Source organism: Scyliorhinus canicula, chromosome 16 (assembly GCF_902713615.1).
Source record: "Scyliorhinus canicula chromosome 16, sScyCan1.1, whole genome shotgun sequence".
NCBI classification, from domain to species: domain Eukaryota; kingdom Metazoa; phylum Chordata; class Chondrichthyes; order Carcharhiniformes; family Scyliorhinidae; genus Scyliorhinus; species Scyliorhinus canicula.
The window spans coordinates 104,925,964-105,070,142 of NC_052161.1; the positions used below are offsets into that span (position 1 = coordinate 104,925,964).

Sequence of the window (144,179 nt, forward strand, 5' to 3'; positions counted from 1 at the left end):
TGACCAGCTAACTCCATTGCAGCGATAGGTATGCCCTATTCCTCTACAATTTTTATAGAGTCGGGCAAGTTTTAAAAGAGTCGTGGTTCTTGGCCCACCAGAGGAGTCGAGAACCCTAATGTGCAGGTGGGGAGCATTCAAATTACACTCGTTATGTATGCTTGGCTGAGAAACGAGACATCCAAAATAATGCTTGTTGCTCACACAAGAAAACATTATTTGATTGAGATCTCAGATTCTCTGATCTCTGCTTCTCAATTCCTCCATGTTTATTTACACAAGGTTAAGTGATTTCATGGGTTTGCGGCATTTGTTAGTGATACTTTAAAGCATCTGAATGGTTGACAATTCTATTGCCTGATAAGTGAAATTACTTTTTAATATTGTAGAACTTGGATTAATAAAATTTTTAAAGCTTTCTTTTACACATCGTACTGTCACTATCGGGTTCAGCGATTCAATACAGAGTATAGTGAATGGGTCAATGGGCATGGAATTGCAATAGCTTGGTACAGGGGGCATGAGAGGCCATAGCGAATGGGTGGAAAGGCAAAGCTTGGCATCTGGGCATGAGGTGACATGGATGATGCATGAGGTGTGTTTGGAGGCTGAGGGGATATGATTGGAGACTGGAGTTCAACGTCAATGGAGTGGGAGAGTTTTGCAAACTGAGGGAGTTCAGTGAGGAGGGGGGTGAGATGATCCTTTGCCTTTCCTAAGAGTAAAATATTACTGGAATTTGTGATAAGTTGAACAAATATACCAAAGAAAATAAATAATTGAATAAAATAATGAAATAGTTCATTAAAGCATATAAACATGGCAGGACACGTGATGTGCAGCATATCACACATTCTGGATACCAATGTTCGTAGAATCACAGAATCGTTCAATCCTTACAGTGCAGAAGGAAGCCATTCGGGCTATTGAGACTGGACTGACCCTCCTAAAGAGTACCGTACCTAGGCCTACTATCCTACCCTATTCCCATTGCCCTGTGCATTAATCATGGCCAATCTACCTAACCTGTACATCTTCGGACTGTAGGAGGAAACCAGAGAACCCGAAGGAAACCCACACAGTCATAGGGAGAGCGTGCAAACTCCGCACATACTGTCATCCAAGGTCCAAATCGAACCCGAGTCCCTGGCGCTGTGAGGCAGCAGTGCTAACCACTGTGCCACCATGCCGCCCGTCCAGGGCAAGCGTGTAAGCTGTAAGTGTCTACAGCTCGAGGAGCTTCAACTCAGAGTCATTGAACTGAATGCTGATCTGTGGACACTGTGACATATCAGGGCTTGGTCGAGTTCCTGAATGTTTTGTATCATGGAGCAGTCACATTCCTTCTGATTTGGAAGGTGCTCAAGAACAGGATGGTGTGACTGCAGCCGAGTTAGGTAAGAGGACTCAAAGGACTGGAGTGAAGTAGTATCAGTCTCTTCAGTTGTCCAACAGGTTTGAGGGTCTTTCAGCTCATTTCAATGAGTGTATGGGCTGCATGGTGAATGACCTGACAGATAAAGGCAGTATGATACAGGAAGCTATTCAAGTTACGGGAACAGATAAGAGTGCAGCTGTAGTAGGGGACAGTACAGCCAGATGGATTGACATTGTTCTCTGCAGCTAGAAATTAGAGTACAGACATCTGTGTTTCCTGCCAGATGCCAGGATTCAGTACATCTGCTCAGGGCTGGAGAGGAACTTGCAGTGGGATGGGATGGATCCAGTGGCTGTGGTCCATGTAGGTACTAACAACAGGCAGGCTGAGGAATGAGGTTCCGTATAGTCAGTATGAGGAACTAAGTGCCAAATTAAGAAGCGAAATCTCCAAGGTAATAATTTCTGGATTATTATCTGAGCCAGCCATGTGCAAATCGGCATAGGACAAATAAGCTGCGGGAAGTGAATGTGTGGCTCAAAGACTGGTGTGGGAGAAGTGGGTTCCATTCGTGGGGGACTGGCCCTAGTACTGGGGAAAGTGGGATTTGTACCGTTACACCTGAACAGTGCTGAGGATAATGTTCTCGTGCATAAGTAAGGAAGTAGAAGGAGTTTTAAATTGAATAGGGCATCAAATTTTGGGAAGATGTGGTAAACTAAAGAGTGGAAAGAAGGCAAGAGAGATAGAGACTAATATGTGAAACGACGGGAAGGGACAGAGAGTACAAATCTCAGAGTAAATCAGCAGATTGGGCTAGATGCTACAAAATAATAAAAGGCCAATACCAAAGGCAGCACAGACGCAGCGATCAACCTTCAATCACCCATGGGATGGGCCCAGCCCCGGGCACATGTCCGCGGTCAGGTGTGCGTGGGCACGGTGTGTCAGGTGGGGGGGGGGGGGGGGGAAACGTGGGGTACATGTCTGGGAGGATGATACATGGGATTGGTGGTTGGCCCGCAGCTCAGAACAAAAATCCAGAGGCATCAACCTGGTTGTGTTGATGGTATTTTAATGTTCACCTTGCAAGTTTACACCAGTGCCCCACTATCCCGATGTTTCCGCCCCACTATCCCCACCCTCCCTCACTCACCACACTCCACCCCTTACCACCACCGACCCTCGCCCCCGAGTGCCCCCAATGTGCTTGGCTTTTCTTGCTGTAACACCACGTCTAGGTGTGTCCACAGGATGCACATCGGAAGGGTGGCAGCCAGCAGGCCTTCGATGCCCCTGACGAGCATCCTCTAGGGGCGCTGGGGATGCAGGGCCCCGGTTCACTTGTCGGCAGCACATGCACAGCCGTGCCGCCCTCTCCAGATGCTGGCTGCAAGACACAGCCTCATTAGAGGTGTGGAACTCGGGATTGCTGGTGACCACTATCGCCAATCCACAGGATGGATCCGCGTTCACCTTGGGATGGAGGGGCAGCTGGATTGAGCCCCTGCTGCTCCTGCATCATCTGGCTCTGCCAGCACTGGTGGCTCCCATTGTCTGCACCAGGGTGTTGATGACCTCAACGATGCTCCTCAGTCACTGGAACATGCTCTGCAGTGTCTCGGCAATGTCCCTCAGCGACTGAGACAAGCACTGCAGTGCCTCAGCCATTCCCATCTGAGAGCGGGACATGTCCCGCAGAACCTCATCAAGGTCGGTCTGGTACTGGGCCACAACCTCCATCGAGACGGACAGTCTGCCAAGGCCCTCAGACATGGCCATCACCGACTGCGCCACATCTTGGACAGCTTCACTCATGCTGCCGACGTCGTGCACCAGGCTCTCCAGTACGGTCACCACCCTAGCAGTGTTGGCCTTGGTGCCACGCATTGCCGATGACAACTCTGGCACCCGTAGTCTCTGGGACTTCTCCAATCTGCCACAGACCTGTTGGAGTGACGCTGACATCTCCCTTTGAATGTCTCGGCTGATCCCTATCGTCTCCATGAGCTCTGGGTAATGGTACCATGGCATGGACCTGGGATCCAGCAGCCCTCTGATTGCTGCCTTGCCTGGGGGTTCCTGTCCACCTGATGTACATCAGCCGCAATGTGGTGCTCACCAGATAGTGCCCCAGAAGCCTGTCCACTAATGTTTCCCGCCAAGCTGTGTGAAACTGCGCTTGTGGAGGGTGGGGATGATAGCTGTAATGCATCCACTGTGGCATCCTCGGAGTTCTCCTCCAAGGTGGGATCTTGGGAGGCGGGGGTTGGGGCCACACCAAGTGGATTAGCGCCATCAGTTGGAGAACATATGGGAGAATGAATATGTGGTCGATGGGAAGGATGGGTCAGTCTGTACGGCATTAACAACTCACATGTGACAGTCCATCCGGGTGGCATCCAGTGGATCTCACCTCTGCAGCGTGCACCAACCTCCACATTGGTGACTGCTCTGCCCTCAGCAGCCCCGTAACGTCCAGGGCCCATTCCTCGAATGTCGTGAGGATTCTAATGTCTGGCCCCTCCGCCAACCTGGACCCTCTCCCACAAATTGTAGGACAGCTCCTCCTGTGGAGACACAGAGGACATCATTAGACACACACATGGTGCACAGTGCTGGGGGTGTATGTGAAGTGAGTGTTGGGGTTAGTGTGAAGGGAGGGGAAGTGTGAAGAGTGGGCTGGGTAGGCAGATAGAGGGTTGGGGGGGGGGGGGTGGTGGGGGCACTGATCGAGTTGGGGTGGGAAGGTTCCGAGGGGGGCAGTCGTATCAACTCACCTATGCTGCCCGGTGTGGGCCATTGAGCTTCTTTTTTTTTTTAATTTTAAATTTAGATTACCCAATTATTTTTTTCCAATTAAGGGGCAATTTAGCGTGGCCAATCCACCTACTCTGCACATTTTTGTGTTGTGGGGGCGAAACCCACGCAGACACGGGGAGAATGTGCAAACTCCACACGGACAGTGACCCAGAGCCGGGATCGAACCTGGGACCTCAGCGCCGCTAACCACTAGGCCACCGTGCTGCCCTTGCCATTGAGCTTCTTGCGGCACTAGAGGCCAGTCCCCCTGGTCACACTGCCCAATCTTATAGTCGCTGTCACTTATACCAGGTGGCACTGGCTGCCCTGTGGATCACCCTCTGGGAACAGGACATCCTTCCTGGCCTCCACTGCATCTAGGAGCCTCCCAGACCTGCATCCGCAAATTGTGGGGCCTGTCGTCTTGGCACCATTGCAGCGAGCTGAATGGGGTTGGCTGTGTAAGTGCTGTTGAAGTGCTGCTCGACTTTGTTAGTGGGCTGTGGGTGAGCGCGGTCCTGGTGAATCGGCTGGCAAGCCTTCATGTGCTGCCCATGGGGGCAATGAAGCCCATGGGGCCTCATTAAGTGGACAAACTGGTGTTGAAAAGCGTGACCAGCCTCGCCGGGCTGACTGCCGGGAAGCTCACGGCAGTTCCCACTTGCCACCACACTTAAAAATCTTTCCAGAGAATCGCACCCTCTGTATCTAAATGCACTTAGCATTTAAATAAAAACCAGATGAACTGATAGATTCAAATAGAACTTAATAAATACACTCTTATTGCCATTACAGAGACATGGCTACAACTGACATAGAATATTGAAGGGTATGTGAGATTTGGAAAGAAAGGAAATTAGGAAAAGATGGAGGGATGGCTCTGTTAAGTAATGATGGTATTAGCACATTAGAGAGGGATGACCTAAGTTCAGGAAACCAGGATGTAGAGCAGTTTGGGTTGAGATGAACAATGATAAAGGAAAGGAATCACCTGTTGGAGATGTGTACAGACCCACTGGGACAGAGTATAAAATAAGATATAATGGGAGCTTGTCAGAAAGCTACAGCTATAATCATGGGATTTTAATCTGCATATACATTGGAAAATTCAAATGGGCAAAGGTAATGCAGATGAGGAGATAACAGAATGTTTTCAGGAAAGTTTCTTCAACAGCATGTTCTTGAGCCAACCGGAGGGCAGGCTCTACCAGACCTGGCTTTGCGCAATGAGATAGGATCAATTGATAACCTCATGGTGAAGGCACCGTAGGTAGCAGCGATCATAATATGCTTGAATTTTACATACAGTTTGAGGGCACAAAAGCTGAGCTAACTAAAGTGAACTGGCAAATGAGGTTAAGGGATAGGCCGATAGAGGTTCAATGTCAGACATTTAAAAGAATATTTCAGAATACACAGACACATCCCAATGAGAAAGAAAAATTCCAAGGGGTGGCCCACCATCTGTCGTTAACTAAAAAAGTTAAAGGCAGTATTAAACTTAAAGAAAAAGCAAAGCATTGCATTGACAGGTGGCAGGTCAGAAGATTGGAAAAAATATAAAGAACAGCAAAGAATGGCAGAAAGATTGATAAGGAGGTAAAAAATTAGAATATAACAGAAAGCTCGCTAGTAGTATAAAGACTGGATACTAAGTGTTTTGATAGATATTTAAGTAAGAAAAGTGATCGTTGTTTCTATTGGAAGTGCCTCTCGGGAATTGATAATGAAAAATAGGGAGACAGTGGAAACAGGTATCTTGCATCTGTCGTCACTGTAGAGGACACAAATAACATCCCAGAAATCACTGTAAAGCAGGAAATGGATGGGAAGCATGAACTCAGGATAAATTACAAGTACCAGGGATGTACGTGGTACTGAGCAAATCGTTGGGTCTGCGGGCTTGCAAATTCTCGGGTCTGGATGGATTTTACCCCAAGGTCTCAAAAGAAGTGGCAATGAATACATTGGTTTTAATTTTCAAAATCTCCCTAGATTTAGCAACGATTCCATTATACTGTAAAATAGGGAATGTAACTCCTTTATTCAAAAAGAGAGAGAGGCAGAAAGCGGGGAACTATAGACCAATTAGCCTAATATCTGTCAAAGGGAAAATTTTGTAAACTATTATTAAAGATGTTAAAGCAGGGCACTTAGAAAACACCAAGGCAATCAGGCAGAGTCCACATGGTTTTGTGAAAGAGAAATCATGTTTAAACAATTTATTGAACTTCTTTGAAGGAGTCACTTGAGCTTTGGATAAAGTTGGTGGATGTACTGTACTTATATTTCCAGAAGTCCTTTAACAAGACTTATTGCTTATAGTATAGGTGTAACATTTTGGGATTGAAGATTGGCCAGCTAACAGGAAATAGAATGTTGGCATAAATGGGTCTTTTTCTGGTTGGCAGGATGTGACAGGTGGTGTTCCGCAGGGATCAGAGCTGTGTCCTCAACATTTTACAATTTATATCAATGACTTGGAGGAAGGGACCGAAGATATGGAGCGGCATTTGCCATGCAACACGCTGCATGTTTTACGGCGATGGGAGGCAGCCCACCATTAGCCGGTGGTGGGATTTTCTTGTGCCACCGTTGTCATCGAGGTTTCCTGTTGATTGCACCCCTTGCCACCGTGAAACCCACGGTGGGAATCTGCATCAGTGGGACCGGAAGATCCAGCCAGAGTGAACGACCTGAAAGTTCGGGCTATGGTTGCTAAATTTGCTGATGACACAAAGGTAGGTAGGAAAGTAAGTTGTGAAGAGAACATAAGGAGGCTACAAAGGGACATCGATATGTTAAACGAGTGGGCAAAGACCTGGAAAATGGTGTGGAATGTGGGCAAATGTGAAATTGTTGTACACCAACCCAAAGAGGTGTCTCGATATCATTTTAACCCAAGCCACCCGCAAGAACCTGCAGCTTTGACAAAGGATCATCTGGACTCGAAACATTAGCTCTTTTCTCTCCCTACAGATGCTGCCAGACCTGCTGAGATTTTCCAGAATTTTCTCTTTGGTTTCAGATTCCAGCATCCGCAGTAATTTACTTTTATGCAAGAAACTGGGTGCGTGTGAAGTTAAAATTGACCAAGCCATTTACCTGCCCTGATACCACTGGTCTTTCATAATTGTTACCTGCATGACTGAGCAGGTGACAAGAACTGTCACCACCCCCTCCCCCCCCCACCCCACAAAGCCAGAGAAATCCTTAATGTATATCAAGTCCGGATATTTGAGTGCAATTTTTACTAATCCAACACGGTGGTGGACTGGGGATGAAAGAGGGCCAAAATGTCAGTTTAAACATTTGCTTGCTTCAGCTCAGGCATCTCTTCCATGTCCCTTCCTGATCATCGGGTTTTGGAAAGGGCAACGAAGAGTTCACACTGAGTTTGGTCGAAATAAAAACTTACTTTATTTACTCTATTATTTATAGCTCCAGTAGATCCCTACCCCGTTTTCTCTGGTCAGTGCCCTGCGAGCCGACTCTATTTATACAAAACCAAGTATTGTTAAGGGTTCCCCACCTCCTTATCAGGGGAGCTCGTACTCTGCAAGATCCTTGGGGTAGATTGTCATCCCTACCCCGTAAGACCCGCGTGGGTTATAACACAGGGGGCGGCATTCTCCCCTACCCGGCGTGACGGAGGGTCCCGGAGTAGGGGAGTGGCGCCAACCACTCAGGGGTCGTGCCTCCCCAAAGGTGGGGAGAATTCCGGTCCGGTGTGGGGCTGGAGAATTCCCCACCTTTGGGGGCCAGCCCCGCACCGGAGCGGTTGCCACCAAAAGACCGGTGCAAAAAACTGACGCCCCCGGCAGCGGGGCTGGCCGAAAGGCTTTCGCCGGCCAGCTGCCGCTGACGTCACTGCCGGCGCATGCGCGATGTGGGGTTCTCTTCCGCTTCCGCCATGGCGAAGGCCGTGGCGGACGTGGAAGAAACTAGTGCAGCCAGGGCACTGGCCCGGACTCTGAGGGGCGGCCCCGATCGCGGGCCAGGCCACCGTGGGGGCACCCCCCAGAGTTCGATCACCCCCCCGCCCCCCCAGGACCCCGGGGGCCTGCTTGCGCCGCTGAGCCCGCCGTTCCAGAGGTGGTTTAAACCTCGGCGGCGGGAGAGGCCTCCCAGCGGCGGGACTTCGGCCCATCCGGGCCGGAGAATCACCGCAGGGGCCTCTCCAATCGGAGTGGCGAGATTCCTGCCCCCGCCACTTCCCGGGTGGCGGAGAATCTCTGCCACGGCAGGGGCGGGATTTTAGGCGCCCTCAGGCGATTCTCCGACCCTGCTGTGGGTCGGAGAATTTCACCCAGGGACTCTCATGGAGTGGCCTGGCAAGCAACTGCGTCACACATCTGTTGTAGTGGCAGCACAATTCTCTGCCATATCCAGCTAGAAACAGGAGTGAAGTCAGCAATTAAAATAATTTTAGCCCATATATATGGAGTTGTTGGAAACTGACCTGCTGTTAAAATTGGGTACATGCTTTAAAGGGGTTATTTTCTGCAGAGATAAAACGTTCGCAAATTTTGCAGGTTGTGTTTTCAGGAAGGGGAGAAAAGATGAAAGATTGTATGCCACGTATTGCTATGATTATATCACCTGGTAATGGCATGTGACTGGGCAGCAATGAGTTCTGTTCTGATGACTCCATGACTTGCAGATTCAAATAGAGACTCAGGCAAGATAATTGAAGCTGGATTTTCTATTGCAAGGGTGCCCAAGCACAAATTAGCACCATCGGATAAAATATAGGCTTGATGAAATGCCTAAACTAAACAAATGTCTTCCCCTACTTCATCTATTCAGCAAAAAGTTAAGGCTAGACCGAAAGATTGTTCCAGAAGACACTTCAACCACTTCAGTAACTTCAATGCAAAATTGAAAGCAGCTCAAGTCAAAAATGTGTCTTTTCGCATTCCTACTTCCGAAGCCCAGTTCTAAATTTGATGACTGAGTAGCAATCCCAGCAGGGTAATGAGAGGCATAATGTTGGTCAGTGAGTGGCAGTCAATCGAATAAGACCCTATGTTGTGATGTTTCCCTGATTCAGATGCCAATCAACATGATTTCCCTCGGAACCTCTTGCAGAGGAGTCCAGGAGCTGGTGTCAATTGAGTGGCATCCTTTCAGGTGTGAAGATTCCAAAATGGCAGTTTTCTACAGGAGAGAGAGAGAAATAATTAAAAACATCTGATATCCCCTAATAAGGTGAATGATTTTTAACACTAGGTGTTAGAAAAGCAACCAAAATGATCAGAACGTATTTGAGAGATGACCCTTCACGAGGAATTTCTATTTTATCTCCTTGCACTTGTGACAATAATAAATATTATTATTATAAGTAGGCTTACATTAACATTGCAATGAAGTTACTGTGAAAATCCTCTGGTCGGCACACTCCAGCGCCTGTTTGGGTACACTGAGGGAGAATCAGAATGTCCAATTCACCGAATAAGCACGTCTTTCGGGATTTGTGGGAGGAAACCGGAGCAACCGGCGGAAACCCAAGCAGACACGAGGAGAACGTGCAGACTCCGCACAGACAGTGACCCAAGTTGGGACTCGAACCCGGGTCCCTGGCACTGTGAAGCAACAGTGAGCAGGTTAATAAATGTCAATAGATTTATATGACATTCCTGTGTTGACTATTTCCTAAAATTATTACAGATATAGAAACTAATCATCCATTAATATCACTAACAATAGTTTCTAGGGTTGTGCCTGTCAAGGATCTGCCACAATTTGTCTCCCAAATAGGTTTCACAAATTGACTGCCCCTGTGCCATACCAGACATTACGTTGTGCCTATGCCAGCATTTTCACATTTCATTTTTGTTGCGAGCCATTTACTACAGCAAAAGAAATCCTAACAAAACCTAAGTTGGCAATCCCAGTGGAGTCCAGAGGAAGTGCTGCACTATTAGAAGTGTTCCAGTTTGTGACGTCTCATGAGGTCTTGTTAGATCTTGTGAGGCAGAATGGCCATCGGGAATCGAGGGGGTGGCCTCTCCTGGGATCTACCTGTGGCATCCCACCCCAATTCCAGTAGGATGCGACCGTTAGATCATAACCAAAGTGTGGGAGTGTGGGTGAATACCAGTGTGGACCTCACCCAAAAAGCTGGCGGGAAACATCCCGCCAAACTTGCCCAAAATGACACTTAGAAATGTTTCGATTGAATTGCGCCCGCCGTCTTTCAGATAAGACGTTGAACGTCAAACCTATCTTCCCTTTCTGGTGGTTTCCAAACCCATGGCGAGTTCTCTCTGTACCTGGACGATATTCATCTCCCATTTAATATCATTAAAAAGGTTACAATTCTCCTGTTTGTGGCACCTAGCTAGTCCTCTAATTAGCTGTTGCAGTTCCTACATTACAGTTGTGACTACATTTCGAAGTACTTCAATGAATGCAAAACACTTTGAGATGTCCTTGAGTTAGAAAAGATGCCATATAAATGCAAGTCATTCTGAGTCTTACAAGTCGTTCTTTCTTTCCCTTCCAAGCTATAGGATTGAATTTCCTGGCTGTTCCCGCTGGCGGGATCTTCCGGTCCCGCTGATAGCGGCCCCCTGCGGTGGGTTCCCCAGCGGGACAGCGGGGGAACATCATAAAACATTGTTGACATCAGCGGGACCGGGAGATCCCACCACCAGTCAATGACAGGTCACCTCCACCACCAAAAAGGGGAGGGGGGGGTTTGCAGAAAATCACGCAGATAATTCTCTTCAGGGGTGAATTGCTGTTATAATCCATACCGCAGCAAACCCCCAGCCATAGGGAATGATTGATTACCCAGTCATGACACAATACAGAATTGTTATCTCATTAAAGGTTTCACAAAAATATAATTATGTGAACAGTAACCACCGGCCACACTTAAGTTTTCTTTTTCTTGTCACACAGTATATGTCGCTATGTATTATGGATTGATGCTTTGTTAAAAACAAAGACCCCGGGCAGCACGGTGGCACAGTGGTCAGCATTGCAGCCTACGGCGCTGAGGACCCGGGTTCGAATCCCGGCCCTGGGTCACTGTCTGTGTGGAGTTTGCACATTCTCCCCATGTTTGCGTGGGTTTCACCCCCACAACCCAAAAGATGTGCAGGATAGGTGGATTGGCCATTCTAAATTGCCCCTTAATTGGAAAAAATAATTGGGTATTCTAAATTTTGAAAAAAAAAATTTAAAGAAAAAAAATAAAAATTTAGAGTTAAAAACAAAGAACAAAGAAAAGTACAGCATAGGAACAGGTCCTTCGGCCCTCCAAGCCCGTGCCGACCATGCTGCCCAAATAAACTACAATCTTCTACAATTCCTGGGTCCGTATCCCTCTATTCCCATCCTATTCATGTTTTTGTCAAGATGCCCCTTAAATGTCACTAACATCCCTGCTTCCACCACCACCTCCGGCAGCGAGTTCCAGGCACCCACTACACTCTGTGTAAAAACCTTGCCTCGTACATCTACTCTAAACCTTGCCCCTCGCACCTTAAACCTATGCCCCCTAGTAATTGACCCCTCTACCCTGGGGAAAAGCCTCTGACGATTCACTCTGTCTATGCCCCTCATAATTTTATAGACCTCTATCAGGTCGCCCCTCAACCTCCGTCGTTCCAATGAGAACAAACCAAGTTTATTCAACCGCTCCTCATAGCTAATGCCCGCCATACCAGGCAACGTCCTGGTAAATCTCTTCTGCACCCTCTCTAAAGCCTCCACATCCTTCTGGTAGTGTGGCGACCAGAATTGAACACTATACTCCAAGTGTGGCCTAACTAAGATTCTATACAGCTGCAGCATGACTTGCCAATTCTTATACTCAATGCCCCGACCAATGAAGGCAAACATGCCGTATGCCTTCTTGACTACCTTCTCCACCTGTATTGCCCCTTTCAGTGACCTGTGGACCTGTACACAAAGATCTCTCTGACTTTCAATACTCTTTAGGGTTCTACCATTCACTGTATATTTCCTACCTGCATTAGGTAGACCTTCCAAAATGCATTACCTCACATTTGTCCACATTAAACTCCATCTGCCATCTCTCCGCCCAAGTCTCCAAACAATCTAAATCCTGCTGTATCCTCTGACAGTCTTCATCGCTATCCGCAATTCCACCAACCATCGTGTCGTCTGCAAACTTACTAATCAGACCAGTTACATTTTCCTCCAAATCATTTATATATACTACGGACAGCAAAGGTCCCAGGACTGATCCCTGCGGAACACCACTAGTCACAGCCCTCCAATTAGAAAAGCACCCTTCCATTGCTACTCTCTGCCTTCTATGACCTAGCCAGTTCTGTATCCACCTTGCCAGCTCACCCCTGATTCCATGTGGCTTCACCTTTTGTATCAGTCTACCATGAGGGACTTTGTCAAAGGCCTTACTGAAGTCCATATAGACAACATCGACTGCCCTACCTGCATCAATCATCTTTGTGACCTCTTCAAAAAACTCTATCAAGTTAGTGAGACATGACCTCCCCTTCACAAAACCATGCTGCCTCTCACTAATACGTCCATTTGCTTCCAAATGGGAGTAGATCCTGTCTCAAAGAATTCTCTCCAGTAATTTCCCTACCACTGACGTAAGGCCTGTAGTTCCCTGGATTATCCTTGCTACCTTTCTTAAACAAAGGAACAACATTGGCTATTCTCCAGTTCTCCGGGTCATCACCTGAAGGCAGTGAGGATCCAAAGATTTTTGTCAATGCCTCAGCAATTTCCTCTCTCGCCTCCTTCAGTATTTTGGGTTAGATCCCGTCAGGCCCTGGGGACTTACCTTAATATTTTTCAAGACGCCCAACACCTCGTCTTTTTGGATCTCAATGTGACCCAGGCTATCTACACACCCTTCTCCAGACTCAACATCCACCAATTCCTTCTCGTTGGTGAATACGGATGCAAAGTATTAATTTAGTACCTCGCCCATTTCCTCTGCCTCCACACATAGATTCCCTTGCCTATCCTTCAGTGGGCCAATCCTTTCCTTGGCTACCCTCTTGCTTTTAGTGCACGTGTAAAAAGCCTTGGGATTTTCCTTAACAAGATTGGACGCTTAAGATATATATACATTTCTAAGGCTTTAGAGCATGGACATGTCAGTGGAATTTTTCTGTTTGAAAGCTTGACACATTTTCAAATATTAATGAATTGTACAGTAATATTATTTATTTACTTCAATTTGCTGCCCGTTTCCATTTGCATAATTAGTTAAGGATCAGCACCATGGGCAAGGGCTACAAATGCCTGGTATATATGCCACAATTTGCCATTCTACACATAAGAGCTCAGACAATAAGGTCCAGAAATGAGTCTGTGCAGCGCTCAGCTTGGGGTCCTGGGGTGGCAGGCAGGAAACGTGCGCATTTCCAGCCAAGATGGCACCTCCTGCCATACTGGGCAAGGACAGAAATAATGTGTCCTTCACCCATGCCTGAAACATGTTGTAGGGCCAGGATTCCAGGGCCCCCTCCCACCTAGTAGGGTATGATGGTCCTGCTGAAGTAAATGATGATTTAAATGGCCCACCGCATCCGGCGATGAGGGGAGACACACCGCGGAGGGACTGTAATGTCCTGGCCTCGATGTTTTGCAGGTGCAAATACCAGGCATAATGCCTCTTGAGGCCCTCTTTCCAGGACTGAATTGGCTGATTCTCCGATCTTCGATCGCCATCACTATGCTCAGCGGTGTGCAGAGGGGGGTGGCCGACGGTGCACTGGCCCCGGGCAGCCATTGGATGGGGGCAGTGGCGTGCAGAGCATGGATCGCGCCTGCGCACCGCGGTCAGCCGGAGCGAGCCTGCGCACCGCGGTCGGCCGGAGCGCGCCTGCGCACCGCGGTCGGCCGGAGCCCCCCTGCGCACCGCGGTCGGCCAGAGCCCGCCTGCGCACCGCGGTCGGCCGGAGCGCGCCTGCGCACCGCGGTCAGCCGGAGCGAGCCTGCGCACCGCGGTCGGGTGGAGCCGGGTACCTCGCCGGGTGGAGCGCGCCTGCGCACCGTGGTCAGCCGGAGCGCGCCTGCGCACCGCGGTCGGCCGGAGCGCGCCTGCGCACCGCGGTCGGGTGGAGCCGGGTACCCCGCCGGGTGGAGTCGGGTGGAGCGCGCCTGCGCACCGCGGTCGGCAGGAGCACGCCTGCGCACCGCGGTCAGGTGGAGCGCGCCTGCGCACCGCAGTCGGGTGGAGCGCGCTGGCGCACCGCAGTCGCCGCTGGTGAAGAGGCGGCTTTGCACTCGGCGGCTGGAGAGGGAACAGAAAGGGCGCGAATTCTCCAGAATCGACGGCAATGCCACCATGGGTGAGTTTTATTTATTCTTTATCTTTATCTTTTGATCTATTTTAAAACTCTTCTCTGCACCCTCTCTGTAGCTGTCAACTTACTAAACTGTCGTGCCCAGAATTTGACATTTGGGCCAGGGGCACCCATTTGGGACAGAACCAGTATTTTATAAACATTCATCATGGCCTCTTAACTTTTGCCCTCTTACCCTTTATACTTAAAGCCCAGGGTCCTATAAATGGGAGATTCTCAGAGACTTGACTGCAAGCTGCTGGAGCTGGGATCTTGAACAGAGCTTTTATATCTGGATTTGGGGACGCTTTATGCACTGGCATAGTGCAAAAACAGGCCCCACATGACCAGGGTTTTGTGAAGAAGAAGGGATCTGGAAATGTGTTGACTGTGAAAATTATATTTGTGGAAATTGGGTGAAGTAATGCCGGTGTTTGATGAGACTTGGTGCTAAAGCTTTAGAGAAATGAAGATGGAATTTGATTTGAAGAAGTTCAACGTTTTGAAGGATATTGTGGCTGAAATGAAAGCGATACGTGCTGAATGAGCTGACCGAAATGTGTGAGATATGTCTTTGTATCTGCTATGTGTAATTTATCGGTCATATTATTGCAATTTTCCTGTTAATTCATGTTTAATTTACTTTGATTTTGGTGTAATTGCTAATATAAAAGTGAAGTCTTGTATATTGGTCTTAGTTGGGTTGTTTGTAGTTGTTTCCACAAGGGTCATAACAGTATTTCCATGACGCTGCTGCTCTTATCCTTCTCCATGGGGGTTGCAGAGGAGGGAGGCACAACTTTCGAGACATAACATCTCACCCATTGCAGCAAAGCAAAATGACTGAAGAAGAGAACAATATCCCTAGAATCCCAGCGCTAAGGGGAAATTGACTAACTTACAGCGCAATTTAACCTCAGGCAGCCGTCCTATACCTTAGAGATGGCAAAGATAAAGAGGTCAGTGAATAGCTCTAGAACGGGTGCAACTACGTTTTTTATAGGTTTCTTGGTGATATTTAATGAAATATTTACGTGGGATGTAGTAAGAGTGAAGCCTGGATGATCAGAGGACTGCTATGGCATTTAATCTCGGAATAGGAGACATTTATTCCTTAACATGCTAATATTCGAATACAGATACCACTAATTTGCAAGTCTATGATATAAATTGCACAAAATTATCAGTGGAGAATCAGTGTGAAATAATTTGATACGAAGGAACAAAGAAATGACATATGGTTTATCCGTCTGCAACTGACCGATTGTTTACCATTTTCTTCCCATTTTTTTGAGATAGAAAATGAAATGTTAAGAGCATTTCGTGTACAACCGAGTATTTGTCGTCTGTGTCAAACTTTGGAAAGGAAGACGGTTTCTCCACTTGGATAAAATTAAATCCAACAATACCTGACCATGAGAAAAGCCCTTCTCATAGAGCTCACATGAGGGAATACCTGAACCTCGTAGTTCGACTCCATCATTCAACTACGATAGATGCTGAACTTCAACAGCAAATGTCTGCTGAAAAGAAAAGATGGAAAGCTATAACTGAACGGATTGTCGAGGTTATATCCTTTCTGGCAAAACAGAATCTGGCCTATCGTGGACATCGAGGAGAAGGAATATCTGGGTTATCAGAGCCAGGGGAGACAGTCAGTGAAAATACAGGAAACTTTCTAGCAACAATCAGACTTTTGGCCAAATATGATGACATCTTAGCAAAACACTTGTAGAGAGGGAAAGAGAAACCAAAAAGTGTCACCTACTTGTCCAACAGAATTCAAAACGAAATAATCAATCTTCTTGGTGAAACTGTCAAGAAAAATATAATTTCCGAAATTAAGGACGCAAAATATTTTAGCATAATGCTGGATTCAACTCCAGATATTGCCCATGAAGATCAGGTTTCTGAAATTCTGCGTTACGTTCATATTGATGAAAACAGAAAAGTAGAAATAAAGGAGACATTTCTGGGATTTTTTCAAGTCAACAAGAAAGATGCAGTCAGCCTGGTAAATAAAATTCAGGAAAAATTGGAAGAAGTCAAAATTTCCATGAATGACTGTCGTGGTCAAGCATATGATAACGCAGCAGTTATGGCTGGAGTGAGAGGAGGTGTTCAACAAAAAATTCTTGAAGTTAACCCAAAAGCTGTGTTTGTGAACTGCGAGAACCACAGCCTCAATTTGGTCTGTGTCCATGCAAGTGAGGTGCAACCTGTTGTTGTTACATTTTTTGGCATTCTAGAAAAACTCTTTACTTTTTTTTCTTCATCTACTTCTCGTTGGGAAGTGTTAAAATCATTTGTCACTCGGACTGTGAAAAGACAGTGTGACACAAGATGGAGTTCCAGCCATGATGCTGTGCAAGTAATCCACGAAGAGTGTGACAACGTTATTGCAAGCTTTCAACACCTGCTGGAAGGAGAATTTTCAAGGGAAACTAAATCTGATGCAGGATCGCTACTCAACTCTATTCAACAGTTCCCGTTTATAGCTTTATTAAATTTTTGGTACTCAGTTTTATCATCAGTGGAGAAAGTCTCAAAACGTTTGCAGGATCCGAAAATGGGGTTCCATGAAGCTTCTTGTGATCTGAGAGGACTTATTCATATCTTGAATATGAAGAATGACGAAATTATCCACAATGCAATAAATTTAGCCAATGAATATTGTGAAAATTGGGGAATACCAATTGCACGAACAAGGAGAAGAAGAAGAATGCCTGGAGAGTCAGCAAGAGATAGTGGACTGACGGCACAAGAAGAAATGAATAGAGTAATGGTAGAGATTGTGAACAGATTAAAAACTGAAATTGAAGACTGCAGTGTCTTTTATAGCATAAACAGGCAAATGGCCGCTGGAAGATGGATTCAGTGTTGATGGTGGTGGATGGGGTGTCAATCAAGCAGCCTGTTTATTCCTGGATGGCCTTCAGCTTCCTGGGTGCTGTTGGAGCTACATGTATCCCAGAAAATGCACACCATTCCCAATTTCACACATCTGCCTTGCAAATGTATGGATCATTTCACTTTATGAGGATCCTGTGTTTTTCTTGCTGGTGTGCACACTGCTCCCACCCTCCTTCTGGGGGGCCAAGGCTGGGCCTGTGTCCCCATGACTGAAGCCTGCACATGGAGGCTTTACTCTTTGCTAAGGCTCATGCGAGCCATGTGCGAGAAGCCTTCTTCTCACATTATTGCCCTTCCCTCCACTGTCCTTTGGATCCAATCAAGAGATCATTGGCTTGTAAGGATAGATGATCATCCTCAAAAGCCTTGCCTCCCTGATGAATCCACACCTGTCACATTGCCCACCCTGACCCTGCCCACTCCCCAGATCCGTGTTAAAGTTTTTATCCCTCCACTGACTCCCCAGACGATACCTATTCCCATCACACCCGAATCCACATCATCCCACCTGTTTTGTTATGCTCTTGACGTAGCATAAGCTGCTTCCTTGATGTGCACTCTGACAAAGGAAGGTTCAGACTTGGAGATAGCTTTAACACATTTATTAAACTGTTAACAATTCTCCTACTGGGATTCGACTCTCCTGTTAATCCTCCTATAGCTACTCAGACTGACGAACCAGTCTGCTACAATCCACATGGTGGGTGTGATGTGTTTCAAATCAACCCTGTGTTCTCACTGAGAGTCTCCACTGGAAAGAGGAAGATCATGTGTGCTGTGTCCTTATATATGGGCTGGTGTAATGCCCTCCTGTGGTAGTGTCACCTCTGTGTGTGTCGTGACTGCCCATTAGTCATGTTCTATCTTACTGACCTATTGGTTGAGTGTCTGTGTGTCATGTCTCTGGTGCTCCCTCTAGTGTTTATCTAGTCTACGTATATTTACATTAACCCCTTGTGTATTTACAGTGATGCATATCACCACACCACCAACCCCATCTCAACGGCCCCCTCTCATTGGCACAGTGCCCTCCCACTGCCTTAGTACCCTAGTTCACCCCGCAAGACTCCAGCATTGACCCATCCTTCTGAACATTCGCCCCACCCTGCACTACAAGGTTTTCTGGTTCCCCTTCCCCCCTGTCTTCTCCCACACACCCTTTGTATTCCAATTGTTTTCTCGTTGCGTGCCGCACCTGGGATTGTCTGGTCCTCCAGTTGGCGACTTCTGTGGTAAATGTTCTCTAAGCATGTGAATCGTGCCGGCGTGAATTCCCACTTGGGGGGAGGAAGCGGGGTGAAAAATATGCCAAATAGGTGGAACATTCCAGCCCATTACTGATTTTAAATAACATTAAATATATGCAAATCTGGTTCCTGGCAATATTCAGCTGGAACAGAAGCCGCCCATCATGATAGTTGGGAGCACAAGTTCCCGCCATCCTTTCCCTCTGTCGGATGATCTCCCCTCCCCCTGCCCCACTACATTCACACCTCCTCTGGCCACAAACTCCACCACTGGCGGGGAGGGGAAATTCTTGTCTCAGTGTCCATTCCAGCTGAGTCTGAAGGAATCCGATGAATTGCGAGCAAAAGCTTCAAATTTTGGAAATCAGGATCTGAAACAGCTGGAGGTTCGCAATCAGGTTCGTCGGCAATCGTAGAGAGGTCAATGTTTTGGACCAGGCCCTTTTCAGAACAGGAAAATGAAATTCACTGGAATTTTCATGGAAGTCGAGGAAAGAATAAAAAAAGATACATACTTGATTGTAATTTGGCAAACCTCAGGAAATATCTGTCTGATAGATTAAAAATTGTATGTCCATGATTACCTCATAACAACCTTTTCCATTCCAATCTCCATATTTAGAATGAGATCTATCCATGTAAACTTACAATGTTGTTAATACTTCTAGGTGAGGCAGTGTGTTGTGGTATTATCACTGGACTAGTAATCCAGAAACCTAGGTAGGGTTTTAGGGACCTGGGTTCGAAATCCACTGTGGCAGACGGTGATATTTAAATTCAATACGAACCTGAAATCAAATAACGATGACACTGAAACCATTGTGACTGTTTATAAAAACCCATCTGGTTCACTAATATCATCCCTTACCTGGTCTAACACTTAAATGCCCTCTGAAATGGCTGTTTAAGCTATTCAGTTCAAGGCCAATTATGGATGGCCACATCCCATGAATGAGAATTTTAAAAACCAGGCATACCTCATAGATTTGGCAATATAGTAGAAGAAATTGAAATCAGGTCAGGTGATCCTTCAGGGATACAAATGGAACGACTGAGGAAAGAAAATTGGGAAGCCGACACCAGGAAACCCAAATGGATCCAAGAATGCAGACCGCTGCCAAAACCCAGTGGCAATATCACATTAGGATTCCGTGCAAAGGAAAATTCTATATTAAATGCTTTATTCTGAACAGTCTTTAAGCAGCAGTCTCAATCCACCACAACAAGGGACAACTAAGCAACATAGGAAAGAGTGCAAACATTTTCCCCTGTAACACACACAGTTATGTAGTGTCTCAGAAGTGCCCTTTTATGCTTGGATGTTGTGCATGTGGGACAGACTGTACAATGACCTGGATTTCTACTGATTGAACATCACACAACTGACAAACATGGGAGCTGTTACTAACAGCCTTGGTTACTGAGCTTTCTACAATTGTTGTAGAAGAATCCGAGTAGCCTGCTTTGATGAATAACATTATGGCCAGACATTTATATGTGTGTGTGTGTGTGTGAGACCCAGCCACCGCAGTGGGTTCTTGGCGGAAGCGTGAAATTGCAGGGTTGGAATTCCCTCCATGCTCCTGCTTGGCCCAGTCTCGCAGTGATTTCCTGCAGAAGCTGCGCCCTCAGCCTCAGGCAGTTCTCTGTGCAGTTCCTCTTCCGGGCACTGCAGTGCTGTTGCTGGAGGGACTGGACAGCTGCCGGGCAATGTGACTGCCCGGCAAGCCCCCTGAAGCAGGATTTGCTCCTCCTGGGGTCTCCACCAGCCTAGAAATTCAGGCCTCTGTGAGGTTGTACGGTTTCAGTGCATCCTGTCTCACACAGCAGTTCCAATATTTTCTTTCGCAGGCAGAAACAAAAGGCACGGGTAGAAATCCCAGTGGCGCCATTTGTGGCAGAGCAGAGCCTCAGCCTGTTGCTTCATTTATACCATGACTTTGCCACGAACCCTGCACTTGGGGTTATGTTGGAATGAGTATTCTGCACCAAAGGTGATCATCCAGTATTATCATTGGATTCTGAGCCTCAGACATGGCTCTATAGAAGGGACACTTTAGAAAAGGGCTTCACTTTTGATCCAACCCTGGGCAGAGACAGAAGTGAACAGTAATCAATCCCCTTCTTCATTGTTGGGTCGAGAGGTGTCACAGAATGGCACTGCTACAGCCATGGACCCTGTAGCCACCTGGGTTGGCCACTTCCCAACTTTAAAATGGAGATCCGCTACGAATGCAGGGACAAAGGGCCAAACGCAGGAAAACAAGCAGGTGCAAAATCTCCTGTATATTAGAACTTGCAGAAACCCAGACAGCACTGAAACTAACAACCATCGACATATTGATGAGCGATCCCCGGGAACAATTGGAAACATTTAAGATAATCAAGACCAAGCCAGACTCCCCAGGCGCCAGCGGGAGCCAAGACAAAGGAAGGCCAACGGACACTTAGGAACCGCCCAGCGATCAGGGAACAGCCCCAGTATTGGGGAAATCAAATAAATTGATTGGAACATGGTCCAATCAATTGGAACCAGGTCTGCCCAAAAAGGCACGAAGCCCCTGGGGACTATAAAATAGAGTCCCCAAGTTCAGTTCGATCTTCTTGGCAGGGTCTCTCAGCAGCTCGAAACAACTCTTGACCGTGACCTGCCTAGCAGCTGCACCAACCAATTAAGTGTCCAGTCAACGCACCCTACGAGATAGGCGCTCCTAACCATTAGTCAATACCAGCTGGCAGCCTGCAGACTCAGAATCAAACGAAAGGCCATTTGTTCCCCTGACCTGGTGGGCCAGTTTCCAAAGCTAAGTATTGGCCTTTTAGTGTTAGAGATAGTCTAGTAAGTAGTATTTTATGCATGAGTAGCGATTGACTGTGTCTATAATAAATGTGTTTTGATTTGAACCTTACTAACTGGTGTATTGAGTTATTGATCAGCATTTGAACTTGAACCTCGTGGTGGTATCATAAAGATACCTGGCGACTCTAGAGCAAAGGTTATAAAACAGAGCAATTAAGTGTAAAGCACACTTAGCACAACAAGCAACAACCCCACGTGGCTTATTAAAGGTATACCTGGCAAGATTCCTGGCACAGCCCAGGAATGCCCTCAGACATGACCAAAATTGTTGTTACGATACATGGGATTAGTGGAGTGGGATGCAGATAGAACAAGCTCAAAAAGTAATTCTCCTTCTCTCTTCCATGGGGCAAGGAAGCAACAAATCTGGGTGATATGCCAAACACTTATACCTTTACTATTCTATCTGATTGCTATCCTAAGAAAAAGCACAATTTCTAGGCTTTTGCTCAATAAGAGATCATGGATAAATGAGGAAGACATAACATTTACATGGCTCCTATTCCTAATTACTATCCAATGACTCCAGCTGGAAATTATGTACTGGTGAGACTCAATTATCTTGCCCTCTACAGTCAAGTCCACTATAAAAGATGTGATAACAGGAAAATTAGAAAATATCAATGGGATTGGATGAAGACAACATGGATTTATGAAAGGGAAATCATGTTTGACAAACTTGCTGGGGTTTTATGAGGACGTGATTAATTAAATAGGTTGTGGATGAGGTGTATTTGGATTTTCAGAGTTTTTGTTAAAGTCCCACATATAGTAAGCAGTTAAAGCTTTTGTTAAAGTCCCACCTTGGGCGTGATTCTCCGCTCCCCACGCAGGGTGGGAGAATCGCGGGAGGGCTGGGCGACTCACGACACCCCCCCCCCCCCCCGCGATTCTCCCACCCCCCCGTTCGCCAAATCGCCGCTCGCCGTTTTTCACAGCGACCGGCGATTCTCCGGCCCAGATGGGTTGAGCGGCCTGCCGTTCCCGACCGGTTCATGACGGCGGCAACCACACCTGGTTGTTGCCGCCATGAACATGGGTGCCAGATGCTCGTTTGAGGCTTGTGGGGGTCGGAGAGGGGAGTGGGCACCACGGCCGTGCTCGAGAGGGGACTGCCCCGCGATCGGTGCCCACCGATCGTTGGGCCGGCGTCTCAAAGGGATGCACTCTTTCCCCTCCGCCGCCCCACAAGATCAAGCCGCCACGTCTTGCGGGGCAGCAGAGGGGAAGACGGCAACCGCGCATGCGTGGGTTGGAGCCGTCAGCCGTCGTGACGTCAGCCGCGCATGCGCGGGTTGGATCCGGCCAACCTGCACATGCGCGGCTGATGTCACTTAGGTGCCGCCGTCGCGTCATTCTCGGCGCGCAGCCTTGGTGCAAGCATCAAGGCCCGGCGGGCGAGAATAACAGAGCGCCGCTCCTAGCCTCCCGGATGGGGGTGAATAGGGTGCGAGGAGCGGCCTCCGAGGCCATCGTGAAACTCGGCATGCGATTGTGGGTAATATATTGGCATGGATTGATAATTGGTTATCAGACAGGAGACAAAAGTAGGAACAAATTATTAATTTTCAGAATGGAAGATGGTGGCTGATGGGGTACTACAGGGATCAGTGTTTTGGCCCTAGAATTTTATAATATATATCAATGATTTAGCTGAAGGAATCAAATGCAATACTTCCAAGTTTTCTGACAACACAAAATTAGGTGGGATTGTGAGTGGCTAGGAGGAAGTACACAAGTTTCAAGGTGATTTAGAAAAGTTTAGTGAATGCTCAAATACATGGCAGATACAGTATAACGTGAATAAAGGTGAAGTTATTCACTTCGGAATGAAAAACAAAACAGTAGAAAGGTGATAGATTGGAAAATGTTGATGTAGAAAGGGACCCGGGTGTCCTCCAACACCAGTCATTAAAAGCAAGCACGCAGGTACAGTAAGCAGTCAGGAAGGCAACTGGTATGTTGGCCTTTATTGTAAGAGGACCTTGAGTACAGGAGCAAGGATGTCTTGCAGCAGCTGCCCAGGGCCTTGGTGAGACCACATCTGGAATATTGTGTGTCGTTTTGATCTCCTTACCTAAGAAAGGATATGCTTGCCTTTGAGGGAGTGCAGCGAAGGTTCACCATCTGATTCCTGGGATGGCAGGATTGTTGAATGTGGAGAAATTGTGTCAACTGGGCCTGTATTCACTGGAAGTTAGAAAACCGATAATTGATCTAATTAAAATATATAAAATTCTGACAGGGTTGGATAGACTGCAGGGATGTTGTTTCCTCTGGTTGGAAGGGTGTCAAAAACAAGGGGTCACAGTCTCAGGGTACTTGGTAGTCCATTTAAGACTGAGATGAGGAGAAACGTCTTGACTGAGAAGGTAGTGAGCTACGGAGTTCTCAACCACATAAGGCTGTGAAGGCCAATGAATGTATTTCAGAAAGAAATACATTTCTCAACTCAAAAAGTGTCAAGGCATATGGGGAGAGAGTCGGAGTATGGTCAGAGTCATAGAGTTTTACAGCAAAGAAACCTTTCGGCCCATCTTGTCTGTTCTGATCATCAATCATCTATCAATTCTAATCCAACACTATCTATTTTCCAACACTTGGTCCATAGTTTTGTATGTTATGGTGTTTCAACTACTCATCTAAATGCTTCTTAAAAATGTTAGTGAACGTTCCTGCCTACACCACTCTTTTGGGTAGTGAGTTCCTCATTCCCACCACCCTCTGAGTGAAAAGGTTTCCTCAAATCCCCACTGAATCTTCTGCCCCTAACATTAAGTCTGTTCACCCTGGTTATTAACCCCGTAACTAAGGGGAAATGTTTCTGCCAATCTACCCTATTTATGTCCTTCCTAATTTGGATCAGCCATGATCACATTAAGTGGCAAAACAGGTTTGATGGGTTGAGTGGCCTACTCGTGCTCCTAGTTTCTATGTTTCGGACACTCGGGTCTAAAGTTTCCTCCTGAATCAAAGCGGAGAGCCTGGAAAATTCCCAGCTCGCAACCTGTACACAACATCCTTCTAGCCCTCATCCCTAACATCCTCTCACCCACCCACTCACTCCCATGCCCAACCCATGCTATCTCATGATCTGCATCACCCATTGGTTCTTTATATCCATGATAATCTATGTCCCTCTATCTACTCGATAGCCTATCATACTCCCCATGCCAATCCATGTCCGCTATCCACCCCCATAGCTCCTCACATCTGCTGTGCCAACCTATGCCTCTCAACCCATCCCCTATTTCCCTTTATATCCCCTATGCCAACTTGATGCCAACTCACACTCCTACCTACCACGTTTTGCTCTTACACCTTTCATGCCAACTCACCTTTTGTCCACCATGGCCATACCTTAGCAGGCATGCTGAGATTAAATAAAATAAGGTTTTATGCATATTGATGATTCCACTGTTTAAAAGCATTCTAATGCATATAAAAACCCGTTTCCTACATCTAAATTCATTCAAGTAATTAATACCTTATAAAATAAGCATTTGGTTTCATAGCCCAACATCAAAGACCTTATAACCACTTGGAGCTGCCAATCAAACCCTGAACTGGTAGGCACCTCATTGTGATGATGCTAGGTTGTGGAATCAATCATGTAGCAGAATTTGTATAATGATAACCCTCAGTCTTATGTCAACAGAGTAAAATAGCAAGCACAGATTGTTTTTAAGAAAGCAGACTCCTTTCTGAAAAAATCATGAATACCAAGAGATTTAAGTGCCTTTACAGCTTGATCGGCGAGCAGTTAGGGGCTGGTTTAGCTCACTCGGCTAAATCGCTGGCTTTTAAAGCAGACCAAGCAGGCCAGCAACACGGTTCGATTCCCGTACCAGCCTCCCCAGACAGGCGCCGGAATGTGGCAACTAGGGGCTTTTCACAGTAACTTCATTGAAGCCTACTCGTGACAATAAGCGATTTTAATTTTCATTTCATTTCAGTTCAAATCAGTTTGATGTTTCCCGTGACATCTCCAATGAGTTTATCCACTTTTTACCCACATTTGTGGCTGCCTTTAACAATCCTAAAGGGAAGCTTGTCTCTCTCAAAGGTGTTGCACGGCCTATCCAAAAGGGTATCCTACCTCTCCAAATAAATCTGGCAGCTTTAGACTTTTCCCCGAAAAGTGCAAAGCACACAAGTTGCATTTTGGCTGACCCGTTGGTGAAGTTGATGCTGTTTGAAGGCAGCTACACTTTAACATGTGCAGCTGCCTCCATGAACCATAGATGAGCAATCTACAACCGCATTCCCAGCCTCAGTGAAAATAATGGATGCTGAATCCTGCGGCAAATCTTCTGGAATCTGGGCACTGGCGCCATTTTGGCTAAGCCGGATATCCTGGCCGCCTTTATGAAAATTCAGGCCCTACAGTCTCACTGTGAAGAATAAGCAGTCAGATAAGGCTCTACAAAACAGTTGGTGCTTATAGTATCGTGCTCATGAAAATGCTGCATCTGGCTTTATAACAGTGGCAGAATGATGTCATTGGCAGGACACAGATTCAACTTGCTGATGGCATTAGAGGATCTAATCCCTCACTGTTCATCACCATATTACAGCACAGATATTGCACTATTGAATGAGGATCAGGGATGGTTTGAAGAAATCAATATCTCAGTCTGTTAGAAATTTGGCTGTGTTTGATACTTTAGCTATTAATCTATCAATGCTGATTCCATGTATTGAGGCAATTGAATAGATGACCGTTTTCTAATTTTTCCCCCCTCCTGACGATAATTACTTACCAATTGTTTCAAAACTCCATGATATGACAATCACTCTCTTGTGCCTCTTCCAAATCCTCTGATGACAACTGCCAGGACACAATCTAACAGTGGAGTGTTGTGTATTCATAGTGCTTTTAGTGTTTTCTCACAAGCAACGTTGTAGCTGAACAGGGGCACTTCAAAAGAACGATTGTATGATGTCATCACCCTCGGCCGTTTGCGTAGGCAAACGAGCAGTCTAACTTTGCAGCCTGCAGTGGTAACAGCTTCTAAATAAAGCTCTTCATTTTGGCCCACTGTTCCCTTCTTTTCTGAAGCATTTATTTATGTTGGGACCAGTTTCTAACTGCAAGTCAGCAGGTTATTTTACCCGAGGGGTATCATAGCTCAACCATATCCTCATGCCCTTTAGACCTACGTACACACATTGCAATCGCCCTGACCATCAGGGACCTGAGATGGAGGGTGTTGCATGCAGACGTCCCATACAATAGTAGATTGTGTTGGTTCCTGAACTCTCAAAATGCATGGTGAGGTGATGGTGTAGTGGGTAATGACACTTGACAAGTAATCCAGAGACCCAGAGTAATGCTGTGGGGGCCTTGGTTCAAAATTCGGATTTAATAAAAATCTGAAATTAATCATCTAATGACGGTCATGGTGATTATCGTTAAAAAAAATCTGTTTCACTAATGCTCTTTGAGGAAGGAAATTTGCCCTCGTTGCCTGGCCTGGCCATCATGTGACTGCAGACCCACAGCAATGCGGTTGACCAAGCGAGTCAATCAGTTCAGTGCAATTAAGGATGGGCAATACATATTGGCCCAGCCAGTGATGCCCACATCCCTTGAATGAATAGAAATAAGTGTCTTTTGCGGCCTTGTGGAATCCGTGGACCATGTATATGTAAGTTGTCCTGGGCTGCACCCTCTTTTTGATTTTCTGAAAAATCTGCTATTTTCTTTTTGGTTGCACTTCAGACCCATGCTCCTGATTTTTGGGTATCCTGTTGAAGGGGAGGGGGGTGGTGGCAGGCAGGGTGGTGGATCTCCTCGCAGACTTGCTCCTAGGCCTGGCCAAGCTGGCCATTGATAAATGCAGGCAGCGTGCAGTCAAGGGAGTCTTCCGTCCCGATTGTCTGCCCTTCTTCCGCAGCTTATTTGACTGCTGGGATCCCTGGAAAGGGAGCACGTGGTGTCCGCCGGCACGATCAAAGCTTCCCATGCCCAGTGGGCACCGTGGGGAATAGGAAATTAAATAACACCTTTACTCACAATTCATAAGTTTATTAGACATCAGAGCAGAATTAGTCCAATTGGTCTTCGAGTCTGCTCCGCCAATCGATCATGGCTGATTTCATCCTGGCCTTAAGTCTACCGTCCTGCCCATTCACCATAACCCTTCAACCCATTACCAATCTAACTCCTTCTTAAATTTACTCACTGTCCCAGCATGCACCACACTCTAAGGTAGGGATTTCCACAGATTCATAACCCTTTGAGAGAAGTAGTTTCTCCTCAACTCTGTTTGCTACCTCTTATCCTACGACTATGATGTCTAGTTCTAACATGCCCCACACGAGGAAGCATCTGCTCCACGTCTACTTTACCCATACCTTTTATCTTCTTGTATACCTCAATTTGATTTCCCCTCATTTGTCTAAACTCTAGAGAGTATAGGCCTAAACTGTTCAATCTCTCTTCATACAACAAACCCCTCATCTCTAGAATCATTAACCTTCTCTACATTGTTCCTCAAATAAGGAGATCAAAACTGTGTACAATCCTCCGGGTGCGGTCTCATCATGCCTTGTATAGTTACAACAACATTTTCTATCCTTCATACTCTTTTCCTTTAGCTATAAATGCTAACGTTCCATTTGCTTTCTTTATTATCTGCTGTACTGCATGCTAGTTTTCTGTGACTCATGAACGAGGACCCCCAGATCACTCTACAGTGGAGCACCCCAAAATATTTCTCCATTTAGATAAAAATTTGCTTCCTATTTTTCTGACCAAAATGCTGACCTCACCCTTATCCACATTAAACTCTATCTGCCACATTTGGTCCACTCTCTGAACCGATCTAAATCCATTTGTAAGGTTCTTATTTCCTCATTGCAACATACTGTGCCACCTATTTTTGTGTCACCTGCAAATTTGGCAATCGATCCTTCTATCCTTGTATCCAAATCATTTATTTAAATTGTAGATAGCACCGTGTGAGGTTTGCACATTCTCCCCATATCTGCGTGGGTTTCACCCCCACAACACAAAGATGTACAGGTTATGTGGATTGGCCACACTAAATCGCCCGTTAATTGGAGAAAACACAATTGGGTACTCTAAATTAAAATATGTTTTAAAATTATTTTTTTTAAATTGTAGATAGCTGGGGCCCAAGGACCGAACCCTGTGGTGCCCCACTAGTTGCCATCCAGAAAAAGGCCCATTTATCCCAACTCTCTGTCTTCTGTCCATCAGCCAGTCTTCTATCCAAGCTAATAAATGACCCCTAATCCCGTGTGATCTAACCTTGTGAAATAACCTACGATGTAGCACCTTATCAAATGCCTTCCGGAAGTCTAGATACACTACATCTACAGGATCCCCGTTATCCACTTTCCTTGTTACATTTTTGAAGAACTCCAGCAAATTAGACAAACATGATTTTCCCTTCATAAAACCATGCTGACTCTGAATGGATATTGTTTTGACTTTCCGAATGTCCGGATACTACTTCCTTGATAATTGATTCTAACAATTCCCAACAACAGATGTTGAACTAACTGGTCTGTAATTTCCCACATTCTGCCTCCCTCCTTTTTTCAATACGGGTGTTGCGTTCGCATTTTTCCAATCCACTGGAACCTTTCCTGTGTCCAGGGAATTTTGGAATATTATAACCACTGCCACTTCCTTTAACAATCTAGGATGTAAGCCATCAGGCCTGGGGGACTTGTCTGCCCTTAATTACAATAGTTTGTTATGTACCGTTTCCTTATTGATGTTGAATGTTCTAAGTTCCTCTCTTTCAATTACCTCTGAATTACCCATTCCTCTTGGAGTGGTACTAGTTTCCTCCACCATGAAAACCAAGGCAAAGTATTGATTTAGCATCTTTGTCATTTCATTGTTCCCCACCATTAACTCACCAGTTTCATCTTCCAAGGGACCGACATTCACCAGAGTGACTCTCTTCCCTTTTATGAGGTCATAGAAGCTTTTGCTATCCCTTTTGATATTTTGCGCTACTTTTCTTTCATAATTTACCTTAGTTCTTTTTATTACTTTTTTAGTACCCGTTTGTTCATGTTTGAAAGTTTCCCAATCTTGTCACTTGTCTTTGCAATATGGTATAACTTAGTTTTTGTCTTTATATTGTCCTTGATCTCCTTCTTTAGCCATGGATATTTTCTTCCCCGTCTTACCATCTTTCTTCCTCACTTCGATATATTTTAGTTGTGAGGAATTGAACAACTGCCACTGTTCATCAGCTGTCATACCTTTCAGCCTTCCTGCCCACTCTACTTGGACCAAATCTGTCCTCATGCCTATGTAATTTCCTTTGTTTAATTCCAGAATGCAAGTGTGGGATTCCACCTGCCCTCAAACTGAATTTTGAATTCTACCATATTATGGTCACTCCTCCCTGGCGGATCCATAACTATGAGGTAATTAATTAATACCTCCTAATGCACAATACTAAATTAAGACTACCCTGCTCCCTGGTTGGTTCCCCAACATACTGTTTCTAGAAACAATCTCTAATACATTCAATGAACTCTCCCTCCAGGCTATCCTTTCCAATTTGATTCTTCCAGTCTCCGTGCATATTAAAATCACCCATGATTCTTTCTTTCTTACAAGCCCCCAGTATTTCCTGGTTTATACTGTGCCCCACTGCAGAACTGCTGTTTGGGGACCTATAGATTACTCCTACCAAGGACTTTTTCCCTTTGCTATTTCTTATTTCAACCTAGACTGATTATATATCTTGAACTCCAGTGCTTATGTTATTTCTCATTACAGCACCGACCCCTTTCCTCGCCAGCAAGGCTATGACACCTTTGTTTTCTTTCAGTCTATCTTTCCGCAATACTGTGTACCCTTGGATATTCAATTCTCAGACATGGAGCTGGATTCTCTGCCCCGCCGCGTCACATTTCCATTTCACCCTGCCGGCGGGATGCTCCGTGACGCCGGCGGGTCAAGTGGGTTTCCCATTGCGGGGCAGCCCCACGCCGTCAGGAAACCCCTGAGCTGCCGGCAAAATATCCCGCTGGTGGAGAACCCAGCCCATGGTCTCCCTGTAACCATGTTTCAGTATTTGCCACCAAATCATACCCCCTTGTTTTTATTTGCTCCGTTAACTCATTAGGTTTGATACGAATGCTTTGTGCATTTAGATACAAAGCTTTTAAATTTGTTCCACTGTTAAATTTCCCAATTCTTCTATAATTCCTTGGTGTATAAAGACTTCACCCATTCTGTCCCTCACCTTTATTTTCTAGTAACCATCCGCCACATCACTAACCTGTACTCTTAACTGCTTCTTTAATTTGGGTTTTCTAATTTCCCCTGCAACTGAACCTTCCAATTCCCCCTCCCCCTATTCAGTTTAAAGCCCTATCTACAGCCCTAGTTACGCGATTTGCTATGAATCTGGTCCCAGCGTGATTCAGATGAAGACCGTCCGATCAGAATAGGTCCTTTCTTCCCCAGTACTGGTGCCAATGTCCCATGAATTCAAACCCATTCTCCCACACCAACCTTTGAGCCACGCATTTACCTCCTTAATCTTATTGACCCTGTGGCAATTAGCTCTTGGCTCAGGTAATAATCCAGAGGTTATGACCATTTTGATCCTGCTTTTTAATTTAGCTCCTAGCTGTTCATACTCCCTGAGCAGAACCTCAGTCAAAACAGTTTGTTTTGATGTTCCCTTTGAGATTCTGTTTACTTTGATGCAGAATCCCTTTGTGAGGCTGTCTTTTAATTCATCCCTCGATTTGTTGATTTAGTTAACCCAAAAGAAGCACATTATAACAAGAGTTATTGGATACCACTCAGAAGTCGAAGTACTGTTGTGATTTCCCTCTGGAGCCCAATTATAGCAGCCATACTGCTGCTTTAGTTCCGATGATCTAACCAGTACAAAGCAAGGACCCCAACCTTTAGGTTTTTTTGGTTGGTAGGCACAGTTCCAGATCAGTTGGTGCAATTACCTGAAAAGCCGCTAACAGTCCTCTTGCTTCCCAATTCCACTTGATGAGAAGACCTGCGCTGATCCTGTACACCGAAGTAAAAGTGCACATTCAACAAATGGAAGATAACAGATTTATTGTACTGACAGTTTATATTGCTGATGCTAACATAACGACTGCAGGAAATCAACAATATGATTTATAACTCCCAAAGAAATCTAATTGACTGTCTCAGGGTGTTACATTAGACCGTGAAGTCAAGTAGGCCAATGCTAATATTCAGGTGGGTTGAATAACACTGGATTAAGTTGCCTAGATACAACAAGGACTGAATTATAGTAACTGTTTTGTAAATTGCATTGAATGCCTAATGACTGTTAAACCTGCAAAGCCAAATCAAAGTGATAGGAAAGAAAGCGGTGTTGCACACTAGAGCCCTTCATTTGATGCACTGACTTGACCTTCCTGCTCTTCTCAAATAATTTTCATTACCATAAGAACATAACACAAGAAATAGGAGCAGGCCTGATCTGCCCTTCAGGAATATTACGACTGCACTGATCATGGCCTCAATCTCACTTTCCTATTTATCTTCCATTACCCTTGACTCCCTTCCAGACCTAAAGTCTGTTTAACTCAACCTTGAGTCGATTCAATAACTGAGCCACCATTGCACTGTAGTAGAGAGTTTCAAAGATCAATGACCCTTTGAGGGAGGAAACTCCTCCTCATCTCCATTTAAAATTGGAGATCCCTTATTCTGAAACGATGTTGCCGAGTTCCAGACTCCTGCAAAGACGGGGAGACATCCCCTCAGCATTTATCCTGTCAAGCCCCCTCAGAATCTTACATTTCGATAAAAGAGTCATCTCTTCAGTTTTCAAAAGTCCAATGAGAATAGGCCCCATCTGCTCAACCGTTCCTAAGAAGAAGGCCCTGCAGCCCAGGAACCAACCTTCTGTGAACTGTCTCCGTCACATGTATATCCCTCCTTAAATACGGAGACCAAAACTGTTTGCAGCCCTCAAGGTACAGTTTTATAATATTCCCCTTTTATACTCCATCCTCCTTGCAGTAAAGGCTAACCTTTCATTTGCCTTCCTAATCACGAGCTGCACCTGCATGCTAACTTCTTGAGATTCATGTACGAGAACACTCCTTCTATATCGCAGCATTCTGTAGGCCCTCTCCATTTGAACAATATTCTGTTTGTCTATTCTTCCTGCAGAAGTGGATAACCTCACAGTTTCCCACATTACCCTCCATCTGCCCAAATAGGTGCCCACTCACCCAACCTATCTGTGTCAAAACAGTTGCCTGGTTTATCAGAACTTGGATATTGCTGTAAAGAGAGCCACGGCAATGAAACTTTTCGTCTCGCATTCAGCACGAGTGCTAAATTTCAAACAATCAGGACAATTTTTACTACGGGAGAAAAATGTGCTCTTTGGTTGGCGAGTCAGCTCTGACTGCCTGAGGCGTTGCCATGGGGAAAGCAACTGAGAACTGCAGGCTCTCCAAGCTCCCAGTTGCAAAATGGCCTCCAACTGACAGGGGTAAGTAAAAATTGAGAATAGATAATTTTGAGACATTTTTAGCAGAGCAAGGGAGGTGGTCACCTGCTGGCATAGCAGCACTGACAGCAAGTCAGTTGTACCCTCGTCACCAGTTTTGCAGACCACAAAGCGAGTCCGGACTGAGTGGACTTAAGAAAGCTTGGTTTATTAACACACACGAGTATTTACAATATACACCAGATCCCTTGGGATGAATTGTCGTTACAGACCTTTATGCAGAACTTAACTATGGATGATTTAGGGCTCCCCGCCCCTTTACCGGGGAGCTCGCATTCGGCAAGACTCACAGGGAGGTTGATTGCTCCAATTCCGTTGGTCCCGTGAGGGTTATAACAGAAACAAACTTTGAAGGGGGTTGACGAAGAAAAGGACAGGAATGAAAGTGAAGATTTGCAGTGTGCTGGATTAAACACCAACCTGGGTTTAAATCTCCCCAGAGGATTGAGTTCCTCTAAATTGAATTTTGGCGGTCTCAATCCAATTTCCAGTCATTACGGGCCTGTAGCACAAAACATCAAATTGGCTGCCTTGCTCAAAGAAGCCACTAGATAGCTGTAAAAGTGACTGATTTTTCTTTATTCCTTAGCCCACGGACAGTGAAGTCAATAGTGGCACTGCTATTACTGACCTTGACTGAAGCCAGCTCTCTGAGCACAGACTGGGGAATAAAACTGGGATGTTTGTCATTTATGTGGCTCAGTTTGACACTGGTCATGGTGTCTACCCATTGAGTCATGATGAAAAGAAAGTTTGTTTTTGTAACGCCTGTTCAGAATAAAACCCTGATGATATCACATTGTCAATCGCATTACTACACTCAAGCAGAAAATGTGGAAATACTCATCAATCCTGGCAGCATCTGTGGAGAGAGAATTCATTTGCAAACCCTTTGTTGTCTTGTCTAGCCATCCTAGCCTCAGGACTGTGTTCAATGTGAAACAATGCATTTTAAACTTCTGTGAAGTGCAAAGTAACAAACAGCTGGCATTGTGTTAAAGCCATAATTCAGTCTCAAACATTGCTTGAGTTTGTTTTTTATGATCAATGATGTAATTTGAATCCATTGATTGGATTATATACTTGCATTTCCGCTCAATATATCTATTATTCCAAATTTAATCCCGCAATTCTCCCGATTGACTTCAGCCATCAGCATGCAATGCATTTAGAGAATTCTTTGATACTGAATCTATAGAAGGCAGTGACCAATGAGGACCTCATTATCAATGTTTCTTTCCTGTAATCTATTTGCATTCAGCAAATTGAACCATTTGATTGATCTGTGTACATTCCTGCTTGGGAACATTATGCATTGCATCTCCTCCCTCGCAACAGAAGCTGAGGGGCTGGATTCTCTGGTCCCCCAGCCGGGTGTTTCTCGCATTCACTGGTGGTGAGGTTCTCTCTTCCCTCCGCTTCTCAATGGGATTTCCCATTCAAGCCACCTCACGCTGCCGGGAAACCCATGGGCGGGGCTATGCTGCTGCCGAAAAAGAGAATTCCAGAGGCCTGAGAATCCCAACCTCAGGATCAAGGTGCCTACATGGCCCCATTGTGCACCACCTGCATCCCTGGAGGGAGATCGGCCAATTCAGTGGAAATAGGGATAAGTCACGATACTTGATTGTATTCAGGGTGATGTTTCACATTGAACCAGAAGCCAAACAGGAGCAAAAGTATTTTGAATCTAGACTCCAAGGGAGACTTTAGAAAATCCAATGGTCATACACATGGCAAGTTTTGCCAGCCATTGGTGCTATCACAGTTGCTTCCTTGTTTTACAATGTTGTCCTTGATCGTTGGCTTCCGTTGTCACTGGTGTGGTCATTGGGTCCAGTGGGGTCAGCGGTACAGTTGCTCTGGAGTTAGAAGTGGATTTAATTCTTCTATGTTTTCCAGGGTAACTATTCTGCTAAGGAAGTTAGAACACTCTGAAGTCTCCATTTTAAATCCAAATATCGATTGGTTCCATGAGGAGGGTAACTGCTCATCTGAAGTTTAATCTTGCTGGGCAATTCCTGTGCAGCCCTTGCATGGGGACTTCCAGGTGGCCCCTCAGCCCATACCCTGGGGTTCCTCCCATGTGTGAGCCTAGGAAATGGAAGTACCGACCAAATTATAGTGGACTTGCTGGGGTGTTGCTCTTCATAGAATCTACAGAATCCCTACAGTGCAGCAGGAGGTCGTCGGCCTATCAAGTCTGCACCGACTTTCTGAACGAGCACTCCACCCAATTTCACTACCCTGCCCTATCCCGATAATCCCTTAACCTAACATACACATCTTTGGACACAAAGGGGCAATTTAGCATGGGGGCCAATCCAGCCAACCTGCACATCTTTGTGACTGTAGGAGGAAACCGGAGCAGCCGGAGTAAACCCACGCAGACCTGGGGAGAGTGAAAACTCCACACAGTCACCCAAGGCCGGAATTGAACCCAGGGCACTGGCGTTGTGAGGCAGCAGTGCTAACCACTGTGCCACTGTGCCGCTCTTCCATAAACAGTTAAGAGTTTCCATGGATGTCTGTGTTGTTGGAGATGTTACAGGAAATGTCTCTCTCTTCACACTTGCTTCAGGATGATTTGTTTGTTTCCCACCTTCATCTCGGAATATGACCTTGCATTTTCTTCAGCAGTTTTCTCTGTTGCAGATCAAAATTTCCAGTCAAAAAAATAATATTTTCAAAAATAAAGTGGCATAGCCTTGAGTGCCTATAACATAATTCTTTGGCTTTATTAATTCACCACTACTCCATCCTTAAAGTTCAGCATCAACCTCAGGGCTGTGTGGTAGAGAGAGAGAAACACTGTGAATGATGTGATGTGGGGAATGGAAGGGTGGCAGGTAACTATGAAAGGGGAAGTATGAGGCAGTTAGGTCTCTTGGCGAGTAGAAAATAATGGACAGAAAGTGAGCCATTTAGAGAGGTAATTGAAAACCCCCACTCTACTTAGACAGTAAAGATGGCAGTCATCAAAGATTATTGAGCTCACATTATAACATAGTATATATTCAAATTCACTGTGAACAATGTCAAGACAATAATATGTAAGATAGTACGTTTATATAATAACTACACGCTTTATTTTTTTTTATAAATTTAGATTATCCAATTATTTTTTCCAATTAAGGGGCAATTTAGAGTGGCCAATCCACCTACTCTGCACATTTTTGGGTTGTGGGGGTGAAACCCACGCAGACACGGGGAGAACGTGTAAACTCCACACGGACAGTGACCCAGAGCCGGGATCGAACCTGGGACCTCAGCGCCACGAGGCAGCTGTGCTAACCACTAGGCCACCATGCTGCCCACCTACACGCTTTATATATATTGTTTTTGTTTCTCTTCCCGCAGCTAGTGGTGCACATGGCAGACTTTTATCTGTTCTCACAGCAAGATATTTCCTGGCACGGGTCACTAGTCTGTCAGCAGAGACTTATAGCTTGAGGGAGGACCACTCCACTGTGCCTGACCTGTAGTCAGGATCAACCGCTCTTCACGCCTGCCATTGGTGTTTGCGTTGGAAGGATTTTCCAGGTTGATACTCATCCTGTTTGGCTGCGTTATGAAGCTTGGTCACCAAGTCCTGGGGGGGGGGGGTCTTGAACCCACAGCTTCTGGCTCAGAGGCTACCCACTGCACCACAAAACCTTCTATTCTATATAAATATATTAAGAAATAAATATATGTATGGACTGTAATTCTCTGCCCGTTCACTGGTGGTGGGGTTCTCCGATCCCGCTGGCATCCCATGGGTTTCCCAGCGGCATGGGGTGGGTTCAATAGGAAATCCTATTGACAGCGGCAGGAGCAGACAATCACCAGAGGCTTATAGCTTGTGGAGCACCGCCTCCCGCTGCTGCAAAACCTGAGAGGCCAGAGAATCCCACAAATAATATCTATATATATATATATATATAAAACATGGTATATATTCAGATTCACCATTAGCAACATCAACGGAATAGTAAAACAAAGAAAAGATGCATTATATCTGCACGGGCTGAATAATGCAAACTGTCACATAAATATCCTTTGAACCATGCTAAAATGTGCATATATTGTTTCTCCTGCGAGGAGCAAAAGTCTCTGGCTACCTTTCTTTTTTGCTCTTCCAACTTTTGCCTTCTTTATATTTAAATACATGCAGATCCCAAATTTGCCCAAACTAGTATTTCTGTTCTTGCTCATTGTCAATTCACTTAGAAATTCCAGGCGCAATTCAGCAGATTTTAAACTGTCGGGCGAATTTAGTGGGGTGTTTCCCTGTGGTTGCAGAGAAACACCTCACTATTCAACTGCACTTTGCTGTTTCTTTGGGACTCAGGAAGTTTCTCTCCACCAAGGTCACACTTAGAAGTGATTGTCTCCTGGCAATCTTGCCAGCAGGGAAGGCGGTCCGCAGATCGGGTCGTCATTTTGAGCACCTGCCCCAATTCATCCATCCACCCCCCCCCCCCCCCCCCCCCCCCCCCGCCCAGCTTTCCAGGCCTCCTACCATGTATTATTGACCCACCCTCACTCCCCCTTCAAGTCACCAGGCCGTTCTGGACCTGACCCCTGGCAGTGCCAACCTGGCACCTGAGCACCCTGGAACTGCCATCCTGACACCCAGGCACTGCCAGGCTGGGCGTGCCAAGGTGCCTGGGCAGCAGAAGGAGTGCCAGGGTACCACCCTGCCCTGTCCCCAACCACCCACATGTCTCCAATGACCTGAGAGACACCTCACAGGTGCTGTTTGACTGGTCCATGTTTGTCTTTGCGTGCTGTTTATAGTCACAAAGCAGTTTGCTCCCTTTCCAGGAGTATGAGGGTGGCACTAGAAGTACTCCAGATTCAGAGATATTTCAGCCTTGGACTAGAATTGGGATTCATAAATAATAGGAATGTGTCACTCAGGATGGAAGAGGAAACATTTCTTCAGAGATTACGACATAGGAGTAGGAGACTTGCCCTTGTGACTGACCGCACAATGCTTGGCATGAGGAAAACCCCTCACTTTGCGGGTGAGGGGTACTACCCAGCAGCACACAAGTCTGCCACTTTGAGTGATAGAGAACTCAAGCAGCAAGAAAAAAAAGGGTGGCACCCGTGCTGAAATTTAACACTAACTTGGCTGGCACATTGCTTGTTTGCAACATACCACGGAAGCTCCAGATGGATGCAGAACTGACAGTAATTTGCATCGGGCTTAAAGGTCCTGCTTTACAACTTTGTTGTAGGCTCCTGCCTGTGCATATATGAATATGTTATCCATCGAGTTAATGCAGCAGAAAGAAATCAAGTGAGCACGCAGCCAGTGAACTGGCTGGCTGTAGCCCCAGCTCAGACACACAAGCGCATTCAGTGCAGATGAGGCAGGTGTCTCTCTTTTCAGCCCCCCCCCCTTCCCCCCCGTGTGTCTTTTCCAGCATCAGGCAATGCACTCAAGTTTACAAAAGGGCTCCAGCGCCACCCATGGAGAGACAGTCAAATTGTTTCTAATCACTTGGCCGCACAAATCAAATTCAAAGTGTGCTCACGCACAGGAAGAACAGTTTCATGCTTTCAGTGGCTCAACAGAAGAAAGGTTAATTCCAGTGCCAGAGGAAAAAAATACTCACCACCCGACTAGTATCATTTGAAATTCATTATTCTCCATTTCTTTGGACTATTGTTTATATTTATCCCAATGTTTAGCGGCCAGCATTAATGAGAATTTGACTCAATTGCTAAAAATTTCATGTATTTCTCATACAACTCAGGCACAATTCTAAAGTGGTTGCAGGAACAGAGGGACTTGAGGTTTTATGTACATAAATCATTGATGGTGGCACGACAGGGTTGAGAAACAGGTTAATGAAGCAGACAGGATCCGGTGTTTTTTAAATAGGGTCCATAGAGTACAAAAGCGAGGAAGTTATGATAAACCTGCAGGAAACAACTGGAGTATTAAATCCAGTTCTGGGGCATGCACTCATGAAGGAAGTGAATGCATTAGAACGAATGTAGGAAAGATTCACCAGAATGATTCCAATGGTGAGGAACTTCAGTGACGAAGATCGAGTGGAGAAGTTATTCACCTTGAAGAGGAGAAGGTTGAGAGAAGATTTGATTGAGATATTCAAAATCATGATGGGTCTGGACCATGTAGGCATAGAGCAAAACTGTTCCCATTAGTGGAAGGAATCAGAATTAGAAGGCACAGATGGTTAGCAAAAGAAGCAACCGTGACACAAGGGAAACCTTTTTTGCACAGTCAATGGTTAGATTCTGAAATACACTGCCTGAGAGTTTGTTGAAGGCAGACTCAATAATGGTATTTGAAAAGGAATTGGATCATTATGCCCTGAAGATGTGTGTGTGCATTCTGGAATATCAATCTTTAATTTAATCGGCTGCTCAAATATATACTGTACTTCTAGAAAAGGATTTTTTAAAACAAGCAAAGTTAATGGCTTAAGATGGCTGCCACAGGTCTCCTGACATATCTGGAATTACAAGTTAGTCGGTTTCATTTGTAGATTATAATTAGGACATTTAAAAGACAAACCTGTTATAGGACATCACACCTGTTGATATCAAGAATTACTTTAAAGATAAAATGGCTCTCATTATTTGCATTATTCCAAATAACCCATCTCCTGACTCCCCAAAGCCTGTCCACTACTTACAAGGCACAAGTCAGGAGAGTGATGGAATACTCTCCACTTAGTACAGCTCTTAACAACACTCAAGAAGCTTGACACCATCCAGGACAAAGAAGGCTGCTTGATTGGCACCCCATCCACACCCACGAACTCCATCAAATGTATAGTGGCAACAATGTGTACTACTTAAAAGATACACTAAAGAAACTCACCAAACCTCCTTCAACAGGGTCTTCCATACCTACCACCTAGAAGGAAAAGGGCAGCAGACGTATGGAAACACAACCAAATGCAAGGTCCCCCCATGCCACACACCATCCTGTCTGGAAACTATAGCACCATTCATTCACTGTCCCTGGATCAAAATCCTGGAACTCCCTCCCAAACAGCACTGTGGGTGTACCTACACCACTTGCACTGCATCGGGCCGAGAATGTAGCTCATCACCACCACCACCTTCTCAAGGGCAAACAGTGATGGACAATAAAAATGCTGGCCGAGTAAGCAGCACCCACATTCCTTGAAATATTTAATGTGAAAATCAGACAGGGACAGAAAGTCTACTGGGACAATGCCATACAAAACAATCATGTTCTTTGTAGTTCTTCACAGGGAATAATGATGATTCAGAAGCCATGGCTAGGATATTTTTTTTTAAATAATTACTAGGCCAATGCACAATAGTCAAGGTCTGTCCAGACATGAGCTAATCAATTACCGACTGGGCAATTCTCAAAACATTATGAAGTGAGGGGTCATGTGACCAGAATCACTATTCTGAAGTGGCTTGTACGACAAATTACTGGTCCGCTTTTCGCAGTCTTGAAGAAGAAATCTGCCGATGGACTAGTAACGTCAGTCCAAAGATGTGCAGGTTGGGTGGATTGGCCATGATAAATTGCCCTTAGTGTCCAAAATTCTATGATTAACCTAGGACAAAAGTTCGGCACAACATCGTGGGTCGAAGGGCCTGTTCTGTGCTGTATTTCTCTATATCTATATCTATATCTCTCTCCCTGCTGTCTCAAGTATGGAGCCCAAACTATTACATTTTCAGAATACATCACAGGGATAGAGAATTTCAATCAAACGTAATTCTCCCTGCTCATACAATACTCGGGTCAACAAGATAGAGATGTTCTGGAAGAGACTTTGAAATCCCAAAGCAGAATTTCTATGACAAAAATCAGGACCACCGTTAAAATAACTGCCTCAGCCACGAGCAACAGCAAAGGAATTATAAACAGGGAACTCTCTAATTTTTTGTCTTTGAATCTTAATTTGTCCAAAAGTCAACCACTTTTACTGCAGAACTTGTAATTTTCCATGCTTGTCTGCATATGTGTGTGTACATGTACCTGTGTGTGTGTGTTTGTATGTATGTGTGTGTCCGAACGTGTGTGTGTGTGTGCTTGTGTGTTTGCGAAGGTGTGTTTACCTTTTTAAATCTTTTTGATTTCTTTACCTGGGTGGATTTTTAGCTGAATAAAAACTAACCCCTTGTGGTTAAACTCAAGAAAGCCCATCGGACTGAGTTCTTTGCAATCAGCACGTAAATGGTTAACTGCAGACACTGAACTAATACCTTCAGCCTGAAACATTACTAAAAAAAACTGATGTGACCAATCGAGGACTGGGATAGAAAGAGTGAGTCCTGACACCAGTCCTCACCCAGTGGTAACAATTTTCTGAAAAGGAAACATTTGCAGGGCTGTGGGGAGAAGGCAGTGGAAAGGCACCAGATAAATTTGTCTTGCAGAGAGCCGACATGGACACAATGGACAAAAAAGACTCCTCATGTGCTGTAACCGTTCTACAATTCTATGTCAAGCTGAAACTCTGAACAATGGAACAGAACTTGTATGAGAAAACACTGATTTAAGATATCCCTTTGATCCTTCCAATTTTCACCCCACACCATCGCACCCCCATTCCCCTCCTTTCCTGGGATACTAGATAATACTGAAGCAAAGTTCCTTGTGTACTGGCTGCCCACCCGCCATTTACCCAAACTGGCCATTCTTCACCTGTGACTCTAAACAGTGAAGTGGACAAAACATTTTTCAGATAGAATTCTCACAGTGCAAAAGGAGGCCATTCCGCCCATCAAGTCCACGCCGACTCTCCGAAAGAAAATCCTACCTAGGCCCATCCTATTCCTGTAACCCCACCGTAAGGGGCAATGTATCATGGCCAATATTTCTGGCAGTGGGAAGAAACCGGAGCACCCGGAGGAAACCCACGCAGACATGGGGAGAGTGTGCAAACTCCACACAAACAGTCGCCCGAGGTCATAGTCGAACCCTGGGCCTTAGCGCTGTGAGGCAGCGGTGCTGCCCACTGTGCCACCATGACGCCCTTTTCTTTTCAATAAATGCCTGTTCTTGGCTAATAGAATTGCGTGAGTAGAGTGGTGAAAAGTGCGGCCCCTGAGAGTGCGATTTACTAAGCAGATCATTAATTATGGATAAAACAAGCATTCTCCTACTTTTCAATATAACAGAATGTCACTGCATTTTATGATGCAGGAGCCTAATTGACTTTAGCAACATCACAGCCCATGCCGGTTCCACACGATTCTCGTGGGTGGAGTTTCTAGCAGGGATCACTGAATACTGATCAGCAGTACAAATTCAAAAAGTCTCAAACCAAATGTGAAACTATTTAAACATGTCGTGCTGACACAGTACAGATTAATGAATGGCCCTCAGATCTGTGAGGCTCCGTTTTACACTTGATGGCGCATTTTACCCACCGTGAAACAATTCGATAAAATAACCTTTATTTCCTGCAAGCTAATATGATATCAGTAATTGTCATCATTACCCATGTTGTTGCTGTTTCAAAGAGCCCATTGTTCATTTTGAAAGTGTAACGCGTGTTTTAATCACGCTGTCTTGCACTTGAGGGGCCGGAATCTCCGATGAAAACTGAGTTGGATTGCAGCACCCCTCGGAAATATTCACCTGGAAATCCAGCCCGACCTTCAGTGGCGGAAGATAAAGTCAGGCAGGGGTGCAGTCGCGCTGGTTGGTGCACCCAAGCGGGAGGGTGCAGTTGGGGTGAGTGCTGTTGGGGCGAGTGCTGTTGGGGTGGGTGCAGTTGGTTGAAAGGTGTGTAGTTAGTGGAGAGTGCAGCCAGGCAGGGGTTATAGAACATAGAACATAGAACAGTACAGCACAGAACAGGCCCTTCGGCCCTCGATGTTGTGCCGAGCCATGATCACCCTACTCAAACCCACGCATCCACCCTATACCCGTAACCCAACAACCCCCGCCCCCCCACCTTACTTTTTAAGACACTACGGGCAATTTAGCATGGCCAATCCACCTAACCCGCACATCTTTGGACTGTGGGAGGAAACCGGAGCACCCGGAGGAAACCCACGCACACACGGGGAGGACGTGCAGACTCCGCACAGACAGTGACCCACCGGGAATCGAACCTGGGACCCTGGAGCTGTGAAGCATTTATGCTAACCACCATGCTACCGTGCTGCCCATAATATATATAGTTATAGTTTGGGGGCTGCAGCCGGAGTGGTGCAGTTGGGTGCGTTTGCAGTCTGGAGGAGGTGTAATCCGGCGGGCAGGGGGCGGTTAGTGGTGGTGCAGTTCATCACGATTACAGTGAAAGTGGCTGTAGACTCCATTATTAGACATAATACGGTACACTCTGTACTTCATAGGCTCACCTTATCTGCGGGTGAGGGGTCAGAGAGCACATGTAAATGTAAGTTGAAACCTGGCTGCAGGCTTTCAATGTGCGTACATATTCTGTTCATAATAAAACTAGTTTGCAATAATGATATTGGTTATCCTGCAACTTAAACACAGGGAAAGATTTTCCATACAATCCACAATGTAGGTGGCTTACCATTGGCTGGCGGTGGGATCTTCTGGTTCCGCTGTTGTCAACTTGATTTCCCATTGAATGTACTCCTTGCTGCAGTGGGGGGGGCGTTGGCAGGACGGGACGGTTCCGCCAGCGTGGATAGCAAGAAAGCTCCGGCCAAGGTGTTGGAACTGAATTATTTTTATTTTTTATTCATTTATTTATTTTTTAAACTATTCTCACAAGTAGGCTTACATTAACACTGCAATTATATCACTGTGAAAAGCCCCTAGCTGCAATAACAGAGATTCTGAAACCACCGACAGAGCTCAGTCTGGAGGGCAATCTCACAAGAAGCTGCAGGAGATTCTGGGTTCGACCTGTACCTCAGAGCAACGGGCAGTGACGAGGAACACCCGCAGGTACAAACTTGAATCTTTCATCCTCTGGTAGGGAATGAAGCCCTGGAAGATTTTAAGACAGTCACGCTTGAAAGTGGTAAGAAATGAAATGACTTGTAAGAAGTAATGGGGAAATTAAGAGTTTACTTAGCCCTCACAAAATCATCACTGTTAGAATCTCCGGCCTTAGGGCGGCACAGTGGCGCAGTGGTGCCTCACTGGGCCAAGGCACCTGGGTTCGATCGCGGCCCCGGGTCACTGGGGTTTGCACATACTCCCCGGACGGGATTCTCCGATTCCCCCCCCCCCCAACTGGGTTGGAGGATCGCCGGGGGGTGTGGGGGGGGGGGAGGGGGGGAGGGGGGTGGGGGGGGAGGGGGGTGGGGGGGGAGGGGTGAGGGGGGGAGGGGGGGGTGGTTGATTCCCGCCCCGCCACTCCGACGCCGGCTGCCGAATTCTCCGGCGCCGGTTTTCGGGCGGGGACGGGGATCACACCGCGCCAGTTGGGGGCCATTGGCAGCGCCCCCCCCCCCCCCCCCAGAAATTCTCTGGCAGGACCTGGCTTGGAGGGCGGCTAACAGAGTCCTCCGGGGGGGCGTGGAAGGATCCGGCCCCGGGGGTGCCCCCACGGAGGCCTGGTTCGCAATCGGGGCCCACCGATCTGCGGACGGGCCTGTGCCGTGGGGGCACTCTTTCCCTCCACGCCGGCCTCTGTAAGGCTCCGCCATGGCTATCGGGAAAAGTGAATCCCAAAGGGTGGAGAATTCTTTTTTTAATTTATAGTAACCAATTCTTTTTGTTCCATTTAAGGGGCAGTTTAGCGTGGCTAATCCACCTACCCTGCACATCTTGGGTTGTGGGGGTGAGACCCATTCAGAAACGGGGAGCGGGATTCTCCCGCAACTGGCCGGATGGCCTGATGCCGGCACCAAGAGCGGCGCGAACCACTCTGGCGTCGGGCCACCCCGAAGTTGCGGAAGGGCCACCGTGGGCCGGTGCGAGTTGGCGCATGTGCAAAACCGCCAGCATGTTCTGCCGCATGCGCAGGAGGTTTCTTCTCTGCACCGGCCATGGCGGAGCCTGCCGGAGGCCGGCGCGGAACTCGCACCAGCCTACGGCGGCCCTTCCGCAACTTCGGAATGGCCCAACGCCGGAGTGGTTCGCGCCACACTTGGCACCGGCGTCGGGCCATCCGGCCAGTTGCGGGAGAATCCCGCCCCCCGTTTCTGCATGGGTCTCATCCCCACAACCCAAAGATGTGGTGGGTCGGTGGATTAGCCACACAAAATTGCCCCTTAAATGGAAAGAAAATAATTGGGTACTTAAAATTTTTTTTTAAATTCTCCGGCCTTTGGGATCCACTTTTCCCGCTGGCAGTGCACCCCCGCCCGCGGGTTTCCTGGCAGCGTGAGGTGGCTTCAATGTGAAATCCCGTTGACAAGCGGCTGGAAGACAGAATCCCTCCATTGAGAAACATGCGTCTGGGGCTCCAGAGAATCCAGCCCCACATACAAAATAACCAAATGTTTTCCATGCACACGATGCTGTTGAACCGAAACAGTCCTGGGGAAAAACAAATCGAGAGCCTGAAGGTAAAAAGAATGAAACTGCTGATGAAAGTTTCAATGCAGTCAATGCGGAACAGAGTGTTTACCACATCGTTGTCCAGCGTATGTAAAGCAAGTGGAAGAACGGCGATAAACTAAATCACTTTGCTGAGACGCGTACATCGAGAAAAAATGCTCATGATACAGATGATGACGCAGACACAGGCCGGGATTCTTCCTTCTGGGAACTAAGTCCCCATGTCGGCGGGAAAACTAGCGCCAACAACTCCGGCGTCAACGGGCTCCCAAGGTGAGGAAGTCTCACCTGTCTAGGGGGCTAGGTGGACGGCGGAGGGGTTGGCGCCGCTCCAGCCGGTGACGAAGGGACTGCGCGAGTTTGCACATTCACGCAACAGTCAGCGTGATCTCGCGCAAGCGGGGAACCGGCAGGGTGATTCCGCGCATGCGCAGACTGGCCGTCGTATTTTGCCGCGTGTGCATAGGTTTCTCTTCTCGGGGCATGGCGGAACCCGTCAGGGGCCCGGCGCGGAAGGAAGAAGTGCCCCCATGGTGTCTTGTTATGCTCTAGGCGTAACATAAGCGGCTTCCTTGATGTGCACTCTGACAAAAGATGGTTCAGACGTGGAGATAACTTCAACACGTTTATTGAACTATTTACAATTCTCGTACTCGGGTTCACCACTACTGTTAATCCTTCTATAGCTACTCAGACTGACAAACCAGTCTGCTACAATCCACGTGGCGGGTGTGATCAACCCTGTGTCTGTACTCACTGAGTGTCTCCACTGGAAAGAGGAAGATCATGTGTGCTGTGTCCTTTATATATGGGTTGGTGTAATGCCCCCCTGTGGTAGTGTCATCTCTGTGTGTATCATGAATGCCCATTGGTCATGTCTGATCTAACTGACCTATTGGTTGAGTGTCTGTGTGTCATGTCTCTAGTGCTCCCTCTAGTGTCTAGCTAGTCTACGTGTACCTACATTAATCCCTTGTGTATCTACAGTGATGCATATCACCACACACAGAACAGGCACGCCCGCAGATCAGTGGGCCCGATCGTGGGCCAGGCCATCTCGGGGTCAGATCCCCCCAGGGGTCGGATCCCTCCACACCCTCCTGAGGACCTCCCACGCCAAAGTACCTGCCAGGTCCCACAGGAGGACGATACGTAACCCACGCCGGTAGGACTGTACAAAAATGGACGGCCGCTTGGCCCATCGGGGCCCAGAGAATCGCCAGGGGTCCGCTGCCAATTGCCCCCGACCGGCGTGGCGGAAATCCCGCGCCTGCCCAAAAAACAGCACAGGAGAATACGGCAGCCGGCGGCGTGGCAGCGGGGCAGGATTTGCGCTGCCCCCCCCAGGGATTCTCCGACCCAGCGGGGAGGTCGGGGAATCCTGCCCACAGAATCTGAACTTTTCATTGGTGCGGTAACAGCAAATTCAAAAGAAGATGAATGGAAGGTTGGTTTAAAAACTGCCAACAGGATGGTGACTTTCAAGCTTGACACAGGTGTAGAAGCAAATGTCATCCCATAAGCCTGTATGGTGAGATAAGTAAAGGAGAAGAGCTAACTACAACAAGTGCGCAACAGTGAAAAATTGTTGTTGACGGCCAATGCACATTTGAAGCAAAACATTCTCAAGCCCTTCCATTTGTAGTGGTGAAAAATGGTGAAACCCTTTCTTGCGGTGGGCCAGGGAGAGGGGGGGGGGGGGGGGGCGGTGGGAGGGAGGGTCTTGTGCATGTTTGGGATATGCCTCAGATATGCTGGCTTGGAGCTCGGAGGCTACGGGAGCATATCAAAATTGAAGTGTGCAGCAAATCGGGGTAATGTGGGTGTACGGTTTTCTGGGAATACTGAATAACAGCTTCCCTCAGTTCAGCTCAGTCACTCCTTTGAGACTGAGGGTTAGAGGTTCAATTCCCATGTCAAGGTTTGAACTCTTTGGCCTGAATTTTCCAGTCATTGCGATTCACCTTTCCCGCCGGAAGCGCTCCCCCGCCGCGGGTTTACTGACAGCATGGGCTGGATTACATTGGCAAGCGGTGGGAAGACAGAATCCCACTGTTAGCGAACTGGAGAATCCCGCCCCTTACTCTCATTGCAGTTTGTAGGTTATTACTGATGCAAACAAGCAGTTATGTTTACCCATAATGAATACTGCCATTGCTCTCCAGAAGGAATTTATTTTTTTTGTGGAGCACAAAAGCATTGTATTATTGCAACTATTATTACTCTTTCCATTCTGTTACTTTCCATTCAGGCTAAATCGACTTAACACATGTTTGAAAAACAAACTCACAACCTGCACAATAATCTGTTGTGTAGCTCTCTCTAAAGCTTTAGAAAAGGAAATTCTGAAACTTAAAATGAAAATGGTCTAGTTTAGAAGCTGATACAGAACAGCATGAGGCCATTCAGCCCATTGTGATGATGTTAGCTCTGTAAAGAGCTATTCAGTGAGGCCACTCCCCCCTCCACCCTTTCCTCCCAACATCAGTTCTCTTTTGACACTTACAATTGAATCTTTGTTCACCACTCGTTCAGTCAGTGCATACCTGATGGAAACAGCTTGCTACTACTTAAAAAACATCTCTCCTAACTTTCGCCCTGGATTTTACTTTGTCAATTAGCATAAAGCTGTGTCCTCTGATTATTAATTCTCCTTCCATTGAGAGCAATTTCTCTTTATTAAAAAAAACAATCTTTGTCCCAGGAAGCTGTGGGGACCAAGGGTTTTGGAGATGAAGCAGGAAAGTGGACATAGTGAGTGTTACCCCATCTAACCTTTGGACACGAAGGGGCAATCTAGCCTGGCTAATCCACCTAACCTGCACATTTTTGGACTGTGGGAGGAAACCAGAGCATGCAGAAGAAACCCATACAGACATGGGGAGAACATGCAAACTCCACACAGACAATCACCCAAGGCCGGAATTGAACCCAAATCCCTGGCGCTATGCAGCAGCAGTGCTAACTACAGTGCCCCCGTGCCGCCCTTGTTAATCCTAAAACATGTGTATAATTGTTAAACTGAAGAGGGAGTAAAGAAGTATTGTATTAGAATCCAATTTTTTGATGTTTAATAAATGTTATTTTCTTGTTGTTAAAACTGGTCTCGGGGCGGGAGAGGGCCTTAAACCCCGCCCACGGTGTGAGATTTTGATTTTCACAGCACTTTAAGAGATTAGTCAGATCTTATTAAAAATGCTAAGGGCACCAAATGCATTGCTGTCACTGATGGAAGTTGTTATGTTCATTTTAAAGTACAGTGTAAATAATAAAAATCAGGCAAGCAAGCACAGTGTACTGTCATTCCCAGTGCACTGCTGTAGAAAAGCTCCTGTTCAGCAACCTGGATTTAGCCATCCAGAAATGTCCAGCTGCACGACAACTCACGGACATCCACAAAGATACAGAGCTGAAATGTCCAGCATTCAGTTCTTTTATTGTCGTCATAACGTCTATTTGAGGGGATCTGTCAATATTGGATACAACGCTAGTGTTCAATAATGCAAATTAACGTACACGGACAGATTATCTCATCGGGTGTTCGTTTAGTCATTTCCATTGCAAATATCACGACCCTGGACCAGACCCCAACAATGGTTAGGATGCTGGACAGAAACCCCAATAGTTTATTTTACTTGTGTAAGACTGTTGAGGAAAGGATACTTCGCATCAGAAGTGATTTCACGTACAAATAGGGATATGGTACATTAAAACAAACTTTAATTCTAACACATCTTTACCGTCACACAAGAAAATAGCTTGCAATTACCCCTTAAACAATGCAAATCAATACAACGATGCAATAGGCCTTAACTGCTAGCTTTATTCCCACTCAAACAACAAAACCATCTCAGGTCTCAAACCATTTTTAAATACAGTTAGCACTGAGGGATACTTGCTGTACACAAATGTCTTGGATATTCCACTTTGAAAAAGTGACATCTTTTGAGATGGCTTTAAAGAAAGAGCCCTGACCCCCCTGTCTGAATAATGAAGAATTTCTGGCTGTATTTCTTCAGAAATATTTCTCAGGTTGCCTTCTAACCACAAACTAAAACTAAACCTCAACACCGAACTGCTTCAGCCCCTGGCTCCTCACATTACCCACATCATCTTGCTAAGCTGAACACCAGGAGCAGGATTCTCCCGTACCTGGCGGAGATAAACCACTCCGGCATCGGGCCGCCCCAAAGGTGCGGAATCCTCCGCACCTTTAGGGGCTAGGCCCACCCCGGAGTGGTTGGCACCCCACCAGCTGGCGTGGAATGCCTTTGGCACTGCGCCAGCCATGGCCGAAGGGACTCTGCCAGCCGGCACGGGTCTGCGCATGCGCGAGAGCATCAGCGGCTGCTGACGACATCCCTGCACATGCGCAGGGGTGTTTAACCTCCGCGTTGGCCATCATGGAGGCTTACACGGCCAGCACGTAGGAAAAGAGTGCCCACACGGCACAGGCCGGCCCGGGGATCGGTGGGCCCCGACTGCGGGCCCGGCCACCATGGGGGCACCCCCCAGGGCCAGAGCGCCCTGCGCCCCCCCCCCCCCCCCCAGGACCCCAGAGCACGCCTACGCTGCCAGGCCCCGCCTGTAAGGAACCTACTCTAATTTACGCCGGCGGGACCTGCATAGAACGAGCAGGATTTCGGGCCAATGCGGGCCAGAGAATCGCCGGGGGGGCCGCTGCTAGCGGCCGCCGACTGGCGCGGCATGATTCCCACCCCCGCCAATTCTCCAGTGCCGGAGAATTCAGCAGCCATCGGGAGCTGAATTCACGCCGCCCCCCCGGTGATTCACCAACCCGGCGGGGGGTCGGAGAATCCCGCTCCAGGTCTCTAATTAACTCCTCTGTCGGGAACCTTCTTAATATAAATAAAAGTTCATTGGCCCAAACTTTTACAATGCTTTAATTGCACCTTTAGCTCTAAAAAGTCTAGTAGTGTTGCAAACCAGGATTTTTTAAAATACTACTGCAGCAGTCATACGCACACTAACCCAAATTTTTAACTCTTATTGCACCAAATACATACAATAGAATATATCTGAAATGTCTACATTCATCACACAAGACCTCAGCAGTGCTTTCCATGGCTTTCTGGGAAATGATTCCCCCAGTCTAAATCACCCCAAGGATGCAATCTTAATGCAGAAGGAACAGCAAACATCATCTGCTGCAGACACCATGGAGTAAAGCCAGAAATAAATTAAGGAACATCAGAATGAAAAAAAAGCTATTGATTTTTAATTGAATATATTTCAGTTATTTCCTCTTTTAGAGTTCTTTGTCTCGAATAAGCTGCTGTGATTCTATTCTCATTCCCTAATCCTCTGATCATTCTTGTAGCTCTTCAGACCATCTCAAGCTCACTAAATCCTTCCTGCAGTGAGGGCCGCAGTGTGTAAATAATACTCCCGGTGCAGTCTGGCCAATACTTTATACAACACCACGATAAGCTGCTTTGATCTCTGCTTCATTCCCCTTTCTGTACAATGCGACATCTTATTTGATTCCTTGACAGTAGCAAGCCACTGACTTGTTGGTTGAGGGGAATTATTTATTGTAACTCCCAGGTCCTTTTCTTTCCTGTCTTGTCTCTTGTCGCTGTCTTTCCATTAATCCGAAAGCTCGAGAAGTAAGCCCGACAGAACACAACATGCCTCAGAGGCTAAAAGGCTGGTCAAAATCATCTTTTTAAATAAATTTAGAGTAGCCAATTATTTTTCTTTTTCCAATTAAGGAGGCAATTTAGTGTGGCCAATCCACCTAACCAGGGTCAAAATCATCATTAACCCTTCATTTTCAAGGAAGAAGGTAAAAGCGAGCAATTTATTTTGGCAACAATAGAGTATACTGCCTTGCCATAGGATTAATTGGTTAGTGATGCCTTTCTGTTGGGAAATCATAGTTTCATCAAGCCATCGTCAAGATCAATTGTGAACAGATGCCCACAAACCAATTATGCCAAGATGCGTTGGTGATAAGGTGGACTGCCAGTAGACCTCAGGATTTATTAACAATACCAATACTTTTGAGGAATATGGATATAATGACCCTAGCGTCATACAGAATCCCAGTTGCCTGCACTCTACCACAGACAGCCGCAGGAAAACAATTCTCAATTGTGATGTCGATCGTTGAAAATAACATTTTTAGCAATTGAAAAACAAATGTGAAGGTCCAAGGTCAAAATGAGTCACCAAATAAGGATGGTAAAGTCTATTGGGAAGTCGTGATCAGATGCGAAGTTCAGACTTTCAACAACTGACGAAGGAAGGAACAATTATAGGGGGCTAGGTCTTGTGTTTTTGGGCAAATAATAGTAATAATAATAGCAATCTTTATTAGTGCCACAAGTAGGCTTACATAAACACTGCAATGAAGTTACTGTGAAAAGCCTCTAGTCGTCACATTCCGGCGCCTGTTCGGGTACACAGAGGGAGAATTCAGAATGTCCAAATTACCTAACAGCACGTCTTTCGGGACTTGCAGGAGGAAACTGGAGCACCCAGATAAAACCCAAGCAGACATGGAGAATGTGCAGACACCACGCAGACAGTGCTCCAAGCCGCGAATCGAACCTGGGACCCTGGTGCTGTGAAGCAACAGTGCTAACCACTGCTACCGTGCCACCCTTCAAAGTTGTTGGAGGCACTATGATTTCGGCAGCGTGTGGAGTCAGGAAGAGAGGCGAAGGGCATTCAGAGGAATGAACTTATGTTCCCGATTCAGACACTATTACATGTAACAATAGTTTAAAAAAGCAAAAGAAATAAATTGCATTGTCAACTGACGTTCGCTGTTGAAAGCTTTCTCAAAGTCCAATAATAACCTCCACAGCAACTAATTGAAATCACATCAGTGCCTCAATGAAAGATGAACATATAACTGCCGAATAATTATTCTGCTTTTATTTAGAAGTTACAATGAGGTTCTTTTCAGTCTAAATTAATGTTTCTATTGAACATTTCACATTATTAAGGTTTGTCAAATAACACATGTTTATTCAGTGTGCAATCATGTCAAAACATCTCAAAGTACTTTATTTTTCAATCAGTTACTGCTGAAATGCTGTGACAATTGTTAATGCAGGAAAATGCAACAGCCATTCTATCCTTGCAAACTCTTCTCTGAATTATCAACTAATTTGTTTTGACTTTTGAAGATTGATTGAGGGATTGTTTTGGTCTGGCAAAGGTATTAAGGGTTACAGTATGAAGATGGACGATGAAGCTAAGGTGCAGACATGGGGCGAAATTCTCCGACCCCCAGCAGGGTCGGAGAATCGCCTGGGGCCGCCGAAAATCCGGCCCCCGCCGTGGCAGAGATTCTCCGCCCTCCCGGGAGGTGGGGGCGGCGAGAATCTCGCCACTCCGATCGGCGAGGCCCCTGCGGTGATTCTCCGGCCCGCGATGGGCCGAAGTCCCGCCGCTGGGAGGTCTCTCCCGCCGCTGAGGTTTGAACCACCTCTGGTGGCGGCGGGATTGACGGCACGAGCGGGCCCCCGGGGTCCTGGGGTGGGGGGCGATCGGACCCCGGGGGCTGCCCCCACGGTGGCCAGGCCCGCGATCGGGGCCCCCCGCTCAGACTCCGGACCAGTGCCCTGGGTGCACTCTTTCTCTTCCGCGGCTGCCACGGCCTCCGCCATGGCGGAAGCGGAAGAGAAACCCACATCGCGCATGCGCCTGTGGTGACGTCAGCTGGCTGCTGGCCGCTGACGTCACCGCCGGCGCAAGCGCCGACCGGCGAAAGCCTTTCGGCCAGCCCCGCTGCCGGGGGCGGCGGTTATTTGCGCCAGTCTTCTGGTGCCAACCGCTCCGGCGCGGTGCTAGCCCCCAAAGGTGTGGAGAATTCCCCACCTTTGGGGAGGCCCGACCCCGGAGTGGTTGGCGCCACTCCCCTACGCCGGGACCCCCCGTCACGCCAGGTAGGGGAGAATCCAGCCCATGGTGTGTGATCGAATGGCCATGATGCGTCCAAAAAGCATCACACCATGGCGTAACATGGCTGATAGAAGCCAGGAGACCCCGCTACTGGGATCTACCCGGCTCGCTACGCCTCACGAGATCTAATATAATCATGTGAGACGTTGTGATGTAAATCCCACTCAGTCTGGGTGGGATCACTTTTTGGCAAATCTGAAGATTAGAGCGAGACAACTAGTCTCACTGTAGCATGCAGTTTCCCAAGGCACCCGAGGCATTGGGATCTATCCCTTTCACCTTGGAGACGTCATGCGAGTGCCATCCAGTGCTGGGCTCCACAAACGGGGACCAGATAGAATGGCACTCATGGGGGTCTCCCAGGGAATTTGGGGGCCCCCAGGTTCATGCCCTTTGGGGAAGGGTGGTACCCTGGCCCTGCTGGTGCCATATGGGTATGTTGGCACTGCCAGCCTGGCACCCTGGCATGCCACCTGGGTGTCAACCTGGCACTGCTAAGGTGCCCTGAGGAATTCTGGCGAGTGGGGCTCCTCAGTGCAGAAAACAGGGCTTTGGTCAGCCTCAGCCGAGTGTTCCCCGCTGAGGCCCCCTACCCAGCCCGAGTGCCATTCAATAGCGCCGGACAACATATGGCTAAGGTGTTCGCAATGGGACTTTGGTCTCATTTAATTAAATCGTACCCATAATCTAATTGAATGGCAAAAAAACAGCGTGTCCTGATTCTGTGGTCCTGTTGCCCTGAAAGGCAGCATGATGCTGGCAGCTTTAATATTTACCTAAATCGCCAAAACAAACAGGACAAAACGTTTGTTTGATTTTCATGCAAAGGAGAGTGTGGCACTCCTTCAGTACCGCAATGGAGGGGGAGGTTTCGCTTTAAGCTCGGGCCCAGATAGAGACATTAAACTGACCAATTGCTGAGTGCAAATAACGTATGCATTCTACAAAATAAGTAGCAACTATACATTGCTGGAGAGAATCTCAACAGTTCAAAAATGCAAATAAAGGGCCGATCACCACAAATTTATAAAGCCATCATTTCAAACATTTGATGATGCGGTTTGCGGTACATTTGGATTCAAGACCTAAATTGAATGGTGAGAAATGGGACAAGGGCACCACAGGTAAATCTGCAGCTGAAACAGGAAGAAAGCTCAATGTTTCAAAATTCAGACGACAAAGAAGACTGGCAGAAAAACAGGCCAATGCATTCGGAAAAGGCGACACTTCAGTAAAAAAAGAATTGACGGGTGAGATTCTCCGGTCCACCAACCACGTGTTTCTTGGTGGTGCGCAGTTTGCTGGTGGTAGGATTCTCTGTTCCCAATGCTGTCAATGGGATTTTCCATTGAAGACACCCCATGGCGCCAGGAGACACGTGGGCGGCGGTGCGCTGCCGGTGGGGCCAGAGATTTCCGCCACCAGCAAACGGCCGGAGGATTCTGGCCGGCAACTCAAAACTGACCCTGGAATTCAGTCTTTGATTCGTGAAAGTAAGTAATTATATTGAAGGTGCAGTGGAACATGTAAGCTTGTAACTTGACCTATCAGTACACCCGACATTCATATGTATTGGAAAGGAAAGTAAGGCTTTGCAAGAGGGCTGGTTTAGCACAGGGCTAAAGAGCTGGTTTTTAAGGCAGGCCAGCAGCACGGTTCAATTCCCGTACCAGCCTCCCCGAACATGCGCCGGAATGTGGTGACTGGAGCTTTTCACAGTAACTTCATTTGAAGCCTACTTGTGACAATAAGCGATTTTCATTTTCATTTTCAAGAGGCTGAGCTGACCTCTGGAATTAGCACATCTGTGGTGATTTGTGGTGCTTGGTCCTTTAAGGGCAACACAGCACTGGGCTGGGGGACTACCTGGGACAGAGAGTGGGTAATCACCCCTTGGGTGGAGTCCTCTCTTAGGCAGTAGACATGGAGAAGACATGTAAGGGCTTGGGTAGCTGGGACTGCTGCTAGCCTCTGCACAGTTTTGCTTATTAATCAATACCTTTTGTGTTTCTGAAGAAGTATGAGTCTGCATCATCACAACACCACTAGTGTTCAGGAATTGTATTGTGCTAAATAACACTGATGCGAGAATAGGAAAAGAGTTGGAAATCAGTGACCATGACATAGTTGGTTCCACTGGGAATACTGTCAAAGGATGACGAAGATGTAAAGGTACTTGGCTGTAGCAAACAATGAGCTAAGAGATGCATTTTAGATAAACAGGAAGGCCATTTTGCTAATTGGTTGTTAAAAATGTAGTTATTTAATTGGGAGGTCACTATTTTGCTTTATATCATCAAAACTTGCACTGTTCAGTGGAAGATTTTGCAGCATTAATGAGGACAGAGCAGGAGGGGGAACACGAACAAAACTAAATAAGGAAAAAGGATCTGAAAGAGTGAAAGAAATGGGGGGGGGGCTGGATTCTCCGCTCCTCGACGATGAAATAGGGCGTGATTCTCCGCACCCCACGCCAGGGGGGAGAATCGCAGGAGGGCCAGGCGAATCACGCCACGCCACCGTGGCACCCCCCCCCCCCCCCGATTCTCCCACGCCCGCCAAAATAGCGTGTCGCGTTTTGCAACAGGCAGCTCGGAGAATCGACGCTCGCCGTTTCTTACGGCGACAGGCGATTCTCCGGCCCGGATGGGCCAAGCGGCCTGCTGAACCCGACCGGTTCACGCCAGCGCCAACCACACCCACCTGGTCGCTGCCGGCGTGAACAGCGCGCGACCGGTGAGTGTGGGGCCTGTTGGGGGCGGAGAGAGGATCGAGCACCACGGGCGTGCTCAGCAGATGTCAAGCCCGCGATCGGTGCCCACCGATCGTCGGGCCGGTGTCTCTAAAAGACGCACACATTTCCCTCCGTCACCCCGCAAAAGGAGCAGCCTTCGACGCCGGAGTGAAATACTCCGGGTTTCACTCCGGCGTTGGCTGTTTGTCTCCCGATGGAAGAATTCCGGCGATGGAGCGGAGAATTTGTTTTGATGACAATATTAAGATTGGCACCAGTTTTTGTATTCCCCACCCCATGAATTGTGGCGCACTCTTGGATTATGCTGCATCGATTATTCACGGCCTTAGGCCTTTTCCTCAGGCTATTGCCCGTGATGCTCCGTCCCCGACAGGTCAAGTTCATGATGCCGTGGGTTATGTGTGCTCACACCTTCCGGGATCCTCGCGTGGCGTCTGCGGACTCAATCCGGTGCCACTACAGTCATGGGAGGGCCGATCCATGGGCAGGGTAGCTTCATTTTGGGGCACTGTAGGCACTGTGCGCAGGTGGTCCGGGGCGTGTGAGCGGCCGAAGGGGGGCACTACTTCTGTTGTCTCGGTATGCGGGCTGAGTCCGCCATGAAGCACGGCCCGGACGTTGCAGGCCGTCACCGTGCGTATGCATGGCCATGGAACTGGAAATGCTCAGGGCCATATCAGCAGCTGCGAGCTCTACGCTGCCTCCCTGCTAGCCGCCAACAAAACAGGGAATCGGTGGCCGTTTTGCACCAGTTTTCCTGTCATAAAAGACCACCGTTTTCATGCCGGCGTGGGGAAGTAGTCTCCAAAACAGAGAATTCAGCCCACAGGTTGTGTGAAAATAAATGAGATATATGTCAAAGAGCAGGAAAATAAAAATGGGGAATGGAACAATAAATATACACAGGCACATGAATCCACTATCTACACAAAACAAGGACAAGACTCTATATACTTATTAAAAGAGTGTATCTCTACATAACTTTAGTCATTGATACTTCTAAATTTAAAAACTGGATCTTGGCTGAACATGATCTTAAGATGGCTGAATCTAAGTATGTCTGTGACCCCAAAACACAATAAGGCACTTTGCAGTTTTCGGGCAAACTCACACCTCGTTATCTCAGCAGAGTCACTAATTATCACGTGGGGACTGCAAAGCGCAATATCAAAGTGAACTATACAAAGGTCACTTGCATTTGCTAACCCAGGCTTGCCAACAGGTGACAGAGGGTCTGCTAAGACAAAAAGCCTCTCAAGCATTCCTCCCAGCTCCTAATGGCTGAGACATTTAGCAATCTTTGAGACTCAAACGATTTTGAGATTGTGGATACATATCCTTTGTTGAAGACCTGGTGGAGAGGTGTTTGGTAAATTAATATTGCCTTGCTCAGCTGAACAGCTCAGTCTGCTCAATCTGACTAGCAGCCACACCCAATGAAGTTCTACCCAGGTTGAACACCAGGCCAATCTACGTTGCTTTTGTTAAAGTTTTGGTGGTGGGCAAGAGAACCCTTTGTGAGTAGGGATGAAAAGAGAGAAGATAAAAACCCTATTGTCTGGGAATAAGTGAAACTATCAATGTTTGACTACACATTGCTCTAAACATGCAAAAATTAAACTCCCAGCAGCTAAGTGATTTTGAAAACCCATCACTATTCTTAGAATTCCCCCTCTACCAAAAAGGGCCGACATTCTAAATAGTGAACAGGGATTCTCGCTCCCTGACTCCAATGCAGGCTTCAGTGGGTGCTGTTCAGGTCAAACTATATTTTCAAGTTATCCCCCGGTATAACCCATACCTTCACTGAAGATTTTATCTACTTACCACTTAGTAGCATCGATGTCCTGGGTCCTGCATTGCTAAGTAAGTAAAGTAGATTTTAGGAATAACCACTTTTTCAGGCTAAGTTAAGTTATTTTATTGTTATATTTTTTCTTTTAAAAGCTACAAACACTTTCTTTACAGAAAGGTCCTTCTGGTTCGTTGAAGGGACCTTCAGGTCCACCTTGACAATCAATCTTCTTTAAAGTCTGGTCTTCTTGAGATGTATTCGCTGGTTAGCTTGGTTGCTGTGTCTTGTCGATCCATGTACTGAGCTTTTAGAGCTGGCACTGTTAGCTATCTCTCAGCTGACTCTGACTCCTGTTTAAATTCTAGTCTTCCTTAGATGTATAGCTGTTTAAGCTCGGCTGCTTGTCTTGTCTTTCCCATGACCGAGCTGTGAGAGCTGAATATGCTTCTCTCCTCTCTCTGAGTTCTGGTTCTGGATCTGCTTCTGCTCCCTGGATTTATATTCTCTTTCTAACAATTATTAAGTTTTTATTACCTTATTGTCAATTAACTTATTTCACTTTGATTGTTAAAAAGTATCTTTGATCTAAACATTTTAAGACAACTGAGTATTAATTTTGGGCATAACCTCACCTCTCAGATCTGATTACATTGTCCTTTGTGATGTTCAAAGTTCCTTTGTGATATTTTAAAAATGCTTTGGTTTCAAGAGGTGTTACTTTTAATTTCTGTCATTTGAATAGTTTAATTTTCCAATTGTCCCCAGCTCATAACTTTGCCTTTGATTTTGACTTTAAATTATATTTCTCATAGACAGGTTGTCTCCAATTTTCTTTAATTTACTTGATGTTAGTAGAATTTCACACTTAGAATTGACACCAAATTCAACTGAACATCACTCTTTCCTTTCCAGCTGTTTACTAAGAGAGTTAATTTCAATGAAGGTGTGAAACCTTTGCTTTTAACTGTATGCTAAAATCTCACTTGGTTATGACTTGAAAGGCCTGCCTGTTTTAAACATTCGTCACTTAATTCAATTGAAACTCTCATCCATGCTTTTCCAGATGCTTCCTAAGATAATTACATTCAATGAAGGTATGAGCCATTGTTTTAGCTTAATACATCAATCCTGTGTTTTTGCTAAGCCTGCTTGTGAAAAAGAATCTGCATTTTATAATCCTGCTCTTTGCAGCTGCTATTAACCTTTTGTGGGATCTTTCCCTGTATCCTCTCATGTTTCTCTCAGACCAGATATTGCCAGACTTCCATGTTTCAAATGATACATTTTTCTGTATTTTCAAGAACATAAGGTTTTCATACATAAATACAGATTCCAGACTGTTGTTCTGGATTTTGGGTTCAATAGGGCACAATAGTAATCTTGATGGATGGAGAGATTGGATCTGCCTGGGTCGGGTCGGGAAAGGATTTGAGTATTCTTGAGGTTAAGGCTGAGGTTAACTTTTGGTATGCTTCCGTGAAGATCTCAAGCATGGTCTGGAAATTCTCTTCTGATGAAGTGGAGATGGCATATCATCCGCATACTGACGTTCCACAGTGATGTCAGTGTCATTTTCCTCTTGGATTTCAACCGGTTCAGATTGAAAAATTTTCCTGTGCATGATGTCCACTCCACAGGGAAGCTTGCTCTTGACAAGGTGAAGGATGGTGGTGATAAAGATAGAGAAAAGACAGGGGAAATGACACATCCCTTCTTGACTCCAGTCTTGACCTCTCAGGTTTCTGTCTTTTTCCCATTGGTAAAGACAGTTGCCGACATCTTGTTGTGGAAGAATCAAAGGATGCTGATGAATTTCTCTGGACTCCTGGCCTTTGACAGAGTCTTCAATAGTACTTCCCGATTGACTGAGCCAGAAGCCTTAGTCAGATCGATGAAGCCTATGTGCAGTGGTTGATGTTGCTCCTGGCATTTTAATTTCAAGTTGCCATGGAGTGAAAATCATTTCCACTGTTCCACGGTTTGGTTAGAAGCCACACTGGCTTTCTGGAAGAATTTCTTCAGAGATTCGGCGAAGGTGGCTAGTGACGTTCCCAGCAATGGAGAGGAGGGAGGTTCCTTGGTCGTTTCCACAGTCTGCTTTTTCTCCTTTCTTGAAGAGGGTGGTGATGACGGCATCCCTAGGGTTGGCAGGAATTTCTGATAGGGATGAGGAGTGATCGTTTCTCCTCCAAGTTTGAAAATCTCCACTGGGATCCCATCCACTCTTGTGGCTTTTCCATTCTTCATGTGTTAAATGGGGGCTTTGGCTTGGGCCCCGCTTGGTGGGAGTCCAAGATCATCATTGATGGGGTTTTGGGGGATTTCCTCAATCATGTCCTCATCTATGGTTGTAAGGCGGTTTAGGAGTTTGAGAACTAAGATATTGGGTCCGTATATTACCTTGGTGGCACAGAAGAAGCCACAAGTGTCACCTTTGTCAGCGAGGAGTTGTAGCTCCACAGCATTCTTGGTTCACCATCGACTCTTGATTTCCCTAGTTCTTCTCTGCAGATCCACCATGGCTAATTGATAAGCTCTCCTCTTTGCCTTGCTGGTTATGTAATTTTGCCAGATGCGGAGAATGTTTCTCTTCCTGTCGATGAGGTCTTGAATGGGATGGCTGTTCTTGTTGAACGAGTCTTGGTGTTTCCTGGTCTTGTAGCCAATGGTTTCTTGACAGTTTGAGGTGACGGCTGTCTTTAGCTCTTTCCAGTTTTCCTCCACTCCATTAGAATGGACATTTGGTAATTTTGGAATCGAAAGGCAGATTATTATCTAAATAGAGAGAGACTGCAGGTGAGTGAAGAACAGAAGGATCTAGGTGTTCTCGTGCATGGATCACAAAAAAGATAGCAGGCAAGTCGTACAAGTAATTAAGAAGGCAAATTACATTTTGGCCTTTATTGCAAAGGGGTGGGAGTTTAAAAAAAGGGAGGTTTTGTTCCAATGGTACGCAGTGTTGGTGAGACCTCACCTGGAACGCTGCTTACAGCTTCGGTCCCCTTACCTAAAAAAGAATACAGTAACATTGGAGGCAGGCCAAAGGAGATTCAACAGGCTAATTCCTGGGATGAGTGGGTTGTGTAGAGAGACTGAATTGTCTGGATCTGTATTACTTGGAGTTTATAAGAGTGAAGGGTGACCTTATTCAAACATAAGGGGCAGCACGGTAGCATGGTGGTTAGCACAATTGCTTCACAGCTCTAGGGTCCCAGGTTCGATTCCCGGCTTGGTTCACTGTCTGTGGGGAGTCTGCACATTCTCCCCGTGTGTGCGTGGGTTTCCTCTGGGTGCTCCGGTTTCTTCCCACAGTCCAAAGATGTGCAGGTTAGGTGGATTGGTCATGCTAAAATTGCCCTCAGTGTCCAAAATTGCCCCTAGTATTGGGTCGGGTTACAGGGTTATGGGGATATGGTAGAGGTGTGGGATTGGGTAGGGTGCTCTTTCAAAGAGCTGGTGCAGACTTGAAGGGCCGAATGGCCTCTTTCTGCACTGTAAATTCTATGAAAATTCTATGAAATATAAGATCCTGAAGGGGCTTGACAGGGTAGCTGGTGAGATATTTGTCCTCGAGGGAGACTCTCAAACAAGGGGACATAGCTACAAGATAAAGGGCTGGTCATTTCAAACTGAGGTGCGTAGAGATTTCTTCTCGAGGGTGGTGAATCTCTGGAATTCTCTGGCCCGGAGGGTGGTTGAGGCTGGATCATTAGAAGTTTGAAAGTGGAGGCGGATAAATATTTGATAGATCGAGGGATAGATGGCCAAGGGGAAATGGTGCAGAGAAAGAGTTGAAGCTGGCATAGATCAGCCAAGATCGCATTGAATGGAGGGGCCTACTTGAAGGGCCTGATGGCCTAATCCTGCTTCTATTTCTTGTGTTCTTGTGCATCAGCCCTCCGGCAGTGACATTGGAGGCTGCGGGGTGGTTTTGGCACATGCCTTGAGCCATGGATCCTCCATAAATTAAAATCCCGGGGAAGCCAGTGGGAAGCTGCTTCTAAGCACTTGACGGCACAACCGTGTGGCATGGGGCTACTCCCCTACTGGGCGGCTGAGCCACTGGCGAAATGGCCATTACTCTGCTACTGGGCACCTGAGCCACTGGAGAAATGGCCCCAGTGGTGGGACTGCATCGGTGTACCCTCTTGACATGGCACCCCTGCATTGTATCACCCCACCTCTCCCACTGCCCACTCTCTCCCCCTAGGTCCACTCTAGCCCACCACCTGGGGGGCTGGTAAAAATCCAGGCCAAAGCTTAGATGCGTAATACAGGCTGCTCCTTCAGAGCAGTTGTTTGGGTGTGTTGGGTCAGCACTACTAACAGTGTTCAATGAATTAGTGAATCAAGCTCCTGCCAATGAGCCCACGTGAACATCCCACTGTATTATCTTTTATCGGGCATAATTCAGTGGCCTTGTCGTGCCCGACTTGGTGTCGCGACGAGGCCATTGAATCTCGCGAGAGGCCTGCATCAAAATTGGCAACATTCGAAACGTCTCAGGAGATTCAACGGAATCTCACGATGCATAGCTATCTGGATCTCGCTCTCGCTGGGCAAAATCCAGGCACACATATTTAAATGAATCATTAGGCTCATTTGAATATATGCGCACCCATTCATCTGAGGCCCGGGATTCACAGCCTTGCCAGCGAGGCCTCAACTTGTCACCTTTTGGTACTGGTTCACAAAGTCATGAACCAGTTATCATAGCTCCTTGTGGGGCTAACAACGGGGTGTTGAGGCACCTGGATGGTTGGGCACAGGGCAAGGTGGCACCCTGGCACTTCACCTGGCTCCTGGGCACTTTGGCCTTGACAGCCTGTTACCTCGGCATTTCCAGCCATGGTGGCCCAGCCAGGGTGGCAGGGCACTGCCAAGGTGTCAGGCTGGCAGTGTCAAAGTGCCCAGATGCCAGGTTAGTACTGCCAGGGGTCAGGACCAGGGTGCACTGCCCGTTAGAAGTGGGGTGAGGGGGCGGGGGCATGAGGATCCTGGAAGAGGTCAGTTGAATGATGTGGGGCGGTCCTGAGGCCGCATTGGGAATGCAGTGGGGGGGGGGGGGGGGGGGGGGGGGGTAGAATAATCGCAGCTGCATTTAAGATTGGTGCCCTGATCTGCGAGTGCTCTTCCTGCGCTGTACCCACCAGTGCAGGAAATGACTTAAAGAGTGACCTCGCCGAGGATAAAATAAATGGCAAAATGCCATTGAATAGCGGGGTCCTTCTCTGTGCTGTAGGCGCCAAGAAGCACTCCGCTAAATGGCACTTTAACTTGTGTCTGTTGAATCATGCCCAACATTTCTTTCTGGGCCATATCTGTTTTTATTATCTATAGCGCATGACTGATGAGAATAACTGCAATGGCTGCTTTGTTTTCCTGCAGCCATTGAACTTCAAAAGGCAATTCATCGTGTGTGGCACTTTGAGATGTTTCAACAAGGTGCTGCATAAATATAGATATTATTGTTAATAATTAAGAATCCCAGCTCCTGAGTTTTATTTCCCCTGGAACAGATATCCTGGCTTCCCCAGTGCAACTGAAACTGTTGTTGACATTCGTTCAATTGAAAATGGATGGAAAGTTGTAGTCTGTCCCATTATTATGTTTTAATGCAATCATAGGTCACTGAGCAGCCCTTTATGCATCGTGTGCGAGTTCAGGTATGTTTGCAATCCATGGAGCTATTTGCTAATATCCATCTCATCCCTGAAAGTAATCCAAACTGGTTTTGACTATTGTGTTAATTACAGGCGTTAACTAACTCTTCATAAAAGAAAATGCTCTCAATTTTAAATATTCATTTGCCAGTGTTGTCAACGCTTAGGTTTCACTGGCAAAACCCAAGGTATCCTTCTGATATGCACAGCGCTTCATCCAAGTGCTAATGCTTCATGCCAGAGCTTCGCTGGGTTGAGTCAACAAGACTATTGAACCACAAGAAGATCACAGTCAAATCCCATCTCATTTGCACTCGACATTCGAGCAGGGACACGTTCCAACAGTAACAGGAGAAGGTTTCTGAACTAATTTCACAGCATTCCCCCCAGGCCAGACCCACTGAAAGCTAGTATAACATGCCTACTTACAAAATCAAATTGCATAATTAAAATGATGCCGTGCAGAATGATTTTAAGCACCAAAGCTAAGATTTAATCCGTTGTATGCAACAAAGGAAAAGCAGACCCTTTGCACATTGTTAAACTCTGTAACCAGGGAATTACTACTGAAGTTAATGGTGATTAAAGGCTTAACATACTGATGTAGCAATCGAACTGCTTAAACCAGGGTGCTAACCCATTAAACGTTTATTACAATGAAATGAAAATGAAAGCAGCCATAGTCCCCAAAGACCACCGGCTGCTTTGCCCTTTTGAGAGACAGCTGACTGGTGGTGATTTAACCTGAGGGTCGCCATAGTTCAGGCCAGTTGTCACGACACCCTGGGCTAGCGTGCGGTCATTTCCAGCCCCACTTAACCCGGAATCGTAAAACAGGTGAAATTAGATTTTATTTAAAATATCCGAGGTCCTTGGTTGATCCCAATAAATGACGGTCACCAGGTTTGTAACTTTATCATTAAATGGACAGAAAAATGTAACTGACTATCTTATAACCCTTTCCCAACCCCGCCTTCCTAACTACCCCGACTCTCTACACACTCACACAATCAAACAAACAGAGGGGAAAGAGTGGTTGAAAGGTAAAGACAATATTAATGGAAATAAAAGGATAAGGATCTTTGATGCACTGGGCTGACTTCGCCTAGCACTCACTGCCGAGTGTGTGTGAGAGAGAGAAACCGCGCTGTTGCTCATCCCAAACCAGCAATCCAGCCAACTAAGCTAACTGACTTACCACGTCCCCAGGGACTGGCTTGAGTAAGAGCTGCACTAATGGATAATTTTCTGTTAGTCCTGCAAATGTAATTGTGGAGGGAAATTGGAGGTGTACAATGAAATGAACTGTGCATATTTCATAAAAGCAAAATTCTGCACATGTTGGAGATCTGAAATAAATCAGAATATTCTGGAAGGTCTTCTTCTTTGAAGAAGGTTCACATTGGACTCAAAATGTCCAACTCTGTTTCTCTCTCCACAAATGTCGCCAGACCTGTTGAGTCCATCCAGCACTTTCTGTATCTATTATAAATACTTCACGGCTGATTCCCATGGCCTAAGTTTTTCATTTGCTAGGCGTGCACACTCGGTTGTTCCGGAAGCAGGAAGCAGGAATTCCCTGTGGCTGGCCAATGGAAAATGCTCAGGGCTGCCAGGGAGGATGGGCGCTGAAAAAGGGGAGGTAACGGGCTGGCGCTTCTATTGTGCTCGCTCAGGGGGCACAGCCTCCGCGGAGCTGCCTCAGGAGGCTGCTGACCAGGACAAAATAAATTGCGATGGAGAAACTCTGCAATGAGTGTCAAGGCAGCACATTCAAACACCAGCCTCAGTCCCCAGACTCCTTTTAGAATTTACTTTGAGCCCTGACAGCTCATCCCACCCTGGATCGAGATTACGGCTTGAACAAAAAGGCCATTTGGGCAATCGACCCATCCACCTACTGTAAAACCAGGCGGGACCCCTAAAATGGCATTCAATTGGCCCCTTAATGGGCTAAATTGCTGGCTTGATTGCCACGTGAGAGCCAGGACAACCCCCTTCCCCACCTCCCCCCCAAGGCCGTTTTGAGCGATTTCACGCAGTTCCGGGTCAGATGCAAGCACGTCCGAGCAAAGTAAAATTCTGATCCATGAACCAGTTGCCTTCTTTTGTCAGGTCACTTTAAAGAAAATGGCACTTACTTTACTTTTAACTCTTCACCTTAAGAAGGATCGGGTTTTGAAAGGGATGGAAGGAGATTATAATGCACAAATACAATACAAGAGGTAACATATGATGCATCTGAATGGGAAATCTATTGCTGTGATTATGGCCTGAAGCTTCGTCCCCGGGGTGGGTAGTAGGAAAATTTCCAACTCAGCTCACCTGCCTCGTGAGAAAGTGATTGCAAAGCCGACAGTTTCAATGCCTCGGAGGGGGTGGGTGCAGATTGGGTGTGGCCAACCAACCATAAAACAGTTCAGAGGCAGCCATAGGGCTGCTGGGTATGGAGGCAGGCTGTCTAAAGGGCCGGCCTCGATGCTGTGGGATTTTGTCCCATTAAAATAAACAAACCAAGGTCCTCCCGCACTCACTCCACATACCCCCTCACCACCAACACACTCCCCATGCCCCATCCATGCAACCCATACTTCCATGCCAGGTTCTGCCGTACCCACTGCCATAACCCTTCAAGCATCCTCTGCCAAGCTATGTCACCTCCATGTCCATTGTCCCATTGTACACTGTATAGAACCAATGAACCCTCTATTGACAGTGTGAAAGTGCAAAAATAACTTTTACAATGTAATTCATTCTTTCATTACTTTCCCACTACATCAAAAAGTCATTTCTCTACAAGGCAATAAAAATATCCATCATCCAGTCCCTTTAACCAATCAATAACAGTAATCACAAATCCTGGAAACCACTTAACCTTGTGTAAATGCATATAGTGAAATTGACTACAGAGGTCAGAAAGCCAATGCAGCCAATCTTTTGTTTGGGGGTGCAGCTGTTCAAACAAGAATAATGGATGTCATGCATGATGAGGCTTGTCTGAGAGCCCAACCATCCCAGACATGAGTGGCCATGAGGGATGGGTGGTGGATGGAGTGCCATAGCTTGGCAAAAGGTGCATGGGAGGCCTCGGAGGGTGAGTGGGGTTTTTGCATTGGCAGGGGGGGCATGAGGAGGACGTTTAGAACTCACCTTTTGAAAGGTCCCCTCAGGTCGACTAGGATTCACGACTCGTCCGTGAGGTCATGTATTACAATTTTGACTGACTCCAGGAAAATTGTAGAGGAGTAAGACATGCTTCTCTCTGCAATGGGACCAACCAAGATGGGAGAGCCGGGTGAAAACGTTTGACAAGAACAAGCCCGCACCCTTTGAAGGCGCTTCCAAAAATCAGGCAGCCCAGGAATGGGGTCAGGAATCCTGGAAATCCGGGAAACACCCACCATTTTGAAAAGTCATCGCCATTCAGTGGAGCTAGTTTGCCCAATCATTTATTGGGTATGTGCACTACTTAATATGTCACTGATCAAAATAGACAAGGAATATTCTCCATTCTTTGCTTTATCTGTGCTTTTAGCCAGGCTATTGACAGAGTAGCAATGATAAATTATATTCAAGATTTGGCTAAAGAGGGGAAGGGAATTATATTCAAGATTTGGCTAAAGAGGGGAAGGATCAGCTCGGATTCCTGCCCCTGAGTCTGGCCCAACAGGAAAATGCTCTCTGCACGCTCATTGGGGGCAGGATGGATTTGGTCGTGGTGAGCTATGTGTCCATCCTCTGAGGTTGATAAAGAATGGATACTGAAGTAAGATTTCAACGTTTGGGTGGAGCTGCACCTGTGGAAATGTGACGCAGCACTCTCTGAAGAAGGGAATGCACTGAAAATTGTGAGAAAAAAAGAGAAGGAAAGCAAAGAATTGGTGCAAAAGTGTAGCAGCTGCCAGTTAGCTCTGCCCAAGATTAATGCCACACTGACACATTAGGTGTATCATTCTGGCTAAATTTGAGTCACTGGACCTGCTTAACAAGGTGCCACTCTATCTACAGTTTAAGCAAGGTAACGGCGGGGTTGATTCTGCTGTGTGATCCTTCCTGGCAGAGAATGATGAAACATGCAGAGGTGCATGGGGGAGGGGAGGGGTGGCACGTTTATGGGATAGTCGGGTACTGTCGCCTAACTTTAGTTTCCTCGTATCCATCGTTACGGTCTTGGTTCCAGAGCTTGCAAGCACTTGGGATCGGGCATTGGTGGTACTGGGTAGATCTGAATGAATCACGGCAACTTTCTCTTCCCTCACCACCACCCGCCGCCACCCTTCCCCAGTCCCAACCTGGCTAAGGTCTCCGGTCTGGCATTGCTTCCAGTGCCGATGGCACATCGGCTGCTTTAACCTTTCTGCTCCTGGTGTCATGGGAGCGCCTCTACCATCTTCATCTTCTGCGGTGACGCACTCTTTCCTGGCAGCAAGGAAGCCACCGGAGGGCCTGCCCTGCACGTCAAATGGCCCCTGGCGCAAGAAAATAGCGGATTATGGTGGGGTCATGGTGGAAACCAGACATGTGGTCTACTGCAAGACAGTCAGTGGGAGGAGAATCTTAGCCAGTTTACTGGCAGCATCACTATATGGATCAGCATGTTCCAGAGGATGAAACGGAAGAAAAACATTGTGGTCCTCAGCAAGAAATACTGTCTGCAATTGGCAGAACCAGCAATGAAAATGAGTGACATTTGGTGTTGTGAGTCCAGAGTCAACTATGTAGTACAATAGGGTTTTACAACTGGCCTCTGTGTATGGCATAAATAGGCGTTTGCATTGCAAGCTGTTTGAAAATAAAGGTTTACAACACAATTTATGTGTGAATTAGACGTGATTGAATGAGTGAATTCTGTTCAGGAACAAAATGCATTTTCTTCCCCTTTAATCATTTTGTTTATCTGTCGACTGCTGATTCTCTCCCAGCAATGAGTGTGTCATTAGTGGGAACTGAAGCATCACCAAATAACATTTATCTTCTGTCAGTCTGACAATTCCCTTCACGAAAAAGAAACTAAAATCAATCGCTCACCACGCAGAAGGGCTTCCTTGTCCTTTCCTAATTAAAACCTTCCCTTGATGGACTAGCAATAACAACAACAAAACCAGAGGCACTGCTGTAGGAAGAGTAATGAAGAGATCCGAAGATAGTTTAGGAGGATCTGATTATTAGGGAGATTGTTGGACAAGTATTGCTCACAGATTGGGCACTCTGCAGTTAACCTTCCCAGTCCTAACTGCCCCAGTGGTAAATTCACGTTACAATGTATACACTAATGCACTAGTGGGGGCCCGTTTAGTTCAGTTGGCTGGATGGCTGATTCGTGGCTGGAAGGCAGCACGGTAGCACAGTGGTTGGCACAGTTGCTTCACAGCGGCAGGATCCTAGGTTCGATTCCCGGCTTGGGTCACTGTCTGTGCGGAGTCTGCACATTCTCCATATGTCTGCGTGGGTTTACTCCGGATGCTCCGATTTCCTCCCACAGTCCAAAGATTGGCCAGGTGGATTGGCCAGACTAAATTTCCCTTTGTGTCCAATAAGGTTAAGTGGAGTGACTAGGGTTATGGGGATAGGGTGGAGGTGTGGGGCTTAAGTGGAGTGCTCTTTCCAAGGGCCGATGCAGACTCGATGGGCCGAATCACCTCCTTCTCCACTGTAATTTCTATGGTCTATGATCTATGATGTGGAGCAATGCCAACAGCGGGGGTTCAATTCCCGTGCCAGCTGAGATTATCTATGAAGGTCCCGCCTCGTCTGAGATGTGGAGACCCTCAGGTTAAATGACCTCCAGACAGCTCTCCCCCTCAAAAGGGAAGAGCAGCCTGTGGTACTTGGTGAGCATGGCGACTTTCATTTCAATGTACAGGTCCAGGACATCCCAGATTTGGTTCAAGAACTCATGATCGGCGGCACGGTGGCACAGTGGTTAGTACTGCTGCCTCACAGCACCAGGGACCCGGGTTCAATTCCGGCCTTGGGTGACTGTGTGGAGTTTGCACGTTCTCCCCGTGTCTGCGTGGGTTTCCTCCGGGTGCTCCAGTTTCCTCCCTCAGTCCAAAAATGTGCAGGTTAGGTGGATTGGCCATACTTAATTTTCCCTTAGTGTCCAAAGATGGGGTTACAGGGTTGCGGGGGAGTGGGCCTAGGTAGGGGTCATCTTTTGGAGGGTCAGTGTAGACTCAAGGGTTGAATGGCCTCCTTCTGCATTGTCGGAATTTTATGATTCTCTGATGAGCTGGCCAACCTCAACAACAGCAGCAGTATTTGCCTCAGGGACTGAGGAGCCAGGAAGAAAAACAATCACTTACTGCTCCTAATGGCTGTCTGGTGAACCCAAGCAGCAATGTGTGAATATCTGCGAAAAGTAAACAAAATTTTATAGTGATGCTCGGAATTGAACAGCCCAATGATCAATTCTGTTGATGCTGACAGATGAAGAAAGGCTTCTTGGATACGAGTAGGCCACTGGCTCTTCAGGTCTGAGGAGGGGAGAAAGTTCAGCTGGAAAAATAATCACTAGGCTGAGTGACAGCTCAAACACAAGACTCAATGAAGAGGATGAAACACGGAAGGAACTTGTTCCAAGTCTACCTGAATGCAGTTGAATGAAGAAGCATTTTTTATGGGCCAGGGTTTAGAGAACCCCAAAGTTCATGGAGTTCACCTGACCTACAACCTTTAATAGATTGTGGTATGGGGAGCACATGGCCCACTCTACAGGTGTGGTATAGCAGAAATGGAAAAGTACTTTTTAAAGCAAAACAATGTTTATTCCATGAACTCAAGTTAACCTTGTTGAAACAAACAGTGAACATCTTAGCAACCATTAATTCAAATACAACCACCAAAGAATACAACACTAAGTAATCCGTAAGCTGTCCTTTTAACATCCAGAAAACTTTTTAAAAACCTTTAAACAGAAGCACATCAGTTTAAAGTCACTACTGAAAACATTTATAATTCTGAATTCACCAAATGATCAAGAGACAATCTTTTCATGGCAGAGAGATCAACAGTACACCTGCTCTGTCTGGCTTCAGCTCCAAAACTGAAAGCAAAACTAAAACACACCCTGCAGCAAACAACCTAAAACGAAAATAAAAAGCCGACAGACAGCCCAACTCTACCCACACTCTGACATCACTGCAGTAATATGAGCAGTCAAGCATTTCTTAAAGCGACATTCTCATGACACTTTTCAGAGTCAAAAGCCCAGCTGGTTGATCATTTTTAACATGTGACGTTGCTATCGATTGGAAACATACATGGGGGCCCATTTTAACACCCAGATGATTTCAGGCGGGTATGATTGGGGGAATCCCTGAGATTTCCATGCATCCTGCCACTTAGCTGACCTTTCCAAATGGGTAGTGTTATGGGCCAGGGTTTAGAGAACCCCAAAGTGTATCATGGAGTTCACCAGACCCACAACTTTTAATAGACTGTGGTATGAAATGAAAATGAAAATATCTTATTGTCACAAGTAGGCTTGAATGAAGTTACTGTGAAAAGCCCCTAGTCGCCACATTCCAGCGTCTGTTTGGGGAGGCTGGTACGGGAATTGAACCGTGCTCATGGCCTGCCTTGGTCTGCTTTAAAAGCCAGTGATTTAGCCCAGTGTGCTAAACCAGGGGAGCACACGGCCCACTCTACAGGTGTGGTACAGCAGAAATGGAAAAGTATTTTTTAAAGCAAAATAATGTTTATTCTAGAACTCAAGTTAACCTTTTTACAACACACAGTGAACATCTTAGCAACCATTAATTCAAATACAACCCCCAAAGAATACAATACAAAGTAATTCTTACTTTCCTCTTAACATCCATAAGATTGAAAAAAAACCTTTCAACAGAAGCACATCAGGTTAAAGTCACTACTGAGAGCAGTTATTAGTTTTAAGAAAGAAAGAAAGAAAATCGCTTATTGTCACAAGTAGGCTTCAAATGAAGTTACTGTGAAAAGCCCCTAGTCTCCCCGAGTCTGCATGGGTTTCCTCTGGGTGCACTGGTTTCCTCCCACATTCCGGCGCCTGTTCTGGAAGGCTGGTACGGGAATTGAACTGTGCTGCTGGCCTGCCTTGGTCTGCTTTCAAAGCCAGCGATTTAGTCCTGTGCTAAATCATCAAAGGATCGATTTACATTCTTTAGATTACAGAGAGAGAGACTTGTACACCTTCTGGCTGTGACTGCAGCTAATCAGCTCTGAAAACAAAACTAAAACACACCCTGCAGCAAACAGCCTTAAACGAAAGTAAAAAGCTGACAGACAGCCCAACCCCACCCACTCTCTGATATCACTACAGTAATAAACACCGATTTCTCAACGTTACACTCACTACAGATATTTATGTACACACAAATTTATAAACACCCATTTCTTAAAGGTACTCTCACATGGCAGTAGAAATCAGCTGGAGGGCAGGAGGTGATGTTCAGGGCCCTGGAGGCCACAGAAACCAAGAAGGGAGGCACAGTGGTACAGTGGTTAGCACTGCTGCATCACAGCTCCAGGGTCCCAGGTTCAATTCCGGCCTCGGGTAGCTGTCCAGTGAATGTGGAGTTTGCACGTTCTCCCCGAGTCTGCGTGGGTTTCCTCTGGGTGCACTGGTTTCCTCCCACATTCCAAAGATGTGCAGGTTAGGTAGATTGGCCATGCTAAATTGCCCCTGAGTGTCCAAAAGGTTAGGTGAGGTTATTGGGTTACAGGGATAAGAGGCTTAAGTAGGGTGCTCTTTCCAAGGGCCAGTGCAGACACAATGGGCCGAATGTCCTCCTTCTGCACTGTAAATTCTATTATTCTATGATTGCACAAGAATGAGGTGGGGGAGTCCGGGGTGGGGGCGGGGGAGGCCACAACTTTAGGGAGTGACTGCTTTCTTCAGGACTGGGTTAACATATTGGCCCACTGATATGGTAGGAGCACCATTGCAAAATTCCATGGCGACTTCCAGCGGACATCTTAGCCTCTGAGCAGGTGAAATCGAGGCCAGCAGGATTCTAGCAAGAACAGGGTGGAAGGCAGAACCGGGCAACATGGTAGCACAGTGATTGGCACTATTGCTTCACAGGGCCAGGAACCCAGGTCATTTCCCGGCTTGGGTCACTGTCTGTGCGGAGTCTGCATGTTCTCCCCGTGTCTGCTTGAGCTTCCTCCGGATGCCCCGGTTTCTTGCCACATGTCCCAAAAGACGTGCTTGTTAGGTGAATTGCACATTCTAAATTCTCCCTCTGTGTACCCGAACAGGCGCCGGATTGTGGTGACTGGAGGCTTTTCACAGTAACTTCATTGCAGTGTTAATATAAGCCTATTGGTGACAGTAATAAGATTATTTATTTATTTAACGTTTCACTTAAATAAAATCCCCGTCCACCCACTGTTCCATTCTTGCCAGGTAGGGTGGGTTAAAATCCACCCCAACATCGTCAAGCTGCCCAGGTACCTGCAGTGAGCTCCTGCTTCCCAGCGATGAAACATAAACTGTCACAGAATAAATAGGACATTTTATTCTTTCAAAGTGCGACGGGCCCAGAAGTATGAACAAGAGTTACAGCCAATTTCATACGCCTCATGAATCTGTGATGGTGACATTCCAGCTAAATTTCTGTTATCCTTTTTTTTTGTTGTTGTTGCATTTGCTGGTTGTCAAGGTGAGGATGTCAGCACTGAGAAACACAGTTTTGTTGGAGATTCAGCAGCAACTTGGAACGGTCCCAGCTTGTGTACGACCTAATTAGATGCACAGAGACGTTCCCTCTGTATCAGCTCCAACCTCAGAAAAAGAGCTGCACTAAGGAAGTACAATCTTCTTCAACCCCCCTTGTCAAATCGATTGGATGTTCCAAAGGACTTCACATCAAATTAATTATTTTTGATTTGTAGATTTTATGAAGGCAGGCATGGCAACCAAATTGCACCTGCCAGAATATTACAAACGGCAGACTTGATGAGCAGGCATGTAATCTGTTTTCTGCGAGGGTTGTGACAAGAGGGGTAGTTTTTAACCAGCCCTCTGCAGCTGGGCTGGCAGCAGGAAGGGTGGTGAAATAACGGTGAAAAGCATCGCGAGGGGAAGCCTGATGATTTTCCACCATGATGGCACACTCCCAAAAGTGAGAATGGCAGTGGTGCGGCACCTGCCGACCAGAGGCAGCAACTAATTAATTCAATTAATTACCTAATTAGTGACCGCTCTCTGCTTTCGCTGGCATTCTACCAGCATCGAGACGGGCCCCCGCCCTGTGGGGAGACCAGCAGGTATTTTGGCATATCCTTCAATTTTATTTGTTTATCTGTGGGGGGGGGGGGGGGGGGGGGAGGGGAGGAGCGCTTCACTTATGGCTGCCCCATGCCCATATGGTATCGCAGTGGCAAAGACTTCCTCCACATCTCTACCATTTGGAGGGCTCATCCTTCTGAACACCGGGGCCTGCCTGCCCAGCCCCAGCACATTAAAAACAAATGCTTACCTAACCTTCAGAGGTAACTCAACATGGAGGTGCTCTCCCTTCCACCTTGTGGCCTCATCAGTGGCTACCACTATGAGTGGCACAGTTGGACTGTTGGTACTCAGCTTGGAGAGACAGACCGTTGCCTTCAATCGGACGGTGATCCTGGCTTAGGCCTCTTAATTGGCAGCTGCAAGTAAAATACTCCTGGCCGCACAATGCTGTTGTGGTATAATGGTTATCCCCTTTACCTAACATGTGAAAAGTCCTCAGTTCGAAACCAGGCAGAAACATCAGCGAACACACTTTGGGGGAGATGGTAGCGTAGTGACATTGTCACTGGACTGGTAATCCAGACACCCAGGTTAATGGCCTGGGGATCCAGGTTCAAACCCCTCCACGGCATGTAGTGAAATTTGATTACCATAAAATACCCCAGGACCCCACCATCAACACACTATGGCTCTTGACTTACTATCTGTCAGGGTAGCATTCCAGCCTTTGATTGAAGGGGAATGTTGGCTTAGACACCAGAAGAATTCCATCATCTGCTTCAAATACTGTCATTGAATCTTTCAATCTGCACTTGAACATGGAGTCAAGGTGCTTAATTTTCTTTTTAAATTTAGAGTACCCAATTCTTTTTTTTCCAACTAAGGGGAAATTTAGTGTGGCCAATCCACCTAATTTGCACACCTTTGGCTTTTTGGGGGTGAAACCCACGCAGACATGGGGAGAATGTGCAAACTCCACATGGTCAGTGACCCAGGGCCGGGATTCGAACCCGGGTCCTCAGCGCTGCAGTCCCAGTGCTATTCACTGCACCACATGCCGCTCCCAAAGTGCGTAATTTAACCTCTCAACCAAGTGACAGAACTTCCGATTATCTTATATTGCCTCAGTATTGCAATGAAACGTCAGTCTACATTAAGCTAGAGCTAAGTCCAGACTTTCGCCATGACAGAGAAACTCCATTGAAGTGCAGAACTGCCGAAGAATGGTCAGATTTTCCCCCAAAACATTGCACTTCCTATTTTCATGGAGAAGAAAATGGGGTGAGGTGCATTTCGTGCATGCGCAGTACACAGAGACACCTGGCTATTTAAATCATCAGCTGCCTCCCTGAAGTGGGATTTGTGTAGGGCAGAAGTGTAGAACCCAAAGTGTGCAGATTAGAGCAGGAAAGAGTGGCCCTGAATTTTGTGGATTTTTTTGGATAGTCCAGCACCGCTTTGGGGGAATATTGTCCCTTTGGATTTGGTTCCGGGTTTTTGGTTTTGGGGAGGTAAGGTGCCCTTTGATGAAGGTAAAGTACCTCTTGGAATTGTTAAAAGTAGGCATCAATGTGGGTGCAAAGTGCATAAATGTATTACTGTCAAGCTCATGGAGCTGGCAACAAAATCAATTGTTAAAACTGCAAGAAGCACCTGTCAAAAGGACCTGTCAAAAACAGCTGTCAAAGGGCAGCATGGTGGTGCAGTGGGTAGCATTTCTGCCTCACGACGCCGAGGTCCCAGGTTCGATCCTGGCTCTGGGTCACTGTCCGTGTGAAGTTTGCACATTCTCGCCGTGTTTGCATGGGTTTCACCCCCAGAACCCAAAGATGTGCAAGGTAGGTGGATTGGCCACATTAATTGCCCCTTAATCGAAAAAAGAAATGAATTGGGTACTCTAAATTTATATTCAGAAAAACAGCTGTCAAAGGGAGATGTCAAGAAGTCAGGCATTTAAAGTCACACACTTTCAATCTTTGAAAAAATATGCCTGGAGTGTTAAAAGAAAACTGCTTGTTATGACTTGAGCCTGAGGGTTTCCATTACTGGATTAATGCTGTCTGACTGATTGCACAATAAACCATTATCACAGTAGGGTGCCTGCTATTTCACAGTAAGAAGTCTTACAACACCAGGTTAAAGTCCAACAGGTTTGTTTCAAACACGAGCGTTCGGAGCACTGCTCCTTCCTCAGGCTCCTTCCATTCAGCTGAGGAAGGAGCAGTGCTCCGAAAGCTCATGTTTGAAACAAACCTGTTGGACTTTAACCTGGTGTTGTAAGACTTCTCACTGTGCTCACCCCAGTCCAACGCCGGCATCTCCACATCATGTTATTTCACAGTTTGACTGTCAGTTACAAGTAGTTAAAGCCTCTTTGATGTGGCACAATGAATACCAATGCTTGTTCTCATAAGGGATTGTGAACTTGAATGATTTGTTTGTTGTTATGAGGATTTATATAGTTGAAAGAATGTAAATGAAGTGAATGGGTTTTTAGGGATGAAGTAAAGTCTGTAACAGAAACTTTGAACTTTATTTAACTCACCTCTGCATGGGTCCTGAGATCTGCCCATAGTGGATGCTGGATGAATTGACATGGTAGTTGTAAATGCAAAGGGTAGATGGGAGCATGGGTTGGCATGAGATGGCACTAAGTTAGTATGTGGGCTATAATGGACCATGGGATGGGTGGAGGGAAATAGGTTGGGAGGCAGGGTATGAGGAGCCTTTGGGGGCATATCCTGAGAAGGCATGTCGGGGATATATGTCTGGGGAGCATATGTGGGTATGAAGAGCTATGAGGGGCCAGGAAGTGTAGGTGGAGAGCATGAGCTGGCATAGGTTGGTATGGATGGGGCATGGGAGTGTATGGGGGATGAAGGATGAGGGCTGAAAGGATGCTTCATGTTTTATACTTAATTTTTGAGCTTTGGACACAGTACGGGACTGTGGCAGGCCTTCCATCCAGGCCATGTCTGCATCCGCCAGCCTCCTCAGTTCTTCCAGGGTTTCCCACGCTGACTTCTATTCCAGCCTTATCCCCCACCCCCACCCCGCCGGTCAAAAGGTCTGACTTTCGGGCAGCCATATTTAAAGGTCAAGCTTGGACCGAAGTCCCTAAATCAGGTCATCCAAAAACTTCTGATTCAGTGAGTAGAATGCAACCAGTTGACGAGACCAGGGCATTGGTGAGACATCAATTTCTGCCTCGCCCCCAGTGAGGTAAGATATTTTTAGTTTGTTTTTCCGAAGATACCTCCTGCCAGGGTGAAGCAGCCGTCCTCCAGAAATCACCTGGCCCATTGCCTCCCCATTTCCCTGCCTCCTCGACACACCCGCCCCCAAATGGGTTTTACCCCCTGATTGGCTATATGTGCAGCAGTTGCCATTTTGTTTTGCTCCTGAGCTCTAGCGGAGGGCCTGCTTGATGCCTGCAAGTTACTAAAAATGGTGTTAATGAGGCCTGAAAGTGGGAACGCTAAGTTGTAAAATTTATCTCTTTGTTAAAGTACTGCAGACATGGATTTGATGTGAACACTTTAATCAGTCCACTAAAAATGACTCTCACGGGACTTTAAACTGTCTAGTTAGTGACACTGTTACCTCCTGTTAATGGTGCAGTCTGGAAACAAACAATGAGAAGGAGCAAGAAAAGCCCATTGCCTCTGGATTGCTTTGTTATTTTGATTATTAATATTCTGTTTACTCTTTATGGCCAGAATTAATCATGGCTGCTGTTTGTTTTAGGTAGGCCCTTACAGGGAACAGAAGTAAAACTCTGGCAATCAGTATAAGGTCTAATTGATAAATTGAATTGGCAGGCAGAATATGTCAAACAAGATCGAATGCCAAATTTTAATAATAGCCAAGTTAAATACATCTTCTTCCCTTATTTAATATCACTGTACAGTTGAGTGAGGCTTAGCTTTAGAAACATGCTGGCACTCGATAAAAAAAAAGTAGCTGAACACTCGCTCATCAGTCTTTTCAATGAATACCAATAAGATGAGATATAAAATCAGAACCTGTGACAATCAATGATTGAAACATATGCAGAAGGAAGGCACCATTTAAGATGGAGAGTATATGGACAAGTCACTGAAAGGTGAATTATATAAATTGGCGTTAAGTTAAGCACAGTGCAGTCATATTCAGGTGAGGACCTCCTTAACCAGGCTGGAGAAAGAGATTTCAAATAAAGTATTAGCAAAGCGCACTCCAAAAGAGAATTCACTTTGGGTGATGGGGCTGAAATACCTTTCTTCAGTTGAGCCAGCTCTGTGCATCTGCATGTACTAATTTGTGCATTAGTATTAACAGGGATTTTTTGCTAATCTTTATCCATGTTCCTAGAATTCTCCGAGGAATTATCCAATTTAATGTGCACAACAGGTGTTAAACGTTTCTTGGCTTGTTAAAGACTAATTATAGGTGAAATAGAAATATATTCATGCTTGCTTTCCGATCCACACATGAATACTGATGCCTGTCAGAGGTGGCAGGAAAGCAGCAAAGTTGGCGGAAATCCAGCACACTGCAGAACAAGTGTCACTGGCCTCGATACTGCAATGGATGGAGGAGAGCTGAAAAGTTTTTGAATGGGAGAATACACTCGAACTACTGCGTAGAAGCCTGCTGCCGATTTAACGAAGGCAGGGGCCAGAATTCTCCGGCCATTGGGATTCTGTTTTCCCACCGGCAGCGCACCCCCACCCGTGGGTTTCCCGGCAGAGTAGGGTGGCTACAATGGGAAATACCATTGACAAGTGGCCGTAATAGTGAATCCCGCTCCAGCAAACACCGCATCGCCCAAGAACCACACTGCTGGGGGACCAGAGAATCCAGCCCAGTTTTTTGTGCGAGAGTCTCACCGGAGAGAGGCAGGAAAACCTCATGAATTTATTGAAACCAGGCTAAGATGATTAAAGGTAGAGGTTGTCACTCCCAATTTCTCAGTATTAATTGGAGACATTGGACTTCATGGTCCGCCGCAGTTCACTAGTCTAGCTTTGCTGCGTTGTCTCTGATTATGACACCAAAACACCCCATATGACAATTTACTTTACAAAATTCGGCATGTGTTGAGTTGCAATGAGAGATGAAGCGACTAATTGTTGATCACTTGTGTTTCAACCCAATGCCTATACACATGGTAATATAGTTTTCTTCATGAGATATATATTTTTATGATAATGTAAAGGCTTTAAGGTAAAGCTGATTTTTCAGTTCAATTTTATTCAGGATTTTATCTCTTGAATTGGGAGCCCGACATTGCCAGGTCCTGACCTCGCAGAACTGGCGTGCCTTACGCCCAGCACAATTTTCAAGAAGTAGTCAGATGACCTGCTTGCTGTCCAATTAAGGGCAGCGGGCAGACTCCCAAGCCTGAAGGGACAATTAAGAGGCTGCCCGATACTGAAAGAACAATAGCCCCACCATGGGTGGGCAGCAGCAATATAGGTAGGAGAACGAGAGGGTGCACCAAGTTGGAGAGGCCCTCTGAAAATGGTAGATAGAAAATGGCCACTGCCGTCAAACTGTCATTGTGCAGAGGAAACCCCATCCAATGGGCAGCTGTAGCTGCATTAATGACACTGTGGTAAATTAGTTTGGATTGGATTGGATTGGATGGATTTGTTTATTGTCACGTGTACCGAGGTACAGTGAAAAGTATTTTTCTGCAAGCAGCTCAACAGATCATTCAGTACATGGGAAGAAAAGGGAATTAAACAGAATTCAAGAAAATACATGAGAATACATAATAGGGCAACACAATATATACAATGTGACTACATAAGCATTGGCATCGGATGAAGCATACATGGGTGTAGTGTTAATGAGGTCAGTCCATAAGAGGGTCATTTAGGAGTCTGGTGACAGCGGGGAAGAAGCTGTTTTTGAGTCTGTTCGTGCGTGTTCTCAGACTTCTGAATCTCCTGCCCGATGGAAGAAGTTGGAAAAGTGAGTAAGCCGGGTGGGAGGGATCCTTGATTACGCTGCCTGCTTTCCCCCGGCAGCGGGAGATGTAGATGGAATCAATGGATGGGAGGCAGGTTCGTGTGATGGACTGGGCGATATTCACGACTCTCTGAAGTTCCTTGCGGTCCTGGGCCGAGCAGTTGCCATACCAGGCTGTGATGCAGCCCGATAGGATGCTCTCTATAGTGCATCTGTAAAAGTTGGTAAGGGTTAATGTGGGCATGCCGAATTTCCTTAGTTTCCTGAGGAAGTATAGGCGCTGTTTGTGCTTTCTTGGTGATAGTGTCGACGTGAGTGGACCAGGATAGATTTTTGGTGATGTGCACCCCTAGGAATTTGAAACTGCTCACCATCTCTACCTCGGCTCCGTTGATGCTGACAGGGGTGTGTACAGTACTTTGCTTCCTGAAGTCGATGACCAGCTCTTTAGTTTTGCTGGCATTGAGGGAGGTTGTGGGGTTGGGGAGTGGTTAAGTTGCATGATTCCGTGCCGTTACCCACAAAACCCAGTCTGCTATCGGCGGGAGAAGGGGGAAAGTGTTGTCCTCATTATCCGCCAGGTTATGACCTCCGTGGGAAGCTTGCATGCTGACTGGGAACTTACAGTTGGCATAGGGAGTGTGGCCTTGATAAGCCCTTTAATTGGCTTGAATTGGCAACTCCCCGAAATTGCCAGTTCCAAAATGGCCACAAAAGTAGGGAAATGCTGGCCAGCTGGCACAATCGGTAGTCGTGGGAAATTGCTCGCCTGCCAATCTCCAGTCCCACCACCAGGGCTGAATGAAAACCCGGCCCATCGAGTATTCATTTATTCTCAGCACATAATAAATAGAGTGCCTCTTCCACGAAGTCCAACAGCATTTAAGAATTTCAATCAAGTTAAATGATCATTTTAAATATGATGGCAAGTAATCAAGAAACTGCAGTTAAGATTGAAGGTGGAGGTTAAGGGAAATGTTTGAATGAATCAGGACTGTGCAACTTGAGTATCAATGAATAACTTTGTTTTCCAAAGAAATTTTGAAGAAAATGGAGAAAAGAATAGTTTCCTCCAAAACAATAAACCTTAGATTAGTGCAGGAGGCATAAACAGAAGCTAAACCAAATAAGTGGTCCAATTTTATTTATGTTTCTTCCTGTCCTACCCCAACTGATCTCTCTCCCCACATTTTAGCCCATGCTGTTATATATTCGCTCAGCACCAAAGGTTTGTGACCCAAAGGTTTTTTAACAGTAGATTTTCTGTTCTGACCACTGTGACATTGGGACTGATTGGAGCAGACTGATTGTCTGTTTGGTGAAGGCCATGCTTGACCTATTTAAATGTTGCTGCTGGGTCCCTTGCCTGGATCCGATATCGTTTTGAGGACTCTGAAGGTAAAGTTTATCCAGCAGCAGCTAATGAAGACCCAAACTCAGCATTGAGAACAGCACACACATTTTGTGACGGATGTGTGCTGGCAATAGAATGGTGAATGGGGTACATTCCCAAACAGGATTTAGGCACTTTGCAGCTGGAAAAACCCCCCAATAATTTTAAGATCCCCTTTGCAAAATTAATTATCCACTGATTTCACAAGGCACCATGCATGCTGTGGACATTGCTCTCAGGTGCTTGGCAATTGCTGAAGAATTGGGTGCCAAAAGATTTTTTTTTAATGTAGGAATGCTGCTTGTGGTCCATGTTAACCAACTAGCCACTGCCAGCTGCCGGCTGACACACTGGCAGTGCCCAAACTGTGGCCGCAGCCATGACAACAGACAGGCCGGTATTTAGAATCCATCAATAGAATATAAGAACTGGGTCAGGGTTAAAAAGAAAGTAATAATTACTTAATGTTGTATTCTTTGGGGGTTGTATTTGAATTGATGGTTGCTAAGATGTTCACTGTATATTTTCAAAAGGTTAACTTGAGTTCATAGAATAAACATTGTTTTGCTTTAAACAAATACTTTTCCATTTCTGCTGTACCACACCTGTAGAGTGGGCCGATTGCTCCCTATACCACAATCTATTAAAAGTTGTGGGTCAAGTGAACGCCATGAAACACTTTGGGGTTCTCTAAACCCTGGTCTATCTATTGGATTGGCTTAGTGAACTTAAAGACAGTGAGGAGTGAGCACATTTTGGTTGCTTTCCAGGTGTAGTATTCTAGTTTAAGTGGGGAGTGTGTTGTGGACAATAGCTCTTTCAGAGGCTCTGAAGTTTTTGGCAGTAGAGACAGTCACACGCAGTACCTTAAGGACAGAGACTAAACGCAGACTGTTAAGATTTGGCAAAACATTGCAGTTAACATTACCTGACAAAATGCAAAAAGATGAGGTAATTATGGCGGTGGCTAAGCATTTAAAGTTGCCTGAGATACAGTTTGACTCAATGGAAATGGCAAAAATTCAGTTACAAATTAAACAAATGGAACATGAGAAAGAATTAAAGCAGCTTGAATACGAAAGAGAGGAAAAAGAAAGAGAGAGAGTGGCAAAAGAAAGAGAAAGAGATAGAGAGGAAAAAGAAAGAGAGAGAGAAAAGAAAAGGAGAGCAAAGAAAGGAGAAAAGAAAGAATAGTCCTAGCAGAACAAAAAGAAAGAGAAAGAGTGATACAGATCAGGGAGAAAGATAAAGAGAGAGAGTTTGAACTTTAGAAAATGGCCATGAAACATGACAGTCAGTTAAATTGTCAGATGTAAAGGGAAACGTACAGTTGGATGATAGTGATGAGGATAGTGAGAAAGAGCGCCAAAGTCAAAGGCTATTTAAATATGTCCAAGCATTGCCAAGGTTTGATGAGAAAGAGGTAGGAGCCTTTTTCATTTCATTTGAGAAGGTAGCGAAACTAATGAAATTGCCACAGGACATGTGGGTATTACTGATTCAAACAAAGCTGATAGGTAGGGCTAGTGAAGTGTTTGCATCACTACCGGAGGAGGTATCTGGAACATATGAGGAGGTAAAAAAATAAATTTTAAGTGCTTTTGAACGAGTGCCTGAAGCTTACGACAAAGGTTTAGAAATTTAAGGAAATAATTTGGTCAAACATACATGGAGTTTGAAAGGCTCAAACAGAGTAATTTTGATAGGTGGATAAGAGCTTTGAAAATAGACCAAACGTATGAAGCTCTCAGAGAAATTATATTTTTGGATGAGTTTGAAAATTCAATTCCTGATGTAGTGAGAACTTATGTGGAAGAGCAGATGGTTAAAACTGCAAGATTAGCAGCAAAAACGGCAGATGATTATGAATTAGTTCATAAATCAAAGCTTGGTTTCTGACATCAGTTTCAGCCTGTGAGGGATAGAAACTGAAGAACATAGAACAGTACAGCACAGAACAGGCCCTTCAGCCCTCAATGTTGTGCCGAGCCATGATCACCCTACTCAAACCCACGTATCCACCCTATACCCGTAACCCAACAACCCCCCCCTTAACCTTACTTTTATTAGGACACTACGGGCAATTTAGCATGGCCAATCCACCTAACCCGCACATCTTTGGACAGTGGGAGGAAACCGGAGCACCCGGAGGAAACCCACGCACACAGAGGGAGGACGTGCAGACTCCACACAGACAGTGACCCAGCCGGGAATCGAACCTGGGACCCTGGAGCTGTGAAGCATTTATGCTAACCACCATGCTACCCTGCTGCCCCTGAGAAAGACATGAGAAATATTCAAGTGGTAAAGGTAAAAGTGATCTGATGGGAGATAATATGGAGAGTGTATCTCAGATTAAAAATGAAATTCAGGACGGTGGAAAATAAATTAAAATTTCAAATGTTTTCACTGTAATAAACTAGGTCATGTAAAGTCACAGTGTTGGTGGTTGAAGAAAAGCACTGGGAAGGCTGATGTGATAAAACAGGATAAGACAGTGGGGTTCGTTAAAGTGGTAAAGGAAAGCCCAAGTGAAGTGAAGGAGGGGCAAAAGATTGTACAGCCTGATCAAGAGGTGATTGATGAGAAGGTGCCAGATATCTTTGAAGAATTTACTTGTGTGGGTAAAGTTTATTCATGTGTATCAGGAGGAGCAGGTAAAGAAGTCACAATTTTAAGAGATGGGGAGCAAGTCAATCTTTAATTGTAAAAGATGAGGAGTTATGTAGTTTGGGAAGAATAGTGCCAGAAAAGGTGGTAATATGTGGAATTCAGGGTGAGAGGAGTAGTGTTCCATTATATAAGGTAAGGTTGGAAAGTCCAGTGAAGAGTGGTGAAGTGGTAGTAGGAGTAATGAAGAAACTATCTTGTCCAGGTATACAGTTTATCTTGGGTAATGATATAGCTGGATCGCAGGTGGGAGTGATGCCTCCTGCGGTTGATAAGCCAGTGGAAAATCAAACAACTGAAGTATTGAAGGATCAATATCCTGGGATTTTTCCGGATTGTGTAGTAACAAGGTCGCAAAGTCACAGGTTAAGGCAAGAGGAGAAATACAAGATTGAAGATGAAGTTGAAGTGCAATTATCAGAAACAATTTTTGAACAGATGGTTGAAAAAGAACAAGAATAAGTGGAGGATGAGGCAGATATTTTTAGTTCAGGAAAATTGGTGGAGTTACAACAGAAAGATGTAGAAATGAAACGGATGTATCAGAAAGCACACAGAAGAGGAATCTGAGTGTATACCAGAGTGTTATTACTGTAAAAGTGATGACTTGATGAGAAAATGGAGACCTTTACATATGCAGGCAGATGAAAAGTGGGCAGAAGTTCATCAAGTAGTAATTCCGGTAGGGTATAGAAAGGAGGTGTTGCGAGTTGCACATGAGGTACCAGTGGGAAGTCATTTGGGAATAAGGAAAACTCAAGCTCAAATCCAGAAACATTTTTATTGGCCTGGACTACATAAAGATGTAGTAAAATGTTGTCGACCATGTCACACATGTCAAGTGATAGCGAAACCTCAAGCAGTGATAAAGCCCTTAATACCCATTCCAGCATTTGAGGAACCTTTTGCAAGGGTCTGAATTGATTGCGTAGGACCGCCTCCTAAAACAAAAAGTGGGAATCAGTAACTTTTGACTATAAGTGATGTGTCTACTAGGTTTCCAGAGGCCATTCCAGTACGTAATATTACAGCTAAAAATATTGTGGAGGAGTTACTTGAATTCTTTACGAGATATGGACTACCCACAGAAATACAATCGGTCAAGGATCAAATTTTACCTCAAGGTTTTCAAAGAAGTTATGGATAGCTTAGGAATAAAACAATTTAAATCAACTGCGTAACATCCAGAATCGCAGGGAGCGTTAGAAAGGTGGCATCAGACATTAAAGACAATGTTGAGGGCTTATTGTCATGATTATCCAGAGGATTGGGATAAAGGAATTCCATTCATACTGTTTGAAATTAGGGATGCGCCTAATGAGTCAACCAAATTCAGCCCTTTTGAACTAATTATTGGTCATGAGGTAGGAGGACCTCTTAAATTGATTAAGGAAAAATTGGTGAGTGAAAAATCAGAACTTACATTATTGGATTATGTGTGAAATATTAGAAAACGATTAAATAGAGCAGGTAAATTGGCTAGACAACATTTGAAAGTTGCACAAAATGTGATGAAATGGGTAGCGGGAAAAAAAATCCAAAGTTTGTAGTTTTGCCAGTGAAGATGAAGTTTTAGTGTTGTTACCAGTGGTAGGTGAGCCTCCAAAAGCTGGGTTTTGTGGACCTTATCAGATTGAAAGGAAATTAAGTGAGGAGAGAATAAGGAGGATTTTTTAATGATTATAACTCAAAGTGATGAACCAAATCCAGATGACTGTGAATTTGACATCCTCAAATTAAATTGGAAAACGAGGATGTTCTTAAAAATTGGGATAAATTGTTGAGTTATCTTCCAGAGGGAAAACAAACTGACCTGAAATAGTTACTGATATCATGTGGGCAAGTTTGCGGAGATAAATTGGGAAGTAATAAAATGGCTATACATGACGTAGATGTGGGAAAGGCTGTTCCAATCAAACAACATCCACATAGACTTAACCCTTTAAAATTGGCACAGGTTAACAAAGAGATTGAGAGTATGCTTAAAAATGGCATAATTGAAGTGGGTTGCAGCCAATGGAGCTCACCCATGGTGATGGTACCTAAACCAGACGGTCCCCAACGGTTGTATGCAGACTATAGAAAGGCAAATGCAGTTACAAGAACAGACTCTTATCCTATCCCACGTTTGGAGGATTGCATTGAGAAAGTGGGCCAATCAGCTTTTATTTCCAAACTGGATTTACTTAAAGGTTACTATCAGGTACCTTTAACCAAAAGGGTGAAGGAGATTTCAGCTTTCGTGACTCCATATGGTATATACCAATCCAAAGTTATGCCATTTGGCGTGAGAAATGCCCTGGCCACATTTCACTAGTTAACTAAGAAAGCCGTTTCAGGATTACACAATTGTGCGTATACATCGACGATCTGGTAATTTTCAGCCAGACATGGATAGAACATTTGAAACATCTGATGGAGTTATTTGATCGACTTTAGGGGGCGGGTTTGGTGCTAAACCTAGCCAAAAGTGAATTTGGAAAAGCACAAGTCACTTTCCTTGGCCATACAATCGGACATGGTCGAATGGTCACATGGGATGTGAAACCAGCAGTTATTGAGGAGTTTCCGATACCCTCAAGACAAAGGGAAATAATGCGATTTCTTGGCATGAGTGGATTTGATCGAAAACTTGTGAAAAATGTTTGTAGCCTGGTTGCTCCACTGATAGACTTGCTGAAGAAACGTCGAAAATTTCAGTGGACAGCGGACTTTCAACAGGCATTTGACTGCCTGAAAACTGTGATAACCAATACTTAGGGGCTGGTTTAGCTCACTGAGCTAAATCGCTGGCTTTTAAAGCAGACCAAGCAGGCCAGCAGCACGGTTCGATTCCCGTACCATCCTCCCTGGACTGGCGCCGGAATGTGGCGACTAGGGGCTTTTCACACTAACTTCATTGAAGCCTACTCGTGACAATAAGCGATTTTCATTTCATTTTCATTTCATTTTCCTGTGTTGGAGAATTACAAGAGACTCTGCGATCAGATTGAACTAAAGTAGCTGACTTCAAACAGAAATGCCGAGGCGTAGAGAAATGGACGGATCGTGCAGAGACCTTCTTGTTCAAAGAGACTGTCAATCGAGAAGGATTCCAGTTGGAGGAAGGAGAAAGGAAAATGGACTATATTATTATATCCGTTTGCGTGTGTTGTTTTTTGAAATGAAAAAGTATATTTACTGACCGTAGGATCACATAACACTGAAAGCGGTGATTTTACCTATCATGCGTGTGCTGGAATATTCCAAACAGCCCCACTTACTTGTTGTGTAGGATCACCAGTTAAGGCAAGTGAGGGGGACAAAAACAAATACCACACTCATCAGATCACCTGAAATTTTTTTTTTTTTTTTTTTATAAATTTAGATTACCCAATTATTTTTTCCAATTAAGGGGCAATTTAGCGTGGCCAATCCACCTACTCTGCACATTTTTGGGTTGTGGGGGCGAAACCCACGCAGACACGGGGAGAATATGCAAACTCCACACGGACAGTGACCCAGAGCCGGGATCGAACCTGGGACCTCAGCGCCGTGAGGCGGTTGTGCTAACCGCTAGGCCACCGTGCTGCCCCAGATCACCTGAAATGAAATGAAATGATAGAGGCTGGTTTCGCACAGTGGGCTAAGTAGCTGGCTTGTAAAGCAGACCAAGGCTAGCAGTGCGGGTTCAATTCCTGTACCAGCCTCCCCGAACAGGCGCCAGAATGTGGCAACTAGGGGCTTTTCACAGTAACTTCATTTGAAGCTTACTTGTGACAATAAGCGATTTTCATTTCATTTTTCATTTCACTTACTTGGCTACAGAGAAAGAAAGAATGGAATAATGTTTTGATTGCTGCAGATGCCTTGGCATGCAAATAATTTATGAAGGAATGTATTTAGTCTTAGCTAAGCAGACCATATAACTTAGTGAGATACAGATGATGTAATTAATAGGAGGAGCCAGGTCTGTCTGTAGTGTTGCAGTCTGTTATAGGATTTTAAGTTGAACAGCAGTTTTGCCAAATGCTGCTAGCTTGAGCATAAGTGTACTGGATCTGCTCTTGAAAGGAACTCTTTCCAAAGGTCTGTACAGCTCAGCAGGTAAACTTGTTTTGTTAACTTTATTTCAGTGGCATTTGGACTTATTGGGTTACTTAATTGGAATTACGGGAATTGCTGACGTAGATACTAAGTTAAAGTTTTTCTTTTAGTTAAGTAGCTATTTCTTTGATGTTAATGTGGTTAATTCTATGTTAAAATTAAAGTTTGTTTGAACATAAAAGATACCTATTTGGTCAGAGTCACCGTTCCTGGGGTGAATTATCCTTTCCTCACAGTTTTACCATTTGAAAACATTTGCTTGGGGCTCTCGTCTAGTATCCTGACAGAAATTGGGTTTGGTATAGTATCCGAACACATCTGACTCTCTTTTAAATAAGAACATAAGAAATATGAGTGGGAGTGGGCCATACAGCATCTCTGTGCCATTCAATACCATCATAGCTGATCAGCAGCCTTAAATCTACTTCCCCACTCACTCCTCATATCATTTGATTGCCCGAGAGGCCAAAATTCTCTTTATCCCAGCCGTAAATATTTTCAAGGATGAAGCATTCACCACTGTCCGGGATGAGAATGTGAAAGATTCACAACCCTTTGAGGGAAGAAATTTCTCCTCATCTCATTCTTCAAAGGTTGGCCCCTCATCCTGACACTGCTCCTGTTTTCGAGATTCCCTAGCCGGGAGATACAACCTTTCAGTGTCAACCCTGTCAAGCCCCTTCAGAATCTTCTATGTTTCAATGAGATCAGTCCTCCCCCTTCATTCTTCTAAACTCAAGAAAATGTAGGCCCAACTTATAGCCTCCCATCAAAGGACAACCCTTTCATACCCCAGAACTAATCTAGACAGCCTTCATTATATCCACCTCACATGCACATCTTTGGACTGTGGGAGGAAACCGGAGCACCCGGAGGAATTCCACGCAGATACAGGGAGAACGTGCATATTCAACAGTCACCCAAGGCCAAATTGAACCCTGGTCCCTAGCGCTGTGGGGCAGTAGTGCTAACCACTGTGCCACCGTTTAAATTAGTCTAATTCCCTTAATTCAGAATATCATGAAGTAGAACTCCAGACTAACATTATTTGTGCTGGTTAGTATCTTGCACTGAAATCACAACTCATCATGGGACTCAGCAATAAGTAGTATGCCAGTATAATTGATTGTTTTGTTTTAAAAATTAGTTAAAATGTCCTCCACAAAGGAGAGAAATGAGGGGAGAGTGAATTTTTGAAGTCGATTTTTTTTTGTTTCCTCTTGGCCGATTATACTTTGGTTTATGGGCTGCCAACTGTAGGAATGCTCCCCCTGGACTTAGAAAAATCAAAGTTAAAGGTGTTTTCGATCATTTTCTGATTGGCTGCTTTCATCATTCCACACCAGTACAAATGGTCAGAATATTTCAGCCCACGAACTACATTCACACCTTAGAACCTGCTTTCGGGATCCTCTGTACACCCCATCAGACCTTAATCTGCATATTAAAATTGGTTTCTCGTCTCAGGAACCTATCTATGAAATTCAACATAGCTTTTACATCCGATTTAGGCATTTAAAATTGCCCGCGGTGTGTTTATCAAGTTGCGTATTTTTGTTACGTGCTTTAGCTTGGGTCACTATAGGCATCCAGCCTATTGTACACCTCCAGCCTCCTGTAGGCCTCAGATATGGCGCAGTTAGCTGCAGAGCAAAACCACTGCTGATTTTACTACAATGGCGTCCCTTCAGTCGCAACTTCAAGATCAACCCACCCTCACTGCAACAGCAGGACTTTTCTATCTGTCACGCTGGCAATCTCTGATGCCACATTGATTGAGGTTACCAACTAAAGTTGGATTAGCACGAGTTACATTGTTGCCTTTTTACCCTTTATGTGAACCACAAGCTGTTTCTTAGATTGACCAAATGACCACACAACCAGTATGTTAGCTCAAAAACACAGTTTACTAATAACACAAGACTTGTATCTCTATGCAATAATGTACGCGGCTCCGTACTAAACTACACCGAACAACTCAGATGATCTTCACTTAATTTTGAGTGACCAGCACTGTGCGAGATAAGGCCTTTATCCGCGTCAACGTGGTCGGTTGGAAGTTGTTGGGTTCGTCTCAGCTGGACTCATCCGTCAGGATGGTCACGGGTCCTTGAAATTGGTTGTTCTGCTACAGTTGGTCGCTCACAGGCCAGTCCCAAAAGAGACCGATCTCTAGTGCGCAGAACTTTTTATTCCTCATCTCTTTCGCGCCCTTTTGGGCGGGTCCTTACTCCAAGACCAATGGTTCGATAGGGTTTTGATCACCCTCATCGATCTTAGCCAATTAGGGGACGGATACTTCGATGGCTGGGTGGGTCCAAGCTATCATTGTCCCAGGCACGTAGGCCTTTTCAAATAAGGTGGGTGGCGCCGGTTAGTCTGCTATCATTGATGGTCCTTAATGCGAATGCTATTATCTTGGGGAAAATAGTAATTGATTCTCAAGTTTCAGCCAAGTCTGGTTTCTTTGCACAGTAGATAAAGGCTGGGTACCTGTCTGTGTCCTAAATTGACCACAATTCCCATGGTACTTTGCAAGTGGCCATTTTACATGGCTGTAACATGTTGGAACAAAATGGACCTGGACAGCTCAATTTAGCTTGTGTACCATGATTCCAGACAGGAGGAATTAAAAGGAAGGACAGAGCTTGCATTTATATCCATACTAGTTTTTAAAATGCACCATGAGATCTTTTATATTAGAGGCTCAATTTAACATCTCATTATGGTGAAGGTGTGTAGACTTCAACGCAAGAGATGCAGGAATGTACGGTAGGATAGGAATGGACAAAGGTTTATTACAATATACATAAAATCAAAAAGCTACAACTCCTCTCCCTGAAGGGCCACCCTCCCTGACCTGCACCCAGGTCAGGGTTTTTATACTGAGAGGTTGCTCCTTGTTAAGGGGAAACCCCGTCCCTAATTTCCTGGGGACTTCATACTCTGAGGTGAAAGGGGGGAATTTTTGTGCCTTGTGGTTGATTTTGATATGTGACTATTGAGTTGTTAATACACTAAAATACAGAAAGAGGAGAATTGTATCGAGCATAGTCCTTGGCCCCCAAGGGGGTCGTAACAGGATGTTTAGTGATTTCTCTGATAATAATTTACTTTCTCTGTCCTTCAGTAGTTTTGATGTGGAGATGCCGGCGTTGGACTGGAGTGAGCACAGTAAGAAGTCTTACAACACCAGGTTAAAGTCCAACAGGTTTGCTTCAAACACTAGCTTTTGGAGCACTGCTCCTTCCTCAGGTAAATTCAGTAGTTTGTTTGAAGTTATATGATAAGTAGAGTGAATGGCGAATGACTGTCTTTCAGACTGGAAGGAGGCACACAGAAGTGTTCCCCAAGGTTTAATACTAGAGCCACTGTTATTTTGCTATGCACTAATGGCCTGGTCTTAGTTTACAGAGCTTACTTTAGAAATTAACGAACAACCCAAAACTTAGAACCAATGAGGAAGACAATAATAGACTTTGACGGGAGCAATATTAGCAAACAATTTCAAATGTGCCCTCAGGCTCAAGGGTTCCTACGATTCTCAGCAACTCGGCAGATGGTGGTGATTGAGGTGGCTCCATTAATTTCATGGGAATGTCACAATAAATATCCAATACTCACAGCTGCTTTCTTACCTCTTGTGCACAATAATTTTGTGAAGAGGTTATTGTCTCTACACATTGGAGGTTTTATCAATGACATCCTGATGAATGACGCTATGGCTGCCTTCGATTGCATCTCAGTCGGGGGAGGAAAGAATGGTAGGATGATGAGGACGAGAAACCTGATGAGGGAAGTACACCCCAAATGATTAATTGGCTGCTTGGGATTCCCTTAGCAATGCAAGGCTGACATAGGTTGTCCTCTATCTTGCGAAGAACATCTGAGCAAACTCTACCCATGCTGCTTTGTTTCTGTCTCAGTTTCTTTCCTCCCGTATAGCTCATCCCCCTGGCTCCTTACAGCCTCCAGTAGCACATCAACAAATTGGAATGCAGCCTATAAACACCTCAGATCCATTCAGGGAAGACCTCTTCTCTTCTTCCCAACTCCTGTTCCTCCAAATTGTATCTTCGGATTGGCCCTTTAAACGCTGGAATCATGTGGATCATTATTGGAGCACTGCTGTGGATTTGAGGGCAAACGCAGGATTTGGATTCGAAGTAGCCTCTGTGCAAATGCTTGAAGGAGACAAATGCTGTGGGGGGGTCTGGGGAAAGAGTCATGATGTGAAGCTAATGGAATTGCTCTCGGAAAGAGCCAGCTTATTCAAATGACTGATTAGCTTTCCCTTGTGCTGGACTTCTCTACGATGTGATTGCATTGGAGAGGGTACAGAGGAGATTCACCAGGATGTTGCCTGGGATGGAGTATATTTGTGCTATGAAGAGGGGCTGGACAGGTTTGGGTTGTTTTCTTTGGAGCGAAGAAGGCTGAGGGGGGACCTGACTGAGGTGTATAAGATTCAGAGGGGTATAGTCAGGGTGGCTAGGAAGCAACTGTCCCCCTTAGTTGAAGGGTCAATAATGAGAGGGCATAATTTTAAGGTGAGGGGCAGGAGATTCAGAGGGGCTTTGCCGAAAGACTGTTTATTAGGAGTACGGATATGAAGAACTACCCCTATATTTCCTACGTGGTTTATTTTAAATAGGGAATACACTAAAACAACCTTTGTTTTTACGACCTAGAATCTAGAAATTGTTTGGTGCCTGAGTTTAGCAAACAATTGATAATTCTGTGCATCAGCAGACAGAACTTCCAGTTTTGTTCAATGACACACCATTTTAACACTGCACCCACAGTCTTTACCTAAACCGCAGATTAGTCTTTACCTAAACCGCAGATTAGTCTTTACCTAACCACAGGTTACTTTCATACGTTGCACATTCCCATTAAATGTCAACTCAGGCATTCCTTCTGAAACTCCCACGGTGGAGGTTTGTGCAGCAGAAATATACGTCAGTGCAGTTGAATTGCATGAACCCGCAGTTACGCACTTGCAGCCAGCACTCGTTCTGCAGGAATGAATTCAGTGGAGAGGGTGAAATACTTGAGATGACAGCGCAGGAACTGAGCTGGGTTTGCTGGGGACAGGTATACTATCCTTCCTCTCTCCCTGTGACAGAAACAGGGCGGGGGGGGGGGGGGGGGGGGGGGGGGGGGGGGAGCGGTGTGCAGCAGCAAGACAGAAGCATCAAATGGCATAATTGCCACCAGAATTAGCTGCACGAACCTTACAGAATGACAGTGCCTTATTATATTTGGATTTTGAAATTATTGTGCGGTACCATTGGACGAAAATTTAGTCAAATTTGATGGAGGTGAATAGGTTAATTCTATCATTATACCATTGGAGAGAAGAATTTGATTTCAATCTGTTAAGTATTCATGTGATAACGACATGCTCTGTAATTTCCAGGCTTCAGTCTCAACGGAGATGAACTTACAGAGCCCTACTATCTGCCTCAACCAAATTTGGAGACATGTTTGCACATTGGCACAGCTGTCTCAGAGGCTGTTGAAGTTACAGTACACTTGAACCTCCGGGGCACTGGGGGTCATTATTGAATCTGCCAGGAGACATCCCTGGTATCCATTGCAGCATCAGAGATTTGGCAGATACTCTGCGTGCCATTGAAACACCTACTCTAAATGCAATTACAGTAACAGCAATAAAGAAAAAACACATTTCCCGCAGTACATGGTACAACTGGCAGGGGATACGCAACAGTCAAATTGATCAAGCAGTTATTTCTTGGACTATATTAACATGAAGTGAGTTTACTCAATGAAAGTACTGATGTTATGTGACAAGCATAACATGTGTAAGCTTGTGAGTGTAAGGTTCCTTAAGAGCACAGTTATCCCTTTAACAATTTGTGCAAAGGAGAGGTGTGACTAATGGTACTGGGGGGCATGTGTGCATGTGAGCATGGGGCACACAGGCTGAAAACAGTATTCACCCTTCCCTAATCGTGACAAATCTTAACAAAAATAGATATATAAAGGTCTACATTTTCCCTAACTGTCCAAAAGCAATCCCACCACCAACCTGACTCTGTTGGCAGCACTTGCCCTCCTAAGTCACAACGGGTTCAAGCCTCACTCCGCAACTTTGTTACAAAAGGGTGACGCGTCAGTACATTACTGAGGAAATACTGCATTATCAGAGATATTGGGTGGTATTCTGCTCCAGCAGGAGGTGAAGAAAGAAAGCCTGAAAATTAGGTTTATTGGCATCAGAACCGACACATGCGTCTCATTTCCCACCTCCACCGGAAGTAAGTTCTGTTCGAGAAGGCCTATGGTCGACCATTCTGTATCACCTGCACTTGAGTCCCTTAAGAGACCAATTAACAACCCCATTTCAGGGCCTTTTCCTGCCACTGGTGAAATCTTCCCAGCTCCAGGTGGGCCTGCCAACATGTGGCCTGCACCACTGTTTATACCGTGTGTGCTCCATGTCTGCTGGAGGCGAGCGGGGTGGAGTTCCTCAAACTGCACTAGTCTGTGCATGATATTGAGGCCATGGATATGGGGCAGGGGGTGGCCATTGAGAGACAACCCCTGCCCTTACTACCAATGTCATAGTCCCCTCTTCCCACAACTCCCACCCTATGGGACCACCACCCTCTTCCCACCCTAGCCCTCCAACAGCACTTACCTTTTTCCTGGGCCACACCATGGTCCTGGGACTCCAGTGGGAGGGTTGTTGTTTCGGCAGACACCAATTGGCCAGCAGCCCTTGGCAGGTGGGATGTTGTATCTCGGGGTCCTCAGTCGGGAGGCAGCCCTGCCACTGTCCACTTAGCTGCCTGGCGGGTAGAAGATATAGCCTTCCTTCTAAGAGCCACTGTGAGCGTCCTGCGGTTTGTTTCTTGTGGTGCACAGGACAGTTTCTGAGACGATTCCACTTGTCGTCGTTCAGATGTGATATTAAACTGAGATCCTGTCTGCCTATTGAGGTGACATAAATGATCCATGGTATTGTTCAAAGAAGAGTCCTAGATGCCTTGGCCAACATTTCTCCTTCATTGGGCGGGTCATTGAGTATAAAAACTGGCAACATGGTACAGTTGTATAGAACCTTGGTAAGGCCGCACTTGGATTACTGCGCACAATTCTGGTCGCCACAATACCAGGAATATGTGGAGGCTTTGGAGAAAGTACAGAGGTGGTTTACCAGGATGTTGCCTGGCCTGGAGAATGTTAGCTATGTAGAGAGGCTGAATAAATTCGGACTGTTTTCATTAGAAAGACGGAGATTGAGGGGTGACCTGATAGAGGTCTACAAGAATATGAGGGGCATGGATAGAGTGGATGGGCAGGCACTCTTTCCCAGGGTGGAGGGATCAGTCACCAGGGGGCATAGGTTTAAGGTCCGCAGGACAAAGTTTAAAGGAGATGTGCAAGGCAGGTTTTTTAAGCAGAGGGTGGTGAGTACCTGGAACGTGTTTGTGGAAGCAGATACATTTACGGCACTCAAAAGGCATCTTGCAAAACACATGGATAGGATGGGTATAGAGGGATACGGCACAAGGAAATGCTGAGCGTTTTGGCAAAGGTTGGTATCATGACCGCGGGGCCGAAGGACCAGTTCCTGTGCTGTATTGTTCTTTGTTCTGTGTTCTCACCCACCACAACCATCAAAAACCAAGCAAGACCGTTGACCTCATTTGCAGTTTGTGGAACCTTACCTTGCACAAATTGGCCGCCACATTTGACTATGTACAATAACGACGACTTCTCCAAAGTAATTTCATTGGCTGTGGTGCACTTTCCAATATTTTGAGAGGCACCATATAAATGCAAGTCTCTCTTCCACTATTTGGCATGCATGAGACCACCCTTTAAATGTGTAGCTTGATTGGGGCAGGATTGGAACAACTCCCAGAAAGTGTCTGGAACGTAACTACGGTCTACTGCACATTATCACAACAGACAGAAGCTTTGCATTAGATACGGCTAAAATGCTACCCAAGCCTTGGCAAAGGCGGAGGAAGAGACTGATGCCAAGGAACCAATGCTAGCAGGGATCCTAATGCAGCATGAAGCTTTAATTGGCAATACGTTCTAGCGTTAGCATCTTTGATGTGCCCTCAGGTGTGATTTATAACTCAGGATCATTTGCTTCATGTTGCACATGTATAGTGACATACAATTGATAAATGATTTATCATCTGCATGGTGACTGATGTCCAAAAGTATGTATCGAAATACTCAAAGGAAAATATTTGTTTGTGTGGTTTTAATAGTCCATAAAGTCACCAAGACTGACGATGTTCTGCCTCTGCTAAATCGATATTATGATTGTCCAAACCATATAGGTAAGTCCATTACATGAAGGGTTGGTCCGTTGGAAAGGAAACAAATTCAGATTCCCGACAGATCCAGTGTGCTGAAGGAACTTGCCATAAGCAATGGTCACGAGAAGAAAGGCTGAGGAAAAGACAGGCTTGATAACAAAATCCCCAAAGTGGATTTGCTTTTCATATGCGTAAACCTATCATAAATTTATCCATGTCTATTTCCCCTGCTTGGTTTTTCTAGCAATGGACTTCCAATATCGGTAAACGTAGCAGACCACAACAATTCTTCCCTGCGCCTCCCACTGCACTGGGCATTTACTGTGAGCGATAGAGTACTGAAAGGGCAGCACGGTGGCATTGTGGATAGCACAATCGCTTCACAGCTCCAGGGTCCCAGGTTCGATTCCGCCTTGGGTCATTGTCTGTGTGGAGTCTGCACATCCTCCCCGTGTGTGCGTGGGTTTCCTCCGGGTGCTCCGGTTTCCTCCCACAGTCCAAAGATGTGCAGGTTAGGTGGATTGGCCGTGATAAATTGCCCTTAGTGTCCAAAATTGCCCTTAGTTTTGGGTGGGGTTACTGGGTTATGGGGATAGGGTGGAGTTGTTGACCTTGGGTAGGGTGCTCTTTCCAAGAGCTGGTGCAGACTCGATGGGCTGAATGGCCTCCTTCTGCACTGTAAATTCTATGAAAGTAGGTTAATCCATTCCAAATATATTCATTTTCTCATGTTATAATTTAATAATTTTGCCATGCTCTTTCCCCCAAAATTTTCCTAAACACCACTTTGCCAGCCTAATGAAGATCATGATGTCTATCAATAATTTCAATGTTATTTTATTGTGTACAATAAAAATGGGAGATCAGCTTCACCTCACATGGTTTTGTTTTTTCGAAGACTGATGTACTTGGGTTTAATGTCTCACCTGAAATGTAGTAGCTCCAACACGGGCCTCACGGTAGCATGGTGGTTAGCATCAATGCTTCACAGCTCCAGGGTCCCAGGTTCGATTCCCGGCTGGGTCACTGTCTGTGTGGAGTCTGCACGTCCTCCCCGTGTGTGCCTGGGTTTCCTCCGGGTGCTCCGGTTTCCTCCCACAGTCCAAAGATGTGCGGGTTAGGTGGATTGGCCATGCTAAATTGCCCGTAGTGTAAGGTTAATGGGGGGATTGTTGGGTTACGGGTAACGTGGGTTTAAGTAGGGTGATCATTGCTCGGCACAACATCGAGGGCCGAAGGGGCTGTACTGTTCTATGTCTATGTCTACTCACTAAAATATTCAGACATCATGGAGGCATGCTAAATCTTTACTATCTAGTCAAAACAAAATGGTCGCAGGGTTAAAATTGTCCAGGTTATTTAACAACACCGAATTTACAAGGAGCCAGCAGGTTGGGGTTTTCCCCTTCGCACCTGAACAGATCCAGTTAGGAGACCTGCCCAAAGCCAGCAGGCTTCATTTCAGTACACGCGCATGCACTGGGGCCCAATGGTGTCGTCTGGGCTGACTGGCATTTAATCTCTGCAAACTAAGCAGGGGGACTGCAGTCAGCATCCAACCAGGCCTGCCAAGCGGGAAGAAAAACGGTCTCACCTGCTGAAAAGACGCCAAATTGTGGGACTTCTGTGGAATGGTCCCAACACTGGCCCCCTTGGCCACTATGGCTCAAATCTGTAGCGTACACATCCCTGAAGTACAAGATTCCAGGTACAAGTCTCACTGCAGCACAAGAACCAAAGCTGGTGCTTCAAAGCAGCATTAAGGGAATGTTGCACTGTTGGAGCTACTACATTTCAGGTGAGACATTAAACCCAAGGCCTCAGCTGCTGGCTTAGGTGGATGTAAAAGACCCCATGCCACTCATTCACCCGATCAATAATTAACTCTCAATCAACATTGCAAAGAACAGATTATCTGGTCATTGTTGCATTGTTCTTTGTGGGATGCTTTCACAGCACTAATGAACTGCTGCAATTCCTGCAATACAACAGCGATTACACTGCAGAAGGACTTAATTGACTGAAAAGTGCTTTGAGGCAGCTGACGGTGATGAAAAGCTTGCTGTAAAAGCAAGTCTTTCTTACCTGGTCTTGGCAAACAGCCTCTGGGCCTTGTGAGTTTCCATTACTTCCCACTGACTTTCAACCTGGATCAGGCTGAAAGTTGGGCGAGGGATCTAAATGAGTCCACTGGGTTAAGGTGGAGGTCTCGTGGCTCAGTGGGTAGCTAATAAAACAAGAATGTTTCACTGGGATGGAAGCTCCAGGTTTGAGACCCACCCCAGGATTTGATGGCCAAGAAAGTTGCGTTCATAATGCGGTCAAACAGTTTGAGTGCTTCAACATGAAAATCCAATGGCTGGCGGTAAGAGTGGGAGAGACTCTTGGTCGGCCACGCTTTGTGGGGAGTGGCACCCCCCAAAAGCTATAAGACTCTGCTGCCAAATTAGTGGCCTGTTCCGGGAATTACTGGGAGGGATTCTCCATCTTGCTGCATCTGTTTGCAGGTGCGGCGTGCCCTGACCGACAGCGGGATCCTCCGTCCCAGTAGCCGGCCAATGGAGTTTCCCATTGTGGGCACACCCACGCCATTTGTAAATCCACGGGCGTGTGTGCTGTGCCGGCGAAGCAGAGGATCCCACCGACGGAGAATCCAGCTGGCTGGATATGGAAATGGATGAAAGACTGAGGTCTACAAAATTATGAGAGGTATGGACAGGGTGGATAGCAACAAGCTTTTCCCAAGAGTGGGGGTGTCAGTTACAAGGGGTCACGATTTCAAGGTGAGAGGGGGAAAGTTTAAGGGAGATGTGCGTGGAATGTTTTTTACACAGAGGGTGGTGGGTGCCTGGAACGCTTTACCAGAAGAGGTGGTAGAGGCGGGCACGATAGCATCATGTAAGAGGCATCTAGACAGGTATATGAACGGGCGGGAACAGAGGGAAGTAGACCTTGGAAAATAGGAGACAGGTTTAGATAAAGGATCTGGATCGGCGCAGGCTGGGAGGGCCAAAGGGCCTGTTCCTGTGCTGTAATTTTCTTTGTTCTTTGTTCTTTGATACACCACTCAGTGCAAGAAGGGAATTAATTGGATTAAACTACCACAGGCTTCATTTTCGAGAGCAGCGAGTGAGTTTTGTACCCATATCACACCACTCCTGCTGAAAATCAGCTCAGAGTTAAAATTGGATCCATGTTTGATTGGAATATATTACTGATGGAATTTATCTTTTTTTCCCAATACTACCCAAGTCTTGGCAAAGGCGGAGGAAGGGACTGATGCCAAGGAACCAATGCTAGCAAGATCCTAATGCAGTTTGCTCATTCTTTCATGTGAATCAAAGTTCGGATGCACACTCTGCAAGGAGCAGGTGGTAAATGTAAGTTCATTTGTGCAGTTTTCAGTCCTCCATTGTCGGGTTGTGCTGTTCTTTCCTCGTCGACCACAAGGTGTCAGCACCCTTCAGTACCTCAGCGTAGTGGACATTTGTAATTGAATCCCAATGTGAATCCCATTTCCCCTCAGTAGAATTCAGTGGATGGCGATCAGAGAAGGGGAGCCTGGCTAATCTTTCCCCATCCCAGACCAAAGGAAAAACAAGCCTATTACTGTCCCCACCCCCGCCCTGGATGAAATTAGCAAATAAAACAAAAACGTTTCACTGGGCCAACAGATTTTCCTGACCCACCCACCACAAAATCCCAGGGATCAAAGCTGGGAGCATCCTGGTCTATTTGACTCTGCCATACACTGGACAGTGGATATGTCGATTGAGCCTATAAGATCACATCTTAGTAGATTCTAACCCCAACAACAATCATTCTTAGGCAAAGGAAAATGTGAGAAAATGGTCCAATATGTGCACTGAAAGCTGTGATGTTTTATTGGAACTAATTACAAGCTTCAGTATCTCCTCATCTGGTAAACAATATAAGAAGCTATAAGTCTGTTTCATAACTGATGATGTGCGTAATTTAATGTATGAAACGCCATCTCTAAAACCAATTGCACAATTCATTGGATTTATCATTAACAAACCAGCAGCCAGCTCCTTGTTGCCACGGCTTTCAGGTAGTGTATGTAACGGTAAGAAGGCAATGAAGCAGAATTTCATTATTTCCCCTATGGCCAGAATTATCGGCGGGGCCAATTATGGTTTCCTGTTCCATGGTGATCAAGGTATATTTCATTTGAGAGGCGATGTGGAATTCGGCGCAAAATAGATGCATGTCCAAAGGGTCAGGATTTGCCATAGCAGCGCGTCTAACACCATCTGCAGAGGGAAAGAGGGTATCTGGGACCTAAGTGAACAGGGTGACCAACATGGTATCTTCGTCATTGAAGTTTGCGAAATAAACAAAAATGACAAGTAGTGGACTGAGGTGAATTAAAGTCAAATCAGGTACAGAAGAAAAAATAAAGAGAAGGGTGGATTGTTTAGACTGGGAGAGAAAGAGACAGAAAGGAAAAGTTTCAAGAAAAACTTCCTGAAAAATTCAAAGCCTTGAAATGAATTCCAGGGCTCAGTTTTTGCCACAGAGGAGGGAGCGGTCTGGTTTTGTGCGAGAAATCCACCAGTGGGGGAAACTGATTGGAATTTGTATTATATGCAGGGGTGAGGCCCTCATTTATATGGAGACGGGTTTCCCGTCCAATTAAAGCCACGGGCTGCACGGTGGCACAATGGTTAGCACAACTGTCTCACTGTGTCAGTGAGTCAGGTTCAATTCCAGCCTTGGATGAATGTCTGTGCGGTGTTGGCTCGTTCTCCTCATGTCTGCATGGGTTTCGTCCATGTGCTCAGATTTCTTCCCAAAGTCCAAAGATGTGCAGGTTAGGTGCGTTAGTCATCCTAAATTGCCCCTTCGTGTCCAAAGTCGTGGAGGTTATGGGGTGAGAGTAGAGTGCTCTTTTGGAGGGTTGGTGCAACCTCGATGGGCCGAATGGCCTCCTTCAGCATTTTCGGAATTCTGTGACTCTTAAAGCTAGTTTAGGCAGGAATGGAAGTAGTTTTAGCCATTGTGAAGACTGGTGGCTGTCCTGAGGGAGAGAGTTTGTGCCAAACACTGTTACTTCCTTAAAAGAAGCAAGACATCTTAGGGGAGCAGGATACCTAGCACCATGAGGGGGAGGAGGAAGATGCTCTTCCCTGTGGATGGTAGGCTGGGCCACCTCTCTGTTCAGGGTCAGTTTCCTCCACCTCCAATTATCCCCCCTCTCACCTCCTGCTCCTTTCCCCTTCCAGGGCAACCATTCTCAAAGTGAAGTGAATTATAATCCTGGCCCCTCTTGGGGACTATTCCGGACCAGGTGTAATACTCGGATGATCACGCTCACTTAAGTTTGAGGAAGACAATCTTCACAGACACTTAGATGGATCTCAAATGAAAGAGACTACCAAAAATTATTACTGTCCACAGAAAGCTTTTTTAATGAGTTTTAACCAGATTATAACAACACAGATAGGATAAGGGTCAGGGCATCTCCAAAGTAATGTACCTCGCCACTGAAGCGGTGCAGAATTGGGTTCTCAAGTTTAGATATACAAGACAATTCGAGGCAATATATTTTCTAAATTGTTAATAAAAGTTTATTAAAGAACAGAACGTGCAATTAACATCTGATGCGAAGATTTTCTTTGAGGGGCAATTTAGCATGGCCAATTCACCTAACATGTACATCTTTGGAATGTGGGAGGAAACCTACTCAGGCATGGAGAGAATGTGCAAACTCCACACAGTCACCCAAGTTCGGAACTGAACCTGGGTCCCTGGAGCTGTGAGTCAGCAGTGCTAACTACTGTGCCATCGTGCCACCCAACCCATTTCAAGGAAAAGAAGGGACAATCTTGTTTTTATTAGGAATCTTCATTCCAAATAAAGTTACAAGGAGATAATTAAGGTATCCATCAATATTTAAAGAAGTATTTACCTAAACTCCCTGGGTAGAAAGCTACAGAATCTAGTGAGATACTGCTATGTCAGTTAAGGGGACAACTATCAACGCTTCACTACTGCCGCTATAGATTTGCCATGAGAGACACTGGAATGAATTCAACAAAAGCATGCTATGTGATTTCAATATTTATACCATGAAAGAGATGGACCAGCAGGAAGCACGTTGAACGCACATGTTGGATGTCAACATCCTTTGTTTCAGTCAAAATCTTTTGTTTCAGTCAACATCCTTCAAGCAAGCAGGATACTGAGAGATTCAGAACACAAGAAATAAAAGCAGGATTAGGCCACCAGGCCCTTCAAGGCCCCTCCATTCAATGCGATCTTGGCAGATCTATGTCAGCCTCAACTCATTCTCTGCGCCATTTCCCCTTGGCCCTCTATTCCTCGATCTATCAAATACTTATCCACCTCCACTTTAAATACTTCTAATGATCCAGCCTCAACCACCGTCCGGGGCAGAGAATTCCAGAGATTCACCACCCTCTGCAAGAAGAAATCTCTAGATTTCTAAATCTCTTAGTTTTAAATGACCGGCCCTTTGTCTTGTAGCTATGTCCCCTTGTTCGAGACTCTCCCACTAGTGAAAACATCTCACCATCTACCCTGTCAAGCCCCCTCAGGATCTTATACATTTAAAAAAGGACATCCCTCACTCTTCTAAACTCCAAGCCATACAGACCAAGACTATTTAGTCTCTCTTGATAGGATTTTTTTGTTATGCTCTTGACGTAGCATAAGCTGCTTCCTTGATGTGCACTCTGACAAAGGAAGGTTCAGACTTGGAGATAGCTTTAACACGTTTATTAAACAGTTAACGATTCTCCTACTTGGATTCGACTCTCCTGTTACACCTGCTATAGCTACTCAGACTGACGAACCAGTCTGCTACAATCCACGTGGTGGATGTGATGTGTTTCAAATCAACCCTGTGTACTCACTGAGTGTCTCCACTGGAAAGAGACTGAGCATGTGTGCTGTCCTTATATATGGGTTGGTGTAATGCCCCCCTGTGGTAGTGTCACCTCTGTGTGTGTCGTGAATGCCCATTGGTCGTGTCCTATCTTACTGACCTATTGGTTGAGTGTCTGTGTGTCATGATGTCTCTGGTGCTCCATCTAGTGTCTATCTAACCTACATGTATTTACATTAACCCCTTGTGTATTTACAGTGATGCATATCACCACAAGGACAACCCTCTCACACCAGGAATTACGCTGGTAAATCTCCATTAGACTGCTGTCTTTTACTATGTCTTTTGTAAACAGTATTCCAGGTGAGGCCTCACCAACACCCTGTGCAATTGCAACAAAACCTCCATTGCAATAAGGGCCAAAATGCCATTAGCCTTGATAACTAGTTGTTGGACATACTTGCTGGCATTTTTTGTGATTCGTGCACTAGAACACCTAGATCCCTCTGTACTTCACTCACCTGCAGACTCACTCCATTTTGATAATAATCAGCCTTTTGATTCCTCCTACCAAAGTACATGACCTCACACTTCCCCACATTAAACTCTTTTGCCAGGTTTTTGCCCAGTCACCCAATCTATCTATATCCCATTGCAGAATCACAATATCCTCATCACAATATTCCTACATACTGCCACAATGCCTGAGTGGCACTGCCTGGGTGCTAGGCTTGCAGTGTCAGGGTGCTCAGGTGCCAGTTGGCATTGCTAGGAACTGGACCCCTTACAAGGTAGAGGAAGGGGTGAGGGGAGGGGGTGGGAGGATCGGGGTAGTCTTCCAAAACGGGACCCCGATCTGCAAGGATTCTTTTTGAGCTTCAGCTCACTAGCAGGAAATCCTTTTAAGTGCAGCCCCGGTGGCCAAAAAAAACATCAAAGTGCCGTTGAATAGCAGGGATGTTTCTCAACACTGCAGGTGCTGAGAAATACCCGGCTAAATGCACCATTCAGCAATCTTTGACTCAAGTCCGCTGAATCTCGCCCATGGTCTTTTCACAAGCCCCAAATACTTAGAACATAGAATCCCGACAGTGCAGTGGGACGCTATTAGGCCCATCGAGTCTGCGCCGACCCTCTGAAAGAGCACCCTACCTGGGGTCAGGCCCCTACCCTATCCCTGTCACCTGGTAACCCCACCTAACCTTTTGGATACTAAGGGGTCATTTAGCATGGCCAATCCACCTAACCTGCACATCTTTGGACTGTGGGAGGAAACAAGAGCACCCGGAGGAAACCCGGGGAGAAAGTGCAAACGTCCATACAGACTGTAACCCGAGGCTGGAATTGAACCCAGGTCCCTCGTACTGTGGGGCAGCAGTAATAACCACTGTGCCATCGTACCGTCCTGCTTTGGCCTGCTTTGAAACATGGGCAAGTTCAGAGGCTGACACTTCCCCACCCTCACATAGATTGCTGACACCCAGGAACAGAGGCAGACTGTCTGGACGCACAACCTCGCCGCCATTTATTCAGCACCTCTCTGCATTTTGACCCTAATTGGACTGTAGAAATCTGGCAGTCAATGTTTGAAATAGTTAGGTTTTAGTGGCATAGGGGTTGATTGGCAGCCATTAGCACTTACGGTGTTATTAAAATGGTGCTTACACTTGAAATGCCAAGGCTTAACTCTCTGTGGCAAGTATAATCCACATTTAATGGGCGAATACAGCAAGTTGCTGGATAAAATGGGAAGGTTAAGGGCAAGGGGCTGGTTTAGCACAGTGGGCTAAGACAGCTGGCTTGTACTGTGAAACAAGACCAGCAGCGCGGGTTCAATTCCCGTTCCAGCCTCCCCGAACAGGCGCTGGAATGTTTGGGTATTGGTATTTAACTGCAAATCTGCTCCTCATCTGATGTTGCTGGTCCATAATTAACAGCAAATGCCATTAGCCTTGTTATTTACTTTGATGGCAAATTCAAGCCGAATGGGTAGGGGAGGAGTTTCAACCGGTCAAACGGCAACACCGGCAGAAACTTTTCCGAGACCGTGTGAACAAGAATTACACCGGCGAGATCTCATGAAATAAATTTGAAGGCATTGAAAGGATTTCCCTTCTATGTGTTCCCCCCAGGTAGGAAGTTCCCCCCTCACCGACATGATGTCATGTTGGCGAGGTTTACAGCAGCTTCTGCAAAACAGGAGGCCTTAGAGGGAAGTCCCTGGTGGCCGCAAAGGTAGGAATAGCCCCTGGGGGAGAGGTTCATGCAGGGACAGTGTCAAGGCATTCCCCCTGGCACACTGGCCAATGTGGCAGTGTCAGGGTGGCATTGGCAGGCCCTCTGAGGAGCCCATTGAAGGGGGTGGTTCACCTTATGCGTGGGTGGGGGGTGTGGTGATCACAAGTTAACTAGATGCAATACAACTGAGCAAACACTAGAGGGGGCACGGGAGAGCCATATAAATAGACGGGGACAGGAAGTGAGGACACACTTCACAGAGGGCAGAACTTGGAGCAACACAGATACACCCACTCCAGCTCGGAACACTGAAGGTAACCTTAGGAAACAGCTCTGAAGAGTGAACGAACTTACAATAAAGCATCTTCTCCACATTTGAGACTACGAGCTTTATTAAGACACGAGTAACAACACATGGTACCCAGGAGTGGCTTCAGACGCTTACTACAGGACAACTCAGTGGCAGATACAGAAAGCTCAAAATGGCATGGAAATCTCCTACTGGACATTTGACTTGGGAAGACATCGCTAATTCAAGGATGTGGATTGGATACCCAGAGCAGCTAGACCTGACTGGCAATGTAAGAGGTGTCTGGAAAAGGTTTAAACAAATGTTTGATTTGGATCTCGTAGCTAATGAGGTACAAGACGCCTCCAACAACATTAAAATAGCAATTCTCACCGCAGGGCCTGTAAATAGGAAAGTTTATAATGGATTTAAATACTCAAAAGATGAAGACAGAAACAGCTTACAAACGTTACTAAACAAATTTGAAGAGTACTGTGAGAAATTTGAACAGCAAGACATGCTCAGAGTCCTAACTGCACAGAGACTGAGTGATGCAAAACTTAAAAAATCACGAAAAGAACAAGAAATCGCGAATGAAAAGTACAGATCAAAAAGAAGAAATAACAAGAATTTCTCACAAAGCCAAAATGCTGAAACCCAGTCCAAATCGGGAAGAGAAGGTAACTTACAACTTTTAGAAATCCAGTCCAGATGGGACAGAAAAATCGCTGAAATCCGCGAAAAAATGGCGTCGGAGCACATTTTGCAGTCTCCGGTAAGCAAAGAACTACAAATTGCGTCTGCGCATGCGCCGGAACCGGAAGCCGCGCATGCGCAGTTTAAAAAATATCGCGGTGCCGATCGTGATGCGCATGCGCAAGCCGCGCATGCGCAGTCAAAAAAAGTTTTGGTTGCGGATCGTTATGTGCAAGCCGCGCATGCGCAATGGAAACAAAACCGCACAGTGAAGGAGGAAGGCCGATTTGCGCATGCGCAATGCATTCCTGCGCGTGACGTCATGACGTCTGAGCATCCCGACCACGCCCACTTAAAAGGGAAATGCCCGAAAATTGCAAACAAGACACTTAAAGTGGTAAACACAAATTTTCTTGCCTCAGAACACAGAAAAACGCCTGAACTTAAACCAACAGTTAAAAGCAACTTGCACAACACCCTGAAAAAAGCAGTCTGCACCACCCAAAGTGAAGAGAACAAAAAGAATTCCGAAACAACAAAAGATGATTTGTTTTTCAAAGATTACCTCTCAGACATGGCTGAGTCAGTCGGATATGCTTATCACAGCATCAGCGACACGGTCGCAAAGCACAACACGAACCAACTCGTGGTAGATGAATCCAACCAAGATGATTTGGTTTTCAAAGAACACTACTCAGACATGGCTGAGTCAGTCGGATATGCTTATCACAGCATCAGCGACACGGTTGCAAAGTTCAACACGAACCAACTCGTGGTAGAAGAATCCAACCAGGATGATTTGGTTTTCGAAGAATACTACTCAGACACAGCTGAGTCAGTCGGATATGCTTATCACAGCATCAGCGACATGGTCGCAAAGTTCAACACGAATCAACTCGTGGTAGAAGAAGCCAATGAAGATGAAATGGGTTTCAAAGAATACTACTCAGACATGGAGGAGTTATTTGGACATGCTGATCACAGCATCAGCGACACCGTTGCAAAGCTCAACACGACTCTACTCATGGTAGATGAATCCAACACCATGATGCCATGGCAGCTCGTCGATACATTGGATGACAGCAATACCCTAGACGAAGACGACGCCACACAGAGAGCACAGGAAGACTCCACAGAGCGAGCGATGACAGGCTTCACAGTGCGAGTGATGAAAGACTCCAAAAGGGATGCAAGCAAACACTCCCTGGCGAACACCATGCATGAACAAGACCATGAAGGTAAACCCGCTGTATCTGAGCAACCGCAAGCAGACTATGAAAGTCTACCAAGCTCACAGGAACAAGAAGAAGACAACGTACATCTAACCACTGACACCATGCATGCGCAAGACCATGAAGGTCAACCTGCCATATCTGAGCAACCACAAGCAGACTATGAAAGTCTAACAAGCTCACATGAACAAGAAGAAGAAAATGCACCTCTACCCACTGCATGCGAAGACAGTGACAAGGTGATCACACTCGACGTACAGGATCACAGCGAGACTGACGGTTCTCAGCTTGTCTGTACCGAAGCACAGAGCGAAAACAGTAACAAGGTGATCGCACTCGACGTACAGGATCACAGCGAGACTGACAGTTCTCAGCTTGTCTGTACAGAAGCACAGAGTCGGGCCACCCAACAGTCCAGAGAGACGATGCCGAAAGAAAACATGCAGATTTTGACTCCAGAAGAGGAGCACCTGGAGTCCAGAGAGACAACGCCGAAAGAAACCATGCAGATTCTGACTCCAGAAGAGGAGCACCTGGAGTCCAGAGAGACCAAGCCGAAAGAAAACATGCAGATTTTGACTCCAGAAGAGGAGCACCTGGAGTCCAGAGAGACAACGCCGAAAGAAACCATGCAGATTCTGACTCCAGAAGAGGAGCACCTGGAGTCCAGAGAGACCAAGCAAAAAGAAACCATGCAGATTTTGACTCCAGAAGAGGAGCACCTGGAGTCCAGTGAGACAACATCAACAGAAATCATGAAGATTTCAACTCCAGAAGTGGAGCACCAAGAGTCTAGAGAGACCACGTCAAGTGAAATCATGCAGATTTGGGCTCCAGAACAGGAGCGCCAAGAGTCCGGAGACACCACGTCAACTGAAATCATGCAGATTTGGACTCCAGAAGAGGAGCGCCAGAAGTCCACAGACACCACGTCAATTGTAATCATGGAGGTTTTGACTCCAGAAGAGGAGCGCCAAGAATCCAGAGACACCGCGTCAAATGGAATCGAGAAGAATTTGACTCCGAAAGAGGAGCACCAAGAAAGCAAAGACGAGGAATCCAATTCTCCACAAATGATTGATGTCACCTGCACCGATGCAACATCAGATCATTCGCACCACTCTCGAGACGAAATGCTCAATGACTCAAATTATCCACTTGGGACACGAATAGAGTATAACAAGAAAAACAACAGTCAAAAGAAGCACAGCAGAAACGGGACAAACAACAGCAAGAACAAAAGCAACATGAAGCGCGACAAGACCAACAACAATAGCAAGAAGCACAGCAGAAACGAGAACGACAACAGAAAGAACAAAAGCAACATGAAGCGCGACAAGACAAACAACAAAGTCAGGCACAAAGATAGCGACAGAGACAGAGACAACAAGAACGGCAACGAAAACAACAAAGTCAGGAACAAAGATAGCGACAACACCAAAGACAGAAACGACAAAAACAGCAACACGAACGGCAACGAAAACAACAAAGTCAGGAACAACGACAGTGCCAACACCAAAGACAGAAACGACAAAAACAGCAACAAGTACGGCAACGAAAACAACAAAAACAGGAACGACAGAAACAACAGCAATGAAACAACGACTTGTACACAATGGTACTACTCGGCACATGTAGGACAATGCCACAGCTCACTGCAAAACGATGACAAGACTACAAACATGTCATGGGATGACAACGAATCGCACAAACTCACGTCTGCTCCAGAACGAGCAAGCACACCAGCATCCAAGGCGGATGAGACAATAAATCAACACCACAAGCACAAAAAAAAAAGTCCATGCCAGTCAACATCAGTGAGGTGACCATGCAAACACCTCGGGATGATGCAGTGGGTACTTAAAATAATAAGGAACACCAACAACATTCACAGTGGACTTGCAATATCAATATCACCACGTCATCAACAACAAAAAGAAAAAAAAAAGCTCTGAACAAATTCATCAAGTTTGGACTCATAAATGTTTTTATTAAGATTGGACATATAACTACATTGGCTTTGTACAATATGCAATAGCACCATCACCTGCATAGATACGCATATCATAAGTAACTGTTTTCTATAATTTTCTTTAACGATGTACAGCAAATATGTAAAGAGAAAAAGGGGGATGTGGTAATCGTAGATTTACTAGATACAAAAACAACTGAGCAAACACCAGAGGGAGAGCTATAAATACACCGGGACAGGATGTACAATTTTCTTTAACGATGTACAGAAAATATGTAAAGAGAAAAAGGGGGATGTGGTGATCACAAGTTAACTAGATGCAATACAACTGAGCAAACACTAGAGGGGGCACGGGAGAGCCATATAAATAGATGGGGACAGGAAGTGAGGACACACTTCACAGAGGGCAGAACTTGGAGCAACACAGATACACCCACTCCAGCTAGGAACACTGAAGGTAACCTTAGGAAACAGCTCTGAAGAGTGAACGAACTTACAATAAAGCATCTTCTCCACATTTGAGACTACGAGCTTTATTAAGACACGAGTAACAACACAGGGGGGTTTCCCCAAAGATTGGGTGTGGGATTTTCTCAGCGATTGGAGAGGGCTTCCTTCGCCAATGCTTGTGGGAGAACCACCATGTCCATTGGGGGAGGGGGGTCATAGAATCATAGAATTTACAGAACAGAAGGAGGCCATTTAGCCCATCGAGTCTGCACCGGCTCTTGGAAAGAGCACCGCACTTAAGCCCACGCCTCCACCCTATCCCCGTAACCCAGTAACCCCACCTCACCTTTTTATTTTTGGACACTAAGGGTAATTTATCAAGGCCAATCTACCTAACCCGCACATCTTTGGACTGTGGGAGGAAACCGGAGCACCCGGAGGAAACCCACGCAGACACGGGGAGAACGTGCAGACTCCGCACAGACAGTGACCCAAGCCGGGAATCGAACCTGGGACCCTGGAGCTGTGAAGCAACAGTGCGAACTACTGTGCTACCGTGCTGCCTCTGGGTCGGGTAGGTTATTTTAAACGCAGATCAGGGAACTCTTTGAAGATGGTGCCATGATCTCTGTGGAGGCAGCGTTGCTTTAACAGGCCCCGCCCCACCAGAGTGATGGCAGTAACCACACCCCCAGATTCTCATGGCACAGAGTCGATTGAGTCGATTGAGGACTTCTGGAGGGCCCTTATACCTCTGGTACGAGACTGCGACTGCCGGGCCCTCACAGCCACGGAACACTCTGGCTTACTCATGCGCGATGCCTTTGTTACAGGCATTGCATCGGACCCCATCCGCAACGACTGCTGGAAGGGGCCGCCCCCGACCTCGCGGCCGCAAAGGCTCTGGCGCTTTCCATGACGGCCGCCTCCCGTAGTGCGCGATCGTACTCCACTAGCCACTTGGCCCACCCGTCCTACCCCTCGTGGACCCCGCAAATGGCCCCCCAGGCCCTCCCATCCTACTCCTCATGGACCCCGCAAATGGCCCCCCCAGCAGCCGCCCCCGTGCACTATGCCTGCGCTGCTTGCCCTGGGGGTCCCCACTGTTAAGTCTGTGGTCAGCAGAAGCATCCCCGCGAGCTCTGCCCGGCCTGCACCGCGACCTGCAAAGCTTGTGGCAAGAAAGGCCACTTTGCAGCGGTGTGTCAGTCCCGGACGGTTGCCGCTATCGGGCCCCGGTCCCCTTGCCTCAGCCGCTCACTCAATGGGCCCCGCCGTCCGCTTCCCCCGACCCCACGTGCGATCAGTGGGCACCGCCATCTTTCACCGCCCCGTTACGTGCGCTCCATGGGCGCCGCCATCTTCATCCATCACCGCCATGTGCGTTCCATGGGCGCCGCCATTTTGTCCCGACCCCACAACGTGCGCTCCATGGGTGCCACCGTTTTATCCACAGGTACTCCAGACTCCGCCATTTTGTGGCGTGTCCCGGGACGGGGCCACGGGACACGGGTCGCTACCGCTCCTCGTCGGACTCATCTGACTCGACCGCCGATCGGCCGTTACTCGCCTCCGTTACGCTCGACCAGTCGCATCCTCGCAACCTGACACCCTCTTCCACATCGGTGCTGGTCAACGGCCATGTGACCTCCTGCCTCATCGACTCCGGGAGCACCGAGGGCTTCGGCCACTCGGACACGGTAAGGCGCTATTCCCTTGCGGTCCATCCCGCCAACCGGCAGATCTCTCTCGCCTCCGGGTCCCACTCTGTCCCAATCCGGGGTTTCTGCCTGGTTAAACTTACTGTACAGGACGTGGAATTCAACCATTTCCGTCTGTACATTCTCCCCAACCTCTGCGCGTCACTCTTACTAGGCCTGGATTTCCAGTGCAATCTCCAGAGCCTCACCCTCAAATTCAGCGGACCCCTATCTCCCCTCACCATTTGCGGCCTCGCGACCCTCAAGGTCGAGCCTCCCTCACTCTTTGCCAATCTGACCGCAGACTGCAAGTCCGTCGCCACCAGGAGCAGATGGTACAGAACCCAGGACAAGGCCTTCATCAGGTCTGAAGTCCAGAGGCTGCTTCGGGAGGGTATCATCGAGGCCAGCAACAGACCTTGGAGAGCCCAGGTGGTAGTGGTTAAGACCGGGGGAAAGCACAGGATGGTCGTGGACTACAGCCAGACCATCAACCGGTACACGCAGCTCGACGCGTACCCCCTCCCCCGCATTTCTGATATGGTCAATCAGATTGCACAGTACCGGGTCTTCTCTACTATTGACCTGAAATCCGCCTACCACCAGCTCCCCATCCGTAAATCGGACCATCCCTACACTGCCTTCGAGGCGGACGGTCGCCTGTACCAATTTCTTAGGGTTCCCTTCGGCGTCACGAATGGAGTCTCGGTATTTCAACGAGAAATGGACCGAATGGTTGACCGGTACGGACTGCAGGCCACCTTCCCGTACCTCGACAATATCACCATCTGCGGCCATGACCAGCAGGACCATGATGCCAACCTTTCTAAATTCCTCCACACCGCATCTCTCCTTAATCTCACGTACAACAAGGAGAAATGCGTGTTCCGCACAGACCGCTTAGCCATCCTCGGCTACGTAGTCCAAAACGGACTACTGGGGCCCGATCCCGACCGCATGCGCCCCCTCATGGAGCTTCCCCTCCCCTACTGCCCCAAGGCCCTCAAACGCTGCCTTGGGTTCTTTTCTTATTACGCCCAGTGGGTCCCACAATACACGGACAAGGCCCGCCCACTTATCCAGTCCACACATTTTCCCCTCTCGGCCGAGGCCCAACAGACCTTCGTCCGCATTTGATCTGACATAGCCAGGGCTGGGGATGCACGTAGTAGACAAGACACTGCCTTTCCAAGTAGAAAGCGACGCTTCAGATGTCGCACTTACCGCCACGCTGAATCAGGCAGGCTGACCCGTGGCATTCTTTTCACGCACCCTCCATGCCTCCGAAATTCGGCATTCCTCTGTTGAAAAGGAGGCCCAGGCAATCGTTGAAGCGGTGCGGCACTGGAGGCATTACCTGGCCGGCAGGAGATTCACTCTCCTCACTGACCAACGGTCGGTAGCCTTCATGTTCAACAACACGCAGCAGGGCAAGATCAAGATTGACAAAATCTTGCGGTGGAGAATCGAGCTCTCCACCTTTAACTATGAGATCTTGTATCGCCCCGGCAAGCTCAACAAGCCCCCAGACGCCCTCTCCCGAGGTACATGTGCCAGCGCACAAGTGAACCAGCTCCGTGCCTTGCACGAGAGCCTTTGCCATTGGGGATCACTCGCTTGTACCATCTAATCAAAGCCCGCAATCTGCCCTACTCCGTCGAGGAAGTACGGACAGTCACCAGAGACTGCCAGATCTGTGCCGAGTGCAAGCCATCCTTCTACCGGCCAGATCGCGCACGCCTGGTGAAAGCGTCCCGCCCCTTTGAACTCCTCAACGTGGACTTCAAAGGACCCCTCTCCTCCACCGACCGCAACACGTGCATCCTTAGTGTGGTCGATGAATTTTCTAGGTTCCCCTTCGCCATCCCACGCCCGGATATGATGTCTGTCACCGTCATCAAGGCCCTGGATTCCATTTTCACCCTGTTCGGTTTCCCCGACTACATCCACAGTGACAGGGGATCCTCATTCATGAGTGATGAGTTGCGTCATTTCCTGCTCAGCAGAGGTATCGCCTCCAGCAGGACGACCAGCTACAACCCCCGGGGAAACGGGCAGGTAGAGAAGGAGAACGGGACGGTATGGAGGGCCGTCCAGCTGGCCCTATGGTCCAGGAACCTTCCAGCCGCTCACTGGCAGCAGGTCCTCCCTGACACACTCCATTCCATTCGGTCGCTACTGTGCACCGCAACTAACAGTACACCCCATGAACGTGTTTTTGCCTTCCCTCGGAAGTCTACATCCGGGGTGTCACTCTCGACGTGGCTCATGATTCCGGGCCCAGTCCTTCTCTGTAGGCATGTCTGGCACCACAAGGCGGAACCCATGGTGGACAAAGTACGCCTTCTCCATGCCAACCCTCAGTATACCTACATGGAGTTCCCCGACGGCCACCAGGACACAGTCTCGCTCCAGGAACTGGCTCCCTCAGGTGCCGATCCCATGCCCACGCCCCTTTTACCCCCCGCACCACCCTCCTTTTCCCCGACGACCCCCTATTCGTCCCCACCAGGTCCATCCCTCGTCCCCCTGCCCACACTGGAGGACACGGAAGATTTTGGCTCACTCTCGGAAGATTTCGGCTCGCTCTCGGAGTCATCCCATCAGCAGCCAGCACCAACACCGCCAGCACCTGCACCGATGTCACCACCACAGCTACGCCGATCACAGCGGAACGTTCGACCGCCGGTTCGGCTCTCAACCTGTGACCTGCTGACCGGATGGACTCTTGGTTTTCTTTGTTTGGACATTTTGTAAATATTTCATCCTTTGTATCATAGTTACACGTTACCCCCGCCGGACTCATTTTTACATGGGGTGAATGTGGTGATAACCACTGTAGATATGCATACTTGCAGTAGGGGGATGTATGCCTGTACCTGTAATACAGGTTCCTCCGGTAAATCCCTGCTGGCTAGCTCCGCCCACAGGGAGCTTGTGTATAAATATGCGTGTGAGTCACTCAGACTCTAGTCTACAATTGCAGATGGAGGAATAGCATCGCACAGCAATAAAGCCTCTATTGTACTTGTCTCTCGTCTTTGAGTATAATTGTTAGCGCCACACAAGGGCATGTTTTTCAAGCAATAGGGGGCATTTTGGGATTATGAAGTAGATGGCAGAGTGTATGAGAAAGGGGGAGGTTTGAGCTCACTGGCATCAGTTTACTTGACCCAGAAGCAGCATTAATGGTCCTTCAGACGTACAGAACTTTTAAAAAAGAAATATTTGTATCACTGCTGCTGCGTGTTCTACAGGACCTGTGTTTAGGTTGCTCTGAACATGTATCAACAACTGGAGAATGTATTGTGGGCACCTGTAAGTTGCGACGGAGTCCCATCAACAATGCAAATTAGGTCCCTACCTCTTCACCAAGGGTCCCTGTGCCTCTTAGGGGATCAGGGGTTATGGGGAGAAGGCAGGAGAATGGGGATGAGAAAAATATCAGCCATGATTGAATAGTGGAGCAGACTCGATGGGCCGAGTGTCCTAATTCTGCTCCTATATCTTATGGTCAGATGTTAATATTCCATCAAATGTTACCATTTTGAACAATTATCACAAAAGTTGCAAATTTCTTCCTCTCGACTTTTTAAGTAGAGTTGCTAATCCAGTGAAAGGAGTCAAGCACGGAGGGACATTTGACAGGAACATATTGTGCATTTGTGTGGTAGTATCGGCAATAAGAATTTCTACCCTGTATTCATCCAAAATCATTTGGCTCACAAGAATCAATATATTGACTCTTTAGGCCTCTTGTTTTCTATTCATATTACCTCAGCAGTTATGAATTAAATGGAAGCATTTATTTCAAGAATGTTTTCGACAACCCTAATCGCGTGTCCCAAAACAGCACTCCACATTCACTCTTTCAAACAAAGCTAGCATTAAGAATTCATAACGCCCGAGTGAGTGCAACTTTCAACTTGCTGAACTTACTGAGGCAGCCCCCTCGCACCCTGCCCTGCTCCATTTTCCAACACCCGCACTTCCCGCCATGGCCGGCTGCAACGCACACACAGGCCACCAACTGTGGATCTCCTGAGCTGCCCGCAACCGAGTGTTTGACACTGTGCAGTATCTGGCCCCTCCAGGAGAAGGCGAACCACAACCACCAGGAGAGAGGAAAGATCGGAGAGGCCTGCCGGATCTATGGCCCTTCACCGGCATTGGACCTGGTCGGGGGGGGAGGGGGGGGTGGGTGGGAGAGCAGGCTGTTGCCTAGGCGGAGGTCGAATCGCTATTCACGATTCCGGCATCACGAATGGAGAATCCCACCCTCTGGACTGGATTCGCCATCGGCGTGATCCACCGTTTCGCCGGCAGTGCACGCACGCCAGCGGATTCCCTGACGGCGGGGAAACCCCATTGGCCGGCTGCCCGGATGGAGAATCCCGCTGGCGGCAGGGGCGCGCTGCACGAGAAAACGGGTGCAGCGGGGTGGAGAATCAGGTCCTCCATGTGCTGGCATGGCCTTTGGTCCAAATTCCTTCCATTTAAAGTAGGAAGCTACCTAAGAAAGCTTCAGAGCTGCTGGGAGCTTGCCCAACTACTCTTGATGAGGCTCACGGCCCTGTCTCAGGCCTCCTGGTTGAGGTGCACGTACTGTGTATGTGTCATCCATTTCCAGCCTGAAAATGAGCCCAAAGATATCACCCCCCCCCCCCAATCCTGTTGGGAAGAATATAGGAACAGGAGTTGGCCATTTAGGCCCTTGAGAGATCACGATTAATCTGCCTGCGAACTTAAGTTACCCTTCTTAGTTCCGTAAACCTTAATATTCTTGTCTGACAAAGTTCTATCGATCTCAGTTTTGAAACTTTCAACTTTCTGCTGTGTATGAAATCTTGCATTTTGCAAATTGGTTGTTATATTCTTATGTCCCAGTATTTCATCACATTCAATACATCAGTAATTCATGCTTGGACCTGATTCTCACAGGTACCATAAAGTGCCATGTTTAATTTCCTTTTTAAAATGCACTTTTCTCAGGCTCACGTTTGAGGCATTCTCTGCCACCCAGTACCCCCTCCTCTGCTTCCCCCCCCCCCCCCCCCCCCCCCCCCCCCACCCTACCAACCCTTCATCCAGCCCCCACAAAGTACACATTGCAAACCTGGAGCTGAACCAAGATTTCCCTAGGCAGTTGTTTGGAGACACATATGAGCCTTTTAAATTGGAGATTAGATAGAGAAGTGAATAGCAGTTACAAAGGTTTAAGTATCAAGTGGCAATATGAGTAGGTAAATCACCCCTCAGAAGGCCATTCCCTGAGCTATTATCTCGCACTAAGCTCCGGCTTTATCAATAATAGAGGTCTCGGCAAATCACTGGAGGAAAGTCAAGCTGAGAGGCAGGAGCTGTTTATTGAAAAATTGAACGGATGGCTGACAGCAAGCAGCTAACTGCAGCAGGAGGAGAGAGTGTGATGGTGAGGTCTGCTGGTCTCTGTTGGCTACCATGCCTGACTGATACGTGCTGCAACCTCACGTTCCATATTGCCTTCAGGTTTTAAGACAAATGTGTTACCCAAGAGGGATTAAAAATGAATCCGTATCCAACACTGCGTTCTTCTTTATGTTAAACGTCCTTCAGCATCATTGGCCAAAGTTATGAGTTATTTTTCGCACAGATTTCAGAACAAGAGCACCCTGAAAATAAGTTGTCCTTATATAAAAATGAAATGAAAAAATGGCCGTAGTCCCTCAGGACCATACACTGCTCTCTCCTTTTCGTTAGAAAAATATTTTTATTCGAGTTCCGGATCTGAAGGCATCTGAACAAATGAATTCCAGAGAATGGAGACTTGGCTGCCAGCTCCTCCAGACTTGCAAACTCCAGGAATGTGTCTCCAAATCTCTCAGGATCCCTCCCTCCTCATGACCTAAACATCGAGTCTAGATTTGATGGCACAAATAGGTGGTTATCACGGATAGTGACCAGCATTGACATGGATCTAAGCCTAAAATTCTGCCCAAATTGCTTCCATATCGTTAGAGTGGAAACCACCGCCGGGTTCGAAGAATACCTCGCCAGAAAGAATGGCAGTGAGGCCATTACCAGTACACCTAAACAAGAGCCCTGAGACGAACTCACCTCCATCTGTCCCCTTCTGGCATCTCCTCAGAGCTTAACGGGGTCTCCAACCCCTCCCGTCTCTCTCTCTCAATCCACCAATGGAAAGGACAACCCACCCAAGAATATTGACATGTCTGAACTCTACTCCAGAGGCTCTGACTGCAAAGGCTCTTGAAGAATGACTCAAAAGTCGCATTAATGTTAACCGGGGAGGAGGCCCAAAGGTTTATTCTAAGATTTACCTTTTTCTGGGGGTAGGTCTCTGAGTGAGTAAGGTGGAGTACTCAACTATTGTAATTTTGGCCATGCTCCACATTTGGTGAACTTGGTTCTGGAGTCAGTCCCTATTCAGCGCTCACCGTGAATGGTGGATGCAGTGTCCCAATTTGGTGCATAGACATTGATCAATACCACATCCGTGCCCATCAAGAACCTGCTAACCATCACGTATCTGCCATAGGGTTTGCCACCGCCTCTGTAACCAAAAAAGAAACCATTTGTTAATCAAAATCACCGCCTTGCTGGGGCCTACCGTCGAAGCCGGAATGAAATAACTGGCTCACACACTCCTTCCGCAATCTTGTCTGATCCTTTTTTCTACAAATGAGTCTCCTGCAAAAATACTACGTCAGCACTCAGATTCTTTAGAAGAGCAAATGCTCTCGACCTTTTCACTGGGTTCCCCAACCCCCTTACATTCTAGGTTACCAACCGAATCAAGGGACTAACAGCTCCCCCCCCCACCCCCAACCCCACCCACCCACCCCCTACCCAACCTCCCTCATCCTGGAGTCAATCATTTCCACCAAAAGAGATTATCAAGCAACTGCCCGGGGAGTGCAGGTCCAAGGCCCACCCAAAATGGCCACCAAACCATCCCATTAAATGAAACAAAGAAAAATCTGCAATCTCCTTCACCCTACTATTTACTCTTGAAGAAAACCAGTTTTAACATAAACCAGAGCACACTGTCAGAAACAGAATATTTGAGTTGACAGATTGTCACTACCCTTTGAGAGTATATGCAGCAGGCTTGCTTTGTGAAACCATTGGATTGCAAAACCCTTTGAAGCTGTTCTCCCGGCTCTGGCAGTCAGTATATCGGTCTTGGCTGCTGACAGTTTGAAACCTCAAGCCTATTTTCAAAAGATTGTTTTCTAAATATTGCAAATATTGCGCCTGAGGATCACGGGCGGTATTCTCCGCTCCCGATAAAAATCGGGATGCCCGTCGTGAAATCGGCCGAGCTTCACGACGGCCTCGGGACCCGCTCCCCGCAACTAATTCACCCCCACCCGGGGGGGCTAGGAGCGGGCCCCCGTTGTTCCCGGCCGCGACCTCGTCCAGCGGACGCGGAAACAGCGCTTTTCTAATGTCATCCGCACATGCGCGGGTTGCCGGTTCCAACCCACGCATGCGCGGATGGCATCAGCGCGCAGACGGCACGAACCCGCGCATGCGCGGTGCCGTCTTTCTCCTCCGCCACCTGGCAAGACGTGGCGGCTTGATCTTGCCGGGCGGTGGAGGGGAAAAAGTGCGTCCGTTTTGGACGCTGGCCCGACGATCGGTGGGCACCGATCGCGGGCCTGTCCCCTCCCAAGCACAGTCGCGGTGCTCCCGTCCAAATCGGGCCCCTAGATGCCCCAAACAGGCACCTGGCGCCCGTTTCACGATGGCAGCGACCAGGTGTGGTTGCTGCTGTGGTGAAATGGGCATGAAGGGCCGGGCCAACGGGCTTGGAGAATCGGTGAAAAACGGCGAGCGGCGATTTTTCCGAGCGGGGTGGGGGTGGGGGGGAGAGAATCACTGGGGGCGCCAAGGGGGCGTAAAAAATGTCGGGAGGCCCTCCCACGATTCTCCCACGCCACGTGGGGAGCGGAGAATTCCGCCCCACAAATTTGACGAGCGCTGGAATCCTATTCAATGTCATTGCCCTGGTCTAAATAAAAGAGCAAGACAGCATAGGAACAGGCCCTTCAGCCCTCCAAGCCTGTATTGGTCATGATACTAACCTTGGTCAAAACCCTCAGCACTTCCTTGTGCCGTATCCCTCTATACCCATCCTATTCATGTGAATTCATCAACTTGTTCATGAGCTAAAGGCTTAAAGAGTTCTGAGTGCTGCCAGGGTAATAATAAATACGTAACGAGGATATTACTGGCATCATTCGCTATCTTACCATCAGCAAATGAAATGAAATGAAAATGAAAATCGCTTATTGTCACGAGTAGGCTTCAATGAAGTTACTGTGAAAAGCCCCTAGCCGCCACATTCTGGCACCTGTCCGGGGAGGCTGGTACAGGAATCGAACCGTGCTGCTGGCCTGCTTGGTAAGCCAGCAATTTAGCCTAGTCAGCTAAACCAGCCCCTTACAGCGCACCATAAGAAGCTCCCCCAAGCCCAACAGAATTGATTTGCAGCATGTTAATTATTTTACACAGCTGGGAGGATGGTGGCAATGAAAACTCTGTCCATGATATAGGGTAATTCCATCCTGTTAAGGTAGCCACGTGCATTCTCAACAAGTGCACTGGAGGCTAGTGAGAACAGCTGAAGGAAACAACACTAATAACAACATTTGCAATTGTAAATCTTCTGAGATTCACCTGGGAAATTTTACAGTGAGTGAGTAAATTTCCACCTGGACCTGGATTGCGGTTCGCTGATAATTCAAAGCTGTTTTCAACGCTAAAATAAAATTATCTATTAAGTTGCATAAAGTAGTGCAAATAATGCCGTGAGATCTAAATTAAGACGGCATCAGAAAGAAAATTCCATTGGTGGGTGGGGACTGATGTGCTATCTGAGTTGGTCTAACATCGACTACCACTGGATGCAGTGAGACTCGAATCAGGCTTCCGACACAGGAGATGGCCCAACACTGTTTTATTGAATCTGTTGATTGCTGTACATAATCTGCTGTGGGTTGACACTCTATTAATCTAAACTGATAACCTCAGACTGGCTTGCTAGCTCTCTGTCACATGGAGAAGGTGCTCATGGCCTTGTGCACTCTAACTATCTCTGTAGCTGCATCCAGTGAGAAGAGGCAGAGTCTATTAGAACATAGAACAGTACAGCACAGAACAGGCCCTTCGGCCCTCGATGTTGTGCCGAGCAATGATCACCCTACTTAAACCCACGTAACCCGTATACCCGTAACCCAACAATCCCCCCATTAACCTTACACTATGGGCAATTTAGCATGGCCAATCCACCTAACCCGCACATCTTTGGACTGTGGGAGGAAACCGGAGCACCCGGAGGAAACCCACGCCCACACGGGGAGGACGTGCAGACTCCACACAGACAGTGACCCAGCCGGGAATCGAACCTGGGACCCTGGAGCTGTGAAGCATTGATGCTAACCACCATGCTACCGTGAGGCCCACTTGCTACCGTGAGGCCCACTGCTACCGTGAGGCCCACTGTCTTAATCCCTTGTGTGTTTTATAGTGGTAGTGTCCTGTCTGGTGATTGGTTGTTCTGTGTCGTGTGTGTTCATTCGTTATCCTGTCTGTCAATCACTGCCTGTCTGCATCTCATTATATCCATGAGTGGTTATTATGACAGGGACTTGCAAGTGTGTGTTGGTAATAATGAACCCAAAGCACTGACAAGCCAACCAGTGACAGAAGAATTCCCATGATTTCTCTGTTGGTGCCACAGCGAGATGTGGGTGCAACATAGCCAAACATGTTTCTGGTCTAACTGTAATTTCAGAAATGACTTTGAATATTGCTGGCTAATTGCTACAATTTCTCAGTGATGCCCAACAGCATTACTGCAGTGGCTACCTTCGCTGGCACAGGAGCTATAAGGGGAACAATTGATCGAGACTTACAAATGGACGGCACGGTAGCACAGTTGCTTCACAGCGCCAGGAATGCAGGTTCGATTCCCGGCTTGGGCCACTGTCTGTGCGGAGTCTGCACGTTCTCCCTGTGTCTACATGTGTTTCCTCCGGGCGCTCCAGTTTCCACCCACAAGTCCCGAAAGATGGGCTTGTTAGGTGAATTGGACATTCTGAATTCTTCCTCATTGTATCCGAACAGGCGCCATAATGTGGCGACTGGGGGATTTTCCAGGTAATTTCATTGCCGTGTTAATGTAAGCCCACTTCTGACGCTAATAAAGACTAGAAAAAAACCTTCTATTAATTTATCACACTGTTCAGCTATCATACACTTCCTCTAAATCTCTGAAAATGTCAAGCCAATCACTAAAATATATATAAATTAGACCATAAAACATAGGAGCAGAATTAGGCCACTTGGCCCAGCAAATCTGCTCTGCCATTCAATCATGACTGATATTTTTCTAATCCCCATTCTCCTGCCTTCAGAAGACCATAAATTACTAAGTGTGAGCAAGTTACTCAGCCCAACAGGCTCAGGTGGGGTTTTGACCTCCACACATGTATATAAATATATAACCATGGCGACATTTGCTCGACCTGTTCCTATATCCCTTGCCTTCATCTATTTGTCTAATCTAGTCTGGACTGTTGACCTAACAGCCAGTTTTAACTCTACAGCATAGTGGGCACTGGATAGACAATTAAAAGAGATCGCTTACCTGCCAACATCCTTATTCAATTATTTTCTCTTCTGTTTGAACCTGCTCTTCCAAGTATGGAAGAAAAGATGCCCATCTGAAAGCACCTGACTCCTTCTTTAAGTATGCATCTCAACATCTGGTAGCACAGAATCATGGAATCCCTACAGCACGCAAGGAGACTATTCAGCCAATCGAGTCTACACCGATCTTCTGAAAGAGTGCCCTCCCTCGGCCCACTCCATTCCCATAACCCCATAACTCCAGCTAACTAAGAGACAATTTAGAATGGCCAATTCACTTAACTGCACATCTTTGGATCGTTAGGCCGTTAGTGCAGGTTAACTAGTGGCTTGCGCAGAGAATGAATTCTGGCTTTCTCACCAAGTGATAAAGGATTCGGGACCATGTGAGGCCCGGCCAGGTAGGAATTCTAATTTATTTTCACTATAGGGGTCCAGGAGGGGCTGGAGTAACCCTGTCGGCTGCAAGTGGGTGATTTGACTGCCTGCACAGAAAAGTAAGTTAAAATAGAGGACACCAAGATTAGCTCAGAATTGTGGTGGGTAAGTACTCTGTGTTGACTGCCCGCCCAGTATGCAGTAGACAAGCAGAGTTAAAATTCTTCCCGATGTCAACATTCGAGATTAGATTGGATAATTTGGATGAAAGAAATGCTGACTAAGGAGCAGATCAGGCAAACATGATTGTAACTACATGTTAGTGTGGAGGGGGAAACACAAGATGCACTTTGTTGAGCAGGATTGCTCCTAGCTCATCAGGGCTGGAATTTGAGCAAGATATTCAATTGTGGTAAGCATAACTATTAAAACTGCTCTGCATTTGTCTGATTGTCCATAGTTACTTTGGTGAAACGCTGGCAGAAACCCTGGGCTGGATTTTACGATGGAAGCTGAAGACACACCATCGGGGACTAAAAGGAGGAAGCTGGACCAGGGAGGCATTATCCTGCTGGTGGCCAATTAGGTGGCTGCAGCCAGGACTGCTGTCCCAATAAGGATTGGATCCTGCCCACCAAAGCTGCTGGGCCAATCAGAGGGCCGGTAGTTCAATCAGTCTCAACAACTCCACCGATAGCATTGGCTATTGAGGATTAGGGTACATCGTAACTGGGCGCAGCCTGAGCCTGGCCAAGCTTGCCATCAACAGGTTCAGACAGTGGGCGATCGAGGTTGTCCGACCCGACTGTCTGCTTCACTTCCATGGCTATGTTCGAGGCTGGATGTCTTTGGAAAGGGAGCACGCAGTGTCCGCTGGCTTGATTGAGGCACTCCATGCCCGGTAGGCACCATGGGGACTGGGATTCATTACCAACCCCTTCAATCACCTTTTGTTTTAATGTTTTAAATTTATTTTGCAGATTGTTTTTGTTTGGAGCAGTAACTCTATGGGAGGCTGCCTTTTTATTTTGTTCCTTAATTTTTAAATTTTATTTTCCTGATTTGCCAAAAAATAGATTAACCGGGCACCCCCAAACCAGATAAATGGTGTCTGGAGACTCTGGCGTAAGGAAGCCACACCCTGGTAATTGGTGGTGCAGGAGGCATTGAAAGCTCTGTTGCTATGGGGCCAGTCATTATGTGGACCTCTCCATTGGTCATGGAGCACTGGAAATGGTGTGCACCCCTTCTTCTCTCCCCCCTCATAAAATAGTATCATAGAATTTACAGTGCAAAAGGAGGCCATTCGGCCCATCGAGTCTGCACCACATTTGGAAAGGGCACCCTACCGAAGCCCACACCTCTACCCTACCCCCGTAACCCAGTAACACCACCTAACCTTTTGTGGACACTAAGGGCGACTTAGCATGGCCAATCCACCTAACCTGCACATCTTTGGACTATGGGAGGAAACTGGAGCACCCGGAGGAAACCTACTCAGACATGGGGAGAACGTGCAGACTCCGCACAGATCATGACCCAAGCCGGGAATCGAACCTGGGACCCTGGTGCTGTGAAGCAATTGTGCTAACCACTGTGCTACCGTGCCGCCCACCCTCACTGCACTCCACCTCCCCAAACCTTCTGGGAAGGTGCCAGATTTCATTAGACAGCCTTGCCTCATGGCCACAGCCTTTCACACCTCTGAAAAAATATCCACAGAGGCAAGACAAGCCCCTTATTGGCCGTTGTATCCATTGGGTGCCTGGTGGCCACACTGACACCAGGAAAATGAGATGGTGGTGGGAAGAAGTCAGACAAGCTCCCCGCCACCTTACCAAGCCATTTTTCCAACCTTCCCACTTGCCAGATTGTCGCCAGGGAACTGATAAACGGCAGCCCTCTGTCTCTGCGCGCAACGAGAATTTTTTGCCCATCTTTCATCAAAGTTATAGTGGTCAATCAGGGCGGCCACTGATGTAATTTCCAGCAGTATGCATTTCAACAAGGACTTCATTGGCTCTAAATCAGGAGCTTGTATAGTTTGACGCTCAATAAGGGGCTTTGGTAGATCTTCACAATTATTGGGCACAAGTGGATAGCACTGTGGCTTCACAGCACCAGAGTCCCAGGTTCGATTCTCTGCTGGGTCTCTGTCTGTGCGGAGTCTGCACGTTCTCTCTGTGTCTGCGTGGGTTTCCTCCCACAGTCCAAAGACGTGCAGTTTAGGTGGATTGGCCATGATAAATTGCCCTTAGTGACCAAAAAGGTTAGTAGGGGTTATTGGGTTATGGGGATAGGGTGGAAGTGAGGGCTTAAGTGGGTCGGTGCAGACTTGATGGGATGAATGGCCTCCTTCTGCACTGTATGTTCTAGGGCTACGACTAGTTTCATTATATGGCTCAGTACACCACACTAGGCGATTCCTTTGCTCACAAATAAATCAATTGGAATATAAGAGTTACATTGTAATTCTTCAATCATGAGCAAGATGTGTTTTCACTGCATGTTGCTTTGCAATGAACCTTACAACTGATATCTACAATTCCCCTGACAGTATATTTAAATAACGCTGCAATGAGTCACAATAAGCCAACCATTTCAATGACATGTGATAAAGCATTTAAAAATTGAGTTCCAATTTTGTTCTACTGGTGATCAGAACAAGATACTATAATCCATCTATTTCTGCTATTCAGGCTTTTCATCAATCTGTGCTCATTAACATAAAGGATGTCAGAACTATTAAATGTAACCATAAACAGGCAAAGTGGTTTACAGCATAGGACAGCGACACAATAAATATTCCCTCGAATCTGACCCAACAGCTGGATGAAGGAAAGGGTGGGGGGGGGGGGGGGGGGGGGGGGGGGGTAAAGGGAAATGAAAATGAGGTGGGAAGGGGGAATATTTGGGAATATATGCTTTTGGAATTTTTTTAATTGAATTTGGACTGCCCGATTCATTTTTTCCCATTAAGGGGCAATTCAGCGTGGCTAATCTAGCTACCCTACACATTTGTGGGTTGTTGGGGCGTAACCCACGCAGACATGGGAAGAACGTGCAAACTAGTGACCCAGGGCTGGAATTGAACCTGGGTTCTCAGCGCCATAGGCAGCAGTGCTAACCACTGCGCCACAGTGCAGCCCCAGCTTTTGAAATTTAAGTGGTTGGACAGAATTACGTATTTCATTATTGTAGCTTCTAAGTATGCTTGATGCTTGATGAATGAGACTATGAGTTGTCACAATGTCCTTGAGAGTTAGGGAGCCCTGCTCCGGTACATTTCGCATTTGATTGCCAACACAAATGTTTTAAATTAGCGCTGCAGATTCACCAGCACAAGGGTCAAACGAACAGAGTTGTGCACTTCCTTATTGCTAATGTCACAATGTGATTGCAAGACAGGATGGATCGTTCTTCCAACCCACCTGTTCGTTTTTCCCCCCGTCATAAGACTGCCGAGCTCCACAGTTGTGGAGTTCTCGGTCTCGTTACCCCAGATGAGGATGAGTAAAGCAATTTACTTTCGAGGTATTGAACTTAAATGAGAGTTTGCACAAGGCAGCGCGGAACAAGTAATGGCTGTCCAGCCGTTCCTTTCATCTCTAAGCAAGCTAAAGCACTACCACCAGAGTGAGCGTGTACTTTTGAAGCTTGATGCCTTTGAAGGCATTTCTTCAGGATGGATATTTCACAACGTTTGCTCCAAGGGACTGTACCGTACATTGTGAAGAATGCCAGCTTCGTAATTAATGTGTTCTTCCTTGGGTAGATATGTAATGACAGTTACTCAAGTGACTTTGAACTACAGACTTCTAAAGGAGCTAAATTCTTTGCCCGAAGCAATCCAGGCAAAGTGATACAATGCGTTATGTACAGGTATCCCTCCCATGCTACCAATTCAATCTATTTGTTTGTCAGCTACTGGGCCATCTGTTTGATGCCATCATTCATGGCTGGGTAGTGCCAAAATGGTGCCTGGGGAGATTTAAACAGTATGTATACACTGATTTATTCCCATTTCCGTGGGAGTATTCCAGTTGATCTGTTTCCCCGAGCAGTTTTTAACTGCTTTCAGAGATAAATATCAAGAGATGGTAAATAAAAGACAGAAGTGAGCTGGCCCTTTATTTTCCACCTTGTTGGTGAGATTTCTTCCTCAGAGAAAATTCAGAGCAATACACTGCTGCCATAATTAAAACCCATTCTCTAAAATGTGAGGGTTATCAGTTTTAACTTGCATCGAGAAGAGGTTATTTCAAATAGTATACCTTTTTCAAAGGGGGATAGCTCGAAACTGAAATGTTTAAACGATTGTTAGGGCATGATGGGACTTTATCTCGCTCCCCAGATGTAAAACAGATCGTTCAGTCTAGGAACCATCAGCTTCTATTCATTAATGGCTCTCAAGGTAATGCAATTGGAATGTTACTATAATGGGCTGATGATGCGCAACATCAGCTACATAACCAGACAACAAATTACAAATGTACCTTTCTGTTGATGCCTTTTGTGGCATGTGAACGTCGTTGGCTAAACCAGCATTTATGGCCCATCGCTAATTGCCCTTGAGTAAGTGATGAGCTGCCATATTGAACTCGCTGCAATCCCTGAGGTTTAGGTACACTCACAGTGCCTTTAGGAAGGGAGTTCCAGAACTTCGGCCCAGCGACAGTCAAGGAGCTGTGATGTATTTCCAAGTCAGGATAATAAGTGACTTGGAGGTGAACCTGCAGGCAGTGGTGTTCCCAGCTATCAGCTGCCCGTGTCCTCCTAGATAGTAGAGGTTGTGGATTTGGAAGGTGCTGTCTGAGGAACCCTAGTGAGTTCCTGCAGTGCATCTTGTAGATGGTACACACGGTTGTCACTGTTCGAGGGACTGAATGTTTGTGGAAGAATAAGCAAAGCTTTCTGTCAGGAGATTTAATGGATGTAACAATGTCCGTGGTAAAGTCAGTTATACAAAGTCTGTGAGAAGGATAAGGATGAGTTACCTATTCACATAAAATCACTGGGATTTTGCTATTATGGCATAAATTGGACCGCAACTTCCAGAGATGGCACCTGTGTAGTATAATGTGGAAAAATCAAAGATTGTTAGCTGAGTTATATTACTTTACCCAGGCTGTGCCAAACCAGTCCCTCACTCTCAGACATTAAAACCCACAAAACAGTGTGAAGATGTGGCATTTACCCAGTGATATTCACTAAACATGGATAAAAATGTTATGGCTGGTGTATTCAGGGACAAGTGACATTTTAACGGCATGATAAATCCTGGGGGGTTCCCCACCACCAATGCAGCGGAGAATTTTGTGTCAGACAAAACCGGGATCGGCACCCAGCCTCCTTGATGCTACAGCCCTCTAGGTCGGGATTCACACATCCGTGGATTGGTGCAAGTATTTTTCAGCGTGGTCCTAATGCGGTGGACCTCACGGTGGGCCAAGGGCTAAGTATTTGATGTAGGTGCCCCTGATGTCCATTGTAGGCAACCCCCCCCCCCCCTCATAATGTGAAGCCTGCCCACCCCACCCACAGTCTCCCTAATCAGTTCCCCCACTAGACCCACCCCCTACCCCACCGGACCCCCATCAGACTCTCCCACCAGATCCCCCATCAGAGACCCCTATCAAAGATATCAGAAACGCCCTCATCTGAGACGCCAGTCAGAGACCACCAACAGAGATTCCCCCATCAGCCCCGCCCCCCCCCCATCAGTGACCCCCCCCCCACCCCCCTCAGTAACTCCCCATCAAAGGCCCCCATCAGAGACTCCCCACATTAGTGGTACTACACTCTGTATGCTTCACCCGACGTCTGTGTCTATGTATTTAAATTGTTTATCTCATATATCCTATGTTTTACTGTATGTAATGATCTGTCTGGACAGAACAATGCTTTTCACTGTACCTCGGTACACGTGACAATAAACTGTAATCCAAACCTAGCAGCCGGAGCACCCTCGGTGGGGAGTACTGCAGAGCCCCACCTGAGAAGTCCAAACATTGGAAGCAGACCTTCAGGATGCCAATGGTCTTGTGGCAGGGCGCACTGTGTTGTAGCTCTCCTCGAAGGCAGTTTGACACCATCTTTATCCGGTCGCGCGTCAGACCGGTCTAATTTCCAACTGGCATGGCACGGAGAAGGAACATGATTCTGGCAACTTGCATTTTTAATCAGAGTTCATGACATCCTAATGGTGTTGCCAAAATGGTGGCCTAATCACACATCGTACCTCCCATGAAGGTCGTGAGGGGAACTTTCTGACTTGTTTTCCTGGTGGCAGAAAACTGACCTTTGTCCTCTCTCTCCAGGTTTTCCGCTCCTGCCCACTATGATTCCCACCACTGGTGGGACCATAAAATTCCACCCAAAGGTCCTCCTGAATTCCTATCAGATACATTATTATCCTGTAATTATGATCCCTAGATTTGGATTCACCCACAAGTGGAAACATTGGCAGATTCTTTTGGGAGGACTGTGAGGGTCTCCAGATTAGCAAAATGGCACTAGAGACGCCAAACCTGGCATCTACAAATTAACCGAGGGGGAAAATAAGGTTGGGTTGCACATCCATGGTTTATAAGGGAAGCTGCACATGTTAAAGGCCAGCCACCTTCAAACAGATCCCAACTTTCGTCACTGAGATGTTCAAATTATGTCTCATGGACTTTACACTTTTCTGGAGAAGGTGTAAAGCTGCCATTGTTCTTTTAAATAGAGTACGTTTTTGGAGAGGTCCACGGACAACCTTGGGAGAGGTAAGACACCCATTGGAGGGAGATAGAATGCCCCTTAGGATTGTTAAAAATAGATATGAAAAATGCATTAAAAGTGCAAAAACGCATTGGAACTGTCAAGAAAAGAGTATTGTCATGCTATCAGGCATTTAAATCCCCTGGCCTATAAATGTTTACAAATCATCTGGAGTTTAGAAAAACAGTGCTTGCTATTTCACTCTGTCTGTTGACATTATCATACTTCGGTTGCATGATTAATTTCAGAATCTATCATTATCACAATGGGATGCCTGGCAATTCACAGTTCTATTGACAGCTCCAGTCTTTGATGTGGGGATATGAATATAAATGCTTTTTTTTATATTGGATTAAGAACATGAGTGAAGTGCTTGTTTTCATAAATTAATAAATTAAACACTGGAATTAAATATTTGTTTTTATAAGGAACTGTGTAGTGCAAGGAATGTAAATAAGTGGATGGGCTTTTATGAATCAAAGCCATTTTTAAAATAAAGTCTGCTATGAACAATTAGAACATAATTTTATTTCACCTCATCATGGGTCCTGAGTTCTGCCCATGATGGATATTACAGAATTTGGCATGGAGGATTTGATGGCAACAGACAGTGGCTAGTAACCATGGGCTGGCATGGAAGGTATGTGTGTGTGAGTCATAGGTTGGCATTAGGGTATGATGGGCCATGGAGGGTGGATGGGAATCAAGAAGTGGCATGGGTTGGCATGGATGAGGCATAGGGGGTGAGGACTGTTTTTGCTATTTCCACAGATGGCGCAAAGTCCCAGATAACCAAGGCCTTACAAACAGTCTAGCTCTCCACCATGAGCCCCCATGACTCTACTCTTTCCTGGGCCGTGGACTCAACTCCCATCAGCATCCCAGCCCACCGACTATTCACTTCCCCTCCCCCATCCCCCACCCCCCATGACCCGCCCCAACCACCCGGAACAACAATTAGACTATCCGGGACACTTTCTCTTGAGTCATGTTTGTAGAACTGTGAATCTTCCCAAAGCTATGCTCCCTAATCTTGAGTAAAAATGCAAGCCACCTTTTCTATATCTATCTTATCAAACTCTGCCATAATTTTAAAGACCTCAATTTGATCACTCCTCTGTCTTCTCTTTCCTGGAGGACGGTATTATAAAACAATAGTTACAAACCAACATTAAGGCAATAAAGTTATCAAAATGTCAAGAGTAACTTTTTTTAAACCACATTAATCCTAAAGGACAGATGATTTGACCAAGTGTGATATGCCATGACAAAACTATATATTGCGACGTAAGTGCATTAGCGGGGCATGTTTCCCAGCATGTCAGAATGTTAAATGAAAAGTCTCAGAGGAATGACATTGCAGTTTGGTGATTATCATAATTAGTTGCTCTTACCCTAATCCATAGATGTAATTACTAAGCGTACTGTCCCAGATGCACATCACGATGGAGAGTTTCATTGTGGCAAAAATGGCAGAATTGTCCAAAAACATTATGGAAACATACATTAAAAAAATAGAAGCAGGAGGAGGCCATTTGGCCCTTCAAGCCATCTCTGCCATTCATTATGATCATGGCTGATCATCAGTTCAATATCCTGATCTCACCTTCCTCCTATATCCCTTGATGCCTTTAGCCTAAGAACTAGATCTAATTCCTCCTTGAAATTACACTATGTTTCGCCTCAACTACCTTCTGTAGTAGCAAATTCCACAGATTCGCCACTCTCTAGGTGAAGAAATTTCTCCTCACCTCAGTCCTGAAAGGTTTACCCCTTATCATCAAACTATGACCCCCAAGTTCTGGGAACCCCCACCACTGGGAATATTCTTTCTGCATTTACCCTAACTAATCCTGTTAGAATTTTGTAAGTTTCAAGAAGATTCCCTCTCACTCTTCTAAACGCCAATGATTATTATCCTAACCGATTTAGCAGTCAGTACTGCTGCTTCACAGTGCCAGGGACTCGGATTCAATTCCGGCCTTGGGTGACTGTATGGGATTTGTACATTCTCCTCGTGTCTGCGTGGGTTTCCTCTGGGTGCTCTGGTTTCCTCCCACAGTCCAAAGATGTGCAGGTCAGGTGGATTAGCCAGGCTAAATTCCCCTTCTTGTCCAAAAGGTTTTGTTGGGTTGAGGCCTGACACTAGATAGGGTGCTCTTTCAGAGAGTCAGTGCAGACTCGATGGGCCGAATGGCTTCCTTCTGTAGTGCTAAAAGTAAATTGCTTGCTGTTTCACTCTGTCTGTTGATGGCAGCTGATTTTACTGCAGTTGTATAGGGCATTGGTGAGGCCACACCTGGAGTATTGCGTGCAATTTTGGTGTCCTTATCATGTGATTCTGGTAGCCCAGGAGCCTAAAGTTGAACATGTCCAGAGTAGACCTGCTCAGATCAGGTCTAAACTTTTAGGATTTATTTGGCTCGCCAGGCTAGCCTTTGCAGCAGTAAGATCCTCTTTGGATCTGATCCTGGGACAAATTTGAGGGAGGTCAGCTGCAGAGGGAGGGTACCTTTTTGTTTTGATAAAAAATAAGCATGAATTGGCATAACAAGTGCACAAGCCCATTGGAACTGTCGACAGACCTGTTAAAATCAACTGTCAAAACTATCAAAAACAACTGTTAAGATGACCTGTCAAAAGTGCTGTCAAGCTGTCAAGACATTTAAAAGTCTTGTCCTTGAAAAACCATTTGTCATGGTAAAAATAAATTGCTTGCTATTTCACTCGGTCTGTTGACATAAGCCTGAGGGCTTCCATTACTGCTGCATGACTGATTTCATAACCATCCATTGTCACAGTAGGCTGGCTACCATTTCACAGTTTGAATCACAGCTACAAGTGGCCATAGATACTTTGAAGTGTCACTATGAATTCCAGTGCTTGTTGCTATATGGGTTTGCACCTGAATTAAATGTTTATTGTTATATGGCTTTATATAGTTTGCAAAATGTAGATGTAGCAAGTGGGTTTTTATGAATGAAAGCTTTTTTAGAATATTGTGAATTTTGCAATCAACAACAGACTTGTATTTTATAGAACTTAATGTTATCTCCGCATGCATCCTGAGGTCTGCCCATAGTGATGACCAGGTGAGTTGGCATGGTGCGTGGAAGAGCAAAGGATAGTTAATGGAGGTCATGTGTTGGAGCTAAGTTGGCAGAGGGGCTGATCCCACCTTCAAAGGACAATGGGTGAGTGGAGGGGTGAGATTAGCATGGAGAGTATGGGGATCTGGGTGATAGGTACAGGAGTACAGGTTGGCATGGAAGATATGGGGGTGGGGTCATGAGGTGGTTGCATGGAATGAGGTGGCATGGGTTGGCATGAGTGGGGTATGGGGCGTGTCAGGGGGGCGGGGTGAGGCGGTGTGAGGGCTGGACATACGTTTTATGTATTATTCTTTTTTTTAATTTTCGACCATAGTGTCAGAGTCCTGGGGTAAACCTTCTGCTCAGCCTGTCTCCTCATTCAATATCATCCTCACTATTTCTCGGGTCACCCTTTATGGCTACTCACCTGGCCCACCCCTGTGGATGAATATTGGAGGTACATTTTGAAAGGCTGGGTTTGGGGAGCTGGAGATGCTCCCAGCTCTGAGCACTGGGCTCACTGGTGATAATCAAGATGATCACTTTTTCTGATTGAGCTTCTCTTTTCTCCTATTTTATTTTGCCATTCTGAGATATGTGTGGCATGGTAGCACAGTGGTTAGCATTTTTGCTTCACAGCACCAGGGTCCCGGGTTAGATTCCTGGCATGAGTCACTGTCTGTGTGGAGTTTACACGTTCTCCCTGTGTCTGCGTGGGTTCCCTCTGGGTGCTCCAGTTTTATCCCACAAGTTCCAAAAGACGTGCTATCAGGTCATTTGGACATTCTGAATTCTCCCTCTGTGTTCCCAAACAGGCGCCGGAATGTGGCGACGAGGGGCTTTTCACAGTAACTTCATTGCAGTGTTACTGTAAGCCTACTTGTGACACTAGTAAAGATTACCAAATTCTTGTTTACCTAATTTCTTCCAATCCATTCTAATGAGTTAACCATTTATCCATTAGAAAGTACCTTTTAAATATAATGGAGGGGAGATTTTCTGCTGGTGTTCACCGCAGGTGAAAATGACAACATTGACGGAAAAACCTGCAAGACCGAGAATCTCGGTGGCGAGATCTCGTTCTGAGATTTTCCCCGCCCCACACCAGTGACGTAATGAGTTTCCTGCCCCTCTCGACCTATTTAAGTAAATTTACATATGTTTAAGGGGCTTCCCCACCATACGTTCCCCCCAGATAAGGGATGGCCCCTCGCTGCCGCTACATCACGGCAGTGAGGTTTACAACAGGTATTTGGAAACATAAAGGAGTCGAGGGGAACCAGCCGGGGGTCACAAAGGTAAGTAGGAGAGGCACATGCCCGAGCATTGTCCCTGGCACCTTGGCAGTGCCACCTTGGCAGTGCCACCCAATGCCTTTGGGAGGGTTCCCCTTATGTGTGTGGGATGTTTTGCCCCGCTTTTTGTGCAGGGCTAGGGGGAGTCCCCATATCTGTGGTGGAGGGGAGCAATGTTGTTCTAAACGCAGATCAATGGTGCCCACATCGCTGCGGAGCCGTTGTTGCCGGCTCTATCAGGCCCTGCGCCACCAGACTGACGGTGGAAATAGCCCCTCCCCTCCAGATTTTCTGTCAGAGGATCGGGAGAGAAAACCCGCTGTGCAACTGGAGAGCTACAAGTTGGATTTTCCACCTCAACCAGCACTCCGTGCACAATGTGTAAAATTCCACTCAATACAAATTTACCTGGTACTCAGTTTAGACATACAAGTCACCTCAAAATTCATGATCATAAAAAGGCCACTTGACCGAAGTAATATTTAATGTATAAAAATAAAACAACCCATGGAAAGACCACTGTCAGTTGAATAAACTAATCCACAGCATGTTAACCCTTCCTTTGTGCAACAAGACTTAAAAAAAGATTGACGATCCCGAACGAAAGACATCTTTAACAGAATGGCACAACTAGTAGGAACATACTTCTGCCAACTATCTCTCAATTAGAAATATGCCATAAAAAAGTCAAGAAAATTTTTATTTCAGCTCAAATAATCCTGTTACAAAGCTGCTGAACCTGTAGGTTTTATGCTCTGTTTTAATCGAAAGGTGCCACTGAACTATATCAGTTCCTTACAATTTGTTCCACTGCTTTATGGCTCAACAAAGTTACTTGACAGAATTAAAACAGCACGGTAATTACCGTCAATCGTCTATTACCCTGCATCCAATTAATCTGGATTGGCATTCATTTTGTCAGCACCATAATGTGAACTATTTAAAACCTCTAACAGCACTGAGAGGGCGTCTCTATTCGGAACCTCCGGGGAGGCAATGCATGAGAGGTTTTATAAAACATAGAAACAGAGAAAATAGGAGAAGGAGTGGGCCATTTGACCTGCTCCGCCACTCACGGTGACCCTGCTGATCCTTAATCTTAATGCCATATTCCCGCGGTTTCCCCATGCACCTTGACACCATTAGAGTCTAGGGGCATGATTCAGTGGACTCAAGTTAAAGTCTACTGAACGGCACATTGTCATTTTCTTTGACCTCGGGGACAAGCTCTCCGCTGAGGCCACACTCACGATCGGCCCGTTGTGCCCGGATTCACTGAATCAGGCCCCAGGAATTAATTTATTTCCTTCTTAAATAGATTTGGCCTCCATAGCCTTCTGTGGTAGAGAATTCCACAGGTTCACCATCCTCTGAGTAAAGAAATGTCTCCTCACCTCAGCCCAAATCAGCTCACTTCCCCGCATCGAGCGAATACGCCCCCTTGTTCTAGATCCCCCCTCCCATCGGCAGAAAAGAACAATCCTGCAACCAGTCTGCTCAGCCTGTCAGAATTTTGTATGTTTCACTTAGATCCCAATTGGTGGCCAATCCACCTAACCTGCACATCTTTGGAATGTGGGAGGAAACTGGAGCACCCGGAGGAAACCCACGCAGACACGGGGAGAACGTGGGGAGAACACACAGGCAGTCATCTAAGGCCGCAATTAAGCCCAGGTCCCTGGCGCTATGAGACAGCAGTGCTAACCACTGTACCACTATGCTGTCCAATGATTTGTAACAGTTGAGACTGAGCTGCTTGATCACATGAGATGGTTACATCCCCAATGCAGCAGAAACTTGCAGAATTCTGTGCGGAATGTGTCTTCACACTTTTCAGGATGTGAGGAAAGCTTCCTACCTATGTGTTAGTAGTGTTGTCAACATAGCAGTGCAGTTGATTTGTAAGAGCACTGCTACAAATTTGTTTGAAGTTGCAAACATAGGACACCTTCCTAAATGTTCACAGTGGGACTGGCAAAGAGCAACCAGAGGAAACTGTGTCGCTAACACAGAATAAAGAAGTAAAAGCAATACTGCGGATGGTGAAAATCTGAAATAAAAACAGAAAATGCTGGTTCTGTGAGAGAGAGATAGAGTTAACGTTCCAGGTCTAAATGTCCTTTCTACAGAACCGAAGCAAGGTAGGAATGTACAAAATGATATAGTTGGAAAGGGGGTGGAGGAAATAGGGCAGAAGAGAAGACCAGGGATAGGTTGGGGCAAAGGTGATCTTGACAAATTTGCATGGACATAGACAAAGGTAGTGTTAATGGTGCCATTAATGGATGAAGAGTGTCAATAGTGGCAAAAAGTGAGATAGCAGAATGTTTTAATGGAAGCAACTGAGTAGCCTGGGACAGGTGGCCAAGTAGGGGGGGTGGTGGGGTTGTACTGAGGCAGGCCAGAGAGCAGAAAAACATCAGACAACAAACTAAAGAAGGGGATTTAAGATGGAGGGGGAGGTTTACTGTCTAAAGTTGTTGAACTCAATGTTCAATGAGGAATAAAGAAGATTTTGCTGAAAGAACAACATTGTAAATCTCCAAGAATAATTTCCTCTTTCAGATGCCAAGTTTTAACAAGATGTAGGCGCAAGTGATCAGGGCAAGATGACTAGTGAACAAGAATGATGAAATATGATGTTGCAGACTAACCATCCAAATCACAACCCCCCCCCCCCCCCCCCCGCCCTCCGCAATTTTCACATCCATTGAAATCATCTGGTTTCTGTAAAAGGCAACTGTTCTCCGTGTCCAGTAAGAAGTCTTACAACACCAGATTAAAGTCCAACATGTTTGTTTCAAACACTATCTTTCAGAACACTGCTCCTTCCTCTGGTGAATGAAGAGGTACGTTCCAGAAACATATATATAGATAAAGTCAAAGATGCCAGACAATGCTTGGAATGCGAGCATTTGCAGGTAATTAAGTCTTTACAGATCCAGAGATAGGGGTAACGCCAGGTTAAAGTGGTGTGAATTGTCTCAAGCTAGGACAGTTGGTAGGATTTTGCAAGCCCAGGCTAGATGGTGGGGGATGAATGTAATGCGACATGAATCCAAGGTCCCGGTTGAGGCCGTACTCATATGTGCGGAACTTGGCTATAAGTTTCTGCTCGGCGATTTTGTGTTGTCGTCCGTCCTGAAGGCCACCTTGGAGAACGTTTGCCCGGAGATCAGAATGCCCTTGACTGCTAAAGTGTTCCCCGACTGGAAGGGAACATTCCTGCCTGGCGATTATCGCTTGATGTCTATTCATCCATTGTTGCAGCGTCTGCATGGTCTCGCCAATGTACCACGCTTCGGGGCATCCTTTCCTGCAGCATATGAGGTAGACAACATTGGCCGAGTCGCACGAGTATTTACCGCGTACCTGGTGGGGTGTTCTCATGTGTAATGGTGGTACCCATGTCGATGATCTGGCACGTCTTGCAGAGATTGCCATGGCAGGGTTGTGTGGTGTCATGGTCGCTGATCTGAAGGCTGGGTAGTTTGCAGCAAACAAATGGTTGTTTGAAAGCAAGTAGTGGGGGTGTGGGGATGACCTTGGCAAGATGTTCATCTACACCGATGACATGTTGAAGGCTGCAAACAAGATGTCGTAGTTTCTCCGCTCCGGGGAAGCACTGGACGACGAAGGGTACTCTGTCTGTTATGCCCCGCGTTTGTTTTCTGAGGAGGTCGGTGCAGTTTTTTGCTGTGGCACGTTGGAACTGTTGATCGATGAGTTGAGCGCCATATCCCGTTCGTACGAGGGCATCTTTCAGCGTTTGTAAATGTCTGTTACGCTCCTCCTCGTCTGAGCAAATCCCACGTATACGGAGGGCCCGTCCACAGGGGATGACTTCTTTCATGTGTTTTGGCTGGAATCTGGAGAAGTGGAGCACCGCAAGGTTATACGTGGGCTTGCGGTAAAGCGAAGTGCTGAGGTGACCGTCCTTGACGGAGGTTAGTGTGTCCAAGAATGTAACTGATTTTGGAGAGTAGTCCATGGTGAGCCCGACGGTGGGATACAACTTATTGAAGTCATCGTGTCGTCGTTTCAGTGATTATTCGCCGTGTGTCCAAAGGAAAAAAATGTCATCGATATATCTGGTGTATAACGTTGGTTGAAGGTCCTGTGCGGTGAGGAGGTCTTGTTCAGGTTCACCATGTCAGTTTTACACTCAACGGCAATTTTAAAATCTACGGCCTAAATCACGCCTCTCACGCACTTGGGTTCACTTCCTGCATGGATGACAACACCTGTTCCATCCACAAGGCACCTCCTCTTTAAGGTGTGCAGGCTAGTGTTCAGTGGTGCTCTTCTCGCACAATTCTGGCCCCCCTGCTCAATACGACCAGCAAATGAACAGCACGATTAATGCTACCTTCAAGCAGAAGTCATTCAAAGGTGTAGACAACAGGAAGTTGGCATTCTACCTCCATTGCACTAGAAAGAGGCACCCCTCGGCCTTCACCCAGAGAGTGGGAACCCTGTGTAATTCACTACCAAAGAAAGCAGCTGAGGCCAAAATGTTTTTGAGAAATAGTTAGAAATAGCTCCTGGGGCTAAGGGGATCAAAGAATATGGGAGGAAAGAGGGAACAGGTTACTTAATTGGATGATCGGCTACGACCACAAAGAATGGCGGAGCAGGCTCGAAGGGCCAAATGGCCTACTCCTGCTCCTATTTTCTATCTTTCACTGATATCCAATTCAATCCCCTTTGTTTCAGTGGGTGGTATGCACTCTGGCAGATAAAGAAAAATAAAAATATGTTGTAATACCAGAGAAGGGAAAAGTAAATTTAGCATAATGGAAATAGTATTAGAAAGAAGTAGGTGGGAGCCATTTCTTTTAGTACAAAACCTGTGTAATATGTTACTTTCTATCACAATTATGATATTGTGCTTTACTGGTGGACAATATAGGGAAGACCACAGTGAATCGCAGGACTCAACATATCCATGGGCAATATCATGAGAAATCCTCCAATTCCCTTTGATTATGAACCTGGAACTAAACAGACATTTTGGAGTGAGATTCAGTGGGCTGGATTCTTCGGTTTTGGGCTATGTCCCCACGCCGCCGTGAAAACTGTGGTCTTTACGCCACAGCATGCAGGGGGCTAGCAGGCAGCTGTCGTGAAGCTCGCAACTCCAGATGCCGATACAGCTCCCCCCCCCCCAAACCCCCGCATTTCCTGATCTGAGGCTGCACCATACTCCATGGACCGCAGAAATAGTGCCTCCAATCAGCCGTGCGCACTACCCGATCGCACGCTCAAAAATACCCCAGTCCCGAATGAGGCCCCCCCGCCCTCTGATCGGCCCACCCCCGACTGTGGAGGCCAAGTCCGCAGCCGCATTGCGAATATCCAGAACAGCAAGACCATGAGTGGTCCACTCATTTGGGGGAGTGGGTTGGGAATTTGGGAGAGTATGCTGCTTTTCGGAGGGGGGGCGGGGAGAATCGCTGAACCAGCGGCAATACCGATTTCATGTGGGAAACTGGATTCTCCGCCCCGTCGCCGAACGCGATTTCGATGCAGAGAATCCAGCACAGCGTTTCTTGTGCAACTGGAGTGCTTCCCCATCACAACATGTTTGGGTAAACACACTTGAGTGGGCTTTTCAAACTGCTTTTCAGCAATGTCCTGCTGAATTTTCTTTTAAATCTTTAATGTCACAAGAAGGGTTACATTCGCACTGCAATGAAGTTGCTGTGAAAAGCCCCTAGTCGCCACATTCCGGCCTCTGTTCGGGTACACAGAGGGAGAATTCAGAATGTCGAATTGACCTAACAGCACCTCTTTCGGGACTTATGGGAGGAAACCGGAGCACCCGGAGAAAACCCACGCAGACACAGGGAGAACGTGCAGACTCCGCACAGACAGTGACCCAAGCCGGGAATCGAACCTGGAACCCTGGAGCTGTGAAGCAACAGTGCTAACCACTGCGCTAGCCCTAGGTGTGATGCTTTCTGCTGATTTGAATTCTCAGGGACAATCAAAGGTTTTATTTTAAATAACCAGATCTTGCTTTCCTGTTCAAATGTTTTCTTGGCCGGAGTCTCGATACGAGTGTTATAATCTGCTTCTTGGTTAACTGGAAGAGAGAGAGAGAGGTCGCTGACTCTATCACCTTTTTTCTCAAGGTGACTTTCAGGAAGGAGGGGGGGCGTGCTGTCTTGACAATTCCATTGTGAATTTTCCGAATAAGGTTTGAAGCTAAAATGGGCTTCTAGGACCGTCTGGAGTGCTGCTCCCTCCGTCCTGTGCCCCCAGTCTCCCAATCTACTGCTGGGAGGCAGTCTCCAAGCAGCTAAATTGCCCCTTGCCACCTCCAAAGGTTAAGGAGGCTCACTGGAAAATCCCTCCAAAATCTCCAATGTTTTTATAACTATTGGCTGGAAGTGTTGACAGAAAATAAAAGGAAAGACAGATTTTCTTCAAAGTTTTGTCTCCTGGGGTCCTCACAGAGAAGGGTCCCGGAGATAAACTTCAAATCCTGAACAATTCAGGATAATCTTGGGATTGTTGGCAACTTTATTGCCAGCAGAAAGCATTAAACATCCACTATGGCGTTGTATGAACATACTGGAATTGGTTTAAGCAGCATTTGAGATAATGGAAAATCATACCTTCTGTGTATTATAATTCAATTAATTTTCAATGACTATCTCAAGTCAAAACTATTTATCATTTAAAATAGCCCCCCAGATATGAAAGAGTGCTCATTCAAATCAAGCCCTATATAATCCTGGGGTATCTTGGAACATTTATTAACCTAATTTCCCCTTTCTTTTAGAACATAGAATATACAGTGGAGAAGGAGGCCATTCAGCCCATCGAGTCTGCACCGACCCACTTAAGCCCTCACTTCCACCCTATCCCCTTAAACCAATAAATCCTCCTAACTTTTTTTTTGTCACTAAGGACAATTTAGAATGGCCAATCCACCTAACCTGCACGTCTTTAGACTGTGGGAGGAAACCGGAGCAATTCGGAGGAAACCCTGGCAGACACGGGGAAAACGTGCCGACTCCGCACAGACGGTGACCCAGCAGGGAATTGAACCTGGGACCCTGGCGCTGTGAAGCCTGAGTGCTATCCACTTGTGCTACCGTGCTGCCCTTTTATCCCAGGATGATTAGTGGACTTGTCCCTTTAAGGCAAGCATCGTGTGTCTTTAATTCAAGCTGAAGAACCTGGAAGTTACAGGAGAGAACACTTTGCTAGTCTGCACTGGTTTGATCAGGTGACCACAGTCTCATCGGAACCAGACAGTGAGCGATCGGTTGGGACTCAGTTTGATTGATTGGCTGATGGCCAATGAATTGACCCAAAAGGCTGTATTCTGCCTGGTAACAGGCGGTGACTGGATTATGTCCCTGTGGAATGCTTTTCAGAGTCCCGAAGAATTTCAATTTTGATTCCGGCAGCCCAGGGGTAAGAACCTGTGAACTCTCCCCAGAAAAGCTGAGGAAGAACTGACCTAATCTCTCTCCAGAAAGCCAGCAGTTAGTGCTATCTCTTTTCAGAGAGCCTGCTGTAAGGGCTGTATTCCTTAAACAACAGAGGCCTCAATACAAACCATGAACTGAAAGCAAAGTTTGAAAAGAAGTAAGGTGCCTTTCGAGAAAAGCTGTGAACTACAGAAAACCTAAAAGAATGAATTATTCTATAGAGATGACCGGTTGAGACTGCAAATAGAGACTTTACCCTGCAAGCTTGCTGTGAAGAAAGGTGGTGCTAAAAACCATCATCTGAACCTTCCACTGATTTGTACCCCTTTCCACCCCTCTGTCTTTGTCTGTCTCATGTGTGTGTGTGTTTGTGTGTGTAGGGCATGGTGGGTAAGTTAAAGCGGAGAGATAGAAATTAATTAATAGTTAACCAGTTGTAAATAAACAGTAATTATATTTAAACTTACAAACATGTTGACTGTAATTATTGGGCAAACAAGGGCCAAAGACTGGGTATTTTTATAAGAACTATTGGATAATTCACTTCTGTTGTGACTCCAGTGGGGCCAGAATTGACTGCACACTTGCCCAGGGTGTTGCAACAATCTATATAAAGACTTAATGATAACAATTTAGAGTTTCAGATAATCAATTGCCAACATTGGATACCTCTTCTCAATGGCTGAGTCTGCTCTATCTACGTGTGCATGATTTATGGTGATGTAAAGGCAAAAGTGAGCAAAGAATTATTATTACAATGAATCACATATTAAAAAATAGTGCATAAATCAATAAATCATGAACGATTTACTGTCCATGCCACTAATTATGTGATTGACTTACTGTACCGTTTTGATTGAACTAGGCATCCGTAAATCACTTTGGAAGCTCTCAGCCGCTATGGTTGTTATCTTTTGAAGTTGAAATGGCTGATTTATCAAGGGAGATTTCATTTATTTTCCTTTCTAGACAATGCCAAGAAACTGAAGTTGCACAATATTGAAGAATGAGGAAAATTAACTTTGGCAATAAAGCACTCATTTGTGTCAGAATGATTAAATGGGATGGAGTACAAAATATGATTTCGCCCCTTGCATGACACATTACAACAAGCGTTTGAATACCTAAAATCTGGAAAGGGCAAGATCATTTTGGTATTTCTTTGCTATTTTCCCAATACCTAAAATTGGACTGGGAATGACAGGGCGCAAGTAAAATTGATGAAATTTGAAAAGCCTCATCTCAAAACTGGGACGACACTTCTGTAAAGGGGCAGAGCGTAATCTTTAGCTGACCACAATGTATTTATGTCGCCTTTATATTTCAGCAAATTTTCCATTTTGGAGGAAAGGAAATGTCAGGATGATCATTTAAGCTGATGTTCAACATACCTGTCATGAAATGAAAATGAAATGAAATGAAATGAAAATCGCTTATTGTCACGAGTAGGCTTCAATGAAGTTACTGTGAAAAGTCCCTAGTCGCCACATTCCGGAGCCTGTCCGGGGAGGCTGGTACGGGAGGCTGGTCATCGAGGGCCTTTGAAGGTCATACATTTCAGTCCGCTAATTCGTTCACAGCCTGTGTCTGACCAGGAACGATTGTCAAACCGGTGTGAGGAACAACATGGCAGCGGTGCCTTCCCTATAGCTGCTCTGTGTACAATGTCAAACATTGCTTTCTCACCAGCATTTCCCTTGTTTCGGAGTTTTACTTTTGTCCGACAGCTTGAGCACTGGAAACGTTTCACAGTCTTCGTAACACTCTTTCCCAGTCAGAGTCTCTGCATTTTCCAACACAAGAAAGCTTTGAGCTGAAAGTTTAACCTTGTCCAATATTTTTGAATGGACTACATTCATTTCCAAAGACCTAATTCATCCTAAACACTATTTGAAGAACAATGCCCTGTTAGAAAAGGCTAATGACTTATAGGATTACTTCCGAGCTCTGTCTCCTGAATTGTTGCTACTGCATTTGTGTGTGAAATACAATTTCTTACTCTGAAGTTAAACACTTGGATTACGTTTCAAGAATTTAAATTTTTAAGTCAAGTGTGTACGGTCTGGAACAAACTAAACTCCAAATTGCAATGGTAATAGTCCACTATAAAAACAACATGTTGGAATGGAATCTTTAACTTAAACGATGGGTGGGATTTTCCGGCTGTTCCTGCTGGTGGTATCTGCCAGTCCCACTGGCGGTGACCCTCTCCATCATGGGTTCACCAGCGCCAAAGGGTGAGAACAACAAGAAACCTCCTTGACAGCAAGTCAGAGAGATATCGGTGTACAGGTCCATAGGTCACTGAAAGGGGCAACACAGGTGGAGAAGGTAGTCAAGAAGGCATACGGCATGCTTGCCTTCATTGGCCGGGGCATTGAGTATAAGAATTGGCAAGTCATGTTGCAGCTGTATAGAACCTTAGTTTGGCCACACTTGGAGTATAGCGTTCAATTCTGGTCGCCACACTACCAGATGGACGTGGAGGCTTTAGAGAGGGTGCAGAAGAGATTTACCAAGATGTTGCCTGGTATGGAGGGCATTAGCTATGCGGAGCGGTTGAATATACTCGGTTTGTTCTCACTGGAACGACGGAAGTTGAGGGGTGACCTGATAGAGGTCTACAAAATTATGAGGGGCATAGACAGAGTGGATAGTCAGAGGCTTTTCCCCAGGGTAGAGGGATCAATTACTAGGGGGCATAGGTTTAAGGTGCGAGGGGCAAGGTTTAGAGTAGATGTACAAGGCAAGTTTTTTAACACAGAGGGTAGTGAGTGCCTGGAACTCGCTGCCAGAGGAGATGGTGGAAGCAGGGATGATAGTGAAATTTA

At 46.3% G+C, this 144,179-nt stretch overlaps 1 long non-coding RNA gene across 1 annotated transcript; it reads right to left on the minus strand.

Moving 5' to 3' along the window:
* Positions 1–8,877: 8,877 nt before the first annotated feature.
* On the minus strand, positions 8,878–115,828 carry LOC119950646. The gene is made up of 3 exons (XR_005457381.1): positions 115,654–115,828; positions 31,477–31,540; positions 8,878–9,340 (listed from the first exon to the last, which is right to left on the minus strand). It is a non-coding gene; the product is annotated as an uncharacterized LOC119950646 (long non-coding RNA).
* Between the last annotated feature and the right edge of the window lie 28,351 nt (positions 115,829–144,179).